The sequence below is a fragment of the Lytechinus variegatus genome, chromosome 16 (genome assembly GCF_018143015.1).
Source record: "Lytechinus variegatus isolate NC3 chromosome 16, Lvar_3.0, whole genome shotgun sequence".
NCBI lineage: Eukaryota > Metazoa > Echinodermata > Echinoidea > Temnopleuroida > Toxopneustidae > Lytechinus > Lytechinus variegatus.
The window spans coordinates 26,328,411-26,450,306 of NC_054755.1; the positions used below are offsets into that span (position 1 = coordinate 26,328,411).

At 36.7% G+C, this 121,896-nt stretch overlaps 3 protein-coding genes across 3 annotated transcripts; 1 reads left to right on the plus strand and 2 right to left on the minus strand.

Annotated features, from left to right (window-relative positions):
* Positions 1-69,678: 69,678 nt before the first annotated feature.
* On the minus strand, positions 69,679-73,976 carry LOC121429525 (toll-like receptor 3). Its single transcript, XM_041626583.1, has 2 exons — positions 73,861-73,976; positions 69,679-72,326 (listed from the first exon to the last, which is right to left on the minus strand). Exons 1-2 carry the CDS (start codon positions 73,868-73,870, stop codon positions 69,679-69,681), a joined length of 2,658 nt encoding a protein of 885 aa, XP_041482517.1. The 5' UTR covers positions 73,871-73,976.
* Positions 73,977-79,813: 5,837 nt separating this feature from the next.
* On the minus strand, positions 79,814-106,058 carry LOC121429671 (N-acetylated-alpha-linked acidic dipeptidase 2-like). Its single transcript, XM_041626830.1, has 14 exons — positions 105,777-106,058; positions 96,668-97,652; positions 95,553-95,766; positions 90,523-90,949; positions 89,629-89,751; positions 88,790-88,940; positions 87,549-87,719; positions 86,649-86,747; positions 85,826-86,025; positions 85,407-85,535; positions 83,934-84,062; positions 82,804-83,011; positions 81,872-82,040; positions 79,814-81,122 (listed from the first exon to the last, which is right to left on the minus strand). The coding sequence occupies exons 2-14, from the start codon at positions 96,849-96,851 to the stop codon at positions 80,957-80,959; spliced, it is 2,370 nt and encodes a 789-aa protein (XP_041482764.1). The 5' UTR covers positions 96,852-97,652; positions 105,777-106,058; the 3' UTR covers positions 79,814-80,956.
* Positions 106,059-109,229: 3,171 nt separating this feature from the next.
* On the plus strand, positions 109,230-121,669 carry LOC121430328 (dnaJ homolog subfamily C member 3-like). Its single transcript, XM_041627606.1, has 11 exons — positions 109,230-109,418; positions 110,120-110,230; positions 113,294-113,493; positions 114,298-114,441; positions 115,662-115,843; positions 116,616-116,735; positions 118,080-118,185; positions 118,735-118,855; positions 119,936-120,065; positions 120,855-121,003; positions 121,344-121,669. Exons 1-11 carry the CDS (start codon positions 109,328-109,330, stop codon positions 121,496-121,498), a joined length of 1,509 nt encoding a protein of 502 aa, XP_041483540.1. The 5' UTR covers positions 109,230-109,327; the 3' UTR covers positions 121,499-121,669.
* Positions 121,670-121,896: the final 227 nt, after the last annotated feature.

Genomic DNA, 121,896 nt, shown 5'->3' on the forward strand with positions numbered 1-121,896 from the left:
GGGGAAAACAATAGTGACTCCTGGGAGATCATTGAAGACATTCACCCCTTCATTGAATGAGGAAAGAAGAAAGAGGATCAACCTTTTATTTCCCCACCAATTTCCCCAAATTGACCTCCCCTCAAATACCCCCCCCCACACACACACACCCTCACAGCCACACATAACACGCACACCCTCACGCACACATCACCCTTCTTCACATACCCCTTTCACGCGCGCGCGCGCACACACTCCCTTACACACACATTACACACAACACAAACAAAATCACATTGTACCAAATAGATGAGGAGGAGACCGCCATCTACATAATCCTCCCTGGCCCTCTCCGTACCCCCATCTGCATGGCATCTGGGCCCCGTACCCCTTGGACGCTTCTTTTGCCATCGTGACGAGTAGGAAGAATTCACTTATGACAACGAGGAGGCAGTCAAACCACTAATGGTTTAGAGCGGGGTTTGGGAAGACCGGGGCAGTCATTCGTAAGAGGGGCAAGAATTCTCCAAGGGATTGCTCTGAAGTGTTTGTGAGTAGACCAATGAAGTCAAGGCACAAAAGCTCTCCATCAAAAAAGGGGGTTCGGAACCTGGCTCGTTCAGATGGAACGGGCATGACGAGGAACAAGTGCCCAGTGCCGATATTCGTCGATCATGCATTACCACTCATTTCATGGGATGTCACACATATGAAATGCTTGTCCTTTTTTACACTATACGAGAATGTTGAGAACTAGAGAGGAGATGTCACTCATTTAGGCCTACTGTTTTACATCAAAAGTAAAGGCAAAAGTGACTTCGTATGGGGGTTTATTCAAAGCTACAATAAGGAGCTTTCGCATCACAACACAGGACGTTTTTAAGAACATAAAAAATCTATTATCAAATGTCATCCATATAGAGAGCAACCAAAAAAGTCTTTGTCGAAAATTGATGAATCAAAACAACAGTTTCGTCCTGGACTCTAGACAAACGATATATTTGCGATTCTTCGTCAGCTCCGAAACTTAAGACAAAACTGCTGTTCCGGTCCACCAATCTAGGACAAAGACCTTCCAGCTGTTTATTGTCATTTGACGGGCATTTTAAATGCATTTAATGTGTTATTGAATTAGTTTTGCATCGAGGAATGGTGCTCCAAACCCCGGCCTAAAACTCACAATCTATGATGGAAAAAAAGCTGCCAAAAAAATCAGTTTTTCATTGAAGAACGTTGTATATTGCAAAGAAACTATCTATGGCAACGTTTTCGGTCTGCAATGGATTTTGTGAGTTTCACATAAATTATATCGCGTATATCGCGTAGCAATGGTCATCATGACTTCTATATGGTCATCATGACCCAGAGGCCCATTTTCTGAAGTCTGATTTTTCTTAGACCATGGTCTAACTCTGTGCTAAATTCATGGAAAGCCAAACGTTTCAAAATTTTGTTTACAGTGAATGCTTCTCTGGTTTACTGTGCTCTTGTCTAATTATCTATTGATGAAGAAAATTGTCATACTTATCCTTCCCAAGCAAATAATAATGTTTTGGGAGTTACTTTAACTGATGCATTGAACCTATATTTTTAGAGATTCATGTAACAACTGGCTTTCCATAGTTAAACCACAACTTAAACCAGATTCTAAATCAAATTAAACACGACTTCAGAATACGGGTCAAAAGGTCTTGGGTCAACCGCGTGAAAAGTTGCGTACGGAATGAGTGTACTCTATCTCGAGTTACGCGCATCTTATCTGACATGTCTGAAGTGACCATGCATGCATTTGAGGCGTCTTGCATAAAGAGTTGCGATCAAACTACAAAAATAAAATGCAACTTGACTTCCAACCAAGAAATGCGCGTATCTGGGAATTGCGTTGGATTTTTTTTTATTTCTTTAAAACACAAATTTTACATTCATCTATCCACAAGGGAATACGATGGATAAAACAGGCGTTGCTTAAAGAAAATGACGATCATGCGCAGTACTGTTCGTCGATCTGGTCTAAGGATAAATGAGAACCCCTTCAGACATTTTATCACAAATGGGTACACACTCTAAAAACAATAAGTAAAATTTTACCCAATATTGGGTACAAAGAGAACGTGCATGTTTGCTGGGAATTTTTTTTTACCTCATATTGGACAAAATGCGTGTTTTAAGGGTGAATTTCAACGCAACATTACGTAAAATTTACAAAAAATATATCCAACCAAATTTTGCGTAAATATTGGGTAAACCTTTTTAGAGTGTATCAACGGATACATTACAAATGATCACGATATAATCATGGTGATATATTGGAGAGAAAAAAAAATCAGAGCCTTGTTACTATACGGTTAAGTGTTCTTCCTTTGTATACATCATATAAATAAATACTTAATAGGGAAGTAAGAGAATCGGTGGTGATTGGTGATTTTTTTTTACCTGATTGCTAAGAAAGCATCAATGCTTGTAAGCAAGCAACCAGAGGACCGACGGCTTAAGGTCCCCTCCGAAGGACCTGGTACTGAGGATTAATGCCTTACCAAAGGGCACTAGCGCACCAAGTGGGAAGTCGGAATACGAATCCCCCGCTCTACCGACTGAGCTATCGCACCTCGATAGCAATTACATCATACAGTGCACAATTTCTCTGATGAGTCATATTGGAATAACCTGTATAGATTGGTTTGATAATGAGTGTTGTTTGTTTATTTAGCCCGTGCCTCGTTGAATATTAAGAAGACCTATTTAAAGTTTAAGTACATGACCTAAGTATTGCCTTTCAAAACCTCGTATACGCAATGCCATGATTAATGAAAGATGATAAAGCTGGTCATAAAAGTTGTTAAAATAACAGATTTGCAGTAACAGTTTAAAGCTACTGAAATCAGTGTATTTTATTCGCTGATATTATGTTTTGGAAATTTTGAATTTGTTGTTAGAACAGGTCCTTACAATGTAAAAACTGCGGTGTTAAAACTGACACCAATTGGTGTTAATAGAGGACCGCACCCTGAGGTGTTAAAATTACACCCTAGAGATTAAACGTAACACCAAATAGAGTAAATGTAACAACAAGGGTGCTATAAGAACACCTATAAGTGTAAAACTAACACCACCAATTCAACACAGGTGTAAAATAACTAGTGTGGTCCTCTATGTACACCGGTTAACACCACAGTTTTTGCTGTGTAGAGTCAAATTGCAACAACCTGTAGATCGCTTCGATAATGAGTACTCTTCATTTTTTTCAGTCTGTGCCTAAATATTGTCTTTCAAAAGCTCGTTGAATATTAATAAGGCCTAATAAAGTAATTATTCCTTTTCAGAAGTTGGCACGCAATATCATGATGAATGAAGGCTGATAAACTCTTGGTCTGTGTCACAAAAGTCGTTAAATTAACAAGTTTGCAGTAACAGTTTAAAGTTACTGAAATCAAGTGATTCGATTGGCTGATGGTAAATTTGTTACAGAAATTTGCATTTCTTAAAACGGGTCTTTAGAGTCATAAAGCAATAACCTGTAGATCGCTTCGATAATGGGTTTTGTTTATTTATTCAATCCATGCCTCGTTGAATATTGAAAAGGCATATTCAAGGCTTAGATGCAGGGCATAAATATTGCATTTCAAAAGTAGGTACGCAATGTCATGATGAATAAAGGCTGATAAACCCGGGGTCCTTTTTCACAAAAGCTGTTAAGATATCAAATTTGCAGTAACACATTAAAGCTACTGAAATCAGATAATTTGATTGGCTGATAGCAGATTCGTTCAAGAAATGTTGCACTTGTTATCATAACAAGTCTTTATGAAAAGGGGTCCCGTTGGCAAGCTACAGAAGCTTGTATTTTCGAGGATGGTTTGTCTTATAACTATATATACATCAAAGATCTTTCATTCATGGATAACTCTTTGATTGTGTTTAATTAAACCAACAGGTTAAGGTATTATGGTAGGTAATGCGTACAAACACACACACATAATACATGTCGACATCTACATCTACACGATATCGACACGTTGAAGTACTGAGTAAAGATTCGACACTACAAAAAATGCCAAAACGATCGGCAAGGTGAAACAAAATAGCTGCCATTCTACGAGAAAAAAAACATTTTGTTACACGCAAACAAAGAACTTATATACTGACTTTTCAAGGACTATTCACCTGGCTCTCAGCCGAAAATTTAAAATGAGCTTTATCATCGACCTACCATCCCGTACTGATAAATAATTCACATCTTATAAATACTGCAAAGAGCTAGAAAAATTTCTAAAACGGAAAATCGGCCATGGGACGAATTTTTTGAGTTAATGTCACTATGCTTCTCAGGCGACGAAATTTGATTTTCCGAATCAATACAAACAGACTTAGCTTTAAATAATCATGTAAGTAGATATCATTTGGCTTAATCTGAACAGGAATCTGACCTCCCATTGAAAAAAAATTGTACAAAATTTCATGAATCTAATTTCAGTATGGGCATCTCCTCTTTTTGAATCAAATTGGATCACAACTCGATATCTTTATCTATACCTCTCTTATATTCTCTCTTCCCCTTTTTACATGTTCTGCTTGCTCTATTTAACTTTGAAGGGTTCTTCTTGCGCCTTCCGTTTCTATCTCTTATTGTAAGAATTAGTTGAGATACTCTCTCTCTCTTTCTCTCTCTCTCTCATTGCATCATTTTATTCAAGTGTACACACACCCACGTACACACTCCCCCTTTCTCTCTCTCTCTCTCTCTCTCTCTCTACGTAGCCGTACTTTTCTACCCCTTTCCTCTCACCTCCAGGTCTGTTCCTCTAAACTCTTCTCTCTCACTCTCTCACTCACACACACAGACACCCTCACACACCCTAACATGCACCATCTCATACGCACTATAACACACACCCACATCGAACACAACCACTAACAAAATGTGTTTCACTCTCACTCTCTCTCTCTTAAAAACACACCCTGTCATGCACACATACAACCCAACCACACACACAAAGACTATCAACCTGTCTTTTACTCTCACTTTCTCTCTCTCTCACACACACACACATACAACCCACTTTCATGCACGTACACACACAACCCACCCATAAACACAAAAAAATTAAAACTTTTAATGTCCTAGCTTGATTTGTTGTGTATCCTCCAGGCAGTATCCTACGTTAGATCATTCTTAAGCTTGTTTTCTTCCTCTTATTTATTTGCCCAAACATATTCCTTAAAAGGGAATCCATTCTTGATGACGAAAGACATGTTTCCCGTTTCTGTATCTTCCGTTGTTTTACAAAAGATACCATTACTGAATGAAAGTCATCATTTGTCACGTACGCCATAGAAAGACAACACAGAAAGTACTCTTCGAGAACAGTACCGAGTTCGCAATTATGTGAGACTTTTGGCGAGAAGGTAATACCGGAACTAAATCAAAGTATTAATGGTAAGAGTTGTGATGACGGTATAAGACTATTGTGTTGATGGTATCGAAAACGTTGGTTCGACTTTGAAGACACAACATGTGAATAGGTAAGGATGAATTGGTCCCTATTTGTCATACATATGTAATTCGCTCATTTTATGACATGAAGGTATTATAGAAGATTTAGATTTACAGATGGTATTTAATGGAATACCATACCTTTAGCCGAATCGGTGATACTTGACAAATTGCCGATTAAGCCATTGTAAGCGCCTCGATACACAATGGTACCAGACTGGTATAAAAAGATGCCTGTATTCGTATGTATGAATGGGAATGAATATTTAGTTGAGGGAAGTAGAATAGCGGCTCTTGACACGAGTGAAATAGAGATATAGAAATGAAGGCAAGCATGAACTGAAGAATGGGTGGTTTAAATATCGATTAATCATGCTACGCGAGTGATGAGAATAGATCATCTTCCGCGGCACGGTCTCTAATGGGTTGTTTTCAACACCCAGACAATGGGAACAGTCCACAACTATTTCGCCATCAATGCAAAATTATGATGTCGAAAAAAAATATGCAATGACTTCTCACCGATCGACGCCGATTCGGTGACTTCAACTTTGATTTGCCGTGAACCGACGAAGGCTGCACGATATACAAGTGCGAAATGATGTCTAAACAATGCCAGCTTTATTGTGTCGAGTGGAGTCCGCATATTTGTCGAGGGTTGTTGGCCATGGTTAAAAGTATACCTGTTGAAGTCACTTTTGATCAAACTTTTTGAAACACGTTTTCAATATGTTTACATAAGCCCATGTAATGGTTGTATATATTTATCTGACCGAGAGGGTTGTTTATCTTTGTTTCATCCATTGACACATAAGGCGTTGTGAAAACCTTCCTTGAGAGTGAAGAAGTGAAGGTTGCTTGGAATCCTCCGCGGCAGTTACACCTAAACACTTGGGCCCGTATTCTGATAGCAGGTTGAACTTAAACTCAGGTTTAAAGTTGTGGTTTAAATATGGAAAGCCAAAAGTTTTTATTCAGTTGTATGTTTCGTATGTTTACTGTGCTCTTTCCCGATTCATCCACGGTGAAGACAATATTCCATCTATACATCCTATACAATTATGAATGATTTGAGAGCCAAATGAGCTTAAATATGATATCTATACTGTTACTGATTTATTTAACAATTGGCTATCCATACTTAAACCAAAACTTTAAACTTGAGTTTAATTTAAACCTGCTATCAGAATACGGGCCTTGGTGGCCAACAGCTCTACAAAAATCTCAATCCCTATCGATGTATTTGTTGGTAGTTTTTTAACACTCTTAAAATTACGAAATAAAAATGACTTGATAAAATGTATTGGTGTTCAGGTGTTTATTTCAGTATGTTCTTCCTCTGTTCTACTTCCTCTTTGTGTATACCTAGGGCACAGACACCTCTGAAAACAATATAGTAAACTGTTAATCATCCATTCATGACAACTCAATAGCTTTAATAATTTATGTTTAATGAATCCCGGTATCAAGTTCTGAACTGAAGTCTCACAGTTAATTCGTTCTTCAATTTTGAGTTCTGTTAGAAATTATTTTGAGGGGCTTTATGAATCTTTTATCATTATGATAAGAGACGCAATGGTAATGGTAGTCATTACCACGTCACTGAGTAAGGATCTTGAGCCTTCCGGTCCTGCAGTTACTTGTCAAGCATTCACGCTTTCTTAGCAATCACGTAAATAACCACTTTCACTAACATCAGAAACATCATCATCATTTTCATTATCACCATCATCGTCATCACCATCATCAACAACATCATCATAATCAAAATAATCAGGATTCATTCGACACAAACCCCTGTTTTATCCAGGGCCTCCGACATGTCACACTGAATGGGGTTGCCTTATCTTTTCGGATACTAGACCGTGACATTTATCCAACGGATGTATAAGAAAAACAACGTAGCCCATTAAATTTTAAGTAATGTGACTCGGCGACAAGAAGACAAACATTTTTGAATTAATAATTGGTCCCTAAATGTAGAATGTTTATCTCTCTAGAAACCCCCTTATGATTTTTAACGTCTTGTTGATTCAATATCTTATCGTATTGCTTAATTCGAGGTAAATTTCTGATAAACTTCCTCTCTATTCACTACTTATTCTATTCCTCAACAGAATATATCAATATTTTGTATCATTCATCCGTCAATGATTTATACATATATTTCGTTTCATTTATTGTTCAATAATAGTTTTCATTTATTTATTCATTCATTACTCCATCTATAACGAAAATTAATAACACATCAAGATTATCTTGCTTTTTTCATTACATTTGAAATTCATTTTATGTATCTATCTACATAATTGTTCATTCATTCATCGCTTCATCAATATATTCATTCATTAATCTATTTACTTTTCCATCTACTTGTTTTTTAATTTATTACTTGATTTGTCGTCTTTTCATTTTCTATTGATCTATATTTTTATTCTGAAATACCAGCTTTATATAGAGTTGGGATTAAACCAGGAATGGCTCAAAATCAGGACAGCTTGTCAAACATCGCTACCACCAAGACCCTTAGTCACTGAAATTATATTTCCCACTCATTTTCATTGTTTATGTCCGCTGGAATTGTCAGAAAATTGTCTATAATTTGAAAGAGCCCACTTTAAAGTATCTAAAATGGAATCATTAGAACACAATCTGCTTCGCCAAGGATACCAAGCTCCACTCTTTGCATCCGATGCTTATTTAATTTCCGAAGCTGTTTACTGTTTAAAAAGCTCCAAGTTTTTGTTATTATGAAGGCAAACATGCAAGATGATGTACGAAAATAGATGTTTTTGTCAAATATGTTTTCTCGGGTCCTGTGTGGAATAATGTGAACTGAATGACAGCTTTATAGAAGACACATGAGGGGCTTCTTCGTTCAAGACAACGACAGTCATGTTGTCATCGATATACATTGATCGTGTTGGACAAAAAGACGGGCAATAGCTAAAAACAAAATAAAAGTGGCGACAACAAAATGTCGGGCAATAAGTGAAGCTCCTTATTTCATAACACAACACTCTAAAAATTCGAATGTTAAACATTTCAAAGGTTGGAGGAGTGACAACCTTTTCCAAATATTACATCTAACCTTGTATAAAGCTGAATCCACCATTTTAAGTGTTGGGTAGAACCATTTAAAGTGGTAAATGCAACATTTAGAAAATGTTGTCACTCCTCCAACCTTTCAAATGTTGATTTAAAATTTCTTGTTTTTAGAGTGAAACATCATCGTTACAAGATTAGTTGTTTTATTTCACCAAGTTTTTATTGCGCAGTTCATGCACTCTAAAAACACAGAGTAAAATTTTTACCCAATATTGGGTAGAAAGGGAACATGAATGTCTTGCTGGTAATTATTTTTACCTCATACATGTCATACTAGGTTATTTCAACGCAACATTGCGTACAGTTTACACAATATTCGGCATCATTTTACCCAACCAACATGCATGTTCCAATTTTACCCAATATTGGGTAAACTTTATTTTCAGAGTGTGTGAGAATAAACCAAAGTGAGCAAAATGAAGTTTCTGACCTCACCGTCCTTTTTCTTTCGTAAGTTTAGATTCAATATGCTATAAATTGATATAAAATGAAGAATATTGATCAGAGACCGTGTAAAACTATTTATATCAAATGTCTTGGAAAACACTCACTATGGCCAAAAATAGATAGTTCTTATTTTGAAATACAAGTTGATATAGTACGATTGATAGCATATATTACATAACGTGTGTATAAAGAGGCGAGGGTAATGTATCATTTGTGGAGAGTAAGCGATAAAGGCGTATGTAGACTTTATTATTATGAAGCGCACATTAATGGATTGCAAACGACATTCTCGATTTGAGGTAATGTTCAGATAATCTAATCACAAACAGTCAAAGAGTAACGCGATAATAAGTTGGGCTGTCTTTCTGTGTATATAATATAATCATATAGAGGTTACAACATAAAGGGGGAATCCTACAAAACAAAGATGACAATAAATTCCCATTTTTTTTTAAAGACGGTTTGATCAATCAACGAATCAGTCAATAATGTTGGCATCAAGCGAATATTGACAAATATTATTCGAAGGTAAGTATTTTAATTTCATTTAGGGGCCTATGTACACGCTATACTCCGTTTAATGTTTCTCAAATGCTATATCTAATTTTGGAAATAGATTTCTTGAGAAACTTTTAATCGGTCTTTATTTCTGAAAAATCATATGTTTTGTTATGTAGCAATTCATTTTTGTTTGTAGCAGAATATTGGTGGACACCAATAATGTTGTAATGAATAAATTCAATTCAATACAACCACATTAAAACGAATTGATTAATAGATACATAAACAAGAAAGAAATGAATAAGTGCATTATGGGGCATATATACATTAATAAACAATAAGGCATCTTTATCGTGTTTCTTTATTAAATAATAACAATAATGCATACATGATATAAGCTGATAAAAAGGAACCACTGGGATCCACAAATGGAAAGACGAGCATAATGATCAGAGAAAATATTATTTAACATTCTAACAAGAATACAGGATATAGTGTACTACTAAAAATAGAAAACTCACCATTTGGTTGTTGATTCCAGCATAAATCCAATTTGGCTTGAAGTAATTACGATCTTGCGACCGGTCTGGCTTTGCATTCCACAATCGACTTCTGAAAAGCAACGAGAGAAACGCTGAATAGAAACCAGGTAAGAACAAGCGAAGGGTTCCTGGGTATACATACAATGTTCAACACAATTTTAGCTGCAGGGAACGATTTTATAAACCATACATCGCAGTTAGAAGCTTTTAGCCCAAAGCCACAGTCAGCAACAAATCATGCGTACGAGGGATGTCAATAAATTCTGGCAAAGCCACACAAAAATCAAACAATCGCAGTCATTTTTTTGGCCTGAATAGTCACTTAAAACTTCCTATTTGAGTTAGGAGCCTCATACCACCATATAGCGATACTAAGTGGTGATGCCTTTAACCTATCGGCACTTAGCATACCAATCGGGTAATGATTTCTTTCTTATTGTCCAAGACGACTTTCAGGACTTTACAGAGTGATAGCCACACCAGACAACACGGTTTGTGTCAATAGCCGTTATCAGCGCGCATGAATCTTCCGCACACAAAGTGTGTGTGCGTAAGGGATTTTGGTTAGTGAGTGTGCGTGCGGGAGAGATGATGTTTATGGTCAATGACAAGGCACGGGGGTGATGGAGAGATAATGATTTGTTTCTGACCGTCTAATTAATCCAGGCAATATCTGTTGTGATGGGATCATGGCCTATCTGCCTATTTTTAATCTAGTGATTTCCCGTTTTCGATCAAACAAGGAAATGCATGTGATAACCGCCACAGGCTGCAACGGTAATCATAGAAAATTGTATTACAGAATGAAAGGGGGAAGAATTGGTATGCAGTAATGATGATTATTTAAAAAAAAATGACCATACCGACTGATAAATGGTGTGTTGTAAATGAGCAATTGAATTCACTAGTGAATTCGCTATGTGAATTCAAGGTTGGGATTTTGTCGAGATAAACTATTTTATATGTTGTTGTATAGACCATACATGTTCATGATACATCATTCATTCTCTCTAAATGCAAAAGAGGAAATCTTTTTACCCCCTTATCGAGTTTCTCGGGACCCAAAATAAAATGTTATTTTTGAGGGAGTGAACCCCCCCCCCCCAATTTTTTTGGGGGCTTGTCAAATTTACATCAGCACCCCCTGTAAAAATAATCGTTCCCAGGTCTCTGGTAATACTATAATAGATCAATCCCTTTAGAGTGAACTGTAAATACTTTTAGAGTGCATTATGACTCTTTCTGGAATGAACTGCATGTGCCTCCTCTTGCAGTTTACTCCAAAAAATAGTCATTATGAACTCTGAAATTGAATAAGATTGAATTTAATTCTCTGTTTTTGTGCTTAATAGCGCATGTTACAGAAAAAAATATATGACCAAGTTTTCTTATAACATTAGTATTCAAATACACATTCAACGGCCAAACGGTTCTAAAACGAAGTATTATGCAATTTGTCCACATGGAATAAACTTTCACGATGGAGATATTGCAACGGACACCTCGAATCTTATATTGACTACATTGATTAGGCAACATATAAATTTACTCAATTATCGAGTCAATCGGGGAGTCTCAGATCTCCTTTATAAAAAATAAACTTGTCATAAATTTTTGAAAATGTTGGATTGTGTGTTTTATTACTATACACTGTTAGAAAATTTATCCTTAAAATAAAAGAAGTTCCTGCAGCAGAGTCTCGAGAATACATGTAATCTTACCAGATTGCATAATCTTACAGGAAATCGGTATTTGGTGTATGGAACCTAACAAATTTCCTTAATATACCCTTTTCCCCTTTTTAAACAGACCTGTTCTGTTAAATTGCAGAAAAATTCCTGTCTTATGAATTTACAGAATGATTCTGTTATTGCTTTCTGCAAAATCTTCTTTTTTCTGTAAAATCAAAGGTTTTTTTAACAGTGTAACCTTGTATTTACTGTGTGAGTGGTATTAACATTAAAAGTGATGAATATATTTTTGTTCTTTAAAATGTCATCGTATTTCTAAAGTAAATGTATCGTAGTCTTTATTGCGCACTGAAAGGCCAAGGTCGAAGGAAGCGTCAAGAGGGCCTTTCTTGAATAAATGAAAAGAAATTCGTGCAACTCGTCAAACCATTAATAGTTCCAGAACTTCCAGTCACAGGCTCTACAATGAAAAGACGTGACAATTTACGATCGTGAAATAAATAAACATACGATTCTAGACTGATTTAACAAAAAGTAATGACAAGATTTGCCATAGAATACGAAAAAAAAGTCCGATAGAAAGCCTTAGAGAAAAGTCGCAAACGCAATTGATATATATTCTTAGGTACCTTTTCAAGACCTTGATGTGTCTACGAGGTTCATTCATCTCATATTAATGATTATATAAATATGATTTAAACGAAACGTTCGGTATATGCAGCACTTTTTCAAGTGGGTTCAACGATGTCAATAAGGTCTTATGACATCCTAAGGACAGGTCAACAGCACTTTAGTATGTACTGTCATTTGGACAATAATTTATTGCACCTGACTTCTTACCTGGTACACGTCACTCAATAGCGAATAGAAGCGAAATCAAGGCCATTGCTTCGTATTTTAATACACGGAAACTGCCCGCACAAGATCTCACTATTATTGCCATCCTCAGTCCATATTTACGCTTTACTGATCCAAGTCTACAATTCCATATTAAAATTGAATAAACTGAAATTAATTGAATCATGAGTGCCACTATACAAAGATAATTTGATCTACATCCCATTGCCGGCAGAAAATAAATCAAACCTTCTTTTCTAAGTCCTTGATGAACATAACACATAATGAAATGTGATGCAGAGATGAATGCTTATAAGGCCCCCATCTCACTAGGATGGCGATCATGGCGACCATGGCGACCATGGCGATCTGTCTAAATCCCGCAAAGCGTAGCAGAATCGTCCTCGAATTCTATTTTTAGCCTGCGAGGCGATTGCACTACAACTTCACTGCGACGGACCTGCGCTGAAGGCGATGGTAATACGCTGGTAGTACGACGCTGCCACTCTCTTGCCACGATTTGAGGCAGATGTGATGCGCTGCTTCTGCGATCAAAGCGACCGTACCACGAGGCCCATACGCTAATTAGGACCTCGGTACGGTGGTGCTACGAATGGAACGATTGTGTTACGTTCATGATGGGCTCTTGAAACGATTTCAAGCAATCGGCATATTGATCGCGGCACATGAGACATTTTTCAGTCGATTGCCAACCTCCGACCAAGATGGATGTCCAGAATTTGGTTGGACTTATACATCTTAACATTATACAACAACTTCAGTTAGAAGTTGAATACGAGGACCTGATACGAGGACAGTAGAAGGAGGAGGCCAAAAAGATACTGGGTCCGATCCTGGCTGTCACTTAAGTCATAATATACAATATATATTAAAATTTCACTCAAAAGATGTCGATGAGCCTAATAGTTAATATGAGGGATGCATCCAGAAATTCATAAAAGAGCATAAAAATGTTTTATATTTTGTTTATTTTTTTCCACAAAAGTTTGTCACTCAAATTTGTTAGGTAAATTCCTTTCAAATTTGCTTTCAAGAAGTAGTCTACTGATGTGAGGGCACTCATAAGTGGGGGGGGGCACAATGCCAGAATCCCCATAAAGTGTGCTTTCCCAATCAATACATCAGTGATCGAATCATTAAAATTTTAATATTGTTTACTGTCACTGTAGTTAAAATTCATTCTATTTTTAAAACATATTCAATATATATATTTTTGCGGAGGTAACCCATTTCGTCATCAAGACATGCGAGCGTCTTTTTTTCTCTCTTTCAAGCTGGCTCAGCAGTTAGATTTTCATCCTCCTACTATACCTCCTCTTCCTCCTCCTCTACCACCACCATAACCTCTTGTTCGCTTCCTCTTGGACCGCCGGCATAACAAATTGGGCAGCTTCCCATTTTGGTCCTTTTTCTGGGAAGTATATTTGAAAACGTCGTGGTGTCGCCTCGTAATCTGTTGAAAATGTGATAATCCGCTACCATCGGCACGTTGTTTCATAGCAGCGCAGACGGTCGCTGCTCAATCGCTGGCCAGTCATCAGCGGCGCAGCAAAAGCGCAACGCGAATGCCTGCAGTGGGCTGAGAACGTGTGCCACATGCCACCCAAAGGGAAAGCGTCGTGGTGGAAACGGTGTGAAGCGTGTCGAGCGCAAGGCAGTCGCCTCGTAAACGGAAGCAGCGTAGCAGAATTGTCTTGGGAACGGGCCTGAAAAACATGGGCGATCGGTGCCGCTTTTAATGCGCTTCTACTACGCTTTGTGCGTTGGAGCTTCGTTACAGCTACGAATATGTCGTTTGTAATACGCTCTTGACTCGATTATGATGCGCTTTAGCACCTCCGCGATCTCGCTACGTAAGTTTTGAACATGTTCAAAATTTTGTGGCGACCAGGAAGATGGTGGCGATCCTTGCCGCTTCAGAAAAGATCAAGGTACGACGGAGAAGATTGAAAAGATCAAGCCACGTTCAAGCTACGATATACCACGCTTTGTCGATTTTTGACGATCGCAGCGGAATCGCCATCTAGTGAGATGGGGGTATTAGATAACTATGTATTCTATTTCATATACATATGCATGACACTATATACATGTATATAGGTACATAAAGTGTAATTATTGATATGATAATTTGGATGGCCCGCTTGATCTATTGGAAACAGGTGGGGGCTAACGCTTAGTAGACTGTTCCTTGCCTTAGACTTTATTATAAATATAAATATATGTATGTGTGTGTGTGTGTGGGTGTGTGTGTGAGGACGTGTGTATGTTCATAACTCTTGTTGGTATACAAGATTAAGAAAGGCTAAATACATGGTGCTTTGTTGGAAGTGGATCCAAGACAATTTGTGCAATCAAAAGACTGGACATGGTGCTGTACTCATTGTGGACATGGCGTACTGCCTTTAAATAGGGGCGGTGCCACTATATTTTGAAAGGTGGGGAGGGTAGCAAGGCGACCCAAAGATGACTTCACATTGTTTCGCCAAAGTGTAATTTGAATGATGATTCCAGTGTAAAAATAAGGCTAATAACGAGTTTTTAGCACGTGTGAAACCAAACTAGAATCACGAACGCTAATCACTATCATGAAATCAAATTCTACCTCGGAGGTGAATTCCAGTCAAGTCTCACTCAAATTACGGTACGAAATTTGTGAAAGGTCCAATGATTCTAAAGACGAATCGCAATCATTACAATGATGATTCAAGATTCACATAATTATGAAAAGGCCCTTCATCTTTGTCTTTTCTCTCTTCTACTCTTGTCTTTTTGTTGTCGCCACATGAAAATCATAGGGGCCAGACGCCCCCACGCCCCCCCCCCCCCCGGTTACGCCACTACTTCACCTCTTTATATCAATAGATATAAGACCATGTTTAGAAGACGATACCAAGCAGTATTGAAGCTGACAAGTGGTATTACAGAATGAGAACATCAATTTGATTGCGTAGGGTAAATAGATATAGATGAGGCTCCGGTATCCAAGCAAAGATAGCCTGTCATTAGGGCAAGCTTCAGGGTTGACTCATGGACAATAATGCGGAGGAGTTTATCTCCGCCACCCCCCCCCCCTTCTTTCTATCAATCTCTCCCTCTCTCTCTGTCTTTCCTTCCCACCCTCTTTCTAATTTATCCCTTCCTTCTCCGAATTCTCTAATGTATCTTTCTCCTCTCTATTTTTCTTTCAAACCCTGTTTCACCTTTTCGACCCCCCCCCCCCTTCAATCCCCCTATACCCCTCTCTCTCTCCCTCTCTCTTTTGTCTCTTCTCATCTTTCTCCCTCTCTTTCTAAATGATACAGTTGATGCCTATGTGTAAACAATTGCTTTGTTCAACTCGTAATGATCTATACCTTTTGAAGAGTCTACTATGCCTATATGTCAGTCACATCAACGATACCGACATAGACCGATCAAAACTTATATTAGTTATTTTCAATTGACATATCGGTCGTTTAAGGGTCTGTATCGTAGATATCAAAGAAGGAAATGTAGATTGTGTACCCAAACAATGAAACAATGCATTATGTAGGGGCCAATTTTTTAATAAGAAGTACTTCATAAAGTAAGGATCATTATCATATCAATTATCCGTTGATTTTACTTATGTTTATTTATCACTTTGATCAACTTGATCATGTAGTATTATTTAAGCCATTAATCTATATAGGCATTATTTTAAATTCATATTCATTGGTATATTGCTTATTCTACTGTGATTACAATTTCATTTTTGTTTCATTGCAAGATCTTACTAACATCAAATAAAACCAACAAGGCAAACGCCAATCGTTGTCTCGCCTGCATATTGCAGTCACGAAGAGACTGCATGTCAAAACTATAGGTCATGTCATTAGTGGAACAAACAGATAAGGTCATGCCATTAGTGGAACAAACAGATGCAAAAAGCATCCGAACATACAGTACCAGTCAGATATCTTTAATACCTGTTTCGAAGCTATAAAAAGTTATTGTGTGTACAGCACAGCACAGTGCCAGTCATGGAAAGTTCATTGACCTTTGACCTTATTCAAATTCGGCTCACATTTGAACTTGACCTGCACCTTCAAGAGATGGACCTCTGTTATGAATTTGGCAATCCCACATCGAAGATATAGAAAGTTATTGGGTGTACAACAAAATTGTGCCAGTCATGGAAAGTTCATTGACCTTTGACCTTATTCAAATTCGACTCATATTCGAACTTGACCTGCGCCTTCAGGAGATGGACCCCTGGTATGAATTTGTTGATCCCGCCTCGAAGCTATAGAAAGTTATTGGGTGTATAACACAATTGTTGGCGACGACGACGCCGACGCCGGAAATAGTGATACCTATGTCTCGCTCCGCTACGCAGGCAAGACAAAAACGGAATAATTAAATTGAAAAAATTATCAAATAAGAGATTTTCATATTTCAAATTAATCAACTTTTCCTTCACAAAATGATAACAGAGTAACATTAGAAAATCAAAATATTACAAAGAGTATAAATGCCACTCATGACAATACATAGACAAAGAAGAAAGGACAAACATGTACTGCAAATTAATGAATAAGGTAATGAATTGTATGCACTGCTCTTCTGAAAGCGCTGAACACATGTATTATTATAAAGACAAAGCTGTTAGCAATGATTAAAACATTTTTTTCGTCCAAAGATTAGGAACAATGAATGGACACAAAACTGTGGGCATCAAAGTTAATTTTCTAGATTTCCCGTAAAGAGTGAAATTTTCACCCCCACAAACGCTCTGTTGTTCCAATATGATTCACTGTCACTATCATGGAAAAAGTGAGTCGAATACCATCTTAATAATCGGTTATTGTGTGGCGATTATGTCTGTCCCATAATTTTGCTTGAGGCAATAGATAACTCATGTAGTCGAGAAAACGGGATAAATCTTAAATACAGGCAGGTGTTGTGATTGTGCCTGAAAGCTAGGGTTCAGTCACATAGTCGTAACCGATTACAGACCGACCAAAACTACTACGTTATTTCCAATGGCACACAATCGGTCGGTTTAGAGCATTTTCGTTGTTGTGACTGAAGCCTTATGATTTTCTATCAAGCTGTTGAATGGTGAAGCCTGCTAAGGCAATACATTTAAAGGAGGAAAATCATACTTTGATTTTTTTTTTCTTCAAAAAACCCAACAATAAGCAGGGGGCAGTATTATCGGGCATATTTGTTTTATTTTTAATTTAGCTTTCCGCAAACTTGATGTGTACCAAAGCATGTCACAAGAAATATTATAATAACAATATCGTATCTTATTGAGCGCCACTGTCAAGAGACACTCATGGCTCTAACGCGGCAACAAATCCCTTGGATACAAATATCGTATACATATACAAATATAGATACAAATAAGATCGACAAAGAAACCTCCAATCACTACAAGTACCATCCTGCATCCTCACCACTGAAATTCCCAGCTACATCCTGGTGGGTCCCGGTGCATGTGTACAAGTGCATGTATTAGAACTAATAAACCCTGAAAACAACCATTATTGAGAATGAAAAGCTAAAACTACAAGGCAAACCCCAATTTTGTAAATAGACGCCTCAATAGTACACATAAGTGTCTGGGATGAAATTAAGATGGTGTTTCTGGTCACTTTATATTTCAATTTTTTAACGCAATTTTTTCTGGGCTTCATTTTTGTGACATATCACAGACACAGGTGACAAGTGTGACCTTTTAGCTCAGATTTTTTAAAAGTCAAACCAATGTTAACCAATCACTTTAAAAAAGAAGATTTCATCCCCCATTAATATGGTTAGTCTCAACACGTTGTTTTTTTAAGGCGAGAATGTTTCCAAAGTACCAGTAACGTTATGCATTGCCGAATTCCATTGATCATGCTGCCTCCACGTGTTGGAGAAGTCGCAGATCGAACTAGAATATCGACTGTTTTCTCCGATATCGAGGCTTTCTTTCAAATTTCAGATTTAAATAGATTGAACCATGATTACTCACTTTTCTCGGCATCAAAACTTTCTCTAATTTCGCCTGAAAGCGTTTAAGAGCACAGGTTTGTATCGAGCAGTACTTGGGTTACAAATTAAAAACAAAATAGTGTTGGAAGTGCCGTTGAATCGTCACAGATTCCCCTAGTGTACCGATAAAAAATATATATATCCAACCCTCGGATAACAGTCTCTCTTGAATAGTATGTGTTTTTTCCTTTAAACATTTTCGGTTTAAATAGTTTAGTCGACATATGAAATCAAACAGAATTTCGTATACTTCAAAAATAATTACATAAGTGTGCGTCTGCTTTTCTGATCATGTACATTTTATTTTTTAATACGATTTGTGGGGATGAAGTAACACCGAAACACGACATGTGATCATAGCATTCATAACAAATTGATGAACTCATGCACCAAACCAAGAACCCCACCCCCACCACCACCACCAAAACAAAATATGTAATCAAAATAACAAGTTTATGAAACGTACATCTGTATTGGGGAGACGGATCGTGATGTAAAAAATATAGGCCAAGTTAAGGTTGAGTTTGGTCGATAAAAATTGGAGAATTTAGAGGATGGTTGGAAATAAATCGGTTTAGACTGTGATAATATTCTACAGTGCCCGCAGGATGAAATCAAATCATCCACGTATAAATTTTTATTTTCCAGGTAAATGAGCAAGCTTTCGATAATTATATGCCGTTACTCCTCATAGCCTCCTTGTTTCTCGCTCACCCCTTTCTCTCTCTAGTCCTAAAAAACACACATATTTGTAATTCCCCCCCCCCCCCCCCCGCCAACAAATAAACACACAAAAAGCATAATACACAGAGTGATAAACTACAGAAGAAATGGTGAATGGTGTCAAAATAAAGTGACAATTAATGGATGGCACTATGAGAGCGATCATAATCCGCCAGGCTGCAAACTCTTTTTTCTGATGAGTAACGTGTTATCCTACAAAACCCAACGATTCTCAAATAAAAGCGGTAAAATGGTGATGGGAAGGCTTGGATAAGCAGCACAGAATTAAAGAAGCTAACATACAAAGGATACACTTTTATATCTTTGAATCATCGTTCAGGTGACACAAAGAAATGCGTCATAAGTGTCCTAAGTGTCCTTTGGTTAGATGTCTAAACCTGCCAGGTGTCCTCAAGAATAGAAAACTTTGCTATTCTATGATCTATTGGTCGATTTTACGACCAATTATGCCAGGATAGATTATGTGAGGATATCACTTTATCTTTGGTGGTCCTAAAAAGGAGACACCCACTGCTTTTTTAAATTTGGAGGAATCCACCGAAAGTGGTTTGAGTTGTTTGGAAAGGGATATCCAAACTTTTATTCTACAGTTCATCTCAGATGCATTATATAACAACGCGGGTATACAAGGCATTTATAATATAGTGTTTACAAGATTAATGGTTTGTGTGATCAGAGGCAAATTCTATCTCAATTCAGAAAAAGCTTTTTCATTGTACATGTAAAACTCAAGATCTATTTTGGTATTCTATAATATTAAATAAAAGAAAATTTGTTGCACACATGATTCTTGAATCATAAAGCAACGTGTTTCTAAATAAAATATCGAGGAAGATGAAAATGTAGTTCCATTTCTAGGCTCCAAATCTAAATTAGTGTCATATACAGAGATCGCTTTAGCTGGTAAAGAATAACTCCGTTTTTTCCCCGACTCAGCAGTCAGAAAACCCTCCATCATGGCGAAAAAAAGCAGTCCAATGCATATTGTTTTGATACGTCGTAGCAAGGAACTTCCTTGGTCATAGAAAATAGTTACACTGCGTTAGGCGTTAGGTTACCAAAGAGGTTATGACTGTCCATTAGTATTAGCATGATAACAGTAGAATTCAGTAGGACAACTTGCAATCTAATATACTGCTTGGAATAGTATCTTTCGCGTTAATGGATTAGGCCTAGCCATAAATAGAGTTGTACCTTAGAAAATTTCATGACGGTCTTAAGAAATCACTTGCCATCTACCGTAGATCCAGACATCTCCCAGACATAAAACTAGCACCTGACAGCGCATCCGACCTGCAGATCCATCTGTGGATCTCCGATTTTCAACGGAGCAGTAGGAGAAACATGAGAAAGGTTTGGAGGGGCAAGTTTTACCAGGGTCGTAGGAACGATTTTTTTTCTCACCAGGGGGTGACGGTTTAAATTTGAAAAGCAAAAAAAGGGGGGTTCACTAAAAGAAACAAAGGTCATTTCTGTCACATTTATCAATTTTTTCCCACCTTCCAGAATTCCAGCGGGTGCTGCCTATGGAGAATAACATACTGCAACCCCGCTTCCCAGGGATACGGGATTTACTCTTTGGTAGTGTGATATCAACAAGGAGACGTTTGAGGTGTCTTTCAGTATTTGACGCCAACAACATATCTGATTACAGTGCCCACTTCCTACCCACCATCAGTTCTTTCAACTCACCAGCAACTATCACTTGTTTTCAACTTGTTGAAATCATGATTTCTTATTGTCACCTTCTTGAGTTTTGTTGGTTTTAATGTTCTATCACTCTCTCGGTTACTTCCTTTTAGTAGTCTACCTTCTATCAACGTATTTTCTTCTCACACGTTTCTCCTTTCCCACTAATTGTTACCATTACAATTATGTCTCTCATTTAGGAGCGTTGTGGCCCAGTGGATAAATCTTCGGACTTTGAAACAGAGGGTCCTGGGTTCTAATCCCAGCAGTGGCGTAATTTCCTTCAGCAAGAAATTCACATTTTGCTGCACTCAACTCAGGTTAGGTGAATGGGTACCCGGCAGGATTAATTCCTTGAATGAACGAGCGCTGAAAGGCAGCTTGAGCTAAAGCCGCGGTAATAATAATAACAACGCGCCTCGGAATAGAATATTTCTAGATAGATGGCGCTGTACAAATGCCTATTATTATTCATCTTGTTTCTCTGGCTTTCTATTTATTTTCTACATTTTATTCAGGTAAAATCTCATCATATCAATATTAATTTCCCAAACGATATGTCTTATAATGGACCAATTTTTAGAAGACCGGGGAAGCGTTTCATGAAAGTCCAATTATGTCCGACAGTTACCGCATTAACAGTGCTTTTTAGCCAATCAACATCAAGGAAAGTAGTCAATTCAGAAAACTTGTCGAACAAAAGTGTTGATGAAACGCTCCCTTTAATAGCTAACCCCACCCGTCTATACCAACGAAATACTCTTTCTGAATATCCCAATATAGTGACCTTTCAGAGATCATGCGCTTTCAATCACCTTTTCTCGCAATTATTTTATATCTATCCGTCCGTTATCCGTACAATTCGATATTCGATGCCCATCCCCATCTCCATCAAGTCTCTCTATTATCTGAAAATCATGACCAGCCTTTCCTTCTACCTCTTGACCTGCACGAATTGCATCATTCTTTTCATTTTCCTGATATTAGTCTCATGCTGCTTCCATCCTCGATATCTTCCACATTGTATTTCGCTGCTACCATTTTTGAATCCGTCTTCCTCGTTGCTTTTTCCCTGTTAACATCTTCATCGCGCTATCATTTCGCTGCTACCATCTTCGAATCTATTTCTTTCATTGTCTTCCGATGCTTTCATCTTCCTCATGCTCATCATCGTCATCATCGATCTCTCATCGATCGTGGTTGTAATCCCTCCACCCATCGTCTCGCATCCATACATCATCATCACTTGCTTCCGATACATGTAAAGAGAGCACATGACCATGATAGCATCTCTTGGTCTGAGCACGTGGCTAACACTTGATCAGCTGCAGGTAAGAAGATGTATATCACTTTTCTTATTTCCTTTGTCAATATTTATCCTAATTCATATTGACACGTCACGTCTTGAGATGTAATTCATTTAAAAAATACACCCCCACCCGTAATAAGCTCAAGTGTTTCTGACTTCGGAACAAGAAATTCGAGAGATTAAGAACGGTCGAGGAATGTAAAATTTAAAAAAAAGGTGGGGTTCTAGGGAACCTTGAAAAAAAATGAATATTATCACTAATATGAGATCGTCCTTAAAAGTCATAACAAGCTTTAGATGTACTTTGCCACATTCTAGCTAATGTACATTAAAGTATTGAAGCCAAAATCACAAAAGCCTACTTCTAACCATATTCTTATATTGAGAAGCCAATTATGAGATGATGATACTAATTCTGGTTTGGATGCCAAACCAGGGAGTCCACCAAGGGCCCATTTTGTAACCGTTCTTAATTTGTCTATTTTGTTAAACATTTATAAAAATATAAATCTGTTTCTCAATTCTAATATCCCTCTGTAGGCAAAGAACAAATAAACGGCCTGTTCAGTGGATGAATTTGGATACACAATCCGTATATTATGGACATTTTTACTTATGTTCCAAAGTCTTTTTCATCATTATGACACCAGAACTACTTTTTTGTTTACACTTGACCGAACTCTGAGCTGTTTGTCAAAAATGTCAAAAATAATGAAAGCAGTCTTAACCGAGTTCTTCCAATCTAATCAAACGAATCGCTCCTTGCATACATCCATATTTATGTTGGATTTCCTTTGTATTTAAGTTATGATTTAGGATAAGTAATTCTTGATAACGTTATTTTTTCAAAAGCCTGCATTTTACTCAAGGAGCACAAAAGGACATGCATTGATATTCTCTGCCTTTTTTTAGTTTTACTCAGTCGAGGAATGGTTCCCACTAAAAATGCTCACTTTTTAGCAAAGATCCCTATTCCATGTCCATGAATGTCAAGCAAGGCCTCAAAAGTAAAAAATATTAGATTACCACTAAGCCAGATCAGTCTAGGAAAGAATGAATCGAATATGACAATCACGACAATAAAGTGATGCATTAGTCCAAACATTATTTAATGACTTGCAATTCATAGGAGTCGGAGTTTCAATTAAGGTTGCTGCTTCACTGTTTTTATTCATTGCGAAAACAATATGCCACAAAATGACAATGTGCAGCAGAATTTTTAATCTATTCTAAAAAACAGGAGGGAAAGAGATCCAAGTGGATATTAGACGAAATGAGAACATACAACTTTAATGAAAATGAGACAAAATCGTAAATTTGCTAGACGGAAATTGGACCAAATAGTAATTAAACGAACTCAGATATGTCATACATGTATGAGATAAAATCAATGGGAATTAGACGAAGTGGGCATAGACCAACTGGCAATACGGCCTTTACGGGGTAAAAGTGATTCCTTCGTAAGAACAACGTAACTTATCATAGATAATTGGGAGGGTGGAAAGAATAAAGTGATATCAAGGAGCAATCATTATTTTTTGGGGGGGTGTTTCTTTTTTTTCACTTTGTCATGGAACTGGAAAATGGGGAGAACTACGTAATTGTTATCGTTTCCTAATCTACACAGTGTTATTTTAAAACACATTAAAATTTTGCTGATGGGTGTTCAGAAATGATAGGTTTAGGTTCCAGATTTACAAAGCAAATAGGAAATTCTCCAGTATTTTGTTATACTGTGTCATAATAATAACATCAATGTATACTTTTCAGATTGAACCCAGAGGCTACTGGTATTATTCCATTACACTGTAAAACGCTGTTTAAAACTTTAAGCACGTTGTTTAAGCCCGTCACTCTAACATCTACTGTTCAAACTTTTTAGATAACGGTGTAAACTTGTTACAAAATTGTTTAAACTATTTAAACAAGTTGTTTAAAAAGTTTAAACAGTTACAAAAAAGGTTTAAACAACTCGTCGTTAATAATAATAATAATAATAATATACAACATTTATAAAGCGCTTTATACATAAGTTTCAAAGCGCTAAGAAAGAAGGAGAGAAAAGAATACAAGATATTTCAGTAAATTAAGAACAACAAAGGAACTAAAAGTGAAAATACCATTACGAAAAATTAATTATTAATTATGCGTACAAATAAAGGGATAGTCGGCGAATACACAACTTGAATATAACGGGTCGATAATCATGTATGTAAATTAAATAATCATAATAACTAGAACACAATCCGACTTAAAAATCTGAACACAATATGATAATGCAAATTATCAAATTGTTAGAGGGACAGGCTTTTTTTTTTTACTGTGTGACCGATAAAGCATAAATCCAAACTATACCTAAACATATGGGTGGTATTCTGATGGCCTTGGATTACTTAAACCTGGGTTAACTATTAAAGACCACACATTTATGGAGTGACATTTGTCAACTTATTCATCAATTGCAAGTTGTCTTATCCTGCTGCAAGAAATAGTAAAATCATTGTAAAATAAAAAAAAATATCAAAAAATAGTAAAATAATAATTGAGCCGTGAAATGGGAAATATTGGAATATACATAAATATAACGAATTTTATTCAAATAATTGGTAAATTACAATTGCCAAGAAAATGGGAGAAATATTATGAAGCAAGCATTCCATAGAAGTGGGGTCGAAATCTTTAGTTTAGGCTATGGTTAAACCTAATGCCACCCATGATGTCTACCTGTACAAACCGGTTTTTGGACAGATGTGAAGAGATATAGAGTGGCTTCAACAACAACAAATGAAAATGAAACCAGCAACCCCTGTTAAAAAATCGTTCCCATCGCCCTGTGGGTTTTTATACGTTCTCTGATATATACACAACAAAAAAAGTAAGCCCCCCTTAAACAAACATCAATAATTTCCGAACCAATGCGAGTTTTTAGTATATTTTTACATGAGCGTGTAGGTAATTTTATAAGCTACCCTCTGAGTAAATGCTGTGGACTTATTTTGCGTCATGCTTCAGTGAGCACCGTCAGAAGGCAAAAATGTCACTTTTCAAAAGTCACAAGCCAAATATCATGACTTTGATTCCATTTTCCTCGAACTAATTCCACATTCTTATCATGAAAAATAGTCAGAAGGCTTATAAAAGGTACTTTCTAAAGTACGATACAACTTCTTTGGCTAAATTTCACGGTTGAATAAACACAAGTCCAAACTTGCAATAATTGGATTTTTTACTCATTTATATCAGTAAGAATGAAAGAATATGATGACAGTTATTTTGGGGAAGAGTATCTTCAACAATATTCATCGTTTCACGGTTCAATGAACATTTATTTAAAACAAAAAATACGATTTTTCAAATACAATAGGCAAGTATTGTTTCATTTTGGTAACTGAAAATGATCTTTTCTCAACTTTTTCGTTATGTTCACGACCATTTAACATGCTTCAATGATTCAAAGGCGTTTAATTAAACATTTACGCTTGAATGAACATGTGGAATGTAATGCTCTCTTTTTTACGTTATTGGAAAAAATACAATTCGTTACTATTGATATCTGTTAAAAACCTCCTTGTATAGTTCATTTGATTTGATTTTTATGAAAATCCCGATGTTTAATGCATCAGTGAGCACACAATATTCGAAAATTATGCAAATGAGAAGAAAGTTCAAAGCCTTGGCCCCACTCTATGCAGTGTTGAATGGTTATTTTGATGTGCGCACCTTTTTTTGATAGTGTTACTCTGAAGCAATGTGCGAAGTTTCATGAAATAACTGTTTGCAGAAGTAGCAAAAACCGTCCATGAAACAAACCCTCATTTCATATTTGTGAAAATTTTGACTTCTTCTCTCATAGACTTGTGTACATTATGGGTGCATATGTTTAAGAATAAGTAACCCCTCATTCAATATGGTGGAACTTTTTTTCAAGGCTGTCTTTAGCAATGCCATTTGGCAGTAATGTTTAGCAACCTATGGGCAGTATTTTGTGCAAAAATGAAATCGATATGTTTATTCATGGATGAGTGAGCACGCACCAAAGTGGGAAAATTGGTATTTTCAATGTCACAGACTCGTTTTAAAGGGTAGTTAAGTGAATATTGAGGGCAAATTCGGTTTCGAATGTTTTTGTTGTATCATCCATTATTTCTATCACCACACACTTCCGAACTTAAAACATTTTCATGGTTGAGCGAGCACATTCGAAAACTTACGAATGAATACTCTTTATACGGCATAAATGTATTCTTTTCGTAACAATTTCTCATGATCAGTTTAATCTATGGGCAAATTAGTGGTGGACCTAGAAGTTTATAATCGGGGGAGCCACCAACATTTTCAAATTTTAACATGATCTAGCAAGTTGTAAAGAATACTACCATAACGCCCTATGATGATACGTCACAATACAGGGGCCGCGGAACGGTTTTCAAAGTGGGGGGGGGGAGCTGAGCCAAAAGTGGGAGGGTGGGAGCTGACCATGCCAAAAATCACAATCGTATGGTCATTTTTACATTTTTGTACATGCTTTTTAAAAAAAAGTGGGGGGGCTGAAACCCTCCCCCCCCCCGCTTCCGCGGCCCCTGCAATACAATGTGCTCACTCAACCATGAACATACGATATCAAAATTGTGTGTGGAATGATGGATAGTAAACCAGTATCACACCATGAAATTCACCTAAAAAACAACTTTTGTCCAAATTGTATTTGCACAATCTGAAACACGACTCTTGTGACTTTCAAAAATGGTCATTTTTAATTCAATCTTTGATTACTCATGCATGAATCAACCGATCAATCTCATATTTCCCCAGTAGTTGCCTAATGAGTGTAGAAAACCACCTACGAAATATCATATCTTGAAATAATTCCGTTCAAAAGTTACAGCAATTTGATTTAGGGGGACTTACTTTTTTTGTTGTGTAAAGATAAGAAGTTTTTGTGCGAAGCATAGACTTGGGTTGTTTACCATCACTGATTATCGCTGAAATTAAATGACAAGTGACACTATAGACTGAAAGAATCTATTTAAGGAACATCTCAATATAATACAATATAACAATTTATGGAAAACAAATGTCCAAAAGAAATGACTTACTAAGACTGATCATCAAAATATCTCCTTGGTCTAATATGCACTTAGAATACCTTTGAATACTCTCATTATCATGAATTTAATGGCGTCTAGACGATTCAAAAAGAGATAAGTACTGACATTTATTCGAACATTTATGCGCCGTGGTGTAGCGGTTCTGACTCTCGCCTTGTAATCAGAGGGTCGTGTGTTCGAATCCCACCATTGCCTAGCGCCCTTTGGCAAGGCGTCAATCCACACTTTGCCATTCTCACTCAGGTGCTAATTGGGTAACGGTAGGAAACAACCGTTATTGTGGTTGGTTTAGCAAGTTTGCGCCTAACAGGCTGCTTGGAATGCTATGAATCCAGTGACCGGGTAATAATAATTGTGAAGCGCTTTGAACAGTCGTTGATTGATAAAGCGCTATATAAATGCCAATTATTATGATTATTATTATAGTTCGCTTAGTATGTTTCACCAACCTGATTTTTTCTCCCATTTTCTTCCTCACACAATTGAAGATTTGACTGCATCAATTTAGAAATGCAAGTAATGATGTTGACAAGCCCTTAAAAACAAGATTTTAAATGTACTACTAGAAACTACATTGCAAGGAGCAAGCGGCCATACAAGAAAAAAAGCCAACCATCGCCCAAGTTATTACAATTAGTTGCCATAGTAACACATCAGAACTGTCATCATGGTCTATTTCCAAAGATTTTGTATGAATTTTAGATAACATATTAAATGTATAACGTATATACAAAGTGAGAATACATGCAATATAGAGCAATATAGACCCCGTCCCTTCATTTTCCACGTTTAACCATGCATTTTCTGAATGCTAACTGAAGGATAGCATGATCAGAGCTAGCAAGAAGATTCAATTATTCAAAAGAATATCCGTCTTGAAATTAAAGGTCGCGAAAAAGCTGATTTAAATGGATAGAGAAAAAAAATCAAACTAGCATAACACTGAAAATTTAATCAAAATCGGATGTGAAATAAGAAAGTTATGACATTTTAAAGTTTTGCTTAATTTCGCAAAACAGTTAAATGCACAGCCTGGTCGGTATGCAAATGAGGAGACTGATGACGCCATCCACTCACTATTTCTTTCTTTCTGTATTTTATTGTATGAAATATGAAATATTCTAATTTTCTCCTCATTGACAAGTGAAACGAAGATTAATTCCTCCCTGAACATATGGAATAAGCATTTTTTTTTATAATACTACATGGTTCAGTCAAGTTGGTCCTCATTGTCAAATCTTAAAAAGAAATGAAATATTGTATAATTCAAGCACTAATGAACAAAAGAAATAGTGAGTTATGGACATCATTAACTGACTCATTTACACGTCACTGAGTTGTGCATATGAATGTTTTGTGAAAAATAAACGCAAATTTAAAATGCCATAACTTTCTTATTTTACATCCGATTTTGATGAAATTTTCAGCGTTATGCTAGTTTGATTTTTCTCTATTTATTCAAATCAACATTTTTCCGGGGTAGACTTGACCTTTAACCATGTATTCACTGAATGCTAAGGATAGCATGATCAGAGCTAGCAAGAAGATTCAGTTATTCAAAAGAATCATATCACATCTTGAAATTAAACGTCAAGTCCACCCCAGAAAAAAAACTGATTTGAATAGAGAAAAAAATCAAACTAGCATAACGGTTGATATTTCATCAAAATTAGATGTAAAATAAGAGTTATGACATTTTAAATTCTTGCTTATTTTTCACAAAACAGTAATATACACAATTTATTGACGTGCAAATGAGACAGTCGAAGATGTCCTTCACTCACTATTTCTTGTGTTTTTTGTTTGAATTATACAATTTTTTTTTTACATATTTGACAATAAGGACCAACTTGACTGAACCATGTAGTATCAAACAATGCTTATTCCACATCTTCAGGGAGGAATTAATCGTTGTTTCACTTGACAATGAGAAGAAAATTAGAATATTTCATATAATAAAATACAAAAGAAATGATGATTGGATGACGTCATCAGTCTCCTAATTTGCAAACTGACCAGGGTGTGCATAAGCTGTAATGTGAAATTAAGCAAATTTACATTCGATTTATATGAAATTTCCAGTGTTGTGCTTGTTGGATTTTTCTTTTTTTATTCAAATCAACTTTTTTTGGGGGTGGACTTGTCCTTTAAAGTATTTTCTTCTTACTTGTATTCTCCTTTCCCATGCGATTGTTTTTTTTTCATCAAATATACAGCATATTGTTTACTAAAGCATTTCATCATGAACAGATGTATTTCAACGTTGCTTTCTAAAATTGACAAAATAATAAAGCACACATAAAAGCAGACGCCTCGACCCACACAAAACATCACACGCACACACATCCCCAGCCTTCCACACATACGCACACTCGCCCTCGCACAATATCACTCCGCATACACACACATACCCGCTCGTTAACACTACTATGAAGAGTAACCCTTATACGCACTCACGACCAAATTGGTCACCTCTTCCCCGTCCCTCTTTTTTTTTCACTGTAAACGGGGTCTCTGATCAATTCAAAGCTAATTTTCTCCATATACCTCGTGAAGAGTGCAACGAGAAGCTCATTGAGGACTGAGAAGTTGACCGAAAGTCGATAGCCGAGTCAAGTTAAAGGGACTATTTGGTTTGAGAGGTATAAAATAGTCTCTAGGTGCTGTTAATAGTTGCTAGTGGAAGGTTTTGTATCACCTGATGAACGTTGTGCAATATATTTCGGTATTTGGCTTTCACTTGTATAAAGATAAAACGGTAAACAAATAATAAATATAGAAATAAATAAATAAATTAATAAATACTTTATTAGATTTAGAAATACAATAACATAGAGACGACGAGGAACACCTTTTGTAAATAACAATTCTATCATATTTGAAGGTAACATTTAAATTAATGATATTGTAGATCACGTTAATGTCATTACAAAGAATGAATAATTCGACAGATTTTTTTATCAGATTTGATGAGTGTTATGATAGCGATTGCATTGACTACATTTTATCATCTTTATAATCAAATGTTTATATCAGATTACGGAGACGTGTTAGTATCTTGATACTTAAAGATCGTGCTCATTTTCACCTATTTACCTACTAGTCTGCAGGCACAGACCCTGATTGGAACTTCGATCAACAAGTGGGTCTTCACTAAAGGCTAGCACCTTTACAATTCGCTGTTTCGATTCCCGAGCGAGACATTCTTCAGTTCACAAGTCTTTGGGCTGTGTACTCAAGACAACTTAACTAGAAGGAAGGGTTTGCACAGCAGACTACCAGTTTTATTTTTGTGGGTGACACATCACCCATCCATCGCAATTCCATTTTTCTTTTGGAGCACCTGAAGGTCGGGACGAGCTCGAGAATGGTGAACGTGTCAGGCCATTTCACCCGATCTACCTGAAATAGCCGAGAGCCTCTGCATAAATGCGAGAAAGCTGAGGGATAGAAAAATGATATGTTTAGACCACCGCATCTTGTCTCTTGTCCCTTGTCCTTCCATTCTCTGTACTTCAGAGGAGAGTAAGAATAAATCAAGTTACAGGCTTTTGATCTATTAGTCGCCTTCTAATGTGCCTATTCATTATCACTTTGATCAGTATATCGTATTGGGAACTTTATTGGACATGTACAAATGTCAGATTCATTAACTTATGTAATTCTGGAACAAAAATATGCTTCTAAAGCATGATACATGTAGGTAAACCATTAGATTCAAGTTCAATTTGTTGCCCTGAAAAATGATTAAATGATTAAGGAATCACCTACATACTTATTACACTGGAGAGCATAATATAATTATAAATTGTTGGAAATCCATACGAGATATAACATGCGAAGTACCCAAGTGTGTATACTTGGACCGCTGTTATTCATATTGTATACCAATGACAGCGGGTATCACATGGCAAAATCTTCTCTCGCAATCGCATACTCATGCTACCCTTTGATATTAGAGTATAAGAGCATCTTTCATACCCACTGACTGGATTCTTTTCCCTTGCAGGGAGAATGAATAAGATTGTGTAACTACATCATCGAGAGCGTGTCGTGTAAACAGGCCTTTTTGTCTAGTATTATTATTCTTTGTGATACACATACTGAAAATAAGGAAGAAATCTGTTTTTTCGAGGATTATCTTGCATTTGGACATCAGATCGATAAAAACAAATAATAAATCTGCACAGGGCCTGCAATTCCTGGAGAGTGCCTCAATAGCAAGGTCAGCGCATTTTGCATGGCTTAGGTAAAATCAATATCACGAATCTAAAAGAGCATAAACGTGACAGATTAATACAAAGTCAGGTAAGATAGAGGGGCCAGTTGGAATGAAGTGCGTGTGCCAAATGAGTGATTTAACGACAAAAAAGGGACATAATGGTAGAAATAGGTAAACATGTACAGTTACAAATAAATGTACTTACATCTTTCTTCCCCTCACTCCCTCTCTCCCTCGCTTTCCCTTTCCTCTATCGCCCCCTCTCCCCCTCTCTCTCTTTCTCTCTTCCTCTATCATCATCTGTATCTATTTATCCATCTACCCAGACATAATATTATACAGAGATTTGCCTACCTAGTCCCGCATTCTGAAGTCAGGTTTAACTTAGACCACGGTCTAACTCTATGCTAAAATAATGGGAAGCCAAAAATTGTCAAAATTTTTTATTAAATTTTATGTTTCTTATGTTTACTGTGCCTTTTCCTGATTCATCGATGGTGAAGACAACCATCTATTTATACTTCCTAGACAACTATGAATGGTTTGAGGGCCAAATGAGCTGAAATATGATATCTCTACCATTAGTGATTTATTAACAATTGGCTATCCATACTTAAACCACAACTTTAAACCTGAGTTTAAGTTAAACCCAACTTCAGAATACGGGCCATTGAGTTTGAATATAACATTTCCTCTCCCCGACGGAGTTTCTCTCTATATATACAGTGCGTCCCAGAAAAAACGAAACCGAGATTTAGCGATCATTTATCATAACTTAATCATAAATAAAATAGACAAATGACCTACCAATTTAAAGCTTAGAATCCCCTCTTTCATCTGATATTACTTAGATTATTTCTTATTCACGCATGAGTGAGCAAAAACAATTTGAAGAAAGGATACCAAAAACTTCTGGTCATTTGAAATAAGGCTTTAATTTCAATAATTTTATAAAATGAAGAGGTTCTCCAGGCTGGCTTTCTAAAGCCCCTTTTACACCTTCACGGATGCAACACGGATCATCACGGATCTCAGTCCGTGATGATCCGGGGTGCCAAATTTGTATTTTTCTAGCATTCCCGGAGTGAGTACGGAGTTAACTGGTTATTAACACGGATATGTACGGAAAAGTACGGAGTCTACTAGGATAGGCAAGGTAGCAATAGGGATCCTGTTTGATATGCTCCCGGAGCCAACACGGAATACCCGGATGATCACGGATGTTACTGGGTCTTTACACAGACCTTCACGGTTGCTCACATTCTGTACTGGCTAGAATGAAGTTTCGTCCCTTTTTGCAGCATCTGGAGCATGCTCGTGCTTGGTTATGAATACGGACTATTGTTCATGTACGCAAACAATACAAACATTTGACCCCGGATAAAGCCGGTATCAACAAGGATCACCCGGTTCTTACAAGGAGCCTTCCGGATGCATTCGGTAGCTACACGGATGTACAAGGAGGCTACAAGGATGGACACGGATGATTATCAGTCCGTGTACTCCGGGATGAAAAATTGAACATGTTCAATTTTTCTCCCGGACATGCCGGTACATCAAGGATGGCGCCGGATGAGTAGCCGGAGTGTACACGGTAGTCCCGGACTGTACACGGATGACCCCGGATTGACAATCCGGGATGATCCGTGTTGCTTCCGTGAAGGTGTAAAAGGGGCTTAACTCACTCGACACTCGGTTTTGTTGACGATCAGCCATGCATTAAATCTTTTGTTCACCATGCGAAAGCTTCTGTGGGAAACCGGTGAAAACACGTTTATCTCATGAAATTATGGAAATACAAGCCTTATTTCAAATGACCAGACCTTTTTTATTTCTTGACCAAATTCTGTAATTGAGGTACCAAATTAAAGAGCAGATATTGAAATTTTCAGAAATGTGGTTTTCTTTTTGAAACCCAGATACCCCCCGCAAAATTAGTTTTTGGTATCCTTTCTTCAAATTGTTTTTGCTCACTCATGCGTGAATAAGAAATAACCTAGGTAATATTAGATGAAAGAGGAGATTCTAAGCTTTAAATTGGTAGGTCATTTGTATATTCTATTTATGATTAAGTTATGATAAATGATCGCTAAATCTCGGTTTCGTTTATTCTGGGACGCACTGTATATTTCTCTTTCTATCTCTATCTATCATATTAAGCGTTATATAAATGTTGCATTTTACTATTATTATCATTAATATTATTATTATTGATATTATTAAATTCTATTTTATTCTCCAAAGTGGAACAGCATGTTTGTAGGAGCAGATCTTTCTATTGGCTTTGGGGTTGATTTTCGTTACTTCCTCGCTCATACTTGTATTATTACGCAATGGTTTTATTTATGTGCTTATGTAACAAATTAATTATTTCAAAAAAAAAAGGAAAGTCTTAAATCATACATTTTTAGGTGTTTGAATGGAAATTACATGATATTCTATCGTTTAAAGCAAAGTTTGTTGTGTGGTTAAATGCACACTGTTTCATCCTATGTTCATCTTTCAACAGCAAGATCTTTTTCTACAATATTTGGTTTGCATGGTAGTGTCAGCCGAGCTATAGTAGCATTCTTTTTTATTACATTTCAGAATAGAATAAAATATAATAGCATTGAATAACGTTATTGTCTGATAATATCTTTTATAAAGTCTTTTATGGAATTATTTTCCAAATCATATTCTTCAGCATAAAATGGGTCATTTGTGACCAACAAAATTAACTTGTCGCTTGATTTCAGATGAACGAATCTATACTACCAACCCTCGCAAAGTCATGCATGATCTCTGCATCAAGCTTTGATCAAGAGTTGATGCTTGACCCCTTAAGAGAAAATCCAGGGGCAGGCCTTGATCCCACCCTAGAGCCCTTTTCTTGTCTTATTTTCCTTGTCACGATGTGTAACGACAAAATGGTTTCCTTGAGCAGTGATTACAATTTTCTGTTAGTCATTGTCACCCCCCACCCCCCCCCCCCCCCATCAATCCCGTATCCGCCACAAGACCCATCTCACGTTCTCGCTGCTTCATCATTAGATAGTGTGATCTGTAAAATCGAGTTTTGCTGATTACTTTGTGTGAATCAGCTAAAGAATTACAAATAAGGACATGGTAAAAAAATGATACATCGGATGGAGTTCTATATAATTTTTGTCTGCCTTCTTGAATTCCATAAACCACTTGGGATGAGATTGATGATGAAATGCATAGCATTTTAATCCCAGTTTTATCCATCCAACTGCGGTTAGCATGGTTAGTGCCCACAGCTGAAAGTCAAATCCTCTAATGCATATTCGAAATACCAATTCGTAAAAATATGCCCAGAAAATGTGGTTGTACGAGAATCCGTCCAGCCCCCCCCCCCCCTATTGCCGCTTCCTTCTCCTTTTCCTTCCTTTGCGTTTGGCTTCTTTTACACAAAAAATTATCTTTGCTACTATTCGAATTATTGCTATAAACATGACTATTTAACGAACTTCAAATAGAATTTACTCCATTACCACGTCATGAAGAATATAGTTCAATGATTAAATACTAATAATGTGTCTGTCACAAAGAATTCATTACTTTTCTTGTTGTTTTTTGTGCTGGGGTCAATACAGTGTTCATTATTGTCTGTACTTATTGTCAACATCTGTTTTCTGCTCAGTCTTTATTACCTCATGATTTGCCTCAATACCGCTTATACAGTATCAAAATTATATATACCATAAACATAAAAATGATAAAAAAAAACAACATACCTTGTACAGAATTGCAGTTTTATTATCAGGAATACCAAATACAGCTTTGGACAGCCAGCCTCGAGTCCCTGACAACAGGTTGAAAAGTCGAGGAGTGCTTTTCTTTCGCTTTGCTTTCTCTATCTGCCATCGACCCAATTATAAACAATGGTTTCTGACGAATTGCGATTACAATTACACGATGCAGTGGACAATTAACGATTTATGAATTATCAAACTAAGTTGCATCGTCGGTAATTAAACGAGTTTCCCATGCGAAGAGGTGTATTGTATGGCCCGTATTCTTAAGCCATGTTTAACTTAAACTCAGGTTTAAAGATGTCGTTTAAGTATGGATAGCCAAAGTTCAAATAAATCACTAACGGTAGAGATATCATATTTCAGCTCAGTTGGCTCTCAAATCATTCATGATTGTCTAAGAAGTATAAATAGATGATTGTCTTCACCACCGATGAATCAGGAAAGAGCACAGTAAACATAAGAAACATACAACTTAATAAAAAAATTGACACTTTCGGCTTCCCATAATTTTAGCACAGAGTTAGAACATGGTCTATCAAAGTTAAACCTGACTTCAGAAGACGGGCCTATGACTTCAATTCCAAGTGGGTGGGGAGGGGTGGGGCATCCAACAATACAACTGTCAACCCGTGTGATCCGACCCGTTTAACAACATTAAGTGTAGTACAGGGAAGAACATTAAGTTAATCAACGATTTTCTATGGCAGCACCAACATAACCAATATTCAGGCGAATTCAAACAAGATACCCCCAAAACGCAATGTGACAAACTCATAAATATGCCCTCGTTATTGCTTTAAGTTTTCGAGATCATTCATTTTTTAAATATATATATTGACATTTACCCCCCCCCTTACACGTCATGCGGTTGTTCCGCCAAAATAAATTATTTTTCTTCATAATGGTCCTATCATGCTCTCATTGAAAATCGATACATTTAAGGCACTTGTACAATTATGCTATCGACAGTTGATCGAAATTTACATGTACTAGCTTTCTAAAGAAGATGTGAATGTATTGATGAGTATTTTGTCAACACACATCGCTTTCCCTGCATGACGGGATCCCAAAATCCGAATACTTTCCGTCTTTTTCACACACCTTGTAATCTCCCCCCCCCCCCCTCTTTTTATGAATAAAAGATTCCAGGCACCGCCCCTGTGCCTCTATTCAATCAATATGAAACTTTGCTTGAACCCTGCCTGCAAATCAGTCTAAAAAAGTCACAAACTCGAAAAAGGATCGAAGCCAATTGCTCTCTTCGCCCAAGCATGGATAAAAAAATAAGAAACAGGTTTCAACAGTTTCCTTTGGTTTAAAGTTCAAAACAAAATCTGGGACACTTCTTTAACAGCAAAGCAATTTAATTTTTAGCCTATGCGAACAAAGACGCGCATAAAAACAAATGTTGAAAATAGCGTCCGTGGAGATATCCCCGAGACATTACATGTAAGTGAATTATTGGAAAGCAAAATTGGAAACAGTGATTCGCTGGAGGCTTTTCTATTATTGACCAAGTGCCTGTCTTCATCAATACTATGTTATGATCCGCAAGGGGTTTTACATCCCATGATGGTAAGTCACGTGGTTTTAATTCCTTTGTTTTTAATACACTAGAAACACTAATGCCCTTTTTACACAGGATTTTCTTAACCCCGGACTATCGCTAACCCCGTACTATCCTTAACCCCGTACTATTTTTTTTCCTTTTCACACATGCCAAATTGTTATTGCTAACCCCGGATAAGGAATGCGAAACTCGCTAACCCCGGACTAGTGGTTTTTGTCGATCATTCGTAGTGCAAGTGCTTCACTCGTACACTTTTTACACACGCTACAATTTCCTTAACCCCGTACTATTTAGCCCGACCTATAGTACGGAGTTAAGCTTAGCCCACTTTCGTTTTACACATGCGATCTTAACCCCGTACTATTGCTCTTAGCACCGCAATTGGTGGGATAACCCTGCTTTTTTGCAGGGCCAAATAATCCCGTACTATAGGTGGGGTTAGCCCACTTTGCAAAAACGCTGTGTAAAACGAAAGTGGGCTAAGCTTAACCCCGTACTATAGGTGGGGCTAAATTGCCATTTAGCCTCACCAATAGTACGGGGTTAAGGAAATTTTAGCCTGTCTAAAAAGGGTATAAAATTGATATTAAGCAATCTCCGTGATGCAATTTTATTAAGTGTCGGACGATGGGTTCTCCTGTTCTTTGTTTCCACTTTGGGGTATTTATCTCTCATATTCAATCTGCCCAGTTTTTCTTTAAAAAAGCCCCACCCTTATATATCTGTATCACTTTTCTCTCTCTCTCTCCCTCTCATAAGCCCAATCCCAACTCCACCCCCCCCCCCCCACCACCTCTCTCTCTCTCTATGTTGCTATCCTTTTCCTTCTATCTGTATTTCCTATCGCCCTTTATTTCCCTGTCTCTTAAAGGTATTGTTTAACTTTGTGAGCAGCCGATTTAAAAAATTATCAAACCAAGATGAAACATGTGTACAAGTGCATGTATTAGAACTAATAAACCCTGAAAACAATCATTATTGAGAATGAAAAGCTAAAACTACAAGGCAAACCCCGATTGTGTAAATAGGCGTCTTATAGACACCTAAATAGTACACATAAGTGTATGGGATGAAATTAAGATGGTGTTTCCGGTCACTTTATATTTCAATTTTTGAAGCACTAAATAATCATTTTCGAACGCAATTTTTTCTGGGCTTCGTTTTTGGAACATATCACAGACACAGGTGACAAGTGTGACCTTCTAGCTCAGATTTTTTAAAAGTCAAACCAATGTTTACCAATCACTTTAACATCCTGATTGTGTTTGATCAAAAATTGGATATTCAATATTAAAAAACTTGTGTTATTTCGGGACCTTTTCACACGTGAATCTTGAATTATCTAGGGACCTTTTCACACGTGCATCTTTAATCATCATTATAATGATGATCGTGACTGTGATAAGCTTTCGTTATTCGAATCATGTTCTAGTTTGGTTTCACGCGTACTAAATATTCGTCATTAACCTTGTTTTTCACTGGAATCATCATTCATATTACGATTTTTTACCGTGTGAAAGAGCGGTAAGTCCTCCCAATGCTTTCTGTGAATGATTTGGATTTCTTAAACACTGAAAGAACGACGCAGACGGTCACGTTTTATCATTTTCATAACGAACCTACAACTGTTGTAACGTTGCCGTTAAGGCAACTACCACATGACCACGGAAGCGGGGCTCAGCAGCCAATCAGAATCAAGGTTTCTATAGGAGTTGCCATAATGGCATAGTTACCCAAGTTGTAACTCTTTATGAAACAGGCCCCAGCCCCCAAATATGCATAGCATTTTTACCAACTAGCCGTTCCTTGGACTTTTTTTACCCAACACCTACATGTATGTCCCAATACTCGACCTTTCAGCTCTTTCAAAAACCTTTTTCGCAGGTTAATTGTGTTTATCCATTGAAATTATATTCAATTAATGACTGATTTTGCTTTAACCAACCAACTTATGGTTTTTATTTTAATCAAATTAATATAAACATCTGAGAGTGATTGATATTAGCGTACCTTCATGGATGCGGTCATATGCATTCGAAGACGGCATTTGAATTCTCTCTTGGTCCTGTCATGGACCTATCACATGGTCCTGTCCACATTTTCTGATTCTTACACTGTGTCTTTTGTATATCAAACGAATAACGACACACAGTTTTCAGTCTAGCTGCGGCAGGTCGTTAGAACTAGAGCAGATAAAGGTGATACCCCACGAGTATAGAGTTGCTCTCGAGTTTCTGACACCAACTACAACTCATGCTGATCGAATCAGTGTAATTTTGTCAATTTACTCGACTCTACTTCTGTAGAGCATTTTAGATAAATCTATTAGCGTACATGAAGCTTGGAGCATAGAGAGGGTTGCTTATCAGAAAACTTTTGAATTCTATAAGTTTCTGAAGTTTCTTTATGCTTTTAAGAAAAGTTATGCCACTCCTTGCGAGATTTGCCATTACTTGTACGCCACTCCAAAAATATATTTTCCCGTTCGTAGTAGAAAGGGAACAGGACGTGTCTGTTTAAAAAAATTGCTCCTAAATATTTATAAATTGTTACACAAACTTCCGTTGACACTTATTCACAAACTATGCATTATCCCAATATGGGATAAAAACAAAATTACCAATAAAACATACATGTTCCTTTTCTGTTATTACCCAAAATTGAATGAAGTTTTACTTAAGTGTTTTTAATGTGACATACTCCAATGAAACTGCATGATGAACATTTTCTTGAATAATCCAGGGGGCTTTACCGAGAAAAGTAAGCTGGTAAAAAATTGCTTGGCACCAATATTCACTGCTGAATGATACCCGTTTATAACACAAAACAACAACAACCGAGGACACAGCAACTCATCCATTCCATCCAACCCTACGTTGTAGTTTAATTTATTCATTTCCTTTTTGTTGCTTTGACAAATTGTAATTAGATTTATTTTTGCAATTATCCATACAGTTATCTCATAACCCTTCTTCCTCCTCTCCATCCTTTGTTATCTCCATCTCCCACTCTCCTCTATATCTCTCCCTCTCTCTCTCTCACACACACACACACACATACCATCACCCTCATTCGGTGGCGTATCTAGGATTTTCTACAGGGGGTGGCAAAACCGGTCGAAAAAAAGGTCTTCAATCAGAAAGGTCTTAAATCGTACCAGGAAAAGATTTTACAAGCCAAAAAAAGTCTTCAAGCTCGTCAGGGGGGCAAAATAGGTTTTCGAGCTCGTCAGGGGGGCAAGGATATATCATTTGCATGGGTTGTGACTCGTCATGGGGGGGCAGACTGCCCCCTCTGCCCCCCCCCCCGTAGGTACGCTAGTGCCCTTATTCTCTCGCTCTATTCCCCTCACTCTCCTCACTCTCCCCATTTTTCCCATCGTCTTAAATCAATACGTCACTTTTCTGTCCATGCAACATCTTTTTGGTACTGGGGTTCTAGCACATAATACTTAGGGCCTTTTCCCACGTGAATCTTGCATCATCATTTTAATGATGATTGCAATTCCTCTTTAGAACCATCGGACCTTTCAATCGGAAAATTCGTACCATAGTTTGAGTGAAAAATGACATGCAGCTCCGGAGTAGAATTTGAATTCGTGATTGTGATTAGCGTTCGTGATTCTAGTTTGGTTTCACACGTGCTAAAAATTTCGTAATTAGCCTTATTTTCTACTGAAATCATTCAAACTGCGATTTATTTTTACAGTGTGAAAGGGCGGTTAGTCTATTCTCGTGTCCTTGTGCTTCGTCGTTTAAGGCATCGATTTTAAACACCTTTTCTAAACGATATATACATGTAGAAATACTTGGAATCACACAATAGACTGGCGATGATTAGGACATCACGATTCGGTCAATCATGAAGTTATCCCTACAGTTCGATGGGAGTGATCTATTGTTAACATCACAATGCGAGGATCGTACCAAGGTAGCTCCATAATGAAATGTTATCATCATGTTACTGTATAGACTGATCGTTACTTAAAGGGAAATTTCACCCTGACAAAAAGTTCATTGTAAAAATAGCAGAAAAAAATATAAAAAAATATTGCCAAAGGTTTGAAGAAAATACATAAAAGAGCAAAGGTACCCTATAGATAAACGGTATGCATCAATATCTCTTTATTTGAAAAGAGCGACTTAGCAAAATAACGTATCTCGCCATGACGACACAAAACGTTTTTTTAAGTCGACCTTGAAAGATAAATATCGCCATACGTCATATTGTTTTTGTGAGTCGACATGGTAAGATAGGGTATCTCGCAATGTCGACACAGAAACTTTGATTTCATAATTCGACTTCGCAAGATAAAGTACCTCGCTATGCCGACATAATAAATTTATTAATTCGACATGGCTTTCGACATGTCACATTGAATCTTCAGTCTACTCTTTGTAATTTGTAGTTTTAATTTCATATCCATTCGTGGCGTAGAGATGTGCTAACAATAGATTTTAATCACGCTTTTTGAAATCATTTTTGAGAAGCCTAAAAAAATCATAACGACCTGAGAGTCGTAATTCAATTCAAAGACACGAGACTGTAAAATTTCTCCTCCCATCATTCTTTAACAAAGTAATAGAATCTAGCGTGCTGCATGCGACTTTAATCATTAAGCATTGAATAATTAAGCATTCAATTTGTGTAATGGAGGGTTTTGTGGAGCGTTGTGGCCCAGTGGATTAGTCTCCGGACTCTGAAACAGAGGGTCGTGGGTTCCAATCCCAGCCATAGCGTAATTTCCTTCAGCAAGAAATCTATCCACATTGTGCTGCACTCGACCCAGGTGAGGTGAATGGGTACCCGGTAGGATTTTTCCTTGAACGCTTTAGCGCCTATTAATATGGCGGCTCAGCTACAGCCGGGGTAATAATATGATACCAAGTATCAAAGCGCAGTTGAGTATATGCACATAGTAACTGCGCTATATAAATGGACATATTATTATTATTACAATAATTATTCTAAATTCTGATTGGTTTGTAATTCTCATATTTTCATACAGCAATTTACATAATTTCTACAGGCAAAGACAAGCTTCATTGATTAAGGTAACGGATAGGTTCTTTATGTTACCCCTTGGTATTGATAGCTTTTGCCAAATTGGGTATGTGAATACGGTATCATTAAATCTAAATCACAAGCCTGAAGCTCTTGAGGTTTCACGTCTTCAATATCAACATGTCAATTAAAAATTTATTTCCAAAGGTAAATTCATTGGAGGTAACCGCCCATCATGCTCAGTATTAAATAAATACCTCGGTCCGATTTGCTATACTGCGGACGTACGGATGGTCGAAAACAGCCGTTTTAACATTTTTTGTACCAGCTACATATAGGTGGCTTGAAATAAAATCAATGAAACGCCTGTTTTCGACTCGGCCGATGAAGAAAGCGAGGTACAAGCAAGCTTGTAATGAGTGCACCGCGACAAAAAAAAACATAAAGACACCATACTTAAAAAAAAAGGACTGTCAAGCAATTGAAAATTTTTTAAAGCTGTGGAAAAAACTGTTGGAATGATAGCAAACTTTGAAGTCGAATTTCTTTGAAATGCTTTGCACTGTTGTATCTGTGCGACGGTTCGGATAACCGCCGACGACATGGTCATCTGAATATTTATTAAAATTAAAATTAATTTGAACTTACCTGTATGTTGTTTGGTCTTTTACTTAGAAAACACTCAAGATTGTTAGGCTTACGCAATCCACACTGAGGAATCATCGGCAGCAAATTTACGATGTTTACAAACATGGTGGTGTGAGGTGGCCGAACTCTTCATGTTGAGCAATTAATATCAACCTATACAAAGTGTCCCATCTTGTCAATATGTTTATGATTTTCTCGATTTTTTTTTTATAAATTCATTATTTCCTTAAATCTACAACCCAACTCGAATTACTCCTTTAGCAACGCTAATCGATATTTTCACCGACAATACTAACAATGCATTTAGTGCACTATATTTGCAATATAAAATTGTATAGACTGTTAAAAAATCATCATTCCTGTCAGCAATATTCACCTTTGAATTTTGTTTTTTGCATAAATGTGCTTGTTCACGTTTTAGGTTTATATCTCCGGTCTGTTATGGCATAAAATTCATTTCCTTAGGAACCTTTACGCTGTAAAAAAAATGAAGTGCTGATTTAGCACTTACAGTGCTTGTATAGTGACTGCACTATGAGTGCTGATTTTCTAGTTTAAATTTAATTTCAATTTCACTTCATTTTTTACAGTGTATGAAAAGTGTTGAATGCATCTTGTTCCATTCTCATCTCACCTGAAACCAAGGAGTAAATAATTATTCATCAAATACATTTTTACTGTCCAATCTTCATATTCTCGTTTTGGTTTTAAAAAAAACCCACAATTTTGGACACCATTCAATTTCCAAGCTACTGAAAATTTGCTCGCGCGCTTCGCACCCTCGCCTATAGTATGCATGGTCAGCCACATGTTTATGTAAAAATTAAACATCAAAACAGCCACGGATGTGTCCTGTGAATGGTGAGCCGACTGGGCATGCCCTTTAAAGTGTAGAACAGAACCCCCGGTCGGATTTTCCCCCTTAATTTCTGTCTGGGAGATTGTGTCCTGTGCATGATGAGCCTACTGGGTAGTAAAATGGAGGACAACGGAGCTCCCAGTCAGATTATTATTAATTTGAAGAATAAAAAATATAAGAATCATCATTCACAGGACACATGTCAAAAAGTGTCAAACAAACGTTATAGGCCTTCAGTATCACTATCAAATGTGATAGATGATTATAATTGTTGATGTACCCCTGAAAACATCGCCCAAGTTGTGGGGGTGCCCAAAAAGCGTGAAATGTGTAGCTCAATATATGCTATATCTCCCTCTCCCCCTCTCTGCTTGGACCGGATTGTAGAATAACTCCAAGGAGTTTACGAAACCCAAGCAATAGTCGTAAATATCCACGAACATGATGGCCGTACGCAGAAGGGTTTTCGGAGGAGGAGGGGGGCTGCGGCAAGGCATACATCTTTTTTTAAGTAATAACAATCTAACTGAGCGTTCCGTTGTTACACTTTCAAGGGTTAGCCCAATAGGCTCATCATTCACAGTACACCATCTCCGATAACTACATTCTTACACATACCTGGTACTTGAAATATTAAAAAAATACTCAAACTTGTTGTTCCATTCTCTTACACTTTAAGGGGCAGATCCAGGAGGCTACTCATTCACAGAAAAAAAAACGATTTTCATTTTTTATATAACCATGATAACGGTGTTTACATAAGGAACTTTACATTAGTTCTTTTAAATAACCATGCATAATTTATTGAAAATTAAATATTAAAAATCAAACTTTATTGTTGAGGATTTATAACACTTCTGTAAACCGTTTAAAACACTACTGAAAGGCTCATAATAAACATCGTAATTTGTATTTTTTTTAATGAAGGTCAAGTCCACCCGAAAAATTCGTTGATTTGAATCAAAAACGCTGAAACTTTCATCACAATCAGATGTAAACTCGGGGAGTTAACACATTTTGAAGTTTCGCAAACAGTAATATGCACAACCCAGTGACATACAATTTTTTTAATGTTTGAATAATACAAGTCAAAATTTCAAATTTTACAGAATTGACAATAAGGACCAACTGGACTGAATCATAAAGTATGTGGTAACTGATTCCACATGTTTAATGATAGAAGGATACAAACTTTTTCAAATGACGATGAGGAAAAATTAAAATGTTTTTAAAGGGAATAAAATACAATATAAATAAAATATGAGTATGTGACGTCATCTGTCCCCTCATTTGGACAGAGATCAGAATGGGCATGTAACTGTTTTGTGAAATTAAGTGAAAATTGAAAATCTCATAACTACTTTTATTTTACATCCGATTTTGATAAAAATGTCTAGTGCTATACTTTTTTCTCTCTTTTTATTTCAAATCAACTTGTTGTTCGGGCGGACTTGTCCTTAAAGGAAAATGAAACGTTTGGAACAAGAGAAACAGATCAACAAAAGCTTGAGAAAAATTGTATAAATAATAAAGTTATGAGCATTTGAAGTTCAGATCATTATTATAATGTAGATCCTCAAGCTTGCAACACGACGAAGACGAGTGATGTCACATGTGAACAACTTTAACATTACTTTTCTCTATATATTTCACTTAAATGCCTCTTTTTTCACATATATCAGTGGATCATGTATTCTTTCTATAGGAGGGCATGTAATAAATATTTTCAAAGAGTAAATTATGGATAAAGAATTTGTATCACCCTGAAAAGAGCAAAAACAGACATTTTCGGGGTATTTTATAGCCCATCAAAGGAAAAATTATTCACATGTGACATCACAAATATTTGTTGCGTCGCCAAAGGGAGGATCTACAAAGCATAAGTGTTTGCAATATTCAAATGCTCTTAACTTTCTCATTATTTCTCCGATTTTTCAAAAACATGTTTTGATATTATCTGTTGACTTTTCTGTTTCCACAAAAGCGAACTTGTTCCAAAGCTCTCATTCTCCTTTTAACATCGTTTTCTTACTGTGTCCAGAAGCCCTTCGCGTGACACCATCACCCCAGCCGAAATCAACTACATTAATACTAAAACTGAAGAAAAATAGTAATTATCTGTCTGAGCTTCTACACCTTTACTGGACAAGCCCAGTAGGCTCATCATTCACAGGATACCTTCTCCCAGAAAGTAACTAAATACATTAAAATAAACCTAATAAATAAATCTTACAAAATATATATATTATCTGTCTGGGCGTTCCGTTCTTCTACACTTTAAAGGGGAAGTTCACCCTGACAAAAAGTTTATTGTAAAAATAGCAGAAAAAATAATAAAAAATATTGCCGAAGGTTTGAAAAAAATTCATCAAATAATTAAAAAGTTATTAGAATTTCAATTATTTGATTTGTGACGTCATATGCGAGCAGCATTCCTACATAGCGAATGGTAAAACATCAATGAAATGTCATTTTCTCAGAAAATGGTTTTCGCTGTAACTTTTGTATATCAATAGACAAATCATTTCACACCCGATCATGAAAAGAAAATAAAATTAAGTCATCAGGAACCATACAAAATTTGAAATTCATACATTTTACATTACATAACACATGGGGCAGCTGCTCGTTTATGACGTCACAAATCCAAAATTTTGAACTCTAATAACTTCCTTACTCTTTAACGGATTTTCCTCAAACCTTCACCAATATTTTTTACTATTTTTTCTGCTATTTTTACAACAAAGTTTTCTTCAGGGTGAACTTCCCCTTTAAGGGGCAAGCCCAGTAGGTTCATCGTTCACAAGATACCTTCTCCCAGACAGAAATTAAGTACATTATTACAAAAAAAATGAAAAAATCTGCCTGGGCGTTCTGTGCTCGTACATTTTAAGGGGCAAGTCCAGTAGGCTCACCATTCACAGGATATTATCTCCCAGACAGATATTAACTACATTCTAAGAAATACTAAAAAGTACAAAGAAATCATAATCTCTCTGGCGTTCTGTTCTCCTACAGTTTAAAGGGCAAGCCCAGTAGGCTCATCATTCACAGGATACCATCTCCCAAACAGAAACTGACTACATTCTAACAAATACTAAAAATCAAGAATACAATCATTATCTGTCTGGGCGCTCCGTTCTCCTGCGATTTAAGGGGCAAGCCCAGTAGGCTCATCATTCACAGGATACCTTCTAACAGACAGAAATTAACTATATGAAAAAAATGAAACTAAAAAAAAAATCTGTCTGTGCGTTTCGTTCTCCTACACTTTAAGGGGCAAGCTCTATAGGCTTATCATTCAAAGGACACCGTCTCTCAGACAGAAATTAACTACATTTTACAAATACTAAAATAAATATATATATGTGACAGGGAGTTCCATTCTCCTACACTTTAAGGGGCAAGCCCAGTAGGCTCATCATTCACAGGATACCATCTCCCAAACAGAAATTAACTACATTCTAACAAATACTAAATATCATTATCTGTCTGGGCGTTCCGTTCTTCTACAATTTAAGGGGCAAGCCCAGTAGGTTCATCATTCACAGGATACCATCTCCCAGACAGAAATCAACTACGTGAAAAAAAAATTAACTTCTGTCTGGGCGTTCCGTTCTCCTACAATTTAAGGGGCAAGCCTAGTAGGCTCATCATTCACAGGATACCTTCTCCCAGATAGAAATTAACTACATGAAAGAAAATGAAACTAAAAAAACATCTGTCTCGGCGTTTCGTTATCCTACACTTTAAGGGGCAAGCCCAGTAGGCTCACCTTTCACAGGATACCATCTCCCAGACAGAATTCAACTACATGAAAAAGAAATTAAACTGAAAAAAAAATCTGTCTGTGCATTCTGTTCTCCTATATACACTTTAAGGGGCAAGCCCAGTAGGCTCATCATTCACATGATACCTTCTCCCAGACAGAAATTAACTACATGAAAAAAAAATAAAATTAAAAAAAATCTGTCTCGGGGTTTCGTTATCCTTCACTTTAAGGGGCAAGTCCAGTAGCCTCACCATTCACAGGATACCATCTCCCAAACAGAAACTAACTACATTCTAACAAATAATAAAAATTAAGAATACAATCATTATCTGTCAGGGCGTTCCGTTCTCCTACACTTTAAGGGGCAAGCTCTATAGGCTTATCATTCAAAGGACACCGTCTCCCAGACAGAAATTAACTACATTTTACAAATACTAAAATAAATATATATATGTGACAGGGAGTTCCATTCTCCTACACTTTAAGGGGCAAGCCCAGTAGGCTCATCATTCACAGGATACCATCTCCCAAACAGAAATTAACTACATTCTAACAAATACTAAAAATCATTATCTGTCTGGGCGTTCCGTTCTTCTACAATTTAAGGGGCAAGCCCAGTAGGTTCATCATTCACAGGATACCATCTCCCAGACAGAAATCAACTACGTGAAAAAAAATTAACTTCTGTCTGGGCGTTCCGTTCTCCTACAATTTAAGGGGCAAGCCTAGTAGGCTCATCATTCACAGGATACCTTCTCCCAGATAGAAATTAACTACATGAAAAAAAATGAAACTAAAAAACATCTGTCTCGGCGTTTCGTTATCCTACACTTTAAGGGGCAAGCCCAGTAGGCTCACCATTCACAGGATACCATCTCCCAGACAGAATTCAACTACATGAAAAAGAAATTAAACTGAAAAAAAAATCTGTCTGTGCATTCTGTTCTCCTATACACTTTAAGGGGCAAGCCCAGTAGGCTCATCATTCACAGGATACCTTCTCCCAGACAGAAATTAACTACATGAAAAAAAAATAAAATTAAAAAAAATCTGTCTCGGGGTTTCGTTATCCTTCACTTTAAGGGGCAAGTCCAGTAGCCTCACCATTCACAGGATACCATCTCCCAAACAGAAACTAACTACATTCTAACAAATAATAAAAATTAAGAATACAATCATTATCTGTCAGGGCGTTCCGTTCTCCTACACTTGAATGGGCAAGCCCAGTAGGTTCATCATTCACAGGATACCTTCTCCCAGACAGAAATTAACTACATGAAAAAAAAAAAAAAAAAAAAAAATCTGTCCCGGGGTTTCGTTATCCTACACTTTAAGGGGCAAGTCCAGTAGCCTCTCTATTCACAGGATATTATCTCCCAGACAGAAATTAACTACATGAAAAAAAAATTAAACTAAAAAAAAAATATCTGTCTGTGCGTTTCGTTCTCCTATACTTTAAGGGGCAAGTCCAGTATAGGCTCATCATTTACAGGATACCTTCTCCCAGATAAAATTAACTACATGAAAACAAAAGTAAATTAAAAAAAAAAATCTCCTACACTTTAAGGGGCAAGCCCAGTAGGCTCATCATTCACAGGATACCATCTCCCAAACAGAAACTAACTACATTCTTACAAATACTAAAAATCATTATCTGTCTGGGCGTTCCGTTCTCCTACAATTTAAGGTGCAAGCCGAGGCTCATCATTCACAGGATACCATCTCCAAAACAGAAACTAACTACATTCTTACAAATACTAAAAATCAAAAATATAATCATAGTCTGTCTAGGAGTTACATTTTTTTATACTTATAGGGCAAGCCCAGTATATAGGCTCGTCATTCACAGGATACCATCTCCAGACAGAAATTAACTACATGAAAAAAAATAAAATAAAACATGAAAAAAATAATAATCTAAAAAAATATCTGAATATAATCATAATCTGTCTGGGCGTCCGTTCTCCTACTATTTAAGGGGCGAGCCCGGTAGGCTCATCATTCGCAGGATACCATCTCCTAGACAAAAATCAATTACATAAAAAAAACTCAAACATGAAGAAAAAAAATAATGTGTCTGGGCGTTCCGTTCTCCTACACTTTCAAGTCCAGTATAGGCTCATCATTCACATGCATGCAGGATACCTTCTCCCAGACATATATTAACTACATGAAAAAAAATTAACAAAAAAAATCTGTCTGGGCGTTCCGTTCTCCTACACTTTAAAGGTCAAGTCCACCTCAGAAAAATGTTGATTTGAATCAATAGAGAAAAATCAGCCAAGCACAATGCTGAAGATTTCATCAAAATCGGATGTAAAATAAGAAAGTTATGACATTTCAAAGTTTCGCTTATTTTTAACAAAATAGTTATATGAACGAGCCAGTTACATCCAAATGAGAGAGTTGATGATGTCACTCACTCACTATTTCTTTTGTTTTTTATTGTTTGAATTATACAATATTTCATTTTTTACGAATTTGACGATTGGGACCTCCTTGCCTGAAGCACAAAATGTTAAAATAATGGAATTCCACATGTTCAGGGAGGAATGAAACTTCATTTCACATGGCAATGACGAGAAAATCAAAATAATTCATATTTCAAACAATAAAAAACAAAAGAAATAGTGAGTGAATGACACCATCGACTCTCTCATTTGGATGTAGCTGGCTCGTTCATATAACTGTTTTTGTGAAATGAAGCGAAACTTTGTAATGTCATAACTTTCTTATTTTACATCCGATTTTTAATGAAATTTTCAGTGTTATGGCTGTTGAATTTTTCTCTTTTGATTCAAAAAAAGTTTTTGGTGGGGTGGACTTGTCCTTTAAGTTTGATTTCGCCCTTTCCCCTTGACACAACGTGAAAACTAGCATTTCTGCGCAAACAGATTTCTGCGAGTTTTACAAAAGTGGACAGTGCTCACTCGGGTGTAACATTCTGTCCAAACTTTTACTTTTATTGGATAGATGAGACCCAAACCGAACATTATAGGTGAAAAAATTACCCTCATGTTATATATCTTTTAATTCCCACAGCTTTTTCAAAATGTAAACTTTTTTTGATACGCACTGTACAGTACGTCCCCAAAAAAAACTTTTGTCACTGCTGCCAAATAAAAACTATATCACTTTGGGGGAAATACGGAAGCCAATAAAGTCAACTTTCAAATGACACCAATAAGTTGGAAAACTATTCATGCTTGAGCAAGCAATGCCCACTGAAACAAAGGGAATGAAAATTAGGCTGGGCCGGAATTAGCCTTCCAATTAATGTCAGTTTTTGAGAGGCAAATCCTTTGGAACTTTTACAAAGTTAAGGGCGTTGTGATGATTTAATGATCAACTGTGACCAGTTTTGGTTGTTTAACTTAATTACTAAATTGAACTTTAATGCATGAGTGAACACAAATTACACTTTTGGGGCAGCATTTCAACTTTATCATGTGGATCTCAGCAACGTGTTTATGGGAGTCGGGATAATAGGAGGTCAGATAGGACTTAAAGGGATGGTCCGGGCTGAAAGTTCACTGAGCAAAATGCCGAAAATTTCATCAAAATCGGATTACAAATAACAAAGTTATTGAATTTTAAAGTTTAGCAATATTTTGTGAAAACTTTCGTCATGAATATTCATTAGGTGGGCTGATGATGTCACATCTCCACTTGTTCTTTTGTATTTTATTATATGAAATTAAATTTATTCATTTTTTTCCCCGAAGAACTAGAAAAATTGGAATGACAACTTATTTAGTGCATTAGATATTTATTGCTGCAACTTATTTAATTATAAGGGAGACATATTATTCACACAAGTATCAGCCCACGCAATGAATATTAATGACGACTGCTTCCACAAAATATTGCTAAGCTTTAAACTACAATAACTTTTTTATTTGTTATCCGATTTTGATGAAATTTTCGGCATTTTGCTCAGTGAATGCTACTCTATGTATTAAGATATAAATATTTTCAGCCCGGACCTTCCCTTTAAGTGGAAGAAGTAGGTTGATTGAATAAGGGTCAGCAGAACATTTAGCCCACCCCCCCCCCCCCCCCTCTTTCCTCTCTCCCGCTCCTGTCCCTCCTTTCTTATAGTAACGATAAGGGTCTGACCCAAACGTGAATAATCATATCTGACTGATACACATCTATGAAAACTCAATTACACACTAGTATAGTAATTTGATAATAACTTCTGCGCATTCCGAAGCTGGAGAGGACACGACGCGTCTCACAAAGAAACTATTTCAACTCTTTTCACCATTGTGATAACTTCAATAACGTCCCAATTTCCACACCTTTGTTGCAATTGATACCCGACACAATGGGAACATATAGCCTCCAGGGGTTGAACAATACCAATCATTACAATTCATGCGCCACCTCTTACAATACAACATGTAGACACACCGCGCCCCCTCTCACACCTATCCTATTATTCAAATTAATTAATAATTCATGCGTTAAAACCCGCCCGTTGACATAGGCGATGATCGCTCAAAACCCGGTCGATAATCCGATATATCTGCCCCCACCGATACCGCAAATACCCGCAGTCAGTATCGGATTAAAGAGAATACTACTGACACCGAGTAGGGTATGAGGATGCTAATTGCGGGATATAATCCTTTTATAACGGAGTCCCGTTATTCCATGACGTCATAATGGATAATAGTTACTATGTTTAGCTGAGTTACAGTACATATCTCGTTATAGGATCATGGATATGGCCTTTAAGGCAATGAAAGTTGGCCCCTCATTTAAATGGCGCCTTCACGAATTAATTCCAAATATAATATGCTTCATTATGAGATGAAAGTAAGTACCAGATTTACAGGGTTGTAATATATACATATATATATATATGACTTTACTGTAGCATTCCGCCATGTACAGTAGCAGGGGCGCTGTACATTCCGTACGGTATTATTTTTTTCTAAATAAATAGATGCTTGTAAGCATTCATGCTTTCTAAGCAATCAGGGAAAAATCACCACCAATCACTAATAAATATATAACTTCTACAAAACAAAATCATTTTCTGTTATTAAAGTGAACCTACATATACCCTTCCATTATATATCTACTACACGTTTACCATAATAAGAATAAAAAGCTTACATGTAGAATGTGGATTCATTAATGCTGTAAACTGCATTATTAAGTCTGAACAAATACGTTCACATTATTTCAACCATGATGTTATGTGCTGAATAAAAAAAATATCACTGTATATACGCTGTTTTAACATTTTAAGTACGTTATACAACTACTGTTTAAAATTTTAAACAACTGTTTTTAACAAGTTGTTTAAAAAAGTTTAAGCAATTATATAAAAAAAAGTTCAAACAACGTGTTTTTTAGAGTGACAAGTTTAAACAACGTACTATTTTTTAACCGTTTATGCTTACTTTTTCCGAACATTGTTTTTTCTCCCGAGTCATGATGTCAACGAACTACCATCTCCGACAGTCTTGCAATTTTAAACACGTTTATCATAGCCATGTTCTAGCTGTCGAGCAAAAAGCTGATTGTGATTAAGTAATTAACCCTCACATCAGCTGAAACAGCCCATCATTTGGCCATAAACTCCAAATGAGGGCTTAATTATATATATTTAACCGCTCAGACTTGACTGGCAGCTCAATGAAGTACAGAGAATGCCGTTCAAGGTGAATGATAGGGAAGTAATAAGTAAGTAATTAGATCATGGAAACGTCCATAATAATAAAATTATTCTAAAAGATGGATTTTCAACGCGTAAACAGAAGTAAAAGGTTTCTGTAGCCAATACCATGGGAAACTTGAGTGTGAGCATTAATGGAAGGTGGGCGTGGTCATATTGCCACGACATTCTCCCGGTATGCATCGATAGGTCTACCAATGTGTGATTTCAAGTTAAAGTGTTGATCTTTTAGTGTTGGGTGTTAGCTCATTTTTTTATTACATGTATTGAGTACAACACCGAACATAAAATAAAGATGGTCCCGAAAAGTCGCATCTCTAGGAAATGCAATCCAAATTTGCTTCCAACGCCAACACTAACACCAACACCGGACTGCCCCAAATTGGTTGGACAAAATACCCTCGTGCTGGCTAAAATTTTACCCATTATTTTTTACACTGATATATACAGTTTATGCAATACATTGTCTTGCGTGTTTGTTTCCTGCTTCAATACTGTTAATTCTTATAATATTTCCGTAAGATGTAGGCCAACTGGTTTGTTGGAAATGGGGAAAATATCTTTAAAAAACGAAACTGAACTGATATCAATCCCGGGTGATTGCAATAAAAGTGACCCACATTTTTTTTTTTTTAATCAGTGTCGCTATTCCAAATTGGATGCGAATGATTGAATCAATTTGAAAAACGTGCCATCGCATCACAGGTTTGGGTTGAAAAGGACTTGAAGAGGATGGTATCATACTGTGAATCTACAGGCGAAGTGCCCAATGATGGCATTACAGCAAATAGACAACACTTGCTCTCTATTATCAGTCCCCACACTCGTGGAGGTTTACCCAATATTGGGTAAAGGGGAACAAGCATGTTGGTTGGGTAAAAGATACCAAATATTTGTTAAATTTTACGCAACGTTGCGTTGTAATAGCCCAATATGGGGTAAAAAAAATACCCAGCAAACATGCATGTTCCCTTTCTATCCAATATTGGGTAAATTTTACTCAATGATTTAGAGTGCAATATCGTACAACGAACTACCCAGTAAAAACGCTGTTCATCATTTTACACAACATCAAATGTTATATGAACCTAGCAGCTAGTGGTTGTTTGAAAGTTAAAACAACTATGTTTCATTTATTGAAAGTTAGGTATTACAACATCAGATTTATTGTTTAAGATTTTCTCGTTTACACTCTTTAAAAGCTACTCTAATGGTTCATATGATTAAGAACGTTGTATGGAAAAATTGTAAACACTGTTTTTACTGTGTAATACATGACATGGATAGATATCTTTTCCGTCACTTTTTCACTTCGGAAAAAAATAATTCGTTGACATTATATTTTTTTTATATATTTAATGAATCCAGAAAGATGCAGACGTGATGTGCATGTGATCATAAAAATAAAAATACGGATCATTAGTTTCATCAGTTTGTTGCTTTTAAATCTTCTATAAAAAGTTTTCTTTTTATTTAAAACTTGAATTTTTTTCAATTTTATTATACCATGCAGTTTAACAAATATTCTAATACATTCCCCACATAATCCCTAACACTATATCAAGTGATCTAATTGTTCATATATATTGATACATTCTAGGAAAATTAAAAAACAAACATGCATTTTCAAATAATCGCTTTTTATGGCATGATAAGAACAGACTTTTGAATGTTTAATTTGTTTTCAATTTGAAAGTTAATAAGTTAAAAGATTTTTAAAATCCATTTTCGAAATTAAATTTTATATTTGATATGGTTCATGTTCAATTCGGCAATCGGTAGCACGTCAGTGTATAAAAAAATCAATTTCACGCCACGTTATGCGTGTTATAGCCGTTGTTTTTAAAGGCGACGCGACATTTGTTCCGACGACAATATGGTTAGGGTTGCGATAGCCAGATAGGGTTTTATGAAAGTTTTGGGGCTGGATTTAAGATAGGGTGTATTTTTTAAATCCAGGGTTTAAGTTGTCCATTCAATTTGTGTGTGGAATGTATGGTGGAGCAATTGTCGCCGTAGCTAATGTCGTGGAATCGTTTTTACTATGGACCCTACAATGTCTTGACGTACTAGAAAATACTACCACCAGAGCTGAATGAAGCAGTGACCTTTGACACAATTAAGTTCATAGACCTTTCGATTTCATAAATTCCTTCGCGCACAAATGTTATCACCCTCAATTCCCAAAAAAGGGCGACCCCTCGACCCAAGAGCAGCCTAATGGGTGTTTGTTGTCTCCATGCAGCTTGTTGTCAAAACAAAAAGAAAATCCCATCCCAATAAACAGGTTATTCATCATTTTTCAAAGGTGATCTAGAGCACCTACATGTTTTTTTTTTCTCCAAAAAACCTTCGATCAAACTTCGTTGAATCTTCATGTCATATATAGGCCTAAGCCAAACTTCCAACTTTACACTTTTTAACTTGATACTTAATTGTTTAATATCAAGGCGGTATTTTTTTTCCGTTCTAATTGGTTTCCTTTTTCACATTTTCTTTTTTTTTTACCGTTTTATGTTCTTTATTTCACTATATATTAAGTGATGCAAATTAAGCTTAAAGGTATTGCAACCAATCAAGCTTTGAAATTATATCGGCGAACCTCTGTATTTTCATTGTGTATTTACTCGTGTAAGCCTATACTTTTAGATAAATTATCTCTGTAATCTAATACATTGTATTCACATTAATTGTGACATTGTCCTGATTGTGAACATAATAACTATTGTATTCGTTCTTCATACGAGCATACATTTTTTTTTTTGGGGGGGGGTTAAACATGAATTCAATCAATTAGGGGAAATAACTAAACATATTGAATCCAATAAAGGGAATAACATGAATAACAAACTACGTTACATGCGATGAATAATTAAGAAAATAACCTACAAAACAATACAATGATTTACATCGAATACTATTTCAAACAAACAGACGATTTTGGTTTCTCTGTGTTAGGAAACTTCAAACTTTATCAAACTTGGATGAGAATGATTGTTAATAAATGATAAAAAGGGCTGTTATGAAAATGATAATTTTTCATTAAAAAATATACAATTACTTGAAAGCTACAGTGTATATGAACAGTTATTTTTATTTGTATTTCGTCGTTTTAATTGGCAATATCCCTAACGACATTGTAATAGGGAATATATATATATATCTAATAATTTCCCTTTAAATACAAAATGTTCTCATACTTTCTATGATGGGATCATGGTTTTTATTTACCGTCTGTGGGTGGTATATTCAGTGACCGTGGAGCTATAAAAGGCGTATTACGAGTTAGAATAGGTTTTGTAGTACCAATCGCTTTATTGAATCTGTCAGAGTCACATGCGTATACGAAGTCATAAACTCAGATTAGAGGTTTAGTTCCAAGGCAAAATCATTTGAAATTGAAATATATGCTCTCAGCATTGAGGTAAACCTCCCAGCTATTTTATTTCGTGAAAATTGTCTAGCCAGAAGTGTGTGATCAGAACATGATCCTGCCATGGATAGGTCCATGGTCCTACTATCGTGACCATGGTTAAATATAGGGTTATTCTGAAAATCGAGGACTTTATATATAAACAAAAAATAGTACATAAAGTGCGTAAAAGTGGGGCTAAAGAAGATAAACAGAATAAGATGAAGAAAAAGAAGCTAAGGGGATGAGAGGGTAAAGAAAAGGAACAAAAGTAGAAAAATAGAATATTAAGAAAAAGGGCGCAGGAAGAATCGACAAATACAAAAAGGTTTGCGCTTCGCGCACTCATTAATTGGTACGCGAGATACGTTATCATACACTGCAACACTTCTGGGGCCCGTCTTACAAAGAGTTGCGATTGATCCGATCAATTGCAACTATGAAAAGCCAGCAAAGTCAACATGCAAAATGCATTTTTGTTTTTTTTTTAATCTAGATATGAATATAATCCAGAAATTAATTGATTTCTTGACGATTTGGTGTGTTCTCCTTTGTTTACAAAGGACATTTTGCAAAATGAAATTTCATGAAAAAAATTATGATACTGATGGATTTCAATAGAGTTACGATTGATTGGATCAATCGTAAATCTGTGTAAGACGGGGTCCAGGTCTGAATATAATCAACTTATTTCAGCTCGCACTTCACGGATCCTGCATGTTCACGAATTATTCTTTACTTTCGGTTCTGGGGGGTGTTTCACAAAGATTTAAGTATGACTTAGGTCGCACTTAAATGTCGACGCGTACATCATATGCATCGCGCAATCTTATTGATCAATGCGCAGTAGTGCGCGTCCTCTTGGCATGATCTGACCAATGCTGTCATGCCTTTTATACTATGCGCAACTAGACATTTAAGTGCGACTCTAAGTCATACTTTAATCTTTGTGAAACACCCCCCAGTTCTATTTCCTCTTTAAGTTGACCTCATGCGCATCCTGCTCATGACAGAAGCAAGTGTCGAATACATGAAAGGGAAGAGATTACCCTCTCGCACTTTGTTAGATATTACTTTACAGTTTATAGTCATTAGTAAATTAAAACTACATGGTAATGAATCTATATATCAAGGATTATTGAATAGAAATATTACATTCACCGATTCGAGCTTGACGAGCTAATCATGTTGTTAAGGGCATGTTTACCCTTATTGTTGCATTTTCAAGGTCCTATTAATTACGGGGAATTACGTAGGCTGCACTATTCATTGACGATCATCATTAATGAATCTTATAGATTAATGGACATTCTTTTGTTATTATAAAAGTTTTACTACTTATTGATTTCCAAGCTAATGATAATGTAAATAACCGCATATTTACCCAGGGTAGTCGCTTCAGTTCCAAAAAATGTTCGCCCTGCTTTCATTATTACCTCGGCTTAATAGTTGGGCTGACTAGGTGCTCTTCGAGCTATTTCTTCATTTTAGGTATACCAATTCACCTCACCTGAGTAAATTTCTTGCTGAAGGAAAACATGACATGGCTTGGAAACGAACCCACGTCCCTCAGATTAAAAGACGAGAGTCATAACAACTAGATCACGACGCCCAATCCCTTAAAAATACAACAAATCATCATGCATCCCGGTCAGGACGAAGCTTTCTAATGATTTTGCTTTCCCCACCCTTTTTTCTGAAGGGGGAATATTACGGCTGATATTAATAGACGTCATTACGACATAGATACGTCACGTACGAATGACAGAGAACGGGAAAGTGGTCTAGCAGCACATCTTTGCTAAACGCGCCTAATTCTTTGGGTAAACCTTCAGCATGTTCAGTGAATATGGTTTCTACAATTCTACTTGAATTAATTAACAACGGGCTCACTGAAAATAGAGTATAATCTGCATCATCCGCATAATCAATTGCCCAAATGTAAACATGGCATACTAACAAACCTTCTATAGTACGTTCAGTGGTATGTTGAATTAGAAGGTCGAATATGACTTATGATTTACAGTAAGGACATAAAATTTAGACTAACAAATACATAATCTGTACAGTAAATATAGTTCATTATTATTTATTCATCTATTTGTTTCTTTCTTTATTTACTTACTTATTTATTCATTCATTCATTCATTTATTCATATATATATTCATATTCCACAAATCTTCAAAGTACATTTCAGACTGAGATTACAAATCTAACTGTGGATTCGTTCGCCCATGCAACTCAATGCAATGCAGCAGTGATTTTAGCGAGTCGATTGGAGAGTCGACTCCCCGTCCCCGTCGTTCTCCCTAATCCTGCAACGCCGCATCTCTATCTCCAGTCCATGAGGCATACTCAACTACGGCATCAGGTATGTACATGATGCCATGATGTGGCGTCAAGGGTCTCGTCTCACAAAGAGTTGTGATTGATCTAATCAATCACAAATATGGAGAGCCGGCAACACCAACATCTAAAACGCATGTTTAATCAAAATGATTTTTAGATATAATGTATACTCACACATAAATCGTTTTCTTGACCATTTATTGTGCTTCCCCTTTCTTTACAAAAAACATTAAGCAAATTTCATGTGGGGAAAAAAGATTATGAAAATGATGGATTTCCATCTAGGGTCCGTTGCAGAAAGAGTTGCGTTTAAACGCAAGTCAAAAAATCAATCGCAAGTCCCAAATGCGCGCTGTTGATTGGTTGAAAATCAAGTTGCGCTTGATATTTTAGAGTTGCGATTGATTGCAACTCTTTCTGCAACGGGACCCTGGTTGACGCTGATCGGATCAATCTCAACTATTTTGTAAGATGATACCCAGATCTGTTGGACCCCCTTCATCCGTCACGACAGTCTCAAAACACCAGCGGTACTTCAAATCTGTACGAGGCACGGTCCGTATCGATTGGAACTCGTCGACACCTATTGCAAAAGGGTTTGAAAATGCGAAACCCAATCACACCCTTAATCTTTGGAAGCAATCAACTCTTTGTTATGTGCAGGGAAGAGTTAAGTCTACTGATCTTATTCCAACGAGGCAAATAACATGAATAAAACAAACTAAACAATGAATATCGAGATGCGGACGTGTAATGAACAGAGTTTGCCAGACTTTGGCGCATTTGGCTCGAATATACAGCAAATTAATATACAAGTTGTTGTTTTTCTTGCTCACAGATAACTGAGCCTGGTGTTAATTATACATAAAGAAAACAAGAAAATCATTAAGCATGTTAAGGATAGGTTTAAGAGTTGGTTCTGCCATGATGAATGAGTAAAAAAAAACAAAATTCAATTTTGGTGAAAAAAAATCAATCGTAACAGCTGAAGTCCTCTTATTTACTAAAAGCCTATCGTAGTAGAAAATTTATTTATTAGATTTTTTTCTCAATGATAACCTTCTAAAAGAAATATCTGAAAAGATTGCATCGTTTAATGGTGTAATTTCTGTCAAGTTTCATCAATATAATGCATTTATGGTTTGTTTGAATTTGTATATTGTATTTGAATATTTACTTATACCGTTTACTTGATATTTTTAATGTACGATTCTATTTGTAAACAGTCGCATATTTCAGTCTTACGACTGCTTGTGATTGTGTATTTTTTATAGTTCTATTGCATTGAATCCAATTATAGTAACTGTTTTGTAAATATTTATTTCGAAAGAAAGCTGGTGAAGTATCATCAGTTCAGTGCTCCCCGAACTACAGAGACGATAACACTTGAAATAAATAAATAACAATAAATATCCAAACAGTTTCTTTTCTCTGAAAATCACACAATAGCCATGATAGATACTCGTCATGATACAATGGAGTTTCCAATCGAATGTTTACGGTCGTTGACAGTAAGAGCTGTCACAGCTTCAACCCTGAATATCGATCTCGGTCTCGAATGTGTGAAAAACATTAACGAACTCATAACATAAGCCGTGACAATAATCACACCTTATAAACTAGTCAAGCCAGGCGTACACTTCGCGATTCGTTGCGATCCGAATGTCAAAGAAATTGTAATATAACATTTGATATGAGCATTCCAACCGATAAAATAATATCGATCAGAGATAAGAATAGAGGTAGGACTACTGAAATAGAAATTCAGTCTAGTTCGAGCTTCCCTGTAGTCGTAGGTCGTGGGTTCGAATCCCAGCCATGGCGTAATTTCTTTCAGCAAGAAACTGATCCACAATGTGCTGCACTCAACTCAGGTGAGGTAAATGGGTACCGGTAGAAAGTAATTCTTTAAAAAGTTGTGTGCGCTATGAACGCCTAGCTTAGCCGGGTAATATAGGAGCGCCTTGAGCACCTAACAAGGTGGATATGTGCGCAATATAAATACCATATATTATTATTATAAGTCTGTACAGGAATACCAGCAGAGTCAAATCCAAATCGTAATGACGTCATCATAGGTTGCGATTTGAAGCCGACTTTTTACTTTACTTCGACCACGAGCTTGCAGCAAAGCAAAATCATGATTTTATCCCTGGATTTTATAATTCCTTACATTATGCCGAATTTCAAATGAAATAGTTTTACTGTTTGGAACTTTCACATTTATCACAAAATGCAATTTATTAAAAGATCCCATCGGATCGCATAGTGTGCGCTCCATGGTTTAAGTGAAAGGGGTAAGGAGATTCAGGTTGAGGAGAGGGGGTGGGGTGCGAACTCTGATGAAGTAGAGTGGAGGAGGGGGATATGGACGGGGATAGTAGCTGAAGAGTAATATTTCGCTGGCCATACATTCTGTTCTGTAAAAATGGAAGCACCGCCTGAAATTGCAGAACCATTAGAATGTTTGAAGCATCTGTACTCCATTTACTGTGATATAAAATATATAAATGGTGGTGGTGGTGATGGCGGTGGTGTGGTGGTGGTGATGGTGTTGGTAATGGCGGTGATGGTGATAATGGCGGTGATGGTGGTGATGACGGTGGTGGTGGTGGTGTGGTGGTGGTGGTGGTGTAGTGGTGGTGATAGTGGTGTTGGGGTGGGGGTGATGGTGTCGGTGGTGATTGTATCCTACAATACATAATAATTAGAACGCATGTAGGCATATTCTAAATGCATCGCCATAAAACATGTAAGAGCCCATGATGCCCTTCCTATTAGTTACATGTAATATCAAATGATGATGATCATCATCATCATTTTGATTCAACTTAAATTTTTCACGGTTTTTCTTAAGAAATTCATTCGATTATTCATGTAGAGATAGGCCGATGACACAAATCCCAAATATACGCATAGGTAAAAAAAATCACGCGAATCCTTGATTTAATTTTTTTTAAAGTATAATTATGAGACATCGTAGACGAAATGGGATTATATTTCTGGGTTGAGATCACAATCTAATAATAAGAAAGGAATCATCTGTACGGCAGTACCGCTTGACAAGAATCGTTAACCCACTAACCCTGTGGCCGGCTTTATACATGTACCTTGGTCTCACCATCATGATGCTCATTACGGAATTGGGTGCAATTACGTCGTGAGGGATCGGGGTGAGACGTGGAGAGGCCTGGTATGTTTGGAGAAAGGATATCCCCGACTCGTTCGACAACAAGGAATAAAGAATCTCAACAAGTCCACGTACTTCACAATTAGAAGGTGAAGGAGGGGAGAAGAAGGCATCCTATTCACCCCTTCAATTGAATTACCTTGATAATGCAGTTTGTATAGTCAGAGAGCTTGGTAAACTGCTTCAAGCATGCCTTAAGCTATCGGGCACAGTTTCTAAAAAGTGACATTGATCAGAATGGCAGTGCAATCTTTGAAGCATGAAGTCATGGAAGTATTTCGACGCCGACGGTCAATCTGGGATCTGGCTGCACGCACTAAGTAAAATTTCGACGTAATTGTAGTTAATTGTTTATACATGTATGTATCTGGAATATCCAAAGGAACTGTTGCTGAGCTAGCGCCATTAGCGTCTCTGGACGATTTGTGCGCCCAATGAGACATTTCCATTATCATTATCATTATTCTTGGCGCTATTCCATTATTCTTAATGGTCCAAGACGGATTATGGCTTTCCTGATATCAATTTTGATGTAGATTAAAGAGGCTCTTCACCATAACATGATGCTTATTTGAATTTCATTGAAGAGCGAAATTCAAGAAGTAAAACTAAAAATTGACAAAAATTGCATATGTATATAGCGAGAGAGCAGTCTGAAGTGCAAAAAGCTCTGTCCAGACCAGCACGAAGACGTATTCGTTTAAGAATATCTGATTATTATACCTGCTGGATCATATTTCGCTTTTCTTATCTGCAAGTGAAAACGATGTAAACAATTACCAATACGTTCTTGTAATAATTCATGTATCAAAATTATTCGAATAATTACCTTAGAACTCTCCGACACCCCCCCCCTCTCTCTCTCTCTCTCTCTCTCTCTCTCTCTCTAGGCTACACTGCAAAAACTCCGGTGTTGATGTAACACAGCCCGGAATCTATATATGTCCACACCAGAGAAGTATTGAAACAACACCAGTTTGGAATCGAACCGGTGCTCTTTGGATACTAGTTGGTGTTGTATAAACACCTATTTGGTGTTAGACCAAACGAAATTGGTGTTGTTTAACACTTCTCTGGTGTGGACATACACAGATTCCGGGCTGGTTTTAAATCAACACCAGAGTTTTTGCAGTGTATTATTATCACAGTTTAAATAATCATGTACGTGTCAGTCTAACTGTTGCAGAGAAAATAAAAATTTCAACGATTGGAGCAGACTACAATGGATTGAAGAAAACGATGTGAGAAATTATCCAGCCTTACACCTGTTTTCGCAGGTTGACGAGGAATACCACTTATCAGCTGTATTCATAGGGGTGAAAGAGGCGAGATATGAAACATGAAGAAATATTTCATGACGAAGGGGAAAAATCCGTCCTGTCAAGGATTACGCCCGTAAAAATGGACCGATGTTAATGAAAATATTTTTTGGCGATTCCTTAATCACGAATTTCATCTTTGTCTAATCGTCACTGACAGCAAATGCAACATGTAAGAATAACTTTCGTTGTATAAGTGTAACACAGGAAAATATTTTCCCCTTTTTTATCATCATTACACTTAAACAACCAGCTTAACATTTCCTTGTTGAACGAAACAATGTTGGAATACATATACGGTCACAAAATGCATACTTTCTGCCCCTGTAAATACAGTTCAATGAAGTTAGACAAATATTAGGGTCTATAGTCCGAGTAATTACATTAGTAGACAACATATTCTGAAGGAGACAATGGAATGAGTTGTGGTAAACTCACCTCACCTCTGCATTACATGTAGGACCTATAGGCCTTTCACTATATTTTTTTTAAACTCACGAAAGATGAGGGAGATTCCAGTTCTTACCTCGTTTTTACTTTGCTGCTCCAAAGTGAGTATTATTCGTTGAATGTTAAAACACTCGAACAATACCATCCATACAGAATGTGGCGGACAAGTTCAAGTAAATTTTAAAAAAAATCGCGTTAACCCTTGCAACATATTACATAATCGCATTTGAATATAAGAAAAAAAATAGAACTAACCAGCTCGATCATAGAAGCCTCCGCGGGACAATATCCTCTAGCTGAATACCAGTTCTAAGTCCTATAATGATCCAAGACAGAGTTTCAACACCGACGACGTGTTACAACTGCTTTTCAGGAGTAAGTGGTATCAGGGAAGCGAATCCCTCTGGTCCTAGGTCTCGTATCGCACCAAAAACACAACAACGAAATAGTTTCCAATTCTCACTCCCTTCCAACTAACATATTATGTTCAGGCAAGGAGATGTCAACAAGGTGGATGCGATTGGTGGGACCCCTGACGATGTATGAACAGCCGGCTTTCTGACAGCTTCCCGACGAAAGTGTCGTGACCCGACAGAGGGCGGAATCTCCCTCTCTCTCCTTTCTACCGAAGTATAATTTCTAGGTTGATAAAATCATAATGATAGTCAAAACGACATTTGTTGTAAATCCGGAGATAAACGTTTTCTTTTCAATCGAATGAAAACATGCGGTTCAAACGTAGCTTCTGATGAGAAAAGAAAATGTGCTTAGTAAGGAGTGGATATATTGTTGAGAGATGGTGGATCATTAATGAGGCAGTGGCGGCATAGTTTAAACGGTCGCGCACCCGGGGGCGGAGAAGCGGACGATGTGCGTGCGATGCCACTGGGCCTTGCTGGCAGTAGAAGTGGCGACAGTTCGCAGTCGGTTGTTGAAGAAGTTTATCAGATGTATCCACCACAGCGTTGGAAGAGAGTGATACAGTACCATCTCAGAGTGCATATGATGATCAATACGAGGAAGTTATAATGATCAAACTCAAGAGCATGCAGATCCCAGATTTCTTGGCGCAACGTATAAACGAGCGACTTTGCGATTTAACACATTTCGGCTGGAATTTAAGAAAAAATCACTCTCCAATAAAGTGAAGACTTCTTTCTGCAAATCATGTAGCTCCTGTGGAGCATAATTATATTTCTCCATCAACAGTGCGAAAGTGAATTTTTAGATGCAAATAATGTTTGTCATAAAAATTGCGGTGCTGCCTGTATAAATCTTCTCAGGTTTATTCAAAGGTCTACCAGGACAAATTTCTCTGCTTTAATTCATCATCCGTGTATACGTATTATGTAAGCGACTTGCTTACTCGACCCCACCCCTTACAGCCCCGCTCTCGTCCCCCCCCCCCCTATTTCCATTTCTTCCATCATTCTTATCCATGTACACGTTTGCTTACTCAACCCCCCCCCCATCTTACTTACACTGTCTCTCCGTTAAACTCCTCTCCAATAAACATAATAAAGCATTTATCCCTATATATCGACCTTGCTATGTTCATAATTAGCGGTACTAGTGCCTTTGATGTGCGCTGATCCACCTGAAAGCTGGTCGGAACCGCAGACCTTTGGGTCAGCGAATTGATGTGTGAATTGGATTAGAACTCCAAGGTAGGATGAACTATGAAAATATCTTGTAAAGGTCGCTGCACGATAGGATATAATCATTCCATATCTGTTATTGAATTTTTTTCTCATATAGTTTAGAACTCAAAGGCATAGTCAACACAATCATAAAACTAATTAAATTCAAATATAGATAATGAAATGAGCATAATAGCTTTACTTATTTAGTTACCTCCATATTCATCTATATATGTATTCAATTATTAATTAAATCACTCACTCAATCATTCATTCACTTATTCTTGTTTTTTATATACTTGTTTTTTCTCCATTATACACAGAAACGCTTGTTTTTTAAGAGATCCCCGTACGTGTGACAGAATTCAAATAAAATGTAAAGTAATCATGTGACAGTAAACACAGGAGGCTGAAACGAAACAACGATAAAAAAGAAATAGTGAAATTAAAAAATATATGGTTGTCTAATCATTCATACATAAAATATACAACTCTTGTTCAAAATGAGACAATAAAATGACAAACTATATGACAGTGGCAATGGTGTTGATAACAATCGTATGAAATATTTATTGTGTAACAAAAACAAGCACAAACATGGGAGACAAGGAAGTTACAATTTATTTAAACATACAAATTAACGATCTTTAGACCTTATAACCCAAAGTGCGAAATTTTGGTTGACATTATTTGATATTGAAATTAAATAGAATTGAATTGAATAGAATATAAAAACTAGAAGAAAAAATTACGAAGAAAAGAAAAGGATGGGCACAGCGTAGAAGCTGTTCTTTCATCCACAACTCATTTTTATACCTTGATCAAGAGTGCCTATACCTATCTCCGAGCAACGATTGATTATAGTGCCATTTCTAGTTTTATGTCATTCATTACGCACAGAAAACACAGACTATAACCCTTCGATGACCGCCATATATACCAACTCCGTTATATAAGATCCGTTTAATTAGTAATTTCTTAACGACCGATGGGACGCAATTAAATCTGCATAAATTAAGACCCTATTCATTCAGGCGCCAACAAGGATAGTTTGACATGCTAATTTGAACAGGTAAAGAGGTAGGGGAGCAGAAAAGGAAGGAAGGAGGGGGATAAAAAGAAGAAATACTTGAAGAAAGAGGAGCATAGCAAATAGAAGTATATGTGCAAACCTTTCGTTTGAGTAAGGAGTCTGAATGTGAAGTCTATGGTGCCTCGTGTACACTAAAGGCCAGCAAGTTTTATATGTGCTAGTCTTTGTATGGATCGACACTCACTTGTAGATCAAAGTTTCAATCAGGGTTTGTGCCTGCAGACTAGGTATAAGTAAATCGTGTAATTCTTACGTCTGTAATTTATCTGAGGAAATTATCAGGTCGCCCCCCTCCCCGCTATACCAGTCCCCTGACACTGCCCCTGTTAAGTTTGTCGCTGTACATGCTGTCCTTACCAGCACCATAAAAATGGGGATAATGATGCCGATTGAATATTTATAAACATGTAATATTGACTGGCTTGAGGGGAACATCAAATACATGGAAATGTCAGCAAAAGAATAATATTGCCCGAGTCTTTAGACGAGGGCAATATAGATCTGTTAAGGGCAATATATTTGATGTTCCCCGAAAGAAGAGCCAGTCAATATCTTTATTATCATCCAAATCAGATATCTAGAGAAAAATATCACGATAATTGTGATATTTCTTTAAAATAGTTCAATTATGTCAGGTTAGCACAGGTTCTAGTCTATGCACTTTGTTATGATGACGTACTTGTTAGCGCCTGGATCCAGCGTTGTCTTTATCATGACGTATTAAAATAGTGGTGCGCGGATCATTATTCGAATCCTCAAATGTGAGACCAGGGAAAATCCAGAGGTTTATGTTGCGTCGTCTCTGCATGCGAAGTCAATACACGCACAGAAACCGAGCACATACAAACAATATACACATCCTTCCCCGATATTCAGAAAATCTTGTGCAATATATTCGGTTTTGTAAATGATGCAGCTCAAATGTCTGATACGGGAAATAATTAGGAATATTAGATTTAGAACTGGTTTGTAGCAAAATTCAATTTCTGCTCAACAAACGAAATATACCGTACAACGAGCATACCGATGTAAAAAATATATAAAAACACCATTGCCAAACAGTTAAAGCATAGCTCTATGGTTAAAGCAACGACAAGATTGAAATATAAACACCTTCATTTATACAGTAAACTTCATTTTACGCGTGTAACACTGTGGTTAAGTTCGCGAACGTGGACATTCAATCGCTATGAAATCATGCAATATCTATATTATAACACAATCATATCACTTTACTACATGGCCGGTACATCCCGAAACCTTTTGATCAAACGTATGGCCTGTTGCATAAAACAATATAATCAATCTTACAAACAACCCTTTAACACGAGGTTTACCAGCATATGCATTTTCAATCGTTTTGAATGCAAAAAAAAACTAATTTTTACAAGTTCAAATTTACACATAACGTTTCTATATAAATGTCGTGAAAGTGAATGTGCAAATTTTCAATGTCTACAAAGTAGTATAAAGATATCACATACACAATCCTTTTTATTTGCTTGTTCATAAATTGTACATGCATTTCCTTTGCATTTTTATACTTAATCGTTCTCAGTTTTCTTTAAACAAAGCAGATTTACGAATATCTCTATTTTTCCAAATATAAATAAACTCATAAATTCACTTGCTTGCCCTTTCATTTACGTCTTTCATATCCGCCAGTATAGAAAGACTGAATATCGGAAATTCCGACGCCCGTTTAGTTGAAAAAATAGCAGGAAAATAATTCTAAAAATATTGGTGAAGGTTTGAGGAATATCCATTAAAAACTTAGGTTATCATAATTTTAAGTTTGGGATTTGTGACGTCATGAACGAGCAGCTACCCATTATGTTACACAATATAAAATGAATAAAATTCATTCTTCTAATGGTTCGCGATGACTTACTTTTGTTTTGTTTTTAGAAACGGGCGTAAAAGATTTGTCTATTGATAGGTACGGTAAAAAACATTTTCAATTTTGTGAGACAATGAAATTTCATTGATTTTTTTACCATACGATATGTAAGAATGGTGCTCGCATATGACGTCACAAATCAAATAATCAAAATTCTATCAAATTTTGTATTCTTTGATGGATTTTCTTTCAAACCTTCTGTAATATATTTTTTATGTTGATATTTTACTACAAACTATTTGCCAGTATAAACCTCCTCTTTAATTGATATTAAGACCATCTGTCAGGAAATTAAATTTACTCTAAACATTTTGTAAAGACGTAAGCACAAACGCATATACACGTCTACTAAAATGATATCGCATTTCACAACAATAGTAGGGGCATGAAAATTCAAGACCTCGCTGTCAATTGCTTTCCTATCTCTTGGGTTTTATCTTTATTATATTTTTGGACAACTTCTGCCATTAACCGACATCAGGAAACATGCCGAACATAGTTTTGTTGCCTAGGTCAGGCATTTCATCACGACTTTCTTTTTACAATAAAGAAGGGAGTTATATTTGTATTAAGTCAGAGCCCACCCGGACATTAAATTCTGTGTTTTGAATTCAATTTCAAAAAGATAGATTTTAGAGCGCGTGGGTAACCCGGAAACGGCGGAGTTTTGTCTGTCGAGTGTCTGATAACGAAAATCAAATAAGCTGCCAAGAGGATAATCAAATTTCATTCATAAGCTCTGGAAGGGAATTTTTTTGTGTGAATCTTCACCGCCATGACACGTGAGCATCGGTCTAATTAGTTTTCATTTCAGCATATGTGAAACATGGCGCTTTGATTAAAAGAGAGCAAGAGAATGTTCGAGGTAGGCGAGATGGGGAGAGAGGATCGGAGGCAAAATACGAGAGAAAGCCTAAAGCGGAGTTCTATACGGGGGTGACACTTCAACAGTAACAGAAAAGAGAGTTCGTAGAAGATTTACCAAGCGGTACGTACCCCTTTCTCCACCTTGCACACGCACACACACACACTCCACATCCGCATAAATACAAACCCGTAAAGCCCCAAACTTTCCTAGACACTAAAACAACCATAATATCGGGCTGACATTTATTTTCCTTGCAATGTTTGGACATGGACCTAGTACAACAAGGTTTGGATGATCACTGGTGTGTGTGTGTGTGTGGGTAAATATGAGGGTGACTATGCGGGTGTGGGTGTACAATTGCGCTTTCGCTGAAATTCATCAGTATGACAATGGTAATCGCATCGGGGCCGATCCATTCAATTAATGCTTCAGATATTCGTATACAGTTACCAGTATCACGGAGGTACCAGATTGTTGCATCTGAGGTTGACCGTGACGACTTTAACCAATTCTTCCCATAAATAATGCTGACCCCTTTCGTTATCTGACCAGACGAGATACGGTCGATGATCGCTCAAGAATAAACGAATCAGGAAAGGAAGTTCTTCATGACCGATGTCTTCAACAAAGAAAAGAGTAATCTTCTCCGTTGCAACGTCGTTGATGTACTCAAGAGCTGTTCGGAACTTCAGAAGATACCACTGGTCCCGCAATGCAGCACGACTAATGACGAATATAGTTTTAAAGCTCTTTTCGACGGCATAGTGGACAGCGTCGAGGTAGTGCATACCAATCATGAGCTCGTTATCACCGCAAACGATGCGGTCGTAATCCGGGAGTCTTTCAGCGAGAGCTGGCCGAAGGTGTTCATCGACCCATTCCCCGTCGTCTTCGTGAAGCATTATGGCGATGTCGTACAGGAAGTTTCCTCGAGGGACGTCCTCACGGATTTCATTGTACCCGACGAAGCAGAGCTTGAGGAGGAATAACTGATACCCAATCCACCATCGATGATAGTATGCCAAACCTAATATTAGGAGAAGCATCACAACAACTACGGAAAGGCCACAGTATAGCGCGATGTTCACAGCGCAATCTTTACTTGGATCAAAGGTGATCAGTTGCTTCCCCCCGAAGGGCGCCAGGGTGGCCGGAGAATCGAGACAGGTGGTATCCAATGAATTTACAATCTCTACTGATCCTTTCAACCAACTGTGTAGCCATTTAAGATCACAGTTGCAGACCAAAGGGTTATACGCCAGATCAAGGACACGAAGTCTGTCCAAGGATTCAAACGTGCTCTTGTTCAAGCCCGCTAGATTATTATTGGAAATGTCTAAATAAGTAAGATCCATGTTGAACTTGAAGAGATTTGAATCAAGATATGATAATTGATTCCCATCAAGTATCAGTTCCTTCAAGTTTTTAATCTTGTCAAATACACCTCGAGGAAGAAAAACAAATAGGTTATTCGCTAAATCTAATTGGGACAAGTTTCTAAGATCCTCCAAAACACCAATTTTCAGCTCATGGATCTTGCAATCATCTAAACGTAAAATGTTGAGATTGGATAGATTTTTAAAGAGCCCTACTGACAGGGGAAACAGTGCATTCTTTGATAGCTCCAGCCTTGATAGCCTGTACAGGCCAAGAAAAGATGAAGTCTTGCTGTTGGGATCCCATAGCTTGCTTGTAAAGAGTTCAGCGTCGACTAAATTTAGTTCAGCCAGAGAAGGCGTTTCATTACCAAGATTACCTGGCTGGATCAGGTGACTGGGACAATATGCCGATTGTAGAATTAGGCTAGTTAGGAAAGGAAGATGGTGTATTGCATGCAGATCAGTTATAGATGTACCTGACAGATCTAACATTTTGAGGAACGGGACATTGGCAAAGGTATTTTTATCAATGACACGCAATTCGATATTTCCACTTAAATCAAGGAACTGGAGAGTATGGAGTCCTTGGAATGCAGAGCTGTTAATCTCCCTAAACTGGTTACGAGCTATATTCAGATGAGTTAGTGATAGATCCCAACTTTCATTTTGACTGTTGATGACATTGATATTATTTTCTTCGAGGGAGAGTTTGGTTAGAGCTACCATTCCGTTAAAATAACTTGGTTCAACACTGCCCAGGTAGTTAAAGCCCAGGAGAAGCTGTGTCAACCCATCTAAACCTGTTAATGAATTGTTCTGGATATTCCCAATCTTACTTAAAGAAATGTCAAGAGTTCGGAGACTTTTTCCCTTTAGAGGGGAGAAGAAACCTGGATCTATTAAATGAAGGCTGGAATCTGACAATCCTATCTCCTGAATATAATGTGACAATTTGACTCCAGAAAAGAAATTCGAAAACTCTGATACTGCCAGACGGGTCTCTCTTAAATAAAGAACGGATACTTTTAGTGAAGAAACAAAACTGGGAGTAATGTATTCCACCGGATTTCCCGATAAATGCAATGTATTGATTTTACTGTTTACCACAAAATTCTCATCAGAAAGCTGGCGAAATTTGTTTTGATTCAGGTTAACGTCGAATAAAGCATTATAACTTGTCCAATTTATCTGGCGAATGCTATTTTCTTGAAGATTCACTATGGCATCTCGGGCAAAACATGCAAGGAGGTCGCCTCCAAATGAGTCCATATTCACAGAGCCGGCTAGCAAAGTCGAAAAGCTGTTAGAGTCAAACATACTTCTTTTCAGTGTAGTTAGGTACGTATTATATCCAATGTCCAGTTCCACCAAGTTCTTCAGAGGTGTGAAGGCGCCATGATCCACCACCGATAAGTTATTACTGCTTAATTTGAGTACCCTGAGACTGGGGTAGTTTAGAAAGGTATCGTTTCTAAGCCTACCAAGGAGGTTTCCGCTGAAGTAAAGTTCTCTGAGATCTGGTACAAGATAGGTGGGCACTGAGCTGAGATGGAGGTTTGAGCAATAAGCAATTTTCAAATTCCAATCCTGTTCACATGATTTAGAAAGACCGGAAGCCTTCCCGTGGTTAAATGTTAACGTGAATACCAGAATGAGGAAAATGGTGGGAGTGATTGGCAGAAGATTGAACATCCTGATTCCCGATAGATTCACCACGGATGGTCCTAATGTAATGTTGAAAGCGAAGGAGCAAGAAGAGGGGAGAAGAAAAAGGAAAAGTAAAAGACGTATAAGAGGGAGAAGAATATGATGATGATGAAGAATGGTAAAGAAAAAGAAAAAAAACAAGGAAAAATTATAAATTGTGGTTTTCACGGGCATGACGGGGCACAAGAACAATTTGTGGAGGATCAGGTCCAAACGTTTTGCGTGATGCTCGCGGGATTGGCGGAAATTAAATCCACAGCCAGACCACGAAATTTTGCCGAATGTCTCTCGCAAGACGCGACGTTTACCTGAATATTTTGCATATGATTCTTGGAACATTCTAGATATTTGAGATTGTCAAATGGTGTTTTATTATTTTGTGCCTCTAGTTAATCCACGGAACACATAAAGGTTGGACATATGCTATGAGAACTACGCGCAAACTGCAAGGGACTCACGGATGTTTTATGAAGGACGCAAATGTCCGAAAATGGCGACGTCCATCATTCGTACTTTATGCGACATCAGTGCGCAAAACGGGTGCTTGAAGGTGCACGAACCCCGGAGCTTTTGGCGGTTTGTACTCGCCTCCATGTTCATTACAAAGATCATCGACGTAATTTACATGTAGCTGTCAATCATCAGCCATTCGTGCAGCACGTGCACACATGCAAATACACATATCTAAAACATTTTGGCTACATCGGCATTGGACCAAACATCTGCTGACGTCACTTCTCACAGCAGCCCAACCTGCCAATATCTTCGAACAGCAGTCGAAGCGCACACAAACTGAGAATCGTCAGAGTTTGGGCAATCGGAACATATAGGATATGCGTACGCGTCGTAAAACGTTGGTCTCATTGGGCAGCTGTAGGTGACGCGTGGAAATAAAAGGACTCCGTGAGCTGACGTCATCCGCAGCGCTTACGTATGACCAATTAACAGCGCCCTCTGAATCCAGGGACCATGCACCTTTAAATATTTGTAACCTTCTCCACCTTTTCCAAGGTTTAAAGAGCCATCGACTTAGATAGATGGCGAGATAAATTATCATTTCATGCGGAATGTTCTTTATTACTGACATCCGCTCTTTTGGTGAATGAAATACGAATGGTGGATTTTGCGCTTTTTTTAAAATATAAATTGCGTCCTTGCTAAACCTTCGAAAAATATATGTGAGCCACGTAAACATGGCGCCTTCAACGATTCGATTGCCACGGGAGACGGCGGGAAAACACCCCGAATTTCGACTTCGCAACCACTTCGCGTGAGCCATAAAAATTGCACTTTTTAATAATTTAATCTACACATCAATCAACAAAGAACTGATCCATAAAAGACCGCAAATAGAAATAATTAAAGAACGACTTCTATTTCTGGACACATGATAATAAATGATATGACAATTTTCAAGCATTGAGATTTGGTTTTTTTTCCAACATGCGGCCACAGTCAAATATAACTTTCTTGTATCTCTTATCATAAGGGGTACAAGAAAGATTTGGAAACACTAGTTCATGTCAATACAGATGATCTATATTCTCTTACCTGCATACATCAAATTTTCTGCTGAAACAATGTCAGTAATGTCAGTAACAAATGAAGCGAGGCAATTAAGATATCACTGACCAGACAAGATGCAAATGAGAACTGCATACGGTAAAATGAATGAGTGACTGCTTAAATCGTAGTTCTGTGAAATGCGCTTTAATTACTCAATGAATCCTAATAAACTGTATATTTCTTTTCTTTTTAGTTTCCATTCTACTTTCAAGATGCAATAATCGTGTTTATTTCTGGCTATACAAAGATTTCCGATTAAAATTGTTTATCTTACGATATTTCTTTCATGATCTTAATATTATATTTCCAAGCAATTAATCCTTTTCAAACTCTTAACTTTGGTTTTGGGTCACCAGGGCAATCAATGTTATTTCCTAAATAGTTTCGGTTTGCTCACTTGATAAAACAAACCATTTTATAGTATGGTAAGAAGTAATAATCTATCATTGAAGTATATAGTCCATTGTTGTTCGCAAGGAAAGTACGGGGTATCCTCTCCCCCCCCCAACCGCCTCCTTCGTTTGAATATTTTCAAACAAATCTATCTAACATGTGCACGGGATTCATCAGGGTTTTTTTTACTTCAATATTTAATTCCCTAGCTTGAATGATTTTGTCTTTGATGAACATTTTTTTCTTTTATTCTTGTCCCGGTCCCTTGCTCCCACGAAGGCTTGTCTGCCTACAAGGCCGTGGACATTTCAAACGACCAGCTATGTAAAGAATATTGTCTACACTTATATCATGATAAATAAATTCCCTAATAAAACATACATATTTTTTCCTTAATCTGTTTTAATTATCTCCACTATCGAAAGATTCATTCATTTCATCTATCTTTCTCCCTAACGCCAATCTATTTAATTCTTCTCTTTCCGACATTCACGTAAACGTTAGAACCCCCCCCCCCCCCGAAAAAAATAGAATCATTCATTTTACACGCAGGCCTACATGCAATATAGACTCTGTGTATAATAGATGATTGGATATTATCCCGCTTCCTATATGGAATGTATTATGAGATTATATTTATGTTTTGGTTTTAAAATAATGACAAACACTTGTTGTCTATGCGTCCCTATACAACCTAATGTTTCTACAAGGAGTCAGGGCATCTCTGTCTCGTCCAAAACGCTTGGGAAACTGGGAAACAGAATTTATCTTTCTTCATAATTTCCCCCAACGCAATACTTCATAACATTAATAATCAAGCCATATCAATGTTAACATTACCATGATAACAGAGGTCTTTTTTAAAACGGAAAAGGCCTGATATGTGCGTTGCATTTGCATAAACTTTCACGCTGGTAACGATTCGGACCTTGGAAGTTCAGAATTTTAATGGTCAAATTATGGTTTGTAATACTGACCACCCCCCCCCACACACACACACACACACCGATCAGAAGTTCTCATCCCTCCCTCTCAGGGGCGGTATCAAGATATTTGGATTATTAGGGGGCCAGGGGGTAAGACGACCCATGAAGGTGACGTCATATTAAAATATTTCAAATGAATGATAATGGGCATAATACGGTTAGGCCTACATGGTCCAGACTCTTATTCTTTGTATATATTCTTCCTTCTTTCTCCCCTCTTTCCTGCCTTTGTCATTTTATTAATTTTTTTTTGTTTCACACGTTGAAAAGTCATGGGTGCAATCGTAGTGAGTCAAAAAAATTTGAGGGGGTGAGACGCGGCGTATGGGGCAAAATTCTTAAGTATTTGCGAGCGATAGAACTTAGCGAGTGAGCAATTTTGACATTATTACCACAATCCAATTTTGTGATAGATTTGTACATAATTTTCAGAAAGCATATGTTCATATTTCATTCTTCTCTTTTTCTTTCCCTTTCTTTTTTTTGGTCATTAATTTTTTCCCTCTTTTTGGGGGGGAGGGGGCAAGCGCCTCTAAGTCCCCCGTCTGTACACTCTAAAAGTGGCGATTATCCCCTTACCTCCTCCCCCTTCTCCTAAGGCGCCGCCCCAGCTCATTCTTCCACCATCAATCTCAAGTATAAAATGACGCCGGGCCATCGACAATAAGCTTAAATGGCTAGCTCACTTTCCACTAATGGCACTTGTAGTAATACCCAAAGTTCTGGTGCTGATTGAGTGGCCTCTGTTGCACTCTCTGTCTCCCCCGCCAGAATGAGCGGAGGATAACCCTTCCCTGAGCCTTCGACAAACATGTATCAATGACTGGATAGCTATCTGATGACTAGCAAGTGACAGACGAAGCTCATTTAGACCAGAGGAGGATTTCAAATGATGATAGAACCGTTGTCTCGGGGAAACTGAGTATGGGTGGCCGGTTGGGGCATGGCGTAGCTGATCAGAATTAAATGCTATGTCACCTTGTTACCATTAAGACAAAAAAAAGTTCTCTCAAATTCAAACCGTTGGTGTTTTATAAACGGAAGGATATTTAAAAATCATCGCTTGCTAGAAAATTAATGATCCAGCTGATTGACCGACACTGTGTTTCAAAAGTTAAATTGACTACATGGGATAACACATATTGAAGGACAATATTATTACCGTCCATCCCAAACCCGTTCGCACCTATCGAGAGGCGCATGTTTAGCACGGGTCAGACACAATTTTAGGAGCGATTTCCAACGTCCGAGATGAGATGATTACTTGTTTCTTTTTTTGTTCACATCCACATTTGAAAGTCCATGTATGAGCATGATATCCACCATCACCCCACCCCTCCATCTGAGAGGTTAGTCAATATGTTTAGAAAGACTTCAATTCTTTCAGGAGGAAATAGCTTTGTGTTTTGTTTGCCATCATTTTTGTCACTCGGCTTGTGCTCAAAGGAAATTTAATAAAAAAGAACCGCTATCAGGGGCTATCAGATCATTATTCCCCTAAGAAAAAAGGATACTAATGTCCTAACATCTTTACATCACTTGTATTCCCCCCCTTCTTTCTTGCTTTCTCTCTGCCTGTCTCTCTATTTTTAATTGCCCCCTCATTTCTTCTTTCTCCCTTTCTCTCTCGATCTCGTTTCAGAACTTATCCTTTTGTGAACTCGTCTTAATGACGAGTTAAATTCGCTCTTCCACTAAAATTGATCATTGACATCAATTCCCTCATTTCCCTGAATTGAAATAAGGGTCCCAACCTATCCCATTGAGGGTAGATAGTAGATAGGACAAGTGCCCGTAACCTAAATACATGTCATTCTAAATGTCCATTCCCAGGCTCTCAACCCACAAATCAGGTACTGTACATGGAGGTATGCAGCTGGGGGCAGGATGCAGTCCCCCCCCCCCCAAAAAAAAAAAAAAAAAAAAAAAATTGAAAACTTGCATTTTTTACTGACAATATTCACAAAATTCACCAAAAGCTTGGTCGCTTTGCTCCCTTTCAAGTTTTTTTTTAATATAATGCATCATATCCCCCCATAACAAAAAGATTCTGTGTATGGCCATGAACCATAAAAATAAGGGAAGACATCAGATTCATGTAAATTGTGGTTTGGGTGCTCTGGCGCCCCCCCCCCAAAAAAAAAAAAAAAAAACACTTCCACAACCAAGAAAAAAAATAAAAAGAAAGATAGGGAAGACAAGGTGGGAAAAGGTTTGAAATATGATACTGGTTGGATACGATACCAACATCTGTTAATATATTAGACTTTAACTTAAGAAAAGGAAAATGTTTGCTCGCTTGCTTCGCTCACTTAACCTGACTCTAGCCACTTCACATGATAATTACAGTCACTTGAGCTTGGGAACGATTTGTAAAGAGAGGGTGCTGGTTTGTTAACAAGCAACCAAACAAAGCACACACACACACACATACACCCTCACATACACATTTTTTACTCCAGAATGAAGGGGATTTTGGTCAGAAAAGAATTTGTCAAGCAAAAAAAAAATTCATTGCTGTCTCAACGTGATCTAAGATACAATTCATTTTACCACATCAACCTACTTTCCATCACCCCCCCCCCCCCCGTCCACAAATCTTGAGGGTTGCTACAGCACCCCTAGTTAATCTTGGGAGTTGCTTCAGCACTTCCCAGAACCCCCCCTCCCCTTCCAAGGGACATGGATAGTCACTGTTTGAGATCACTGACCAAAGCTCTCCTGGGGTGAATAGAAATATTACCCATCATATAACACCTGGGTGGAGAGAGGAAAATGAAGATAAATGCTGGCACTTCAGAGAGACTTCAACTTAAAATGATCTCACGGCACAATACTTCCATAGAACATTACTCTGCTTGTTCACATCTTTGAAAAAATACACAAACAGAATCTTTAACAACAACTATTGAATTAAATTATTTGGACATATCAAGGCGATGAATGCAAATTTTCATTTTAATTTCAAACATATGTAATACATACTGAATAAGATTAGAATGACTGATAAAACCCCAGGATAAAAGTATATTTCAACGATAATAAATACTGTACAATTATCAAATGTTTGAGATGTAACTTTGTGTCCACCCCCAATACAACCCGGTCTTGCTTTAGTTCTTGTTATTTAATGTCCGGTGGCATTTTTTTATTGAAAAACCAGCAGCAAATCATAGTCAATAAAAGTACAAGAACTAATGCAAGACGAGAGTAAACAGGCGGTTGCTGCGTCATAGTCTTCCTTATTAGATGTATTGCTGAAGTAAAGGTAAAGACAATATCTGCAGCCTCCGCCTCGATTATAGGAAATACTAAACACAGATTAAATTTACGCCAAAGAATACCTTCTGATTATCCAGGCATGAATATAATATGACATAAAGTTGGTATAAAATTATATGGGAGAGGATACTCTTCCATAATAATGCGTTTATGAAAATGAATTTCAATCAATTGATGATTGTTAAAGGTGTAAAAAAAAATTTTCACTCAGTGGTGGGAATATAGACTACCGAAGTGTGTATTATCGGCCTGGTTCTAAATTTCAGGAGCCAGGCCAATAATACATTGCTTTCAATGGGGCTAATTACGTATTCTTGAGGTCATATCTTGGGATCCCATGGACTGATTCCCACCAGACTTGGGTTGTGGAGGTATTTCATCATGCTCCAAAACATAACAAAAAAGCTGAAATGCCCCCCCCCCAAAAAGTTTTTGTGACGCAATCACTCTGCTACTCTTTAAGCAAAAAAAAGTTCACATATTCTCTGATGTAAATTCTGGAAGTTGGAATGGTGCCAATTATCCAAGGTACAATTTACTCTGCGTAGAAATATCTCAGCTAATTACTACACAACTGCATACCGTAATTAAAAATTCATTAAAATGTCAATAATTATGTAAGAAGCTTCATCCTCATAGGAAAAATTATATGTAATAATGATATTAAAAGATGCTTGTCATAACATGAAAGATTGTCAAAATAAATAAGTATTTACATAATATTCAAAATGAAAAGAATTGTAATTTCATTTAATAAAAATTTATATTTTACAACATACAATGATACTATAATTCACATGATTCTTAATGCCCAAGGCTATATGCAATGCATGATAACTTTTCTTTTACAAATAGAAGATAGGTCAATTGTCACAAAACACAACAATAAGAAATGTCATATAAAATATGTAAAGATGAATGGAAACCACAACTACAGAATGAAAAAGGTCACCATGTCAAGAGGTTATTTGATATCTGCACAGTCATAATGGATTTAATATACACACAGATTTACATGATGAGAGCCTATCATCATACCCAGCTCCATGAAATACAAATAAGATGAATTTTAAAAAGATACTTTAGAAATAAATTAAGGAATGTAAATTTATGATGTACATTTATGAACATCCATTTAATTCCATTATCATATTCAATATGAATTACCAAATTTGCATACCTATAAAAAAGTAACAAATTGGAATCTGTATGCTGACTTGCTAAAAACTTTAGAATGACTATGGCCATCACTGATCGTCTGCAGTTTTTTTATGATGTGCATTGCTTCATATTTGGAAAATACAAATGTTGTACTATGTTCAAATGTTTTATCGCAGACATATTGGTCCAGTCTAGACTAGTGGTCATATTTTAGATAAGTTATTTCCTTCTTCTTTTGGTAAGATGTACTGAGAAAGAAAGGTCTGAAACACCCAAGCATTCCTGTGCTTTTGGTACTTTAGCAATCAAGTCATTTTGATGGCATTGGTTAATATCCCACTGCTGCCACAAGTCCTGTTGATGGCATTGGTTAATATCCAAATGCTGCCATCAGTCATTTGATGGCATCGGTTAATATCCCAATGCTGCTATCAGTCATTTTGATGGCACTGGTTCATATCCCACTGCTGCCACAAGTCCTGTTGCTGTCATTGGTTCATATCCTACTGCTGCCTCAAGTTCTGTTGATGGCAGTGGTTCATATCCCACTGCTGCCACCTGTCATTTTGATGGCATTGATACATATCCAACTGCTGCCATCAGTCATTTTGATGACATTGATACATATCAAACTGCTGCCATCACTCATTTTAATGGCATTGGTTCATATCCCACTTCTGCGAATCGGTCATTTTAATGACATTGTTTCATATCCCACTGCTGCAATCAGTCATTTTGATGGCATTGGTTCACATCCTGCCACTGCCATCAGTCATTTTCAAGGCCATTTTGAAAATATGTGTTTATATTCAAATCGATTATGTCACTCCCCACTAAGATGTGTATCAAACACTTGTTCGTTCTTTTTTTTTTCTGCATCTAGGCCATTTCCTTTTCTCAAGCTAATTTATTCATTCAGCCAATCCCTCTTAAATGACAAAATATAAATTCTTCACATTTAGAGCCAAATTTGGTTCAGCCTGTTTTTTACTCTCCACATAATTACAAGTTTAAGTTATTTGTAGATGTAGGCCTATTCACACCTTCAGATGACTATAAATAATCTTGAAATCCCTTGGGATTTCACAAATTTAGCTGTATTACAAATTCGTTGAATCTGAATCACTGGCAATGTCTTTAATACTTGAACTGCTAATGTAAATCAAAATTGCTTTATAGGTACCTACAGCTGCAAAGGCACTTGGATCATCAGGAGAGAATCCTTGGAAGTCTTTGAAGAATCCTCAACTTAAACTGTGTCATGACAGTGACATCCCAACAGACTGTGTAGCTGATTGTATCGTACATTGAAGCCTGGACAAGGTTTGATGAACCATCTCTACTGAAACAGTACCTGTTTCATTCAGCATCATCTGAGAGACTGTTGAGAGGGTGTCTGTACCTGACGTTCCATAAAGTACACTCCTATGTGAATAAAAATAAATGAAACAAATATAAATCACACTTTTACCCTGCTTATGTACCAATGTGTGCATTACTTTCATTTGAATGGCCAAGGACAGGTCTAAAAAAAAATATTCTTTGTATTGCCCTTTGTATATCAAGCAACATCATGCTACCACTAAAAAAAAATCTTAGGATCCGGCTGTCTATCAGAATGATGGCTTATTTGATAAAACAGGGATGCCAGTCCTTTTTTTACTACATCTGGAAAGAAGCCAGAACACATTCAAGCCCCATACATAATGTAAAATATGAAGCTTGAAAAAGCATGAAATTGGAAGACTGCTATACGGCATCTGTGATAAACCATTATCATGATGAGCAATGATGGTTATAAGTTAACATCAGTACTTACATTTTTTAAATAAAATTTGCTGATGGGGAAAAAAAACTTTTGACATCAAATACCATTTACGCTTTACAGGAGTGGGGTAAAAAGAACAGGGCTGCGGAACAATGTACCTCGTGGGAAAGCCTACACATAGATGATTCTGAGTTGCTTGATGTCTTTTTTACTAAAAGTGGGAGGGGGGTTAGAGGACATCACTTGAATATTCTGCCATCAATAATGGATTTCCTCCCAAATATTTGAGATGCAAGGTATTAAAGAACCCGGTGAAAATACCAATTTTCCATTAGATCCTGCTGTATGTCACAATGGGGCAAAACAGTAAATTTTTTTCGCAAAATACGCCTCATCTCATACTCACCCCATGGACCCTCCTATTGTATCGTCAATGAAAGAACGTTCCATGGTCATCAAACGACTGTTTACCATCGTCATGGTAATTGGCGAGTCAATAATTGAATCTGATCCGATAGCATCCTGCAAGCCTTGGACTGCCATCATGTAATCTGTGGCGGCGGATCTCAGCATAGCTGTGAAATCAAAATGGAATGGAAATCAAAATTGACTATTAAGACCTACTTACGACTGTTAATGAAAGACTAGTGCTGGTATATCATTGATTTAAATATTCTGAGTCAAATATCGCCGGCAAAATAACAAGTTTGACATTATTTGCAGAAAACATTATGCACTTACAGTATTACATCTGTTATTTCAAGTAATAAAATACAAAAGACAAAGATCTGTTTTCTGAAGTTCGCTTATGACTAGGCTATGATCTAACTCTTTACTAATATAATATTATGAGAAGTCAAATATCTAAGAAAATTTGTTTTACTGTACCATATGTTTTTTTTATGTTTACTGTGCTCTTACCTCATAATTCAATGGTAAAAAAAATCTATACAAATGGTTTGATTGTCAAACAAGCTCATCAATTGACTCTGTGCTGTTAGAGATTTGTGGCATAGTTCACTATGTTCACTATGCATAATTAAACATTGTGGCCCAAATTCACAAAGGTGGTTTTTATAAAAACCATGGTATAAATAAACCATGGTTTTTGTGAATTTGGGCCTATGAGTCTGTGCCATCATCAGTCCAGCCCATCATTTGCATACTGCCAATGATGTGTGTTTTACTTTTTATTGAAAGTAAGCAAAACTGAAAAATGAGGTAACTTTCTTATTCTCGATCCAACAATGATGAAAATGTCAGTGTTCTCCTCATTTGATTACTATCTTTTGAATCAACACAACTCATGCTTGGGGTGGACGTAACTTTTATACTCACTTATTGCACCTTCCGCAAACATTGGCTCATCAGGAGACATAGTGCTGCTGAGCACAGTATCAATGTTGTCCACGTAGGTCATCACAGTGTCCGCCATAGCGCCTGCGTCTAGATTTAACACATCATCATCAGCCAAGGAGAGAATGACCTGGGTGCCAAGCTGGGCCGATGACACACCCATGATAGCACCGCCATCGGTAGGTAGCATCTGATGAAATAAGACATAAACATGATCCTCAAACTGCCTACTGTGTTGCTTAAATGGATTTAGTAACTTTTGAGATGTGCAATTATCTGAGCTGTCGAGGATGGCATGATGTCACAGTCTATATAATAGTCTCCAGGAGAACCCCAATGTTATAAGATTGACAAATTGTTGCATATTCTATGTTTTTGTTATACGATTGTGACAAAATTTGAAATGTTTTAAGTATGAGAAAAATGTTGCATATCGTATGTTTGCCCAACAATTTTTTGATGAAGTATGCAATGTTATGAGTATGACAAATATTGCACACTGCATACGTATGTAATGAAATATGCAATTTCATAAGATCAACAAAACATTGTAAATCCTACACGTATATGATATCCGTACATGTCTGCGATTAAATTTTCAATATATTTGTTGTAATGTGAAAATGGCTATATACCCTTATTGGTCCTGCACAGACTAGTAGAACTGGCTTAGTTATTAACAATGGCTTTTGTTCAAAAAGATTTTCATGGATGCATTCAAGCATCTCTCCATACTTGACTGGACTGACCAGTGTAATCGACCAAGCAAGAGTCTGTTTCTGTTTGCTGTAACACCCGTAGGAACTTGGCAGGACAGCGTTTTGCTGGTCTAACCCCAAACTGGTATTACATAAGAAACTTTTTATGTCTCGGTTAATCAGACATAGTGGCTGACTTTATAGATAACAGATTATTCTAGGGCCTTTTAATCAAAGTGGAGACAATGGCAGAGTGGGGATTAGAACTCACAACCTTGCGATCATGGGTCCAATGCTCCAACCACGAGACCACACAACAGTTGGTGGTTTGGTGGTTTCATTTTTTTATGCTTTTCACTTTGCTGTGGAAATAAATGAATATGAATTGACAATTCATATATAATGAACACTTACTTCAATGTTGATGTCATGACTACTCATAATCTCAATACTAGCTGAAGGAATGCCAACAGAGTGAGAGAAAGGTACATAGTCCCCCATTCCGCTCAAAGCATCAAGGTTTACCATCGATGATATACCAATCTGAAAATGAATAAAAATAAAATTTGAATATGTCCTCTATTTCTATAGCCACAAAAAATCATTATAGGTCCACTAATCAATCACTATATATGAACTTCATTATAAAATCATTAGCAACATCATAATCATTACTATTTTACAACAATATTCATTATAATCCCAGCATCATCATTGATCATTATCATGTTTATCATAATATTTTCATCAATGATAAACACTATCATTAATGTAATTTGCATCATATCCATTATCATTATTAACTATACCAAAAGTGATTAATATCAATGGCATCATCAATATTGCAATTATATCATCATAATCGATAATGATATACATGTAGAACATTCATGACAACTCAATGTTGTTAACATAATCATCAAACATTTATGAATAAAACAAAGATTAGCATGTAGTCCTGTTCCTTTCTTGTCATTGTAATTGTAAATGTAAGGCATTGATATCATCACCATCATCATGACCACAACCATTAATTTAGACTCTTACCACAATCATTGTCTCACTGATGATTTTAAACAATTTATACATCTACCTGTTCAGTAGACTATATGATAACTCCCCCTGAGCATGGGTGATGACTACAGGGCTGTCTGCACCAGCCCGAGTTTTCAAATCAGCGCGCTATTTGTGATCTGGCAAATTATCTTGATATGAACAATCTGGAGATTATCTGTAATGGAGATGCAATTATCGCGCTAGTTTGCTGGATTAATCTCGAGATTGCAATCCAAGTCAACTTGGGATTATTTCCAAAAAAGCGCGCTATTTTACGAATTATCCCGCTAATTCGCAGGTGCAGACGCACTCGGGATTATCTATTCACAGCGTCAGACCATAATGCATCGATGCCTCGCTCAACCAGGAATCGCTCTTCTTGCGATGGTGGAGACAAGGTTTCTTGAATCTCGAGATTAATCACATAGAGGGCCGATTGGGCTAAAATCTCGAGAAAGACCAAACTCGGGCTTGTGCAGCACCGCCTTATGTGTGTAAACTGTGGTTATGGTCAATGGTTGTAATTGTAAATGTGAAATATTGATATCATTATTAGCTTCATCTCCATCGTCATCACCACCACAACCATCCAGACCACTATAACATAATCACATAATCTCAATGTTGATTTTGGACCATTTATCCACCTACTTGTTCGGCTGATTCCATGAGAACTCCCCTGAGCATGGGTGATGACTGTGTATTGAGTACGATAATGATGTGAGACATGAATATCATTATCATCATCTTCACCATCATTATCATCATCATCATCACATTACCATCCAGACCGCTAACATAATCACATATCTCACTGAAGAATCCACCTACCTTTTCGGCAGACTCCATGAGAACTCCCCTGAGCATGGGTGAAGACTGTGCATTGAGTATGGTACCGGTACCACCTCCTGCTAGATCAATATAAGCCACAGCCCTGTCCCTCAAAATAACTCTGTTATCCTGCAATTAAAAAAAAAGAAATATGAATAAGTCATCTATGGAAGGTATATGAAGCGAGGGTAGACCAATCAATAATCATCTTTATTCGCACATAAAAAAATATTTACATACATACATTTAAAAAAAAAACAGAGAGGAAAATCCATGAAAATGAGAGGAAAATGAAGTAGCCATCCTACAAGGACAAGTAGGCAATGGCCCCATGCCCGCCAGAAGCCATGAGGGTGCTCTCAGTAAATAATTCCAGTCAGCACCAGCAGGCAATGTACCAATTGGTGATTTTTACCTACCTCCACCCATTCCGTAGATCCCACCTGGCCAAACTCTGACCCTTCCCACAGTCCAACCATGATGGTGCGTCTAGGCATCCATCCACTCTCCATCATCTCGCTAATGACCCGTGCTGACTCCATCACCGCCGACGACGACCCAGCGGTCACCATAGAGGTCATCATACTGGAGTAGTGACCTCCAAGCAAGACATATTCATCTGTAGAATTGACAAGGATAAATAAATCAATAAACAGTATTTTAACAGAAAACAAAACAAATTGGGGGAATCAACCTGGCAATTACGAAAGAGTAAAATGAAAGGATCATTATAAAAGTACTTTTATCAAAGTCGTTAATTACATAAGGGAGTTATGGACATTTGAAATGTCTTGTTGTACTATCTATGGGGATGCTCAAATTGGCAAACATGCGTCAAAATGGCTAATTTGTGGATAACTCTCCATTTGCTTTTTTACACAAATTTTCAGAATTTCCCCATTATCTCTCAAATCGCATATTGCTTCCTTCTAGGCATAACATATGTCATGGGATCAAACACTCCAAAAGTGTATGATTTTTAAAATTATTTGGAAATTCCTTGATGTGTAATATTCCATAATTTTTATTACCGATATTTATCTGGAGTGACACTGCTGTATAATCATACTGCCTTGTATTGTTTCTGAATTTGTGTTGTATAGTATACCATAATGTTTTATAGCATTTACCATTGCCATTAACATGCTTTTCATTTATTCTCTGTCACTCTCTTTATGTTCCTTTCTGCTATAATTTCTACCAGTTTTTTTAAGTGCTTCAGTTAGTTGAGCGGATACTTGCCTGGATACTCTGAGCCCTGTATTGTTCCTACGACATCGTAGACCGGCTTTTGGATGACGTCATTGTGAATGTCTAGCTCTACAAACCATGGCTGTCTGGCTAAAAATGATGAAAACATTAAAACGGAATTCAGATGAATCGATTACAATCATGAGGATCATTATGATGATGATGATGATGAAATGATGATGGTGATGATGAAATGATGATGATGATGATGATGAAGATGACAATGATGATTATGATAATAATGAAAGGGCTATGATGATGACTGTGACAATGATGACAATTACTATGCCAACAACGACAATGAAAATGACAATGATTATTATAATGATGATGATGATGATAATGGAAAAAAATTCAAATCAAATTTTTTATGTTATGTACATTATTATAGTTTAAATTGTTATATATACGTTATTTTATGTTTTATATGGTCGAAAGACATCTTGAAATAAATATGATTTGATAAAGAAAAAAAAATCAAATTCTTTCTAATTGTACAAGTATATTGATAAATATAACATTGATACATTATGTCATAAGATTTTAATTAACAAGTGAAAGAAGCAAAAGAAATGAAAGAAGAGGGGGTAAAAGAGGAGAGACTAGAGATACAGAGGAATTCTCAATATATTTTCAATTCTTGTTAAGGATGCCTGCTGGTCAAAGAAATCCTCAATCTTGTAATTTCTACAGAACTAGCAAACTGAAGACCACAAATTTTGTTCTTTTTAGTCTTTATCATCCCAGCTTTGAGACAGACATATATACCACAAATATCAAGATTGTCATCAGTAAGATTTCCAGACTTCTAGAGATGATTAATTTGACATATTTGTGATCTTTTCAGAATCAATTTGCACTGTTTTAAAGAATTTCAAATGGCTCACTTACTTTCTCCCGTTAGACCTATCTGATAGCTCACATTGAGACCGCCGACCCAGTCCCCCTCAGCAGCAATTCCAGTCAGATTAGTTAGCAACATGGCTGCTGTTGCCATGGAAACAGGTTGTATCGGAATGCTGGGAAGGTCAACAGAGTTCATGGAAGTTCTGAAAATTCCATCTAAAGTGACAGAAAGACAGCAATAGGGGATTAACAGTATTGCTTTAAAAATTGATAATATTGGAACCCAAAAATTTGTATGTATCTATCTATGCAAAAATACAAGATCTGGAGCACGTAACACAAAGCTTAGCAATGATCGTAGACACATTTTTCTACGATTGATTCCATTGACTACAATGTACAATCAATCATAAAAATCAAGTGTACAATCAATTGTTATGCTTTGTGTTACAGAGCCCAGGGGAGTGTTTTGAAAAGATTTAATTGTACCTGAAAAATAATCTCAGCTTCCACATTGCATGTCAATTATATATCACATCACTGTGCCACAAACTATGCATACCGTATCATATCATACACTGTACTTTAAAATAAAGACAGGACAATACGTTGTCCTGGGTATGCATATAATATGAATTACACATGCAAGATAAATTCATGCTCTCATTATCTACATCTAGCTATGTAATACCATGTTATGAAATCTGCCCAATGAAATAAAAACAGCTTCATCGTTGTGCAGACAGTTTTCATCAACATAAATACAGTTAAATACTAAGCAAGTTTGTCAAAGCTGTAATGCATGCTAATTGATGAAAAAATATCAAAACTCTTAAAGATAAATAAATGAAAGCAGTTGAAGTAACACAGGAAAACCTGTAAAACCAAGATTAATTGTTTCTATATCATTGTGGGTCTTAATCTGTTAGGGCTACATAAAATGAATTATGTGAAATCATGGAATCGAAGTTAAAAACTTACTGATCATACTGCAGATCGAGTACAACACAGATAAGCACATGAGGGAAATTGTAATAATAATTGTATTATTGCTAAGAAAAATACCTGACATTTTCCTTGAATCCCATGCTTATTTTGCTAATTTCTAAGCAAAAATACAGTTTCTTCTAGAATTCCTTGGCACATATTTCTTTAATTATGCATACAGACACTTGGTTCGTCATTTTATTGGATTCTATAGGAACTTGTTTCGAAATCATTACAACTAGCGTTAATCTTTAACTGAATGAAAAGATCTTTTATTACAGAACTGTTATCGCACTAACCTCTTGCTGGACATCCCGGGGTCAAAGGGTCACCACTCATACCAGACATATCAGGGGTAATCACAGAGGTCATTGGCATGTCAGAGGTCATGTCATCGGGGTCAGGGTAGAGAAGAAGTCCAGAAATTCCATGACGAGCAGCAACTTTGGCCTACAAAAGTAAAATGACAAGTAACATTATCAAATGCAATGAACATGCCTGGCCCGAAGTCTGTCCCCCTTTTTTTAAATGAAATGTAAAATATAAGGTGAAAGTATACCCCCTTTGTATTTCAAGCACATATTTTAATTTCACTTTCATTTCAAGAATGTCATATGTAGTTTCTATTAGATCTATACCATATATAAAAGGGATAAAGTATATGAAACTATAACTATTGTTACTAGTACATTGTAAATGTACATGAAATAATCAGATAAATTTAATGACAATATCCAGATTTTCAATATATTATCTGCTGGAAACAAAATGCCCTTTCAGAAACAACCAGAAAGTTCCAAGTATGCTTTTAGATAGAGCTGGTTATTTGTCTAAGAAAAAAATAAAATTGGAATCTTTACATTTTACTTAAGTTTGGTGTTGATTTTTTTCTCCTTTGAACAATTACAGTCAGCTTCAAATATAGTTGGTAAGATTCCATTGAATATTAATCAATTCATATTAATCTAAGAGCCATCATGTTGTTTTTGTTGATGTTGTAAACATTGATGAAAATGAGGATTGATCTCATTGGTAGCCTAACTTAGCTTGGGTATTAATGGAGTGCATTAAGCACCTGTCAAGGTAGATATGTGTTCAATATCAATAGATCATTATCATACATGTTTCCTAATTTTACCTGATCTACAGCACTGCCCTGGCCCTGTCGTGCAAGTCCAATCTTTCCTGATACCTCCACACCAAGATCTCTTAGAGTTTGAAAGTCTGCTTCTCTTCCGAAGTTCACATACACAAGATCACCCTACAGAGATGACAGTTAAAAAAATTGTGGTTTAAAACGTCAAAAATAATAAAATGGAATCAGAGTCAATTAAAAAAAAAATCCATAATTTATTGTTCGAAAAATAGACATGAAATGAAATACTCCGAAAATTTGCTTTGTCCAATTGATCGTGGGCCCGGCAGCCACTGTGCAGCGCCAGATCGACGAGGCTCTATCCCTTTAATCGTTGAACGTCAAACAGGGTAGGAGCAACTCCCATCTTTTAACGTCTTTTGGTCTGACGCGGCCAGGGTTTGAACCCCCGACCTCCCGGTTGTGAGACGGACGCTCTACCAACTGAGCCAACACACCGGTTAGTTACAAGTTACTGTTATAAGCTCCTGAAAGTGTTGTCGTCATCATTATTAGCCATGTTCAGGCCAATGCAGGACAAAGGCCTATCTCTCCAAGTTGGTGCTAAAGGTCCTTATCTGCAGGGTCATACACCTGTATGCCCTAATTGCGTATTATTAATGATGGTAGCCCTTTCCAACTGCTATTAGCATTCTCCTATTGGAAGATCCGTTTTCTTGAACCCCCTTTTAGATGTGAGAACGAGTACCAGTTTTTAATCTTCTCTTTTTTGTACTTCCCAGTATTTCCCAACTGGGCAGAAAATACCCAAATTACCCTGGATATTGCTAACCCATTATGTTACAAATATGTCCTAAACAGCAGTTGGGACATCTGACTGAGAACAGTTTTTATATTTGGTCATACTACAAAAAAGAAAATGCACATGGCACATACCTGGGCTGTACCAGAAGCAGTATAAGGTGTGTATACAGGCATTGCTTGCGATCCTCCGCTGGTCAGCACCATTGAATCCCCACCAGTTCCTACAAGGACTGTATCTGCAGAGCCCAAAGGCACCTGGTCACCTACGGACACTTGTCCGCTGCCGGAGAACTGCGCAGGCCCCCTTGCTGGGGCAATGTTGTAGTTCGGCCCAGCATCCTGCTCACCCCCGTAGAGCTGGACCATCTGGAGGGTATTCCCTTGAGGGTCCACGGAACGGATACTGCTCATCCGGGTCATGTCCGGGTAGGAGACCAGGACGCTGTACATGGATGTGGAAACCTTGAAGCCCATAGAGGACAGCTGAGAGGCGAGGGTTTGTGTCAGGTTGCCCGGGCAAGAAGAACTTCCTATCTGACACTGCTGACCTGCATGTAACCTGGAATGGGAAAAACATAAGAAGGGTAACTACTGGTCAATGAAGGCAATGCAGGGGTCAGGGTCATATGCCCATATTGCCTATCATTAACAATGGTATCCCCTTCCACCTGCAATTAGCATTCACCTATTGGAAGTTCCATTTTCTTGAACCCCCCTTTAAGATTAACGAGTACCAGTTTTTAATCGTTTCCTTTTGTGTGTGTGTGTCTTTTGCTTTGCAAAATCATGCAATTTGGTTAACAAAAAGGATTAATATTCAGTGTCCGGCCGAGTCCCCCCCCCCCCATTATCACTGGTTTATTTCCAATTTGTCCAATTGCCAACTTGTCCACTATCATTTGGTCTAATTGCCAATTCGTCCACTCACCAATTTGTCTAATAACCAATTGGTCCAATTAATAGCCATTTAGTCCATAGACTCCATATCATTTGGTCTAATTGGACTAGATGTTAATTGTGCAAAATAAATGAAAATGAAATGGATATTAGATCAACTGGTTACGAGATGAAATGGTCACAGACGAAATGGTGAATAGACTGAAGTGATGATTGGACCAAATGGTTATTGGACTAAATGACTGCTAGACAAAGTGTTGATGGAAGGAATGGGATTAGACTAAATAAAAGAAGACCATGTGGTGAGTGGACCAGTTGGCAGTAGACGAATTGGCAATTTACCTTAATATCGTCTGCCACTTGTAAACTGGTAAAGGATGATTATGGTATGAATACCAATTAAGGAATGTGTATCCAGAAGGATTTGGTCATTGTTTAAAAAAAATACAATTTATTTTTCCCCGCTAGTTTATACACATGATAGGGGAACTCCAACCCACACTGACAATTACAATTTAAAGGGGAATGAAACCTTTGGAACAAATAGGCTTGTGTAGAAACAGAAAAATCAAAGAATAAGAATAAAGAAAGTTTGAGAAAAATCGGACAAATAATGAGAAAGTTATGAGCATTTGAATATTGCAATCACTATGCTATGGAGATCCTCCTATTGGCAATGCGACAAGGATGTGTGACATCACTGATGAACAACTTTCCCTTTGGTGGACTGTAAAATACCCTCAAAATGTCTCTTTTTGCTTTTTCTTATGATGATACAAACTCTTTATCCATGATGTATTTTCAAAAAATATGTATTACATACCCTCATGTAGAAAGAACACATGATCTATGGATAGATGTGATAAAAGAGGCAATTCAAGTGAAATATATACTAAAGTAATGGGGAGAGTTGTTCACAAGTGACATCACACATCTTTGTCGCATTGCCAATTTGCTATCTTCATAGCATTAGTGATTGCAATATTCAAATGCTCATAACTTTCTCGTTATTTGTCCAATTTTTCTCAAACTTTCGTTGTTCTGTTTCTTTGATTTTTCTGTTTTCACACAAGCTATCTTGTTCCAATGGTTTCATTCTCCTTTAAGTACTTACGTGAAAACCTAAATAGAATGATATAGGATGATATGAAGGAGATAAACCTTCATCAAAATAAATTCATTTAAGTGGAAAATTTGAAATATTCAGGATTACAACTTTTAGTAACTTTTTTCAGTCAGGTAGTCTTAATTTTCTTGTTGATTGTCTCATATTTTTCAAACATTTTATCTTTCTACTTCTCCAATTTTCAAGAAAGAACACAATCAAATTACAATCCTTTCTTCAAATTTCATTAATAAGGGTAAATTAATAAATTAGGCCCATGCAGTCAACATACAGGTATGCATGAATTTCCTATTCCCATATTCATCCAGTGTTATTTTGTCACAACCCTGATGATTATTATTGCGTTTTGAGTAGTTTTATAGGAAATTCCCTTTTTGATATCTTCTCATATTTTGTCACATGGCTGCAAATTATAATACAATGCCGGCACTAATTCCCACGTGGTTCTAATATTGATACCCTCAATGATTTATACGAGGTCTATATCCTTCCTCTTTCCTTCTTTAAAGACTTAATCCCATTAAATAGTTGTATAGGACTAAAATCTGAGATCAACCCTTAAAAAAAGTTTGTGTGAATAAGAAAGTGTTTTTTTAGAGAAAAACCATTGAAAGAACTGAAAGTGAAAACTACATGAATTTTGCATCAAGGTATGTTTTTATACCGGTATTAAATGTTACATACAGGAAGAGGATGCTGAAAGCAATTAAACATTCAATCACAAATTTAAAAAAAATCAACAGAATATTGATCTCTCTATCTATGAATTTCCATGATTAAAAAAAAATAAAATCCCCTTTAAGAGGTTTATTTGACTATACTCTAGAATACCTTCTGTTCTTCAAGAGTTTTGCATTGATTGGGGAAACAAATTCATGTACAATTTTGGTTACATGTATGAGCTAAATTTTCTTAATGGGAAAACATCCATGCACATTCAATTTCACACACACGCACTCCCACATATACCTAAACAGACTTATATTAGCAATAGCAAATACATTTATGCAAAAATGAAAACAGGTGAAAACACAATATTAAGTGTCAATTTTCTAATTTGTATTTGCTAACATTCCTTGTTTTGTTCTTCAAGAAATTTGTATTGACTGATGAATGAACTTTTTCAAATAAAATTTGGGGTACATGTATGAGCTCAAATTTCTGAATGGGAAAACATATATATTTTTAACTTTATTTGAAGTGAGCTCGGAAGTTATGTTGCCCACTTACTACAATGGTGAGTGTATTTGCTTACAATTTCTTATGTCTACTTTTCCTTTTCCTCACAAATAATCCACCCCTTTTCAAGCAGACAAGACTTCCCCTTTAAAAAGGGATAAAATTGATATGGTGTCTTTATCCACAGGAAGTATAAGTGCTTCCGATATGGAGAATTAAAGGATGGCTAGTTTTTTAAGGTCTTAAACTTGTGACTTGGAAACAACACTGTTTGAAATTATTAGCGAGTACACAAATGCACATTTGGGTTTGAAAACTCATATTCCTGGGGGCCGTTTCATAAAGCTGTTCGTAAGATAAGAGCGACTTTAAGAACGACTGGTGTACCTTTCTTGCACGCTAAACCATCACCAATACAATATACCACTTACCGCATGAAGGGATCACCAGTCGTTCTTAAAGTCGCTCTTAAATTATGAACAGCTTTATGAAACACCCACCCGGTCATCTGTCATGCATGTATGGTGTAAAGATGGTGAAAAAATGTGCTGAACCAGGCCTATGTTGAACCAAAGTCTGCTTTAAATAAGAGCATCCTCATCACCGAACAGTGCCTATTATGCAGACATTATGGCCCATATTCTGTAGTCGGGTTTAACTTAAACTCAGGTGTAACGTTGTGGTTAAGTATGGAAAGCCAAAAGTATCAAAATTTTTATTGTATGTTGTATGTTTCTATGTTTACTGTGCTCTTTCCTAATTCATCGATGGTGAAGACAATCATCTATTTATACTTCCTACACAATTATGATTTGAGAGCCGAATGAACTGAAGTATGATATATCTCTACTGTTAGTGATTATGTAACAATTGGCGGTCCATACTTAAACCACAACTTTAAACCTGAGTTTAAGTTAATCCCGACTTCAGAATACAGGCCTTTGAATAATTAATTTGAGAGGTGAGGTTCAAAAGTATACTCCAGGAACTTAAACACCAGGGGCCTGTAACACAAAGCTTAGCAATGATCGCAGAACAATTTTCTACAATTGATTCCATAGACTACAATGAACAATCAATCATAGAAATCAAGCGTACGATCAATCGCTAACCTTTGTGTTACGGGGCCCAGATTTGATTGTTTTCAATTTCAATTGCTTTCACATTGAACTGTTTAATTCAAATAGGGAGGATAAATTAAATACATGTTTTGTATTAAGTGATGCAAAAGGAGTGCAATCTCATTCTACATAAGCAGGGTTAAGATAATTTATAAGAAATATTAAGCCACAAAAGAAATAACGAGCCTTCCGATTGCTGTACCACGTTTTTTCACCCTCAATTAAGCGATGGTATACACGTTCTTCCCCTTCCCCTTTCCTATAAAACATTTACATGTCCTACCTAAAATAGAGCAAACAAAGCCTGAATCAAAATGAATCTTGAAAAAAACTGTATGCAATACATGCAGGACTTTCAAAACATTTTGATAAATGATTCAAACCATTTTCAGAAGATGAAAACAGGACCCAAATCTAAACATGAAACTATTTTCATTGATTATGAAAGTCCTTTGGCTTTAAGTTAGAAAAATGATTTTTTTTCACTCAGTCATGATTGAAACAAGGAAATTACAAAATTTTAAGAAAAACCTCTTGAGAAACCAATTATATAGTTCAAATTTGTCTTTATCATCTCAAGGTTCAACATTATGTGGTTTGGCAACATGGCAAAATAATCAATTAGCTTCATGGTTGCACACATATTTTTTTTTCTGGAAAAGGGGGGGGACGTACAAGAAACTCAAAAGTGAGGGAGAAAAGCGACCGAGCCTGCCATGAGGCTGCTTTTGCATTTCACAAAGTGAAATTAAAGGAGTTTGTGCACATATTTGGTAAATTTTAAGAAAAATTTCAGTAAAAAAAATATATAAAATGTTTAATAGTCATGTTTTAAATACCTTTCATACTCTCCTATACTGGTCTGTGTAACACTTCCCACAGCCTGTCGGTGCATCTCTTTCCTCTTTGCTGTTGTCATGGTAACTGAAGATTTGGAGACTGCATAGTGGGTGAAGAAGCCGATGAGAAAGCCCAAAGCAATGGCTAGAAACACACAAGCCACAGCACCAATTATCCATAGAGACTTTCTTGACATGCAGCAAATCTTGGAATCTAATAATCAATCAGAAAAAGAGACAAACAACAAGAGCAAAGTAATAAAAGGGCAAATTCAAACACCATGCATGCCCCCCCCCCCAAAAAAAAGGGGGTAGATTAAACAACATAATGGTTTGCCTCACAGCTCCATAAGTAATATAAGATTATAATCTAACTTATGATCGATAACTCTTCATGCATTGAAACATACATAAACCTCCTCTGTGTCACATTATTTTGCAAGCTCACAGTGAACCGACCCTTCTATGTGGTATAATACTCTGTTATTCTAGAGGGTTATAATTTTATCTGAACATTTTAAAAGGAAATGTTATTTAGCAAACTTGTAGACTGTTTCATGGGATTTCTTGTCATGCACGATTTCATTGGATTATGGATTTACTGTAATAAATTATAATAATCTTTTAAGAAAATAATTTCCAACAAAACTTTTGGCCCTTTTTACTTCCAGTTCTTGTTTCAGCGCCATGATTGTTTTGTATCATACCAAAAGTCATGATAATCTCACATTGCCCCTACTTTATACAGTGAAAGAGAAAAGCTAGGGCCATCGCTTGAACTAGTCAAAATATCTCTGACTAAAAGCACCTCTTTCACATAGGTACATGTACCATGAGAAATAGCTCCTCACAATGAACCTGACAGTTGCATTGTTGGTTAGGAAAGCTTTGATTTTTCTCCTTTTTTTTCAATGAACTTCCTGGGTTTGCTGGAAGATGTATTGATTTTTTTACTGGTAAGAATGTAAAATAACTCTCCCACTTTACAATGAAGTAGGTTTGAAAGTGAATTGTATCCACAAAAACTTCAAACTTTGGGACAAAGGATCATCAATAGGGAAGTAAAAAAAATTGACATAGCTTTGTGATTCATAAAAAAAGAGGGAATATCCTACCTGTAGAATTTGCATGATGTGTATTTCTGTGGTTTGCGGAGTTTGAACCTCTGTTCTGCATGAAAGCGTCCTCCTCCATCCGACCAGCGTTCCAGCTTTCCTCGGTCTTCGAATACAGGTTTGGGTGGGCTTTCAGCTGCATCGACAGGGCTGCCCTTACCGGTGAATGCTTCGGGGACGACATATCAGCCCAACTTTATTTGCAATCCGTGCAGAAACTAATCCCAGCACAAAATGAATCTCCTTCCTCCTACTTTCGAACACCAATTTTTTCCCCCCACTATTTCAAATTTTTCACCTCACTGGAGCTCACTGTTGGTCTGTTCGACTGCTTCAGGGGCGGCCAAGAGCTTGATGAACTTTGAAAAATGTCTGGCAGAGGTCACTACAGGAAAGATGAAATCTTCCTTGATCATGAAATAGGAAAGAGAAACTTCCTATGTTTAGTTCTAAAGCCCTTGTCTGACAAGCCAAATGGCTTTAAATGTCTTCAAAATACTAAGTGGATCAATATAAAGTCTTCGATAATACTAGTGTCGATCGAATTCAGTGTACTGAAACTGCAAGGAAAAGGCACTCAGTCACATGGAGTGGATTGATGTGTATAAAAATACAGGCCTGTGTAGTCCAGTTTTCCGTGTTCTTTCAGTTTTAGCAAGTCAACTTTACTCTCGTAACACGCTCCCCAGTTGCCTCTTTGCAACCTCTTTTAAAGTTAATTCACTTAGAATACAGAAATATTTCATAGCTGGCAGATCGAGGCTTTTCAGTCAATGGGATTACTATTGTGTTATGAGTGGCACCAAGCATTCACTTTTTGTCATTCTTTGATGTAAATCATCCAATCTATAAACTTCTAGACAGATTTTACCAAAATGTCAGGCATCAGGAAATTCTATTCATAGTGGCATTTGTGTTTTTCTCTCCTTAGTTTCATGTTTGTCAGTCGGGTGAAGGGTTGAGTGATCATTCGTCTTGAAATGGTCTGCAAAGAAAAAGAAAATTGCAGCATATTGTTATGTACATGTGGTTTGTGGGGGGAAGAAATACGGATATCGGCCAACTGGACTTAATGCAATATAGAGAAGAACTATACTAAAAACTTTGCATTTAACTCAGACTTATATACTCTTGGCCCACTTTGGAATGTTAGAGAGGGGAAAAAGAAATAAGATAGGAAAAAAGAAAGGGAATGAAAATGATAGAAAATAAAAAGAGACACCCTGAAGAAACAAGAGAGAGAGTGAGAGAAAGGAAGATCTACAAAAAAAAGAGAGAGAGAAAAGAAGGGAGAGAGAAAGAAAGAAAGTAAGAAAGAAACAAAGAAAGAAACAAAGAAAGAAAGAAAGAAAGAAAGAGAGAAGAAAGAAAGAATCCAGGAAGACACAATCAGAAATCCAAAATCAAAACTAAAAGTGAAATACAGACATTAAAGCATTGAAATATGAAATAAAAATATAAGAAACATAAAAAAATCACATTATCACATGCACACACAAAAAAACTTATAATTGCAATTGTCAGGAGGAAGTGAAAATTGTAGTGAAAAATTCAAGTCTATCATTAGGGCCGTCTGCACCATCCCGAGTTTTCAAATAAGCGCGCTATTTCTGATCCGGCAAATTATCCCGATCTGAAAAATCTCGAGATTGTTTGTAATGCAGACGCAATTATCGCGCTAGTTCGTAGGATTAATCTCGAGATTGCAATCCCAAGTCAACTCGGGTTTATTTGCAAAATAGCGCGCTATTTACGAATTATCGCGCTAATTCGTAGGTGCAGACGCACTCGGGTTTGGACTCGGGTTAATTTATTCATGACCTTCAGTCCATAATGCAATTCGCGTTCCATTTCCGCCTTGGTAAAAACATAAACAGCGATTATACCGAACGCATGCGAAAGTCAACTTTATCATAGCGTTCATCAATTCCCCAATCAGCAACGATGGTGTCAAGCCCCCCGTGAATGGATTTTGGGAGAGACCAGACCGATGGGGGAGGCGCTCATTATCGACGATGGTCATAGTCAGTAACAATACTGACAGCATTGTCTTATTCCTTCGCAAAATGTGAGCAAATAGCATTTCTTTCCTCCCCCCTCTCTCTCTCCCCCTCTGTCGTTGCCTCGGAGTCCGCCATCATATTAAACGAAGAATACTTCACTCGCTTATAATTATAGCGTGGCTGAGCTGAGAGGATTGTTGCATAACAACGGTCGAATTCGGCGAAAGAGTACATGTACTTGATTGCATATCGCGGGAAGTTATTCAAAAGCGCGGGCCGTTGAAACTCCAAGATCGAAAGTGCGCATGCTCGGAATATCGGCTTGTTGCCTCGCTCGAGCAAGAATCGCTCTTCGTGCGATGGTGGAGACGGGGTTTCTTGAATCTCGAGATTAATCGCGAAGAGGGCTGATCGGGCTAAAATCTCGAGATTGAGCAAACTCGGGATGGTGCAGCACCGCCTTAAGTGCATGTGGCACTTCAACCCACTTCAAATATGTTGACAATAGATATCATAATTTTACTGGTATCTTTTTTTTAAGTTCTTGTTTTCACAAGGATAATCACTTTCCACTTAAAGAGTACTTGGGGTTCTCTTGTGGTGTCATTTTCCCCATGTTTATCTGATCCTGATTTGTTTTCCCCACTGCTTCCTGTCAATGCCATTCTACTTGAATGTTATTTAAAGGTAAATGCTAGTTTTGGTAACGATATCAAAATGAGTTCGTACAGAATCCAATGAAATTACCACCAAAGTGTCTGTTTGTATAAATAAAACACATGTGCCAAAGGATTCTGGAAGGAATTGTGTAATTGCTGAGAAATCAGCAAATAAGCACAGGATTCGGGTAGAGTGTCGGGCCCGACGCCCTAAGCAATAATTATACATTGTCCCACATGCGATTATCTGTGTTGGTTATTTTCAGTGTGAATATTTTTCAGCGTAGATTTCAAGATTTCACAAAGTTCAGTTAATGTAACTGTACCAGATCTAGATCCTCGATGATATACTGACAATTAAGCCTTTTTTTACAGACTTTCTCATGAAATCAGTGTTTACTGCAACTACTGGAATTTCTCTTTAAGCTGATATTATATCTCCCAATATCTTAAAATTAACAAACTTTGTAACCCAAATATCAAGCCTGATAAATTTGTTTGCAGACAAGACACATGACCTGATACAATTCCATCATATTGTACCAGTATTCTTCGTATCTCATGATGTAGTTTGCAGTAAAATACTGAAGTCAGGAGAAAGTTTCTAAACCAATGATAATTGTCGCGCATTATCATAGATCTACCTCAGAGTATAGACATAAACTGAACTTTGTTACATCATGAAATCAATGAATGATCACCAATACAGATAAGCACAGAGTACGAGAGACAGTGTATTATTATTGCTAGGAAAAAGAACATTACTGGAAGGCTACATGTATGCTTATTTTTCTAATATCTCAGCATTTACATTACAAGGCGGTGCTGCACCAGCCCGAGTCGGCTCAATCTCGAGATTTTAGCCCGATCAGCCCTCTTCGCGGTTAATCTCGAGATTCGAGAAAAATCTGTCTCCACCAGCGCAAGAAGAGCAGTTCGTGCTCGAGCAAGGCATCGATGCATTATGGTTTGACGCCGTGAATAGATAATTTAGAGTGCGTCTGCACCTGTGAATTAGTGGGATAATTTGTAAATGGCATGCTATTTTGCAAATATGATCCTAAGTTGACCTGGGATTGCAACCTCAAAATTAATAAATTAATCAATGGATTAATCTCCCCATTACAAATAATCTTGAAATTGTTCAGAACTTCAGAATTCGAAAACTCGGGCTGGTGAAGACGGCCCTACAGTTTCTTCCATAATCCTTTGGCACCTGGATGCTATAAATCTGTACATACATGTATATATTAATACCCCTTTCATAGTGAGAGCCGAAGTGGAGTTAGTCCGGAGTCCAGGAGGAGTTACTCCACTTTGGAGGGCAATATGAAAATTCTGAGATCAGTTCGATCCGGATTCAAAGCGGAGTACTCAACCCACTTCGAGAAGAGGGTTACAAACGGAGTTACTCCGCACCGGAAATGCGGTAAGCGCTTATCGCTGTGATCTCGCCACACGTATGGCGCGAACTCGCTTGGAAACCATGGCAACGACTGCGGATACACCGCTGCGGTGCTTGCCAATATGAAAGACGGTTTAAAGTCGGTCCGCAGTACAAGCGTATAAACTCAATGCGGAGTTATTCCAGAGTAACTCCACTTCGCCTTCAGTATGAAAACGGTATCAGACACTTTGACAGTCATTTTATGGGGTTCTGTATGAACTCATATTTATTGAAATCATTACCATAACAAGGATTCATCTTTCAAAAGGAAGTGATATTCATACAATAAAATGCAACACACAACTGGAAGTAACAAACCTGATTCCTGTGACTCCTGCCAGGTTTCTGTATTAATATTCAGTCAACTATGAAATCAAAATATAAATACTCTATGACATCTCCACCACACTCTTATCCAAACCACACCATGCATGAAACCAGTATTGTAAGTCAACAGTAGTATCCACACCTACACATTTCAAGGTCCCATCTATTCATTCTTTGTATTGAACAGGAATTATTGATTGAAAGGGAAAAGCATTTTTGTTGAAATGTCGAATAAAGCATTTTTGTTGAAATGCCGAATAAAATAATAATAATAATGATAATTCATGAATCATAAAACCTTTCTGAAACTTTGGTGAGGGTTCAATGTGAATTATACTGGAGAATCTAATCCCGGGGGGGGGGGGGGGGGGCACTCAGTATATAATGCATAGTGGGTATGTGCCGCGGAGGGGACCCCCATTTTCACACTCAAATTTCCGTTCCAAGGCATAGCATTTTTGCCTTGTTGAGAAAAAGAACAAAGAAAGCCGCTCCAAGGCATAGCATTTTCTTCTTATCGAGAAAAAAGAAGAGAGAAATCCGCTCCAAAGCTTCGCATATTTTTCGTTACGCCGCTCCGATCGCATTGATTGAGCTGCAATTTTGGTGAAAAGCGGCCGCAGAGCTCCCCGGTGGAGGCCGCGCTAGCTGCATCATGCACACATGACCGTTCCATAGGGATGCATATGCACTCACACGCTGGCGATCCGTTCCAAGGACCCCCGTTTTCACAAACATTTGTCTTTCCGAAGCCCGTTCCGAGGACCCTCCTTTTTACAAAAAGCCCGCTCCAAGGCCCCCGTTTTTTGTCTCCCCGCGGCACACCCCCACCACTTCTTTGGTAGAGTGCCCCCCCCCGGGATCTAATCCCAGGGGGGATGTATGTATATGCTATATACATACATACATCAGAAAGCTATAAACTATGATTATGTTCAGAACTATTCAAAAAAATACATTTTTCTTCATTATGGTCTAGATCCAACTAAAATAAGTTTTTGTATAATAGCAAAATTATTATTATGATAATTATTATCATTATCATCATCATCATTTTATTATGTGCTTTTACAAGAATGGAATGGAAAGTGGTTACAACAAGAAAAAGAATATGTTTAACTATAAAATGTAATTATGCAGTCCTAAAACTATGTATCAAGTCCCCTTTTAATTAAAGAGATAAAATGGCGATTGCCTGAGAAACATCTATTCCAATATTTGGATGCAGTTTACGGTCATATCCCCAGCCGATTTCCTTATAATTTTGTAAGTGAGACGAAGTGGGGCACTGCATAGAGGCTCATACATTCCTACGAGGGGTGTATGGCATCAATCAATCATTTAGATATTGAGGAACCTGAACAGATTTGAAAACTTTACAGAAGTAACTTGAAAACTATTTGATGTCTAGCAGGAAGCCAGTGTAATGAGTCAAGGAGTGGTTTGGGGGGAGTGGAATCTCATATTAGAGCTACTATCATCAACACACTTACGACTTATACGCATGTAATTATACCAGTAAACAGGAATAGTCACCAACACATTTGGGTGGATTTACCAAAGCTTAATTACCGCTTTATAACAAAATCAGTTATTTTTGCAATTGCTTATTTATCAAAGTGCTCATCTTGTATACTTAAAGGTGATGAAATATACCTTGATGTATGACTGAAAACCCTATTTATGAAACGGTGCTACTTAAAATATCTAGGGTTAACTTTCGCATTTATGATAAAGACTATTGGCCAAGAATCTTGGTAATAAAGATCTTCTTTTTTAAATGACTATGATTTAAAAGATCTTTGTTAATAGAATTACTTAAATTTACAAGGATTAATCAGCCTTAAATACGATAATAGGGGTTCATAAACCAGGAACACACTGTAAATCGCTGGGAAGTGTTTTAATATTTGAATGTATGAAGCTTTGAATGAATATATGACTCATAAACTTGACTAAGAATTGTCAATATAACTGTTGACAAGCACTATGAATTTTATTATTCATATGATCTATATCCTGATGTAAAAGAGAACAGATTATGAATACAAACAATAAAGTTTGTCTACTTTTGCCAGAGGGTTGATGTTTACCTCTGACAATTATGGAAAACACTGTAGGCCTACTATATCAATCAAAGAAATGACTTTGGAATCACACATTGACCTGAAATAAAGTTACAGCCTACCCTATTCCTCACTATTAAAGAGAAATTCCAGTAGTTGCAGTTAACACTGATTTCATGAGAAAGTCTGTAAAACAAGGCTTAATTGCCAGTATATCATCGAGGATCTAGATCTGGTACAGTTACATTAACTGGACTTTGTGAAATCTTGAAATCTACGCTGAAAAATGTTCACACCGAAAATCCCCAACACAGATAAGCGCACATGGGACAATGTATAATTATTGCTTAGGGCGTCGGGCCCGACGCCCTACCCGAATCCCGTGCTTATTTGCTGATTTCTCGGCAATTACACAATTTCTTCCAGAATCCTATGGCACATGCGTTTTATTTATACAAACAGACACTTTAGTGGTCATTTCATTGGATTCTGTACGAACTCATTTTGATATCGTTACCAAAACTAGCATTTACCTTTAAATAAAGTAAATTGACGACTTTTGATGTCACAGCAAAATATGAAAATTACAAAAGAGGGTTTAGTATTTGCAAGTATGCAGGCCTGTATTTGTTGGGATAGACCAGTATTCTGAAAATCATCGGAAAGTAGCATTTAAAAGATCATAATGAATAGGCAGGCCTGTAGCCAGGCTTTGCAATTCAGGGGATTTGGTCCCCTACACAATAAAAACGCTGTTTAAAAATTTTATACAACGCTGTTTACTATATGAACCTTTATTGTTTAAACAGTTGAAACAAGTGTTTAAATCTTATACAACAAAGTTTAATTTTCAATATCTAATCTTCAATAAATTTGACATGATTGTTTAAACTGTTAAACAACTACTGTAAGGTTCATAAAGTAAACAGAGTTGTATAAAATCTTAAACAGCATTTTTACTGTGTAACTCCTTTCTCTTTTCTTTCATTTGTCTTGCTCTTGAAAATTTAAGGGGATTCGATCGAAATCAGACAGAATCTTGATTTGTATTTTGTTGAAAAATAAAATAAAAGAAATGAGATGAAATGAAAGGGAAAAGATAGCAAATTGGGAAATGTGGGAAGTGATAAGAATGAAGAAAGGAATGTTACAGAGAGATAGACAGGATGGATGTCAGTGAAAATCTATTCTCGAGCTCGTTTACTCCCCACTCTTCTAAACCCAAACACACAGAACAATGCAGATTGTATACAAAGAGGCTTTGAAGAGCCAATTGGATAAATACTCAGAAATGAGTTCGAACTAAAGTTTGTCAACATAAAGTCTCACCAAAAGTTATATCTCGCATATTGTGAAACAAGCATAAAGCTACTTAACCAATGGAGAATGGCTACACAGGGCTTTATGTATCCATAATTATAGTGAACAAATGAAAAATATATAGCTCTCCCTCTCTCTCTCCCACTCTCTCTCTTGATCACTCCTTCAATAGAGAGTACAATGTTTGCCTCCACTAATTTATGTAAAAGATATCACGAGTATAATGCATATGAAAATATCATCATTTTGTAAGGTCCTTAATATGTTTGTGTTATTCTTATCATTACCTCATTACCAACAGTTGGGCTGGGCAGAGTCATAAATTATTAGCTAAGGTAGCCACTTCAGCAATTTTCCCCAAGCACGATATCAGTGTTTATATGGCATCATATTAAGTTTTATCATCAACATCATCATGATCTTCATCATCATCATCATAACTATATTCATTATTATCACCATATTCATCCTCATCGCGCATAATCAGCACCTGATATCATCATCATCAGCTTCATCATCTTCATCATCATCATCATCATCTTCATCATCATCACCACCATCAACATCACCATCAATATCTACATAAACATCATTATCATCTTCATCATCATCGTTATCATCATAATCTTTCATCATCATCACCACCACCAACATCATCATCTTCATCTACATCATCAAAATCATCATCATCCATCATCATCGTCATTGTCTTCTTCATCATCATTAATTCATCACCATCCTCACCATCATATATTGCTCACATACAACCAACACCATCTTTTTCACAAATCAACACCATGACAATCACCATCATCGATCATGTAGCCACTATTTGTATTACCAATACCATATGCAATTCATCATCACCTATAGGGCCTATATAGGCTATACGGGGGCCTAGCTATAGTGCACATCATCATCATCATGCATCCCCTATCACCACCACATTCATCCGTGTCACCAATCAGCACCTGATGTCATCATCATCTTTGAATCATCATGCATCATCTTGTTTCCATTTCAGCGGCTCTAGCTCTAAGTACTTCTGAACTTCGCCAGCTCAGCTCAGTACGATCCCACTCCCCGCTCTTCTGCCCGTGTGTCAGCTACCTCTGGCATCGTATTTTCACTTATCACTGGCTGCAAAGCCAAAGTTGCCACACAAAACCGGGCATATATAAAAACGCACATAAATCCTTCACAATTTGCAAATTACTCGCTCCTAATTTCAATAAAGTAGCCACATCATCATCTAGAATGCTCATAGACATAGCCAGTATACATTACCTGAAATTTGAGGAATAAGTTGTTTTACTATAAGTAGATTTGTGCTCCGGTCGCTCGGAATACGGGTAGATGAATAGTCGTTTCGCCTGAGCATGGCGCATTATATATAGGCAACATAGTTTGGAAGCAGACGACATGCAGAACGGGCGCTCTCAACTCAGAGGGATCGGCATGATAATCCGTATTACGTAATAGAAGACGTCATTCACAACAAACTGAATTAGGGCAACCCCAAAAGTTTTAGGTCAATCGTTACAATTTAAATCAACCGTATAACACAATGTGGTAGCTTAATTGCTCAACGGCGTGACGCATGACGTTCTCTATTATAGGCCTATACCTCAACCTGGGGGTATCTAAATATCATTTCCTCGTTATTTATTTCACAAAAATACAGATGTTTCTCGTGGGCGCGAATGCACGGGTCACGAAATAAAGGTGAACCCAACTGAACGCAGGACTATTATGAGGAAGGGTCATCTGAATAGGACTAGCTGAAATAGGAAAATGAAAGATGGAGTAGGAACGCGGAACTATAAATATATCCGGGAGAAATCATTACTATAGGTACATCAAAACCGTCCAAATAAGGATATACTCCAATTAAAAAATAAACTCACCCCCATAACCCCATTGATCGAGGGTCGATCAGTAACGTGATTACAGGTCAGTTATACGGAACCCTCAACATGCATGCTATTTAATTATTTATAGACCTTTTCTAGCCGCTTTATTCCCTATTTTATCATGTCTACTATATACTACTGAATTTTTAATGCCTATATAGGCATGTCGATATGTGAGCAATTTTCTGTTAATTATCAATGTAAAGCCATTTGAGAAAATGTTCTATGTAAATCATATTATACATGTATAGACCACTGATAGAGATCAGTGGTATAGACTAACGAATCTAATTAATTTCAATACTGCCCTCCATGATGTAGCTTGTTAACTTTTGAATGAAAAATATATCCTGCACATTGTTGAAACATTGTAAAATCGCTGTTTATTTTTTACTCGTGCTGTCGTGCACGCGTGTTTGAACCCTATCTAGGTGGGGTATTTTGGGAGTTCATATGACCGGGGGAGGGGCCTCCGAGGCCCCCCCCCCCCCGGCCTAGACAGGGTTAAGTCTGTATATATATACACTCCAAAAAATTTCATTAAAATTTTTAAACAAATTGTTTAAAAAGTTATTTTTTTTTAAATGAAAGTTAAAACAATATTTGTAAGCGTGCTTGAAATTTTGTGTCTGAAGGATGAGTTAGTGACTTTTTTTATATCTTTGTCCCATCTCTTTCAAATTACCATAATTCTCTTCCGTTTCTAGTTTTATCACTCCGCGCATACTTTGTTTTATTCGTTTAATGGATTCCCCTTTAGAGAATCACACATGAACAACAAAAAGTATAGATTTGAATCAAAAGAGAAAACTAAACAAGCATAACGCTGAAAATCTGGTGTTGGTCAAGAAAGGTAGGACATTTTACACTTTCGCGTAATTTTGCAAAACAATCAGTCACACATGGTTCGTATCATCTATATACAAACGAGGACATTTGTGATATCATCTCTTTTTATGTTAATACATGAAATATGAAACTTTTTTTTCTCCTCATGATAACATATAGTTAAACAAAGTTTGATACCCACTGAACATACAGAACTACAATTATTGTAACATAATAGGCCTTTAAGTTCTGATTAAAAAAAGGATAGTTTCCTTGTTAAAAGGTCAAGTCCACCCTAGAAAAACTATGTTTTTAATCAATATAAAAAAAATCACACAAGCATAATGCTGAAATTTCATCAAAATCGGATGTAAAATAAGATAATTTAATTATTTTATACTTTCGCTTATTTTTCACAAAACATGTTATATGCACTCACTATTTCTTTTGTTTTTAATTGTTTGAATTATACAATATTTCCAAAAAAAAATTACAGATTTGACAATAATGACAAACTTGACTGAACCAAAAATGTGAAAACAATGGTAATTCCACATGTTCGGGGAGGAATATAACTTTGTTTCATATGACAAAGAGGAGAAAATTGAAATAGTTCATATTCTACATTTATTTAATGACATACATAAGAAATTAGTGAGTGAGTGATGCCATCAGTCCGCTCATTTGCAGACCGACCCGGATGTGCATATAACTGTTTTGTGAAGGTGAATTTTTTAAATGTCATCCAGGGGCGGATCCAGCATTTTTTGAGGGGGCACATTTTCACGAGGAAAAATTTGACAAGCCAACCAAAAAGGGAGTAACCAAAATTAAGGGGATTTCGTATACGAAAACATTTGACAAGCAAAAAAAAAAGGTTTTATCCAAAAATTAAAGGGGTGGTCCTGGCTAAAAGTATTTATAGCTTAATAAATGGAGTAGAAAGCAAAATGCCGAAAATTTCATCAAAATCAGATAAAAAATAACAAAGTTATTGAACTTTAAAGTGGCACTTGGTATTATACTTGTTGGATTTTTCTCCTTTATTCAATTAAAAATTTTGTTGGGGTGGACTTGTCCTTTATTGTCAAATCTGTATAACATTGACATTTTTTAGTCATAAAATGATATGTTTAAAAATACATTAAAAAACATTGCTAGTAGATGATGTCATCGGTGGGTGACATCACTCAACTTTCCCCTAAAGCTTTACCATGTTGATAATCATATTATTCTCGATGTTATAAATTATAAAGATATACCAGAAAAAAGAAGAACATTTTGGGCAATGGACTCATTACCTTATTCCATTGATGGTGAGGTGTCTTTTAATATTCCCAAAATTCACAGAACATTTAGATAGCCCAATATCTGCAAATCAACCTTCTTGTCGGAAGCTTTTGAAAATTTTGTAGGGGCCGCCTTGTGCATGATATTTACCAATCTCTATAAAATCTCAATATGATCACGATGTATAGGCCTACCAGACCCCTCCCCTGTATTTCCACCGGCCCCAGCCACCCCCCCCCCCCCGATTCAATTTTTGCCAGTGATGAATTAACCATTAGACTGTTTAGTATTTTTTTTTAATTGTTTCGTTTTGTGAACATTTTTTAATTGAGGTGCCACTAGTAACACTAAAAAAAAGACTCGGGCATGAGTCAAAATTCAACAACAATTCACAGAGAATCAACAGTGGTTTTGTTGATGGGTGGAGCCGAAAAGTCCATGTGTAATTTCGACGTTTGAGAAGTCCTTATTTGACCAATCAAATCGCAACACATCTTTCTTGTGTAGTGCAATGTAATGATTCAATCCAAGTTTGAAGTTAGATATTGTATACTGACTAGTTTAATATATTATAGTTAATCATAAAATATATCTAAGTATATTTTAGTTTCTACAAAATAAAAAATAGTATTAATATGATTTTTTAATGATACTTATATAATTATTTTGAGAGAAATTGGACCAACATCAAATTGACGAAAGTAGAACATACGTGTATTATTATATTGCGAGTCCGCTACTGAACCGATTTCGTCGCAGCGGTGGTAATTTCTTAATGTCAGATTGTTGTCAAGCATTAACTCATCAATGATGGCGAAACGAAGGGATATGTTCAATCTGCACAACTTTTTAAGCTCGATTCCAGTTCTCTTGGTGACTTTGTCTCTTCATTATGATGGTAAGATCTCAAAATTGCTGCTCACGCCTTTGCCGTAGTCCCATCCATTACAATTTTTGTCTTGTTTTTTGTTGTAGTCTCATGTACTACTACTAGTACTAGTAATACTAGTAGGCCAAGCAAGGCCCAATTCACTTGTCTAACGAAAGTAAAAGTAATACTTTGTTTATGAAATCACACTGTCTTTGCCGATTTTAAGGATCATAGTAAGGATCTACAAAAGATTACAAGTTGTTCATAGAGGCAGATGTACAGACATGACAGATTGCGATTGCTTGAAATTGAGTTCGAGTTATCTGGTTGTCGTGAGTCTAATCTGATCGAGATCATTCAATTTCCTGAATTTCATGTTAGGGATTTTTTGTTCCTAATTTTTACTTAATAATTCAAAATAAAAAGTCATTACTTTCTTTCATTGATTTTTTCTACTTCTATCTTACTTGCATCAACATTTTAAAACACTTACTGACCCATCAATTAACTCCAGCTCTGCCTCTGAGTCTTTCCAATTTTCTTTTTAATTTGTATTTAGCTTTTTTCCCCCCTTTATTGATTGAATTTGAAGTTTGAATGAAAATATAGAAGAAAAATTGGCATATATTCTAGTCTTTCAAATGTTAGTTAAATCTAGAGATGAGCTTGATGCCAATTTTTCATCTATTTCATGAAAAATTTATGGATGTTCTTTGTTTTCTGTGCAGATGGAGAAGCCAAATCAGAAGCAGAGGCCAAGAAATACATGGAGACCGGAAACACTTTGTTAGCAGCTGGTCAGCTTGCTGATGCACTGGCCCAATACAATTCTGCAATAGGTATAAACATTTACCAGTCTTATTCTACCAATTGTGCCAGTAATGAATTAACCATTAGACTGTTTAGTAAACACTTTCGATGTGATAGTGTAAAGTGTCTACTGTATTTTTTTTTATTTCATGGCAACCTAGTAAATTACTTTCTTTTCATTTCATTCTTTGAATTAAAAGAGAAAAATCAAACAAGCATGACACTGAAAATTTAATCGAAAATCGGATGTAAAATAATAAAGTTATGATCTTTTAAAGTTTCGTTTGATTTCATAAAATAGTTTTATTCACATCCTGTTCGGTATGCGAATGAGGAGACTGATGACATTAATATCAATTCACTATTTCTTTGGTATTTCATTACATGGAATATGAAATATTCTTTTTTTCTAGTCATTGTCATATGAAACAAAGTTTTATTCCTCTGTGAACATGTGTAAATTATTATCCAAGGCTCGACATTAGCGGTGGCCCGGTGGCCCGGGGCCACCAAAAATTCATCTCGGGCAACCATTATTGAAAAAATGTTAAGTTTTGGTGGCCCGAATCGGGCAACCAATAATTTTCAAAGTAGCGCAATTTTTCTCCCGATTTTGCATGCATTTATCAACCTTCTACAGTTAAAATTGCAAGCCAATTCGTCATGCGCCTTTTTTGTTAATCTACACACACACACACACACAAAGAGTGCATAGTCATGACAGTATGTAGGCCTACCGCTAGCATACAGTAACTATTATTCAGCCGGCCGTGCCGGCTGTCTGGCTGAGCTTTGCATGCATGAAACCAATGCAGCTAGCTGTGCACGAGCAGACTATTCAGACCCAGGGAGCTGCGATACGAAATGTTACTGCTAAGAAATCTTCCCCAGAACTTTGGAAATCTACGTCAAAGTCACATTTTACACCAATGAAATGCCCTTCTACAGTCCATATTACTGAAACCTGATTAATTGAAAGCATTAAAAGGAGGAATTATGACCTCTCTTTTGACTCAAAAAGACCGATTTCCAAATGCATTAATACACATAGGTGAGTACATCACAGTCCCATATGTGCATTTGTATGTATGTTGATATTTGGTTTATTTCGAAGCTGTGTCTCTTTGAGCCAAAAATAAATAGGCCGCTCTTTCTTGTTTACAAATGACTTCTTAAACCACTCTTAAGGAAGTAAATACTTTGGGAAGGCATTTCATTGATATGACATGTGATTTTTTTTCCATCATTTTGTCAAATATAGGGAAGGAATTGTCTCACTGTTTTTTCCAGATAACTTTTGCCATTTTATTTTTTTCTTTCATTTTTTTCAGTGATTAAACCATTTATACCCCTTCCCATTGAAAATACCTGATTAAAGAACATGTTTCTACTGAATAATAATAATTTTCCCCATTTTTTGATAATTTTGTTTTATTTATTTTTCTTAAATTTTCTTTTGTTTTTCTCAAAATTTTTTTTATGACCTGTTCTTTGTTTTTTCTTTCTTTATTTTTTCTTTTGTTTTATGCAAAGTAAAATAACAGCAAGCACGATTTATATACAAGATGTACAAAGAATAGTGGTACGTGTTAGTGATTGCAGAATACTTCAGTTTGTTTTATTCATTTTTAATTAATGTTTTTCTTTATATTTTTTTTCGGGCCACCAAACTTTATTAGTGGGCCACCAAAAAAAATTATTTGAAGGTTTTGGTGGCCCGAACGGGCCACCACCAAAAAAAGTTAATGTGGAGCCTTGTATTATCATTTGAACATTTTGTGATTTAAACAAGAGTGTCCTTATTGTCAAATCTGTAAATATTGAAATATTGTATAATTCAAACAATAAAAAACGATAGAAATAGAGAGAAATTTTTTGTAGAATAAGCAAATCTTCAAAATGCCTTAACTTTCTTATTATACACCTGATTTTGATGAAATTTTCAGTATTATGCTTGTTTGATTTTTCTTTTTTATTCAAATCAACATTTGTTAGGGTGGACTTGACCTTTAAAGAAAATTTATAATCATAATAAAGACAGTCTAACTTTAATCTGTTTGAAAAAAAAATCATCATTTCTGGGGGCAGCTTCATAAAGCTGTAAGTTAAGAGTCTGAGTGACTTTAAGAATGACTTGTGATCCTTTCTTGTGGTAAATGATCTTCAACATTAAATGTTCATTTGTGATTATTTAGCCACCAGTCGTTCTTAAAGTCGCTCTTATTAACTTAGAAACAGCTTAATGAGACAGACTCCTGATTATGCAAGGTTACTACCAAACAATATGTATTATCCACTTGTACATTCTGAACCTCTAGAACAACATGATGTCAGGCCCAAATTCACAATATAGGTTGAAGCAACAGAAGGGATTTAAACCAATTAATTACCTTTCATAAACATAATTTCAAGCTCAAGGGTAATGAGCACTCGATTAGACATTCTCTATGTGCACCCCTAAAAGAAATATGCAAATGGGGCTAAAAAAAATTGGATGTCTGCAACCAATCCCTAAATAGCAATGAGTCATTAAATCGATTGTTCTGTGCCCTTGAAAAAAATACTGTTCAGGAACCAATCAGAATGGCACTCTTATATTTGCAATCCATTGCCGACCTTTGTGGTACAACAAGGCTGAGATCAAATTCAGTAATTTGTACATTTAGAAATAACTTCAGGACAGCATGGAACAAGGAGAAAGTTTTTAAAATCTCCCTTGTGAATTATGCCTAATGAAAGAATGCAGAACATTATATTATCAATCACAGCTTGGTGTGAATTTTTCTGTGTGAGTCAGAATGTATTCAAATAATGCTCTTTGGTACTGCACCAACATTGCAAATCATAAAACTATACATAATTGAAGGAATGCCTAAAAATAAATTGCAGGGGTTTATTTGTATGAAAAAAAATATTTGGTTAGAAAAAAAGTATAAATTTTCTTTAACAGACATTGTGTATTATAGTTACAATCTTGAAAAAATGAAACCTTCAGTAGGCTATAATGAAAATCTCTTCAAAAAGAGAGCAGTTGAAATCTCTGTAAAGATATGCCTCTATTAAAGAAAGGTTTATTATTTGATTTTGTCAAGAAAATGATCCTAAAAACTACATGGCATACTACAAGAGAGCTGCTGTTTACCTGGCCCAAGGAAGGTCCAAACTGGCTCTACCAGACTTGAAGAAGAGCATGACTCTCAAGCAGGACTTCACTCCCGCTCTCATCAACCATGGCAACGTACTATTTAAGCAGGGACATCTTGCTAAAGCTAGGGAAGATTATGCTGCCGTGGTGAGATATTGGATTCGTTTTCTCTGTCTGTTGTCCTTTTTTTTTCTACCACTTTACCCCTTTCATCATCATCCTCCTTTTTCTCCTCATCCTCCTTCTCTTTCCCCCCTCTTCCTCTCCTCTCCTCCTTTTCTTCATTCATTCCTTCTACTCTTCATCTTGGTAGAGGACTTTCATTCCATTTTCAATTAGTGCTTTAAATCTCCATTCTATGCTGCTTTATGTGATTCTTACTCAAGTTCCCATGTTAAATTGTTGATAACGTAGTACTTTTTGAAATGTGTCCCTACATCTGAATTTATATGACTAATCCACGTGGTGCAATTGGCAAACTCACCTATTCTTGCTGAACCTAACTGGCATGGAAAGGTGGAAAGGTGGAAAGGTGAATGAAATTCATCAGCTTGGGCCAGCAGATAGGATACGAATCATGACTTATAATCCAGTTTACAATTGAATGGTCACAAGATTTCAGGTTTGCTGATAATATAGTTGTATTTATGATATTTGCTTATACAATTTTCTGTACTAATACAGTAAAAAATCACAATGGTGGTTTAAATTTAACCCTTAGGTTGAAGTTTATCCATTTATGTTTAATTTTCTCCCATGGGTTCCCCAGCCCATCCTTTGTGAAATGTTCAGTGGGTTTAATTAAGATACAGCAATTAGTTAAGCCATGAATTAAGTTTACTTCAGGGAGATTGAACACAACTTCATGAATTCTAGCTTTAATGTATATTTGGAGTTCCGATAATATTTAAAAAAATGATTTTTCCCTGATTTTTTTCTTGCTGCTTGCAGTTGAAATTTGATCCATCTAATAAAGAGGCTGAGAAGCAGCTTGGAATGACCCGCACCGTCGAGGAGAGAATAGCAATAGGAGACAAACAATTCCAATCAAATCAACTAGAACAAGCATTAGATGCATACTCAAAGGTTCTTATGGTAAGCAGTTATTTACATTTGCTTAGATAATTGCAAGAAATGGGGATATTTTGAATAATTGTATTGATTACGTTTTATTGCATGTGAAAATGAAATACATTAAAATATACTTTACCAAATATTCATAACAATGCAGCAAATGAAAATGGAATACTACTTTTTCCAAGTCCACAAGATTGGAACAAAAGCAATATATATGAGCACTGCATGTATTTCATTACTATTTTATAAATGTGCAATCCTTCATGAGGTAAACTTTTGTTTTCCCCAAAGATCATTGAAAAAAAATAATATGAATAACTATTAGTGTGACCCACATCATTACTTTGTTACAAAAAAAAGTCAAAGTCATTTGAGGTCTTGCTAAATAGGAGGGTTTCATGTTTTGCTTTACTAGCATTGTGATACGTTGAACAATGTCTCTACACACTCTGCAACATGACGATGGATTACACCAGATTTTGGCTCGCATTCATATACTATACATTCTCCACTTCCTTCATAATATTCAGCAAAGGGCATGTGTTGCCTTATTTTAGGGTGTTATTTCCCAAAGATTAAAACAAGACTTAAAATTCACTTGAATTCCTGATTGGATGCAGAATGAATGCATCACCTGAAGAGCCGTGGTGTAGTGGTTCTGACTCTGGCCTTGTAAACAGAGGGTCGTGTGTTCGAATCCCACCGCGGCCTAGCGTCCTTGGCAAGGCACACTTTGCCACTCTCGACCCAGGTGATAAATGGGTACCCGGTAGGATGCGAAAGATAGTGTATGTTTGATTTTGCCAGCGCCATAATGTGGCTGCGACGAATGCAAGGAACGCTCCCCAGGGAGTGGAAATTGTGCACTTTTCGTGCTTGATTGAAATGAATCCAATGACCAGGGTAATATGCTGTAACACGCTTTGGGCCATTCTGGGAAAAGCGCTTTATAAAAATTGGCTATTATTATTATTATCACCTCATTGGTCAGATCATGCACTTTACCATATAATACAATCAAATGATCAATGAGATCACATGCTAATGGTAATGTGTGTTCTTAATTGACACTTAAGCATGAATTAAATTGGACTTTAAATCTTTGTGAAATTCCTCCCAATTGATGTCTTTTGTAGATCTGTATGTAATATAGTACAAAAAATCCATAAACTCCAAGATGTTCACTAAAATCACATTGATGTCTTTCAAAAGGCTTTCAATTTTCTCATTTTTTGCAGTATTTACCGTGGAATGCAGATATGCACAGGAAACGAGCGAAAGTCTACACAGAGTTAGGAGAGTTATACAAGGCCATCGATGATCTAAGATCTGTAACTAAACTGGTTCCAGACAGCACAGAAGTCTATCTAGAAATGAGTAGAACGCATGACAGTATGGGAGATCTAGATATGGCCTTAGAGTAAGTTTGAATTTTCTGTATTTTCTTTCCTTTTTTGGGGGTTATTGTTTTATTGCTTTTGTCTCTGAATGTTTGAATTAAGTTTCTTGTGGGGGTGGGGTGTCAGTATTCAGTCGGGAGGGGAAGAGGTAGAAGGTAGAGATAAGATGATGATGATGATGATGCACAGCATTTGTATAACGCCATATATCTGTCAAAGACATTCAAAGGCGCATCAGAGGGGCCAGCCAATCTGGGTCGCCTTGAAGGGCATGCACACAGAACTGTGACCCGCAGGTCGCTCCTCCCGGTTATAACTTTCTGGGAATCAGACCTATTACAAATAGGGGAATGCAGGTGGACCGCTACACCGGGGTTTCCCCCTACTCTTAAGAGGACTGGGGGAGAATTCTGATTCTCCAAGGCTGATCACAGGTACTCAATTGTATATGTAGAAGACATCAAACTTATGATATTTGCAAAAAAATCTTGCCTAAACTATGAAATTCATCAGAAATGATTGATATTGTTTTTTTTTCTTTTTCATATTTTCCAAAGTGTTTTGATCAACATCAGTTTCAACTGGTGATTGTGATGTTAAGAGATACAGTAACAACATTTTTTTATTGATTGCATTTTTTTACATGAAGAGTATCTGAACAATTAATTCTTATTCTTACCCTTACAATGTGTATTACATATTTGTATGATTATAAATGTAAAATGCTATTAAAGCAAATACATGTATTGACCATTTGACTGATTTTCGTCTGATTTTTGTTTGATCATGTAGAGATATACGAGAATGTTTGAAACTGGATCCCGATCACAAGGAGTGCTTCCCTCTTTACAAGCTGCTCAAGAAAATCAGAAGATTCTTGGATGCTGCTGAAAATTATATCCGTGATGGAAGGTAAGTGTCAGTTGTGATTATCTGTGTCTGAAAGATAAAGTCATGTGGAGCGTTGTGGCCCAGTGGATTAGTCTTCGGACTTTGAAACAGAGGGTCGTGGGTTCGAATCCCAGCCATGGCGTAATTTCCTTCAGCAAGAAACTGATCCACAGTGTGCTGCACTCGACCCAGGTGAGGTAAATGGGTACCGGTAGGAAGTAATTCCTTAAAAAGCTGTGTGCGCTATGAACGCCTAGCTTAGCCGGGTAATATAGGAGCGCCTTGAGCACCTAACAAGGTGGATATGTGCGCAATATAAATACCCTATATTATTATTATTATCATAAATCATAAAAAATAAGTCATAAATCCCTCCCCCCCCCCATAACTTCCCCCCTTGTTAAATTTGTTTGATTCATCCATTTATTTCATAACTTCATTATCCATTTGCTTATTGTATAGTATTTAAAGGGGGCATAAAACTTCATTTCAATGAATTAAAATTATTATATTGTGTTTACTGTGTACACTTTTTCTGTGTATGTAAAAAGGCTTTTTAAAAAATCTAGATGTCTGCATATTCATATTGTTGTATTTTTAAATGTATTTTAAGAGTTAAACAGTATGATGTTGCTTGTGGATAAAGCTGACCATGGAGGGGGAATTTCATGATTACCTGGAAATTTGTACAGAGGGAATTCTATACATTTCTGTAAAGACCACTCAAAGGAGATAAGAAAAGTGGTCTCTATATTCAACAGGTGCTCTTTACACTGGTTCTTGTGATACATGTTTCAATGAGGGAAATACAATTCAAGAGAAACCAAAATTGTGGTCTTTGTAGACAGGTGTGACTGTAATAGTCAATAGTCTTTCAATATGGCTTCTTTACCTGAAACCCCCTTGTAACCACCCAATTGTTGAATTTGAAAGCACAGTTAAGAAAACCTTTACTCTGATCCGTACTACTCAACTATCGGATGAAAATATTTGAAATCAAGATTACTTTATTTGTCTATGATTGCAAGCATTCACTCAAATAAGTCAGTTTCTAATGGCTTTTAATTACATACACAAAAGATGGAAATATCATAATATATCATAATATTGGAAAACTTCATAAACAGAATATGGTTACTTGGAATCACTATTGATCTTATTTGAGCACAGCACAATGTGCTGTGTTCATCCCAGGCGAGGTAAATGGGCACCGGCAGAAAGTAATTCCCCCAATCTGGGATTGATAGCCTAGCTTAGCCAGGGTAATATAGGAGCGCCTTGAGCACCTTTGGAGGTGGATATGTGAGCTATACAAATAACCTACTTGTATTATTATTCTTTTCTCTATGTATTTTTTTATCTCAGATATGATGAGGCTATAGAAAAATTAAAAGCATCGATAGAGGCTGCTGGTAAAGGAGGTATTTATGAACTCAGGGCAAATGCAAGGATATGTCACGCATATAGAATGGTAAGGACAGTTGTTGATTACCACCCCTATATATTTATGCAATACAAGTTTTGATTAGTATTAACTTTACCAGAAAACTATGAAGTTGTTATTATCAATTTTCTTTATTTCTTTGTCTTTTGTTTCAGTGTGTTTCTATTTCTTGCTCATTTGTTTCTTTTCTTTAAATTATGGTAATAATGATAACAAACATTAATTTGTAGATAGCAGCTTTTATGATAAATATATTCAGCTGTACTGGACAAGAGCTCATACCTTTTTTTGCAAAACAAAGATAATTCATTGAATGAACAGATTGGTGACATTTCTCTTATTTAATGTGTATTCACATATATTCAAGCATCATTCCTCTATCTATTGTGAGTTGAAAGTCCAAACAGCAGTCCTATAAGTCAGTTTGAAAAAAATGAATGTGTACTTAAATACATTTCTTATTGATTTTTCTTTGGTTCGTGAGAAATGTATATCTTCCTATCCCAGGGGAACTTTTTTTCCTGTAATGTCTTTGTAATATGGAGATTTTTATTTTCTTACACTATTTCTCGACAGAGCCAAAATTTACCTGAAGCAAAAAAGATGTGTTCACTGGTTTTAAAAGACGATCCAGAAAATATAGATGTACTTATAGATAGAGCTGAAACTTATATCCAAGACGAAATGTATGAAGAAGGTGAGTCTCTCATTAGACCTTGGCCTGGTATCACAAGTTAATTGAAATTGATCCAATCAGTCTCAATTATAGCAAGCTATTTTTCATCTAGAAGCGCCGTGGTGTAGCGGTTCCGACTCTTGCCCTGTAATCAGAGGGTCGTGTGTTCGAATCCCACCATGGCCTAGCGCCCTTTGGCAAGGCGTCAATCCACACATTGCCACTCTCGCCCAGGTGCTAATTGGGTACCGGTAGGAAACAGCCGTCATTGTGGTTGGTTTAGCAAGTGTGCACCTAACAGGCTGCTTGAAATGCTATGAATCCAGTTACCGGGTAATAATAATTGTGTAGCGCTTTGAACAGTCGTAGATTGATAAAGCGCTATATAAATGCCAATTATTATTATCATTATCTAAAAGATGTATGATCCACTTTGTAAACAAAGAGGAGCACAGTGGTCGGTCAATGCCATTTATTTTATTTATTTATTCATTCATTCATTTATTTCAAATATTTAAAAGTAGGGTAGCCCAATCAGCAACAAGCTGGTTTTGTTTGGGGCCCCTCGTAACAAACACAAACATCCATATGATGCATGCAGGAGTGCTGTAGTTCAAGAAAAAACTTGAAAACAGATTATGGCTTAAAAGGCTTTCCATCGTTGAGATTGATTAGATGAATTGATAGTACTCTTTGTACGATGGGAAGTTGAATTGTTCATATATTCAAGTTGTAAGGAAATTGACTGCATAAATGCTTACGTGTATAGCAATTCTAATCCTTATGTATTCCAAAGTTTTGAGTGATTGGATTTATGGTGAATGATTGAAATACATTTGTTCCTAATGTTTGTGAGTGTTTATCTGAAAGAGATGCTTTTTACAATTACAATAGGGTACATTTTAATTAACAAATAAAGTACTTTGTGATTGATGATTACAATTTCTATAGTGATGGCAGTTGTTAAAATCAAGGCTTGTAATGATTTTAAGTACAAATTGAGGTTAAAAAAAGAAGCAAATTAAGAAATATTGTTTGAGGGGAAACAATATGTATTGGGTATTGAAACCATTTTCATTTGTTTATTGATCTCTGTTTCAGCTGTAAGTGATTACCAAAAAGCCAAAGAAATAGACGATGTGCAGAGAACACAAGAAGGATTAGATAGAGCGCAGAAACTTTTAAAACAATCCAAGAAAAGGGATTACTACAAAATTTTAGGTGTCAGAAGGTAAGATTTATTAAATCAATTTTTTTGTTTCATGATGCATGATTTTACAAGTGGTGACACGTCTTATGCAACATCTGCTCCAGTCTTAATATCTCAGAAGGTGTATGGTTAGAGTTAGGTTTGTAACAGAGTGTTTGGTTCAGAATAATATAGTACCTGGTTTTAATTGTTTGTATCATTGGTGGCAGCATAAGACTTCAATGTTCTTCCAAGCTGTCTCCACATTCTATTTTATTGTATATATATTTTTACCTTGTAATTGTTTTTAATTTTGAATGAAATGAATTGAAATGAAATTACATTGAATAATATGAAGATCTGGATTAGGGTCTATTGTTTAGTTTTGGAGGTTAGGTTTTATGTTTGGTTTAACATGCATATTTTTTTCAATTGGAGCATTTGTTCCTGGAGCAAATATCATGGATCCATTAATGACAATCAGCCTTTTAAACCTTGATATATTATTCCAGCTAGTTGGAAAGAAGATGGATACTTGTTGGTAACTAGACAGTGCCTGACAACAGAAATCACTCTTATTGAACATGACCCTATGGCATAACAGTTACTACTTTTGCCATCCGATGTTAGTTCCCATATGGCAATGCTCGGTTGCCAATTAGAATCAAGGATTCCATTGAAGTTAACATCGCATGGAAAAGTTACTATGTAAATTTGTCAAAAGATGTGAGTGCTGTAGTGAGATTTGAACCTTGTATCTTTTGATTAAGTCTGCAAAGTGTTGTGGATCTCCCGTGATACAAGTCGGTATTTTTTTTTCTTGTCTTGCAGAAATGCTGTAAAAAAGGACATATTGAAAGCATATCGACAATTAGCTATGCAATGGCATCCAGACAAACATGAAGAAGGGGAACAAAAATCCAAAGCAGAGAAAATGTTCATGGACATCGCCGATGCCAAAGAAGTCCTTACAGACCCAGGTACGTATGGGACAACTTAAAGGGGTATTCCGGCCTGAAAATGATCATATCTCAATAAATAGAGCAAAATTCAGCAAGCAACATGCTGAAAATCTGATGATAAATGAGAAAGTTATTCAATATAATATTGAATTTTAAAGTTAGTATTATTTTGTGAAACAGTTATTTTTTTAATGTATGATGATAATCGCTGTGAGGATGAAAATTTGAGTTTTTATCCATGTGGATAATTTTGGATTATGCTATATCACTATCCTTTTCATTATTATTACTATTAGTTATCAATCATTGTTAATGCTTTCAATCATTATGTACCATTTTTAAACCATTATTTCTTCAGAAATGAGGGAAAAGTTTGACGCTGGGGAGGACCCGTTGGACCCCGAACAACAGCAGCAGAGAAACCAAGGCTTTCATCACGGGCATCCATTCGGTTTCAATCCCTTCGGTAGCGGCGGCGGTGGCGGTTTCAACTTCAAGTTCAAGTTCAACTAGAGTAAAACTTAACATTGACACAATCTGCAGGACTCTGTATCACTAACGTCTGCGATCGATCGCTAAATGGCAATGGCCAATCCAGGGTCCCTGTCTTTCGAACAGTTGCGATTGATCCGATCAACCACAACTATGGAAAGCCAGCAACGTCAACATCTGACATGCATGTTTGTTCAATATATTTTCTAGATATGTGTTCTAGATATGTGTTTATTCATACATTCATTGCTTTCTTGAAAGGTAAGAGTGGTTCTCTTTGTTTACAAAGGACATTGCGCAAATTTCCGGTCAGAAAAAAATGACACTGATGGACTTCCATCCATTTGATGGGTCCCTGGGCATGTCTTACAAAGAGTTACGATTGATCCAATCAATTGTAACTATGGAAATTCATCAGT

What these genes read in the sequence shown, in the direction of transcription:
- LOC121430328 (XM_041627606.1), top strand. Translation starts at nt 109,328, where the DNA reads ATGATGGCGAAACGAAGGGATATGTTCAATCTGCACAACTTTTTAAGC. An exon ending in TTTGTCTCTTCATTATGATG is followed by an intron (nt 109,419 to 110,119) that starts GTAAGATCTCAA and finishes TTTTCTGTGCAG; the next exon opens with ATGGAGAAGCCAAATCAGAA. An exon ending in GGGAAGATTATGCTGCCGTG is followed by an intron (nt 113,494 to 114,297) that starts GTGAGATATTGG and finishes TGCTGCTTGCAG; the next exon opens with TTGAAATTTGATCCATCTAA.
- LOC121429671 (XM_041626830.1), bottom strand. Translation starts at nt 96,851, where the DNA reads ATGTCGTCCCCGAAGCATTCACCGGTAAGGGCAGCCCTGTCGATGCAG. An exon ending in CCCGGGATGTCCAGCAAGAG is followed by an intron (nt 87,720 to 88,789) that starts GTTAGTGCGATA and finishes CTGTCACTTTAG; the next exon opens with ATGGAATTTTCAGAACTTCC. An exon ending in TCATGGAGTCTGCCGAAAAG is followed by an intron (nt 84,063 to 85,406) that starts GTAGGTGGATTC and finishes ATTCATTTTCAG; the next exon opens with ATTGGTATATCATCGATGGT.